This window comes from Pseudophryne corroboree, chromosome 6 (assembly GCF_028390025.1).
Source record: "Pseudophryne corroboree isolate aPseCor3 chromosome 6, aPseCor3.hap2, whole genome shotgun sequence".
Classification (NCBI taxonomy): Eukaryota; Metazoa; Chordata; class Amphibia; order Anura; family Myobatrachidae; genus Pseudophryne; species Pseudophryne corroboree.
In genome coordinates, this window is record NC_086449.1 from 286,634,432 (window position 1) to 286,778,610 (window position 144,179).

The 144,179-nt window shown below is 45.7% G+C and overlaps 1 long non-coding RNA gene and 1 pseudogene across 1 annotated transcript; both read left to right on the top strand.

Moving 5' to 3' along the window:
• The first annotated feature begins 271 nt into the window (after window positions 1-271).
• Window positions 272-60,995, top strand: LOC134935200 (uncharacterized). The gene is made up of 3 exons (XR_010179979.1): window positions 272-351; window positions 59,195-59,291; window positions 60,847-60,995. It is a non-coding gene; the product is annotated as an uncharacterized LOC134935200 (long non-coding RNA).
• A 67,892-nt stretch (window positions 60,996-128,887) lies between these two features.
• On the top strand, window positions 128,888-129,006 carry LOC134939165 (5S ribosomal RNA; annotated as a pseudogene).
• The last annotated feature ends 15,173 nt before the right edge of the window (window positions 129,007-144,179 follow it).

The following is a 144,179-nucleotide window of genomic DNA, read 5'->3' on the forward strand; positions in this document are numbered from 1 at the left end:
TTGGGTAAAAATAATTCCACACACTAGAGTTGGCTTTTTTCGTCTTATGTTTAGGCATCACAATCACTTTCTTTTTATCACGTACAAGAACTGCAAACACTGGTGGCTGACTTACACAAACAATATCATCAACATCTTCATCTTCCTTATTAGTGTCAGATAGTGGTAGTATACAAATATCCCCCTCATCCTGTTTCACTACCACACTAGCATCCTCAATTTCTATTATGTTCTTATCACCATCTTTACTTGTGTTGCTCTCCACATGTGCAGATGCTGCAGAAATGGTGAAAGGAGGCAAAAGAGGCTGCTCTATGAGGACTGTGCGAGAAATGTCAGACTCAGACATAGGTAATGTGAACACCCATAGACTCTCCTCAGGGATTTATAAAGACACAGTTTGACCTTTAGTGTTCTTTAGTGTTATGGGCACTGATTTGTTGCCTTTACCCCTTTCCTTAACATTGCAAAAGATTCTGATTTTACATGCCCTTACCTAAACTTTCTGCCCCCTGGACCACCTTTAGTAGATGTACTATCATGACTGGCAGCAGCTGCAGCGCTAGCAGTTCGTTGCTGCTCCTGCTATCCATATCAAAATCAACACACACAAGCTGTACAAAAAAGAGCAATTTTTTCCCTTTTTTTTTAACAAAAACTCAAACAGTGAGGCGTTACAAAACTGTTATGTACACCAGTGCCTGCAGGAATGTACTGGTGTCTGAACTGTTATGCACACCAGTGCCTGCAGGAATGTACTGGTGTCTGAACTGTTATGCACACCAGTGCCTGCAGGAATGTACTGGTGTCTGAACGGATAGGGATGCAAAACAAATGAACTCACAGACAGACTGGGGAATATGACTACATACACAGAAGGTGATAGGGTAACAAAATAAACACAAAGTGAACAGAGAAGCCCAGAGGCTAAGAAACTGGGTGTCTCCCTAGTATTAGGAATGCTCAGATGGAAAAAGCAAGATGTTGTGTTTTAATACGTAGAGAACCCGAAATGCTGTTGCTAAGGGCAACAGCAAAACCCTAAAGGGTTACCAACGGGTGTGGCAGTAAACTCCTTGGTCAGAGATGGAATGATAGACACAAGGAGAGTCTCCACAATCCTAATCCTCACTTGCAGTGCACAGGTTCAGCTTACTGCCACTAAACTGACACCTGAACACATTGCACAGTGAGAAAGGATTTAGGCAGGCAAGTCTGAGAATACAGCCGCAAACTTGCTAAGTTCACAGAGTAGCAAAAAAACCTCAGCAAGTTAAACGACTGACTCCAGTTTTACTGCTAGGTCTGGATTGGCAGAGTGTAGTACCAAACCCCAAGGCCTATTTGCAGTAAGCAACAACAAATACAAAGCTACACAGTACTGGCTAACTTTCAGGAACTGACTAACCAACAAAGATTCAGCAGCATCTGCTTAACCTGAGAAGAGGCCTTATATAGCAGGTGCTGTCCACGCCCCACTCAGACCTCACAGACTGTGAGCACAAAAACCAGCACCGGATCCCCTGCCGTGCACAAAGCCTGTAACCACTGCACAGCAAAAGACCCGAACCGGAGTATCAGCTGCGCTCAGGCCACTCCGCTAGCACTTGTCTCCCGGTTGCCATGACGACGTGGCAGCACAGGGCAGGAGACCCTAACAGTAACTTATATTTATGTGAACAATGTTGCAGTGGGATACAGCATCCACAGTTTTAAATGGCACCACAAATTGGCGATTATTATGTCAACAAAGGCGCTTATATTTATTATGTCAACATAGGCAATTATATATATTATGTCAACAAAGACTCATATTTATTTTATTGATCAAGGCATATATATATATGAATATATATATAAAAACAATGAACAAATGCACACTCCATAAATATAAATAAACTGTGCTCCCTTTAAGATGTTCCTTCCCAGGTCCAGAAAAAATACTATTGTAGGAAAAGGGCACTCAAATACAGTAGAAAAAAAGTTTTCATTTTATTATTTTTCCAAAAAACACTTTAAAAATCCATACTGATGGCAATGGTGGAGAAAAAAGTACTTATGTCCATAATGATTCAAGCACAATAAATGCCACTTAAAATCATAGTTTCAACATCAATGCAACACTGAAAAAGAATAAAAAAAAAGCCAAAACTTATCCGTTGTCGACCTCGGTCATCTAGTGACCGTCATAGACCTCTGGATGGCTTTGGCAGCAGTGGTGGATGGCTTTGGCAGCAGTGGTGATTTGTGCTACGATGCAGAGGTATATGATGGTCACTAGTCGTTCAAGTGCTCAGTGCCATTTCTAGCAGTGTGTGAGCCATGTGATCGCATGGGGCACCCGCCGCGGCACTTGCCAGCACCTATTCTGCTCCCATATCCCCCCTCCCACAGTACCCCACTCAGGGGGTGGAGTTTCACGGAATTATGCCATGATGCAACCACATCATTTCCCAAAACTTCACCCCCCCGAGCAAAGTACTATGGCCGGGAAGAGAGGGAGCCTGATAGTAGTGCTGGCGGACTGGTGCCATGGAATTCCTACCCCTGGGCATGAGCATTACCCCTGGAAATGTGCATTTCCCCATGACAATGAGCATTACACAATGAGCAATGACAGCAGGGCTTGAAACCCCTGGCAATGAGCATGGAACCCCTGCCAACAAACATTACACTCCCCTGGCAACTAGCATGACACCCAGAGCATGAAATCCCTGGTAATGAGCATGACATCCAGCACATGAAACCCCTGGCAAAAGCATGACACCTAGTGCATGAAACCCATGGCAACGAGCAGGTAATTTAAAAGTAATTCTAAGCTTTACTGTAGGGTATAATGTATCACAGGCATTGCGGTGTGTGCATAATATGGTACAGGGGGCATATTATGGTGCATAGGGCATTACTGTGTGGGGCTTAATATCGTGGAATGTTTTTTGTTCCCTGAGGTGGCTGAGGTCTGTTGTTGCAGGGTCAAAAACTGGGGTGTAATTGAGTCTTTTCCTGCGAGGCCACGCCCATTTTAGCAAAGCCATGCCCATTTTAATGAGGCAATGCCCCATAACCGGGAGCGCGCAAATCTTTGGCATGCGCAAAATAGTTTTGGTTTTGTCTAGGAAGGGGGGGGGGGATTTTTGAATGTCTATGTGGGGTGGGGGGGGGGGCGCATCTTTTTACTGCTCGCACTGGGAGCCAAATTGTCTGGAAACAGCACTGCAGGTGCCAACCTAATGGGAGCAGTATGATTTACTGGTGCATGGAATCCTGGAGCTCGAAATACAGAAGCTGGGACCCTGATTTTTACTAAGCCGCAGGGGTGAGTAAGGGGTGTTCTCCCCTCTCCACAACCCTATAACCCTCCCTCCCCGCAGCCTAACCTTAACCTCCTCCCGTAGGTGCCTAAACCTAACCCCCTGTCCCTGCTGCCTAAACCTAACCCACCCGCAGCCTAACCTTCCGGGGGGGTGGGGGGGATGTCTAACCCTAACCCCTCCTCCCCGCAGCCTAATCCTAGCCCCCGCCCCAGGACGCAACCTAACTCAAACCCTCCCACCCCCCACCCCCGCGGCTGTCAGTATTCTGCCACTGGGATGGTATACCCATTCTGGATGCCGGTGTCGGCATTCGGAATAGGGTCGGTATTCCGGTGTTGGTATCCTGACTGATTCCCAAACAAATACATCATTGTTTAACAAAATTAATTATTAAAATTAGTATATTCTGACTGTGAGTATTCTCAGTGATTGCCAATTTATTGTATAACAGTACTGCCCTACAGTGCAAGGCTTTTTATTACAATATGATCATCTTTAGACATTTGGATATTTTATTTGTTTATTTATTTATTTTTTAAATAAGTTCTGGCCCATGAACTATATTGAAACATATATGATGCTGTTCTCATGACCTGGACTAAATATATATATATTTTTTGTCATATAAAATTTACATTTTCCTGGGCAAAGGAACAGTAACCGACAAATAGTTTTTAATTTACATTTTACCTTCTCATTGCAACAAATGTGCAGGGTTAGAAAGACTGAAGGCTGCAGCACTTACAGTGACCATATTCATGTCACATGAAAGTCAATAAGAAACCATATGTGGATATACAGGTCATATATCAAAATATACATCAGTATTGATCTCTGCAACTAGAATCAATACAGATTTATTTTTTATGATTTATGCATGATTTCAGTCATATGTACATGCTAATTTTACACAGATTTTTTGTTATCAACATTGCTTTGCTACTAATTACATGCTAAATGTATAAGAGAAATCAAAAACACAGAGGTACTGTTTTCTGTGTCATTATAGGTGAATTATATGCCACTTTGTAATTAACCACTCCTAGGCAGCATTTTGATTTACTGGTTTTATACAGTCTACATCACAGTCAGAAAAATGACACTGCCATACACTATAGTGAAGCAGGTAACAAAGGCTTGATTTATTGGCATACCCACCATGATGGACTGCACTGCAACTAAGGCAGCCTGCTGGCTGAGCATGATGGGATATGTAATTCAAGAACAGCTGGAGTGTCCACCTTTGAATTATAAATATCTTAAAGGTACAGTTCAGCTGTGTGGAAGCATTGTAAATGTCTCTATTGTACACTTTCATGATCATTTAGGTTAGTAGAAGGATAGCAGAGAGAAAACATGTTTACATGTGCTACATTTGCACATGGGTGAAGTGTCGTTTTTTATATTGTGCCTATAAATATGGGTTCCCTCTTGTAGAATGCATCTGTGGATTAAAGTATATGCATTAAAATTAGAGATGAGCGGGTTCGGTTCTCCGAGATCCGAACACCCCCATACCCCCCCCCCCCCCCCCCCCGCCCCCCGAACTTCACCTATTTTACACGGTTCCGAGGCAGCCTCGGATCTTCCCGCCTTGCTCGGTTAACCTGAACGCGCCCGAACGTCATCATCCCGCTGACGGATTCTCGCGAGATTCGTATTCTGTATAAAGAGCCGTGCGTTGCCGCCATTTTCACTCGTGCATTGGAGATTGAACGGAGAGGACGTGGCTGCGTTCTCTCCCTGAAAAGCTCCGTAATCTGTGCTCAGTGTGCTGCAAATATCTGTGCTCAGTGTGCTACAAATATCTGTGCTCAGTGTGCTGAAAATATCTACGTTCTCTGCCTGAAAACGCTCCAAATCTGTGCTCAGTGTGCTGCAAATATCTGTGCTCAGTGTGCTGCATTGTGGGGTCTGGGGACCACCAGTATATAATTATAGTAGTACAGTACAGTAGGCCATTGCTGTATCTTGCAGCTCTGTGTTAAGTATACTATCTCTGTGCTGCATTATGGTGAGCAGTATATAGTAGGACAGTGCAGCATTTTGGTGACCAGCAGTATACATATATAGTACAGTACAGTAGGCCATTGCTGTATCTTGCAGCACTGTGTCAAGTATACTATCTCTGTGCTGCATTACTGTGAGCAGTATATAGTAGGACAGTGCAGCATTTTGGTGACCAGCAGTATCATATATAGTACAGTACAGTAGGCCATTGCTGTATCTTGCAGCTCTGTGTCAAGTATACTATCTCTGTGCTGCATTATTGTGGGCAGTATATAGTAGGACAGTGCAGCATTTTGGTGACCAGCAGTATACATATATAGTACAGTACAGTAGGCCATTGCTGTATCTTGCAGCTCTGTGTCAAGTATACTATCTCTGTGCTGCATTATTGTGAGCAGTATATAGTAGGACAGTGCAGCATTTTGGTGACCAGCAGTATACATATATAGTACAGTACAGTAGGCCATTGCTGTATCTTGCAGCACTGTGTCAGTCAAGTATACTATCTCTGTGCTGCATTATTGTGAGCAGTATATAGTAGGACAGTGCAGCATTTTGGTGACCAGCAGTATACATATATAGTACAGTACAGTAGGCCATTGCTGTATCTTGCAGCTCTGTGTCAAGTATACTTTCTCTGTGCTGCATTATTGTGAGCAGCATATAGTAGGACAGTGCAGCATTTTGGTGACCAGCAGTATACATATATAGTACAGTACAGTAGGCCATTGCTGTATCTTGCAGCTCTGTGTCAAGTATACTATCTCTGTGCTGCATTATTGTGAGCAGTATATAGTAGGACAGTGCAGCATTTTGGTGACCAGCAGTATACATATATAGTACAGTACAGTAGGCCATTGCTATTGATATATTACTGGCATATAATTCCACACATTAAAAAATGGAGAACAAAAATGTGGAGGGTAAAACAGGGAAAGATCAAGATCCACTTCCACCTCGTGCTGAAGCTGCTGCCACTAGTCATGGCCGAGACAATGAAATGCCATCAACGTTGTATGCCAAGGCCGATGCCCAATGTCATAGTAGAGAGCATGTAAAATCCAAAAAACAAAAGTTCAGTATAATAACCCAAAAATCTATATTAAAAGCGTCTGAGGAGAATCGTAAACTTGCCAATATGCCATTTACGACACGGAGCGGCAAGGAACGGCTGAGGCCCTGGCCTATGTTCATGGCTAGTGGGTCAGCTTCACATGAGGATGGAAGCACTCATCCTCTCGCTAGAAAAATGAAAAGACTTAAGCTGGCAAAAGCACAGCAAAGAACTGTGCATTCTTCAAAATGACAAATCACCAAGGAGAATCCAATTGTGTCGGTTGTGATGCCTGACCTTCCCAACACTGGACGAGAAGAGGTGGCGCCTTCCACCATTTGCACGCCCCCTGAAAGTGCTGGAAGGAGCACCCACAGTCCAGTTCCTGATAGCCAAATTGAAGATGTCACTGTTGAAGTTCACCAGGATGAGGATATGGGTGTTGCTGGTGCTGAGGAGGAAATTGACAAGGAGGATTCTGATGGTGAGGTGGTTTGTTTAAGTCAGGCACCCGGGGAGACACCTGTTGTCCTTGGGACGAATATGGCCATTGACATGCCTGGTCAAATTACAAAAAAAAAATCACCTCTTCGGTGTGGAATTATTTTAACAGAAATGCGGACAACAGGTGTCAAGCCATGTGTTACCTTTGTCAAACTGTAATAAGTAGGGGTAAGGACGTTAACCACCTAGGAACATCCTTCCTTATACGTCACCTGGAGCGCATTCATCAGAAGTCATTGACAAGTTCAAAAACTTTGAGTGACATCGGAAGCAGTCCACTGACAACTAAATCCCTTCCTCTTGTACCCAAGCTCCTGCAAACCACACCACCAACACCCTCAGTGTCAATTTCCTCCTTAGACATGAACGCCAATAGTCCTGCAGGCCATGTCACTAGCAAGTCTGATGAGTTCTCTCCTAACTGGGATTCCTCCGATGGATCCTTGAGTGTAACGCCTACTGCTGCTGACGCTGCTGTTGTTGCTGCTGGGAGTCAATTGTCATCCCAGAGGGGAAGTCGGAAGACCACTTGTACTACTTCCAGTAAGCAATTGACTGTCCAACAGTCCTTTGCGAGGAAGATGAAATATCACAGCAGTCATCCTGCTGCAAAGCGGATAACTCAGGCCTTGGCAGCTGTGTTAGTGTTGAACGAGTGTCCGGTATCCTCCGTTAATTCACAGGGAATTAGAGAATTTCTTGAGGTAGTGTGTCCCCGGTACCAAATACCATCTAGGTTCCACTTCTCTAGGCAGGCGATACTGAGAATGTACACAGACGTCAGAAAAAGAGTCACCAGTGTCCTAAAAAATGCAGTTATACCCAATGTTCACTTAACCACGGACATGTGGACAAGTGGAGTAGGGCAGACTAAGGACTATATGACTGTGACAGCCCACTGGGTAGATGTATTGCCTCCCGCAGCAAGAACAGCAGCGGCGGCACCAGTAGCAGCATCTCGCAAACGCCAACTTGTTCCTAGGCAGGCTACGCTTTGTATCACCACTTTCCATAAGAGGCACACAGCTGACAACCTCTTACGGAAACTGAGGAGTATCATCGCAGAATGGCTTACCCTAATTGGACTCTCCTGGGGATTTGTGACATCGGACAATGCCACCAATATTGTGCGTGCATTACATGTGGGCAAATTCCAGCACGTCCCATGTTTTGCACATACATTGAATTTGGTGGTGCAGAATTTTTTTTAAAACGACAGGGGCGTGCAAGAGATGCTGTCAGTGTCCCGAAGAATTGCGGGCCACTTTCGGCATTCAGCCACCGCGTGCTGAAGACTGGAGCACCAGCAAACACTCCTGAACCTGCCCCACCATCATCTGAAGCAAGAGGTGGTAACGAGGTGAAATTCAACCCTCTATATGCTTCAGAGGATGGAGGAGCAGCAAAAGGCCATTCAAGCCTATACATCTGCCTACGATATAGGCAAAGGAGGGGGAATGCACCTGACTCAAGCGCAGTGGAGGATGATTTCAACGTTGTGCAAGGTTCTGCAACCCTTTGAACTTGCCACACGTGAAGTCAGTTCAGACACTGCCAGCCTGAGTCAGGTCATTCCCCTCATCAGGCTTTTGCAGAAGCAGCTGGAGAGATTGAAGGAGGAGCTAAAACAGAGCGGTTCCGCTAGGCATATGGGACTTGTGGATGGAGCCCTTAATTCGTTTAACCAGGATTCACGGGTGGTCAATCTGTTGAAATCAGAGCACTACATTTTGGCCACCGTGCTCGATCCTAGGTTTAAAGCCTACGTTGTATCTCTCTTTCCGGCAGACACAAGTCTGCACATGTTCAAAGACCTGCTGGTGAGACACTTGTCAAGTCAAGCGGAACGTGACCCGTCAACAGCTCCTCATTCACATTCTACCGCAACTGGGGCTGCGAGGAAAAGGCTAAGAATTCTGAGCCAACCCACTGGCGGTGATGCAGGGCAGTCTGGAGCGAGTGCTGACATCTGGTCCGGACTGAAGGACCTGCCAACGATTACTAACATGTCGTCTACTGTCACTGCATAGGATTCTGTCACCATTGAAAGAATGGTGGAGGATTATATGAGTGACCGCATCCAAGTAGGCACGTCAGACAGTCCGTACGTATACTGGCAGGAAAAAAGAGGCAATTTGGAGGTCCTTGCATAAACTGGCTTTATTTTACCTAAGTTACCTAATTTTACCTCCAGTGTGCACTCCGAAAGAGTGTTTAGTGCAGCCGGTCACATTGTCAGCAATCAGCGTACGAGGTTACTTCCAGAAAATGTGGAGAAGATGATGTTCATCAAAATGAATTATAAACAATTCCTTCCTGGAGACATTCACCAGCAATTGCCTCCAGAAAGTACACATGGACCCGAGATTGTAGATTCCAGTGGGGACGAATTAATACTCTGTGAGGAGGGGGATGTACACAGTAAAAGGGGTGATGAATTGGACGATGAGGAGGCGGTGGACATCTTGCCTCTGTAGACCAGTTTGTGCAAGGAGAGATTGATTGCTTCTTTTTTGGTGGGGGCCCAAACCAACCAGTCATTTCAGCCACAGTCGTGTGGCAGACCCTGTGGCTGACATGATGGGTTTGTTAAAGTGTGCATGTCCTGTTTATACAACATAAGGGTGGGTGGGAGGGCCCAAGGACAATTCCATATTGCAACTCTTTTTTATTTTTTATTTATCTCTGCATCATGTGATGTTTGGGACTAATTTTTTTAAGTACCATCCTGTCTGACACTGCAGTGCCACTCCTAGATGGGCCTGGTGTATGTGCCGCCCACTTGGGTCGCTTAGCTTAGTCATCCAGCGACCTCGGTGCAAATTTTAGGACTAAAAATAATATTGTGAGGTGTTCAGAATAGACTGAAAATGAGTGGAAATTATGGTTATTGAGGTTAATAATACTATGGGATCAAAATTACCCCCAAATTCTATGATTTAAGCTGTTTTTGAGAGGTTTTTGAAAAAAAAACACCCGAATCCAAAACACACCCGAATCCGACAAAAAAATTTCAGTGAGGTTTTGCCAAAACACGTCCGAATCCAAAACACGGCCGCGGAACCGAATCCAAAACCAAAACACAAAACCCGAAAAATTTCCGGTGCACATCTCTAATTAAAATATGTAGCCACTGTACTGTTTGTTCATCTACAAACAACATCACCCACCCAACCTAACTCAACACAGTTAACCCTCATGAAATACACCACCTATCAAAAGAAGTACCTATTTTATCTAACAATACCATATACAGTGCATCCGGAAAATATTCACAGCGCTTCACTTTTTCCACATTTTGTTACGTTACAGCCTTATTCCAATATGATTAAATTAATTTCCCCCCCACAAAATTCTACACACAATACCCCATAATGACAACATGAAAAAAAATTTTTTTTTTAGTGATGTGCACCAGAAATTTTTCGGGTTTTGTGTTTTGGTTTTGGATTCGGTTCCTCGGCCATGTTTTGGATTCGGACGCGTTTTGGCAAAACCTCCCTGAAATGTTTTTGTCGGATTCGGGTGTGTTTTGGATTCGGGTGTTTTTTTTACAAAAAAAACTCAAAAAAAGCTTAAATCATAGAATTTGGGTGTCATTTTGATCCCATAGTATTATTAACCTCAATAACCATAATTTCCACTCATTTCCAGTCTATTCTGAACACCTCACACCTCACACTATTATTTTTAGTCCTAAAATTTGCACCGAGGTCGCTTGATGACTAAGCTAAGCGACCCAAGTGGCCGGCACAAACACATGGCCCATCTAGGAGTGGCACTGCAGGGTCAGACAGGATGGCAGATTAAAAAAATTGTCCCTAAACAGCACATGATGCAAAGACAAAAAGAGGCGCAATGAGGTAGCTGTGTGACTAAGCTAAGCGACACAAGTGGCCGACACAAACACCTGGCCCATCTAGGAGTGGCACTGCAGTGTCAGACAGGATGGCACTTCAAACAAATAGTCCCCAAACAGCACATGATGCAAAGAAAAAAAGAGGTGCACCAAGGTCGCTGTATGGCTAAGCTAAGCGACCCAAGTGGCCGACACAAACACCTGGCCCATCTAGGAGTGGCACTGCAGTGTCAGACAGGATGGCAGATTTAAAAAATTGTCCCCAAACAGCACATGATGCAAAGAAAAAAAGAGGTGCAATGAGGTAGCTGTGTGACTAAGCTAAGCGACCCAAGTGGCCGACACAAACACCTGGCCCATCTAGGAGTGGCACTGCAGTGTCAGACAGGATGGTACTTCAAAAAAATAGTCCCCAAACAGCACATGATGCAAAGAAAAAAAGAGGCGCAATGAGGTATCTGTGTGACTAAGCTAAGCGACCCAAGTGGCTGACACAAACACCTGGCCCATCTAGGAGTGGCACTGCAGTGTCAGACAGGATGGCAGATTAAAAATATAGTCCCCAAACAGCACTTGATGCAAAGAAAAAAAGAGGCGCAATGAGGTAGCTGTGTGACTAAGCTAAGCGACCCAAGTGGCCGACACAAACACCTGGCCCATCTAGGAGTGGCACTGCAGTGTCAGACAGGATGGCAGATTAAATTAATAGTCCCCAAACAGCACATGATGCAAAGAAAAAAAGAGGCGCAATGAGGTAGCTGTGTGACTAAGCTAAGCGACCCAAGTGGCCGACACAAACACCTGGCCCATCTAGGAGTGGCACTGCAGTGTCAGACAGGATGGCACTTCAAAAAATAGTCCCCAAACAGCACATGATGCAAAGAAAAATGAAAGAAAAAAGAGGTGCAAGATGGAATTGTCCTTGGGCCCTCCCACCCACCCTTATGTTGTATAAACAGGACATGCACACTTTAACAAACCCATCATTTCAGCGACAGGGTCTGCCACACAACTGTGACTGAAATGACTGGTTGGTTTGGGCCCCCACCAAAAAAGAAGCAATCAATCTCTCCTTGCACAAACTGTCTCTACAGAGGCAAGATGTCCACCTCCTCCTCATCGTCCGATTCCTCACCCCTTTCACTGTGTATATCCCCCTCCTCACAGATTATTAATTCGTCCCCACTGGAATCCACCATCTCAGGTCCCTGTGTACTTTTTGGAGGCAATTGCTGGTGAATGTCTCCACGGAGGAATTGATTATAATTCATTTTGGTGAACATCATCTTGTCCACATTTTCTGGAAGTAACCTCGTACGCCGATTGCTGACAAGGTGAGCGGATGCACTAAACACTCTTTCGGAGAACACACTGGAGGGGGGCAACTTAGGTAAAATAAAGCCAGTTTGTGCAAGGGCCTCCAAATTGCCTTTTTCCTGCCAGTATACGTACGGACTGTCTGACGTGCCTACTTGGATGCGGTCACTCATATAATCCTCCACCATTCTTTCAATGGTGACAGGATCATATGCAGTGACAATAGACGACATGTCAGTAATCGTTGGCAGGTCCTTCAGTCCGGACCAGATGTCAGCACTCGCTCCAGACTGCCCTGCATCACCGCCAGCGGGAGGGCTCGGAATTCTTAGCCTTTTCCTCGCAGCCCCAGTTGCGGGAGAATGTGAAGGAGGAGCTGTTGACGGGTCACGTTCTGCTTGACTTGACAATTTTCTCACCAGCAGGTCTTTGAACCTCTGCAGACTTGTGTCTGCCAGAAAGAGAGATACAACGTAGGTTTTAAATCTAGGATCGAGCACGGTGGCCAAAATGTAGTGCTCTGATTTCAACAGATTGACCACCCGTGAATCCTGGTTAAGCGAATTAAGGGCTCCATCCACAAGTTCCACATGCCTAGTGGATACGCTCTGTTTTAGCTCCTCCTTCAATCTCTCCAGCTTCTTCTGCAAAAGCCTGATGAGGGGAATGACCTGACTCAGGCTGGCAGTGTCTGAACTGACTTCACGTGTGGCAAGTTCAAAGGGTTGCAGAACCTTGCACAACGTTGAAATCATTCTCTACTGCGCTTGAGTCAGGTGCATTCCCCCTCCTTTGCCTATATCGTAGGTAGCTGTATAGGCTTGAATGGCCTTTTGCTGCTCCTCCATCCTCTGAAGCATATAGAGGGTTGAATTCCACCTCGTTACCACCTCTTGCTTCAGATGATGGCAGGGCAGGTTCAGGAGTGTTTGCTGGTGCTCCAGTCTTCGGTACGCGGTGGCTGAATGCTGAAAGTGTCCCGCAATTCTTCGGGCCACCGACAGCATCTCTTGCATGACCCTGTTGTTTTTTTAAATAATTCTGCACCACCAAATTCAATGTATGTGCAAAACATGGGACGTACTGGAATTTGCCCAGTTGTAATGCACGCACAATATTGGTGGTGTTGTCCGATGTCACAAATCCCCAGGAGAGTCCAATTGGGGTAAGCCATTCTGCGATGATGTTCCTCAGTTTCCGTAAGAGGTTGTCAGCTGTGTGCCTTTTATGGAAAGCGGTGAAACAAAGCGTAGCCTGCCTAGGAACGAGTTGGCGTTTGAGAGATGCTGCTACTGGTGTCGCCGCTGCTGTTCTTGCTGCGGGAGGCAATACATCTACCCAGTGGTCTGTCACAGTCATATAGTCCTGAGTATGCCCTGGTCCACTTGTCCACATGTCCGTGGTTAGGTGGACATTTGGTACAACTGCATTTATTAGGACACTGGTGACTCTTTTTCTGACGTCTGTGTACATTTTTGGTATCGCCTGCCTAGAGAAATGGAACCTAGATGGTATTCGGTACCGGGGACACAGTATCTCAATCAATTCTCTAGTTCCCTGTGAATTAACGGTGGATACCGGAAACACATTTCTCACCACCCAGGCTGCCAAGGCCTGAGTTATCCGCTTTGCAGCAGGATGACTGCTGTGATATTTCATCTTCCTCGCAAAGGACTGTTGGTGTTATGAACCACAGGTAGTGGTTCATTCCTATTTTATGTTTATAAAGTTGTCTTGCATGCCAGGATTTCCTGTTGCTCTGTTTTAGAATACTCTTGTCTGCTGCCGCTGGTGAGTCTGTGTAATTGCAGCTTGTTCCCTTGTGTTCACCCTCACCTGGCTGCTAATTGCATCTGGTCAGTTTGGAATCATGCAACAAGGCAGCTGCATGGGATTATTAATTAGGCCTCTCTGTTATATGCTGGCTGTTTGCAATTCACAGATGCTGGTGATATTCCTTGGTTTGCAGTCTGCTTGAGTTCTGAGCTTGGTTCCTGCTAGTTCCTGAGCTTCCTGTGTCGATTCCTGTGTCAGTCCCTGTGTCGATTCCTATGTCTGATCCCATGTCCTGCCGTGAGGCGTTCCTGTCCTGAGGTCCAGTACCGTTGCCTGTGCAAGTTTCTGGCTTCTTGGTGTCCACCGGTCTATCGTTTGGGATTCTGCCTGTCCTCCAGTTCTGACAGTCTGTGTCAGCAGCATTGGGAGTTCCTGTCCGTTTGCCAGTATTCGTACCGGTTCCGTGAGTAGCGGCACGGCCGCGTCCGTCGGCCTAGGCCGCTGTATTCCCTTATTATTTCTGTCACTGGTGTTTTGCAGAGGGTTCTGCTTATGCTGTCACCGCCGGTACACAAAAGTATTGTGTCGGCGTGTGGTCAGCATTTCCTTTGTTGTTCTTTTCCTTTGGCGGCAAGCCGCACATACTTTGGTTTTAGGTTTGTTAGTAGCCCCTGGCCTTGTTGTTTAGTCAGAGGGCCCCTTGTTATCACCCTGTCTCAGTTCACTCTTTGTCTCTCATTAAGACCTGAGGGGGCATCGAAGTTGGGCAGACGTAATCCGCCCTTCAAACGCGGCTGCCATGGGCTCAAGCAACCATAGTCTCGCAAGAGTGTACTGACAGCACGGGTGAGACAACGGAGATAGGGTGCCAGGGGCTATTCCCTTTCCATTCCCCTTTCCCAGCATTACGTCCTGGTGCTCTGGACTCGCTTCATAACATCTCCCTTGTTCTGAGCACCAGGAACCTAACATTATCACCAGCCATACCACAAAAAAGAAATAAAACTTTTTTTCTTTTTTGGCCCAGTCCAGTGTCTAGTCTAGAATCCAGTCCGGTGTTTAGAATCCAGTCCGGTGTTTAGAATCCAGTCCGGTGTTTAAAAAAAAAAAAAGTCTTGTTTTGTTTAGCAAAATTTAGTCTTGTCTTGCCTTGTCTTGCCTTGTCTTGTCTAGTCTTAAATCTTCCTATGTCTACTATGCAAGCCCTGCAGGCATCTCTCGCAGCCCTGAACTCTGTATTCAGTGCTTTGAGACCAGAGTGACTAGAAGTTTTGCAGCAATCCCTAAAGCAACTGCAAAACCTTCTGACTAAAATCTTGCTCATTTTGCCAGAAGTCATTGAGAGTACATCTATCTCTAAAGAGACTCTTGTTCACAGTATGGTGACAAGAGAATCCTCTGGTTTAATTGAAGAGAAAAGGTTTAAAAGTTTTCTGCGGCCTAGGCTCTCAGAAGAGGAGCGTCTGCATCGCAGAAACTTAAACTTATGCCTATATTGTAGGGGTTTAGGCCATTATCTGCAGACCTGTGAGTTGCGCAAGCCAAAGTGTGGTGACGAGTCTTGCCCTCTGGCCAAGTTGAGTCATGATACAAGACCTACTCCTGTCTCTACTGTGGCAGAGGTACTTGTCACACAACCCACACAAAAAAGCTCTCTGTCCTATAATTGGGGTCCTTGGGCAAGGGAGCCCCATTATAGATTCAGGAATCAAAAGAGAATGTTTCTCTCCTCTCTAGGGGTTCCTGTGGAAGCGGAGTTGCAAGTCCCTGGAGTGGTGCCTGATGCCCAGGTTCCTGGAGTGGTGCCTGATGCCCAGGTTCCTGGAGTGGTGCCTGATGCCCAGGTTCCTGGAGTGGTGCCTGATGCCCAGGTTCCTGGAGTGGTGCCTGATGCCCAGGTTCCTGGAGTGGTGCCCGATGCCCAGGTTCCTGGAGTGGTGCCCGATGCCCAGGTTCCTGGTGTGGTGCCCGATGCCCAGGGTCCTGGAGCGGTGCCCGATGCCCAGAGTGCTGGAGCGGTGCCCGATGCCCAGAGTGCTGGAGCGGTGCCCGATGCCCAGAGTGCTGGAGCGGTACCCGATGCCCAGAGTGCTGGAGCGGTACCCGGTGCCCAGAGTGCTGGAGCGGTACCCGGTGCCCAGAGTGCTGGAGCGGTACCCGATGCCCAGAGTGCTGGAGCGGTACCCGATGCCCAGAGTGCTGGAGCGGTACCCGATGCCCTAGCTTATAGAGGGACATCAAATATTATTGTTCAGGTGTCCATACCGGAAGGGGTCTCAGAAGCTGTTACCCCAGGTAGGGACTTGAAAAGCGCAACCCTAGAAAGGGTCTCTAAAACCATAGTTCTTGAGGGGAACTCGAGAAGCAAAACTCCAGAAGGGATCTTTGAAGTAATATCCCCAAGTGGGGTCTCGAGAGACGCAGCCCCAAAGAAGGGTCTAGAAGTCGCTTCCCCAGGAAAGAACTTAAGAAGCATAGCATTAGTGGAGGATCTGAACGTTATTGCTTCAGCAAAAGTCCCGGAAGTCATAGTCCCGGGAGAACTTTCGATAATTATTGACTCAGAGAGGGAGGCCGATGGCCCGATCCCAGTCAGGGAGGCCAACGGTCCGGTCCCAGTAAAAGAATCCGAGGTGCTGGCCCCAGCGGGGTTCTCGGAGGCCACTGCCCCAGCGGGGTTCTCGGAGGCCACTGCTCCAGCGGGGTTCTCGGAGGCCACTGCCCGAGCGGGGTTCCCGGAGGCCACTGCCCGAGCGGGGTTCCCGGAGGCCACTGCCCCAGCGGGGTTCCCGGAAGTCACTGCCCCGGGTGGGGTTCAGAAAGTCACTGCCCCGGGTGGGGTTCAGAAAGTCACTGCCCCGGGTGGGGTTCAGAAAGTCACTGCCCCGGGTGGGGTTCAGAAAGTCACTGCCCCGGGTGGGGTTCAGAAAGTCACTGCCCCGGGTGGGGTTCAGAAAGTCTCAGCCCCGGGTGGGGTTCAGAGAGTCTCAGCCTCGAGTAAGGTCAATAGTGACCAGGTCCTAGCAAAGCACTCCAGTCAGTCAGATGAGAAGGAAACAGATCCTGACTCTGATATCTCAACATCCATAATCTTTGATGGGGACTTAGCCCAATTTTTGGCACTTTACAAACACTATTACATTATTATGTTGTCTAGACCATTTCTGGGCATCACTTCAGAGAACATTGTGCTTTATCTGATTTATTCTTTTAGAGGAGAGCCTTTTGAGTGGGCGACCAGCCTAATGAAAGCTGAAGATCCCATTCTTCAGGATCCCCCAGCATTCAGTGATGCAATTATTAAAAGATATGGTTCCAAAGAAATTGGTTCAGGTTCCTCTAAGTCACCCGTCTTGTCTGCTGAGAGTCCACCAAATACTGTAAACTCGGCACAAGAGTCCCAGCCCGTTGTTTTGACTGCAGGATGTGCTTTTTTGACTTCTTCTTCTAATAATAGTACTTTACCAGAAAGTTCAGCTCCCAAGGGTAAGAGACCTGTCTCTGATTTGAACGCAGCCTTGCTGGGTGGTACCATCAGTTCAGACAATGTTTGGGGAATTACCTTGGTCAGACCTAAAGAGCTTTGTAAAAAGAAGAAGAAGAAAAAGAAATAATTTTTGACTCTTGCCTTGATAAAAAAAAAAGGATTTTTTTTCCCCTTGTCTTGTGTCCAGTGGCCACCATCAAGGGGAGGGCACTGTTACAAGTTGTTGCTACAGCTTGTTTTTTGTTTTCTTGTCTGTTAGACCAGTGTGTCAGGTTTTTTTTTTTTTTGTATCCCTTGTTCTGGATAGTCTGAATTTTGGGGTCTTTTGACCCCTCCTCAAGGGGGGGGGTAATGTTATGAGCCACGGCTGTGGCTCATTCCTGTTTTGCAGTTTTGTTCTGTATTTCATGTTATACTTCTGTTTATGTTCCCCGTGGGTGTCATGGTGTGCTCGGAGCTCACCCTTAAGGAGGGGATACTGTTATGAACCACAGGTAGTGGTTCATTCCTATTTTATGTTTATAAAGTTGTCTTGCATGCCAGGATTTCCTGTTGCTCTGTTTTAGAATACTCTTGTCTGCTGCCGCTGGTGAGTCTGTGTAATTGCAGCTTGTTCCCTTGTGTTCAGCCTCACCTGGCTGCTAATTGCATCTGGTCAGTTTGGAATCATGCAACAAGGCAGCTGCATGGGATTATTAATTAGGCCTCTCTGTTATATGCTGGCTGTTTGCAATTCACAGATGCTGGTGATATTCCTTGGTTTGCAGTCTGCTTGAGTTCTGAGCTTGGTTCCTGCTAGTTCCTGAGCTTCCTGTGTCGATTCCTGTGTCAGTCCCTGTGTCGATTCCTATGTCTGATCCCGTGTCCTGCCGTGAGGCGTTCCTGTCCTGAGGTCCAGTACCGTTGCCTGTGCAAGTTTCTGGCTTCTTGGTGTCCACCGGTCTGTCGTTTGGGATTCTGCCTGTCCTCCAGTTCTGAGAGTCTGTGTCAGCAGCATTGGGAGTTCCTGTCCGTTTGCCAGTATTCGTACCGGTTCCGTGAGTAGCGGCACGGCCGCGTCCGTCGGCCTAGGCCGCTGTATTCCCTTATTATTTCTGTCACTGGTGTTTTGCAGAGGGTTCTGCTTATGCTGTCACCGCCGGTACACAAAAGTATTGTGTCGGCGTGTGGTCAGCATTTCCTTTGTTGTTCTTTTCCTTTGGCGGCAAGCCGCACATACTTTGGTTTTAGGTTTGTTAGTAGCCCCTGGCCTTGTTGTTTAGTCAGAGGGCCCCTTGTTATCACCCTGTCTCGGTTCACTCTTTGTCTCTCATTAAGACCTGAGGGGGCATCGAAGTTGGGCAGACGTAATCCGCCCTTCAAACGCGGCTGCCATGGGCTCAAGCAACCATAGTCTCGCAAGAGTGTACTGACAGCACGGGTGAGACATCGGAGATAGGGCGCCAGAGGCTATTCCCTTTCCATTCCCCTTTCCCTGCATTACGTCCTGGTGCTCTGGACTCGCTTCATAACATCTCCCTTGTTCTGAGCACCAGGAACCTAACAGTTGGACAGTCAATTGCTTACTGGAAGTAGTACAAGTGGTCTTCCGACTTCCCCTCTTGGATGACGATCGACTCCCAGCAGCAACAACAGCAGCGCTAGCAGCAGTAGGCGTTACACCCAAGGATGCATCGGAGGAATCCCAGGCAGGAGAGGACTCGTCAGACTTGACAGTGACATGGCCTGCAGGACTATTGGCTTTCCTGTCTAAGGAGGAAATTGACACTGAGGGAGTTGGTGGTGTGGTTTGCAGGAGCTTGGTTACAAGAGGAAGGGATTTAGTTGGCAGTGGACTGTCACCCAAAGTTTTTGAACTTGTCAATGACTTCTGATGAAAGCGCTCCAGGTGACGTATAAGGGAGGATGTTCCTAGGTGGTTAACGTCCTTACCCCTACTTATTACAGCTTGACAAAGGCAACACACGGCTTGACACCAGTTGTCCGCATTTCTGTTGAAATAATTCCACACCGAATAGGTGATTTTTTTTTGCATTTTGACCAGGCATGTCAATGGCCATATTCGTCCCAAGGACAACAGGTGTCTCCCCGGGTGCCTGACTTAAACAAACCACCTCACCATCAGAATCCTCCTTGTCAATTTCCTCCCCAGCGCCAGCAACACCCATATCCTCATCCTGGTGTACTTCAACAGTGACATCTTCAATTTGACTATCAGGAACTGGACTGCAGGTGCTCCTTCCAGCACTTGCAGGGGGCGTGCAAATGGTGGAAGGCGCCACCTCTTCCTGTCTAGTGTTGGGAAGGTCAGGCATCGCAACCGACACAATTGGACTTTTCTTGGGGATTTGTGATTTAGAAGAACGCACAGTTCTTTGCTGTGCTTTTGCCATCTTAAGTCTTTTAAGTTTTCTAGCGGGAGGATGAGTGCTTCCATCCTCATGTGAAGCTGACCCACTAGTCATGAGGAACATAGGAGAGGGCCTCAGCCGTTCCTTGCCACTCCATGTCATAAATGGCATATTGGCAATTTTACGCTTCTTCTCAGACGATTTTAATTTAGATTTTTGGGTCATTTTACTGCACTTTTGTTTTTTGGATTTTACATGCTCTCTACTATGACATTGGGCATCGACCTTGGCAGACGATGTTGATGGCATTTCATCGTCTCGGCCATGACTAGTGGCAGCAGCTTCAGCATGAGGTGGAACTGGATCTTGATCTTTCCCTATTTTACCCTCCACATTTTTGTTCTCCATTTTTTAATGTGTGGAATTATATGCCAGTAATATATTTATTAATAGCAATGGCCTACTACTATATATACTGCGCACAAAAACTTAAATGCACCACAGGTATGGATGAATAGTATACTTGACGACACAGAGGTAGGTAGAGAAGTGGCCTACTGTACCGTACTGCTATATATTATATATACTGGTGGTCAGCAAACTGTGCAAAACTGAAATGCACCACAGGTATGGATGGATAGTATACTTGATGACACAGAGGTAGGTAAAGCAGTGGCCTACTGTACCGTACTGCTATATATTATATATACTGTTGGTCAGTAAACTGTGCAAAACTGAAATGCACCACAGGTATGGATGGATAGTATACTTGATGACACAGAGGTAGGTAGAGCAGTGGCCTACTGTACCGTACTGCTATATATTATATATACTGGTGGTCAGCAAACTGTGCAAAACTGAAATGCACCACAGGTATGGATGGATCGTATACTTGACGACACAGAGGTAGGTAGAGCAGTGGCCTACTGTACCGTACTGCTATATATTATATATACTGGTGGTCAGCAAACTGTGCAAAACTGAAATGCACCACTGGTATGGATGGATAGTATACTTGACGACACAGAGGTAGGTAGAGCAGTGGCCTACTGTACCGTACTGCTATATATTATATATACTGGTGGTCAGCAAACTGTGCAAAACTGAAATGCACCACAGGTATGGATGGATAGTATACTTGTCGACACAGAGGTAGGTAGAGCAGTGGTCTACTGTACCGTACTGCTCTATATTATATACTGGTGGTCAGCAAACTTTGCAAAACTGAAATGCACCACAGGTATGGATGGATAGTATACTTGACGACACAGAGGTAGGTAGAGCAGTGGCCTACTGTACCGTACTGCTATACTGTATATTATATACTGGTGGTCAGCAAACTGTGCAAAACTGAAAAGCACCACAGGTATGGATGGATAGTATACTTGTCGACACAGAGGTAGGTAGAGCAGTGGCCTACTGTACCGTACTGCTCTATATTATATACTGGTGGTCAGCAAACTTTGCAAAACTGAAATGCACCACAGGTATGGATGGATACAGTATACTTGACGACACAGAGGTAGGTAAAGCAGTGGCCTACTGTACCGTACTGCTATATATTATATACTGGTGGTCAGCAAACTGTGCAAAACTGAAATGCACCACAGGTATGGATGGATAGTTTACTTGATGACACAGAGGTAGGTAGAGCAGTGGCCTTCTGTACCGTACTGCTATATATTATATACTGGTGGTCAGCAAACTGTGCAAAACTGAAATGCACCACAGGTATGGATGGATAGTATACTTGACGACACAGAGGTAGGTAGAGCAGTGGCCTACTGTACCGTACTGCTATATATTATATACTGGTGGTCAGCAAACTGTGCAAAACTGAAATGCACCACAGGTATGGATGGAATAGTATACTTGACAACACAGAGGTAGAGCAGTGGACTACTGTACCGTACTGCTATATATATAGTTATACTGGTGGTCAGCAAAATTCTGCACTGTCCTCCTACTATATACTTCAATGCAGCACAGATATGGAGCGTTTTTCAGGCAGAGAACGTATAATACTGGTGGTCACTGGTCAGCAAAACTCTGCACTGTCCTCCTACTATATAATACTGCTGGTCCCCAGTCCCCACAATAAAGCAATTAGCACACTGAGCACAGATATTTGCAGCACACTGAGCACGGATATGGAGCGTTTTCAGGCAGAGAACGTAGATATTTGCACTTGCAGCACACTGAGCACAGATATTTGCAGCACACTGAGCACAGATATTTGCAGCACACTGAGCACAAATATTTGCAGCCCACTGAACATAGAAACTGAGAGGACGCCAGCCACGTCCCTCACTATCATCTCCAATGCACGAGTGAAAAATGGCGGCGACGCGTGGCTCCTTATATAGAATACGAATCCGACCGCGGGATGATGACGTTCGGGCGCGCTTGGGTTAACCGAGCAAGGCGGGAGGATCCGAGTTGCTCGGACCCGTGCAAAAAAAGGTGAAGTTCGGGCGGGTTCGGATCCCGAGGATCTGATCCCGCTCATCACTAATTTTTTTTTTAGATTTTTGCAAATTAATTATAAAAATAAAAAAACTAAGAAATCACATGTACATACTATAAGTATTCACAGCCTTTGCTTAATACTTTGTTGATGCACCTTTGGCAGCAATTACAGCCTCAAGTCTTTTTGAATATGATGCCACATGCTTGGCACACCTATATTTGGTCAGTTTTGCCCATTCCTCTTTGCAGCACCTCTCAAGCTCCATCAGGTTTGACGGGAAGCGTCGTTGTACAGCTATTTTCAGATCTCTCCAGAGATGTTCAATTGGATTCAAGTATGGACTCTGGCTGGGCCACTCAAGGACATTCACAGAGTTGTCCTGAAGCAACTCCTTTGATATCGTGGCTGTGTGCTTAGGGTCATTGTCCTGCTGAAAAATGAAGCGTCACCCCAGTTTGAGGTCAAGAGCACTAAGGAGCAGGTTTTCATCCAGGATGTCTCTGTACATTGCTTCATTCATCTTTCCCTCTATCCTGATTAGTCTCCTAGTTCCTGCCACTGAAAAACATCCCCACAGCATGATGCTGCCACCACCATTCTTCACTGTAGGGATGGTACTGGCCTGGTGATGAGCGGTGCCTGGTTTCCTCCAAACATGACACCTGGCATTCATGCCAAAGAGTTCAATCTTTGTCTCATCAGACGAGAGAATTTAGTTTCTCATGGTCTCAGAGTCCTTCAGGTGGATTTTGACAAATTCCAGGTGGGCTGCTATGTGCTTTTTTTTTCTAAGGAGTGGCTTCCGTCTGGCCACTCTACCATGCAGGCCTGATTGGTGGATTGCTGCAGACATGGTTGTTCATCTGGAAGGTACTTCTCTCTCCACAGAGGAATGCTGTATCTCTGACAGAGTGACCATCGGGTTCTTGGTCACCTCCCTGACTAGGGACCTTCTTCCCCGAATGCTCAGTTGAGATGGCTGGCCAGCTCTAGGAAGAGTCCTCGTGGTTCTTCTTCCATTTATGGATGATGGAGGCCACTGTGCTCATTGGGACCTTCAAAGCAGAAGATATATTTTTTCTGTACCCTTCCCCAGATTAGTGCCTCGAGACAATCCTGCCTCGGAGGTCTACAGACAATTCCTTTGACTTCATGCTTGGTTTGAGCTCAGACATACACTGTCAAGTGTGGGACCTTATATAGACAAGTGTATGCCTTTCCAAATCATGTCTAATCAACTGAGTTTGCCACAGGTGGACTCCAATTAAGCTGTAGTAACAGCTCAAGGATGATCAGTGGAAACAGGATGCACCTGAGTTCAATTTTGAACTTCATTGCAAAGGCTGTTAAAACTTATGTACATGTGATTTCTTAGTTTTTTATTTTTAATAAATTTGCAAAAATCTCAAAAAAACTTTTTTCATGTCTTTATGGGGTATTGTGTGTAGAATTTTGAGGACAAAAATTAATTTATTCCATTTTGGAATAAGACTATAACATAACAAAATGTGGAAAAAGTGAAGCGCTGTGAATACTTTCCGGATGCACTGTATAGTACCTCCTACCCACTTATACTCACAGGCACCATCTCTTACCCACTGAAATATCCCTCGCTCACAACCGTTCACTGACTCTATACCTTACACTATTTGGCTGCTATGGAGTTACAGAAATGCACATAGTACTCTATTTTATTAAATAGCAGAATCAATTGGACTAGCTAACACAACTAAGGAAAATTAAGTAAAGCATCTTAGAACTTCTGTCTGGCAGAAGCCAATTTAACAAAAATACATTAAATATTTATACCATTTATAAAATAAATAAATATAAATATATATTTTATATACTGTGTTACTACCTTTACTTTATTATTTTTTATTATTATCATCATCAGCAGCAGCAGTCGTCTTTTTTTATATGGCACCACAAGGGATCTGCAGCGCCTTACAAAGTACATAAACAGAAACAGAATTATCAAAACAAGAAAAAGTGACTTACAGTACAGAACAATGAAGGACATTGACAAGGTTTATAAACTTTGCTGCAGCAGCAGTCATAGTACTCAATAGTGATGAGCGGGTTCGGTTCCTTGGAATCCAAACCCCCCCAAACTTCAACCATTTTACACGGTTCCGAGGCGGACTCGAATCTTTCCGCCTTGCTCGGTTAACCCGAGCGCGCCCGAACATAATCATCCCGCTGTCGGATTCTCGCGAGATTCGGATTCTATATAAGGAGCCGCGCGTCGCCGCCATTTTCACTCGTGCATTGGAGATGATAGAGAGAGGACGTGTGCAGCGTTCTCTCAGTTGTGTTCAATGCGCTGCAAATATCTGTGCTCAGTGTGCTGCAAATATCTGTGCTCAGTGTGCTGAAAATATCTACGTTCTCTGCCTGAAAAACGCTCCATATCTGTGCTGCATTGTAGTATATAGTAGGAGGACAGTGCAGAATTTTGCTGACCAGTGACCACCAGTATTATATCAGTACGGTACAGTAGTCCACTGCTCTACCTACCTCTGTGTCGTCAAGTATACTATCCATCCATACCTGTGGTGCATTTTAGTTGTTGTGCACAGTATATATAGTAGGAGGACAGTGCATAATTTTGCTGACCACCAGTATATAATATATAGCAGTACGGTACAGTAGTCCACTGCTCTACCTACCTCTGTGTCGTCAAGTATACTATCCATCCATAACTGTGGTGCATTTAAGTTTTGCACAGTATATGTAGTAGGAGGACAGTGCATAATTTTGCTGACCACCAGTATATAATATATAGCAGTACGGTACAGTAGTCCACTGCTCTGCCTACCTCTGTGTCGTCAAGTATACTATCCATCCATACCTGTGGTGCATTTTAGTTATTGTGCACAGTATATATAGTAGGAGGACAGTGCATAATTTTGCTGACCACTAGTATATAATATATAGCAGTACGGTACAGTAGTCCACTGCTCTACCTACCTCTGTGTCGTCAAGTATACTATACATCCATACCTGTGGTGCATTTAAGTTTTGCGCAGTATATATAGTAGGAGGACAGTGCATAATTTTGCTGACCACCAGTATATAATATATAGCAGTACAGTACAGTAGTACACTACTCTACCTCTTTGTCGTCAAGTATACTACAAAAGTTCAGTAAAATGACCCAAAAATCAAAATTAAAAGCGTCTGAGGAGAAGCGTAAACTTGCCAATATGCCATTTACAACACGGAGTGGCAAGGAACGGCTGAGGCCCTGGCCTATGTTCATGGCTAGTGGTTCAGATTCACATGAGGATAGAAGCACTCATCCACTCGCTAGAAAACTGCAGTGCTACTCCTAGATGGGCCAGGTGTTTGTGTCAGCCACTTGGGTCGCTTAGCTTAGTCACACAGCTACCTCCTTGCACCTCTTTTTTTCTTTGCATCATGTGCTGTTTGGGGACTATTTTTTAAATCTGTCATCCTGTCTGACACTGCAGTGCCACTCCTAGATGGGCCAGGTGTTTGTGTCGGCCACTTGGGTCGCTTAGCTTAGTCACACATCGACCTTGGTGCACCTCTTTTTTTCTTTGCATCATGTGCTGTTTCTGGACTATTTTTTGAAGTGCCATCCTGTCTGACACTGCACTGCCACTACTAGATGGGCCAGTTGTTTGTATCGGCCACTTGGGTCGCTTAGCTTAGCCATCCAGCGACCTTGGTGCACCTCTTTTTTTGTTTGCATCATGTGCTGTTTGGGGACTATTTTTTTTATCTGCCATCCTGTCTGACACTGCAGTGCCACTCCTAGATGGGCCAGGTGTTTGTGTCAGCCGCTTGGGTCGCTTAGCTTAGTCACACAGCGACCTTGGTGCACCTCTTTTTTTCTTTGCATCATGTGCTGTTTGGGGACTATTTTTTGAAGTGCCATCCTGTCTGACACTGCAGTGCCACTCCTAGATGGGCCAGGTGTTTGTATCGGCCACTTAGGTCGCTTAGCTTAGCCATCCAGCGACCTTGGTGCACCTCTTTTTTTCTTTGCATCATGTGCTGTTTGGGGACTATTTTTTAAATCTGCCATCCTGTCTGACACTGCAGTGCCACTCCTAGATGGGCCAGGTGTTTGGGTCGGCCACTTGGGTCGCTTAGCTTAGCCATCCAGCGACCTTGGTGCACCTCTTTTTTTCTTTGCATCATGTGCTGTTTGGGGACAATTTTCTCTGACGTCCTAAATGGATGCTGGGACTCCGTAAGGACCATGGGGATAGCGGCTCCGCAGGAGACTGGGCACAACTAAAAGAAAGCTTTAGACTACTGGTGTGCACTGGCTCCTCCCACTATGACCCTCCTCCAGACTTCAGTTAGAATCTTGTGCCCGGCTGAGCTGGATGCACACTAGGGGCTCTCCTGAGCTCCTAGAAATAAAGTATATTTTAGGTTTTTTTATTTTACAGTGAGATCTGCTGGCAACAGACTCACTGCAACGAGGGACTAAGGGGAGAAGAAGCTAACCTACCTAACTGGTGGTAGCTTGGGCTTCTTAGGCTACTGGACACCATTAGCTCCAGAGGGATCGACCACAGGACCCGACCTCGCTGTTCGGTCCCGAAGCCGCGCCGCCGGCCCCCTTACAGAGCCAGAAGCAAGAAGTGTTCCTGATAATCGACGGCAGAAGACTTCTGTCTTCAACAAGGTAGCGCACAGCACTGCAGCTGTGCGCCATTGCTCCTCATGCACACCTCACACTCCGGTAACTGATGGGTGCAGGGCGCTGGGGGGGGGGGGGGGCGCCCTGAGGGCAATATAAGGCAGCTATAAGGGAAAACACTCATTTATAGTGGGATCCCTGTGTTATATAGTGCTCTGGTGTGTGCTGGCATACTCTCTCTCTGTCTCCCCAAAGGGCTTTGTGGGGTCCTGTCCTCTGTCAGAGCATTCCCTGTGTGTATGCGGTGTGTCGGTGCGGCTGTGTCAACATGTTTGATGAGAAGGCTTATGTGGAGGCGGAGCAGATGCCGATAAATGTGATGTCACCCCCTGCGGGGTCGACACCTGAGTGGATGGTGCTGTGGAAGGAATTACGCGACAGTGTCGACTCCTTGCATAAAAGGTTTGACGACATACCAAATGTGGGACAGCCGGCTTCTCAGCCTGTGCCTGCCCTGGCATCTCAAAAGCCATCAGGGGCTCTAAAACGCCCGCTACCTCAGATGGTAGACACAGATGTCGACACGGATACTGACTCCAGTGTCGACGACGATGAGACTAATGTAACTTCCAGTAGCGCCACACGTTACATGATTGAGGCAATGAAAAATGTGTTGCACATTTCTGATGTTACCCCCGGTACCACAAAAAAGGGTATTATGTTTGGAGAGAAAAAACTACCAGTAGCTTTTCCTCCATCTGAGGAGTTAAATGAAGTGTGTGAAGAAGCGTGGGCTTCCCCTGATAAGAAACTGGTAATTTCTAAGAGGTTACTAATGGCGTACCCTTTCCCGCCAGAGGATAGGGCACGTTGGGAAACATCCCCTAGGGTGGATAAAGCGCTCACACGCTTGTCAAAGAAGGTGGCACTACCGTCTCCGGATACGGCCGCCCTGAAGGAATCTGCTGATAGAAAGCAAGAGGCTATCCTGAAGTCTATATATACACACACAGGTGTTATACTGAGACCAGCTATTGCTTCAGCATGGATGTGCAGTGCTGCAGCTGCGTGGTCAGATTCCCTGTCGGAAAATATTGATACCCTAGACAGGGACACTATATTGCTAACCGTAGAGCATATTAAAGACGCACTTTTATACATGAGAGATGCACAGAGGGATATTTGCCGGCTGGCATCTAAAATAAGTGCAATGTCCATTTCTGCCAGGAGAGGGTTATGGACTCGGCAGTGGACAGGAGATGCAGATTCTAAAAGGCACATGGAAGTTCTGCCTTATAAGGGTGAGGAGTTGTTCGGGGATGGTCTCTCGGACCTCGTTTCCACAGCAACAGCTGGGAAGTCTACATTTTTACCCCATGTTCCCTCACAGCCAAAGAAAGCACCGTATTATCAGGTACAGTCCTTTCGGCCCAATAGGGGCAAGCGGGTTAAGGGCGCGTCCTTTCTGCCCAGAGGCAGAGGTAGAGGGAAAAAGCTGCAGCATACAGCCAGTTCCCAGGAGCAAAAGTCCTCCCCCGCTTCCTCTAAGTCCACAGCATGACGCTGGGGCTCCACAGGTGGAGCCAGGTACGGTGGGGGCCCGTCTCAAATATTTCAGCAATCAGTGGGCTCGCTCATGGGTGGATCCCTGGATCTTTCAAGTAGTATCTCAGGGGTACAAGCTGGAATTCGAGACATCTCCCCCCCGCCGTTTCCTCAAATCTGCCTTACCAACCACTCCCTCAGGCAGGGAGGCAGTGTTACAGGCAATGCACAAGTTGTATTCACAACAGGTGATAGTAAAGGTGCCCCTACTTCAACAAGGACGGGGTTACTATTCCACAATGTTTGTGGTACCGAAACCGGACAATTCGGTGAGACCCATTTTAAATTTGAAATCCTTGAACACATATATAAAAAAATTCAAGTTCAAGATGGAATCGCTCAGGGCGGTTATTGCAAGCCTGGACGAGGGGGATTACATGGTATCACTGGACATCAAGGATGCTTACCTGCATGTCCCCATTTACCATCCTCACCAGGAGTACCTCAGATTTGTGGTACAGGATTGTCATTACCAATTCCAGACGTTGCTGTTCGGTCTATCCACGGCTCCGAGGGTCTTTACCAAGGTAATGGCGGAAATGATGATACTCATTCGAAAGAAGGGAGTTTTAATTATCCTGTACTTGGACGATCTCCTGATAAAGGCGAGGTCCAGGGAGCAGTTGTTGGTCGGGGTAGCACTATCTCGGGAGGTGCTACAACAGCACAGCTGTATTCTAAATATTCCAAAGTCACAGCTGGTCCCTACGACACGTCTACTGTTCCTGGGAGTGGTTCTGGACACAGAACAGAAAAAAGTGTTTCTCCCGGAGGAGAAGGCCAAGGAGCTGTCATCTCTAGTCAGAGGCCTCCTAAAACCAAAACAGGTGTCGGTGCATCACTGCACGCGGATCCTGGGAAAGATGGTAGCTTTCTACGAAGCAATTCCATTCGGCAGGTTCCATGCAAGAACCTTTCAGTGGGACCTGTTGGACAAGTGGTCCGGATCGCATCTTCAGATGCATCGGCTGATAACCCTGTGTCCAAGGACAAGGGTGTCTCTGCTGTGGTGGCTGCAGAGTGCTCATCTTCAAGAGGGCCGCAGATTCGGCATACAGGACTGGGTCCTGGTGACCACGGATGCCAGCCTTCGAGGCTGGGGGGCAGTCACACAGGGAAGAAACTTCCAAGGACTATGGTCAAGTCAGGAGACTTCCCTGCACATAAATATTCAGGAACTAAGGGCCATTTACAATGCCCTAAGTCAGGCAAAACCCCTGCTTCAAAACCAGCCGGTACTGATCCAGTCAGACAACATCACGGCGGTCGCCCATGTAAACCGACAGGGCGGCACGAGAAGCAGGACGGCGATGGCACGACCTCCACCCGGGAGAGTGGGGACTTCATCCAGAAGTCTTCCAAACGATTGTAAACCGTTGGGAAAGGCCACAGGTGGACATGATGGCGTCCCGCCTCAACAAAAAGCTAGAAAAGTATTGCGCCAGGTCAAGAGACCCGCAGGCGATAGCTGTGGACGCTCTAGTGACACCGTGGGTGTACCGGTCGGTTTATGTGTTCCCTCCTCTTCCTCTCATACCAAAGGTACTGAGGATAATAAGAAGAAGAGGAGTAAGAACTATACTCATTGTTCCGGATTGGCCAAGAAGAGCTTGGTACCCGGAACTTCAAGAAATTATCTCAGAGGACCCATGGCCTCTGCCGCTCAGACAGGACCTGCTGCAGCAGGGGCCCTGTCTGTTCCATGCGTTTGACGGCATGGCGGTTGAACACCGGATCCTGAAGGAAAAGGGCATTCCGGAGGAAGTCATTCCTACACTGATTAAAGCTAGGAAAGAAGTAACGGCAAACCATTATCACTGCATATGGCGTAAATATGTTGCTTGGTGTGAGGCCAGGAAGGCCCCAACGGAAGAATTTCAGCTGGGCCGTTTCCTGCACTTTCTACAGTCAGGGGTGACTATGGGCTTAAAATTGGGTTCCATTAAGGTCCAGATTTCGGCTCTATCGATTTTCTTCCAGAGAGAACTGGCTTCACTACCTGAAGTTCAAACTTTCGTTAAGGGAGTGCTGCATATTCAGCCCCCTTTTGTGCCTCCAGTGGCACCTTGGGATCTCAACGTGGTGTTGGATTTCCTAAAGTCACATTGGTTTGAGCCACTTAAGACCGTGGAATTGAAGTATCTCACGTGGAAAGTGGTCATGTTGTTGGCCTTGGCTTCGGCCAGGCGTGTATCAGAATTGGCGGCGTTGTCATGTAAAAGCCCTTATCTGATTTTCCATATGGATAGGGCAGAATTGAGGACTCGTCCCCAATTTCTCCCTAAGGTGGTATCAGCCTTTCATCTGAACCAACCTATCGTGGTGCCTGCGGCTACTAAAGACTTGGAGGCTACCAAGTTGTTGGACGTAGTCAGGGCCCTGAAAATTTATGTTTCCAGGACAGCTGGAGTCAGAAAGACTGACTCGCTATTTATCCTGTATGCGCCCAACAAGTTGGGTGCACCTGCTTCAAAGCAGACTATTGCTCGCTGGATCTGTAGTACGATTCAGCTTGCACATTCTGCGGCTGGACTGCCGCATCCTAAATCAGTAAAAGCCCATTCCACGAGGAAGGTGGGCTCTTCTTGGGCGGCTGCCCGAGGGGTCTCGGCTCTACAACTTTGCCGAGCAGCTACTTGGTCAGGGTCAAACACATTTGCTAAATTCTACAAGTTTGACACCCTGGCTGAGGAGGACCTAGAGTTTGCCCATTCGGTGCTGCAGAGTCATCCGCACTCTCCCGCCCGTTTGGGAGCTTTGGTATAATCCCCATGGTCCTTACGGAGTCCCAGCATCCACTTAGGACGTCAGAGAAAATAAGAATTTACTCACCGGTAATTCTATTTCTCGTAGTCCGTAGTGGATGCTGGGCGCCCATCCCAAGTGCGGATTGTCTGCAATACTTGTATATAGTTATTGTTTAACTAAAGGGTTATTGTTGAGCCATCTGTTGAGAGGCTCAGTTGTTATCATACTGTTAACTGGGTATTGTATCACGAGTTATACGGTGTGATTGGTGTGGCTGGTATGAGTCTTACCCGGGATTCAAAATCCTTCCTTATTGTGTCAGCTCTTCCGGGCACAGTATCCTAACTGAAGTCTGGAGGAGGGTCATAGTGGGAGGAGCCAGTGCACACCAGTAGTTTAAAGCTTTCTTTTAGTTGTGCCCAGTCTCCTGCGGAGCCGCTATCCCCATGGTCCTTACGGAGTCCCAGCATCCACTACGGACTACGAGAAATAGAATTACCGGTGAGTAAATTCTTATATTTTTAAGTGCCATCCTGTCTGACACTGCAGTGCCACTCCTAGATGGGCCAGGTGTTTGTGTCGGCCACTTGGGTCGCTTAGCTTAGTCACACAGCGACCTTGGTGCACCTCTTTTTTTCTTTGCATCATGTGCTGTTTGGGGACTATTTTTTAAATCTGCCATCCTGTCTGACACTGCAGTGCCACTCCTAGATGGGCCAGGTGTTTGTGTCGGCCACTTGGGTCGCTTAGCTTAGCCATCCAGCGACCTTGGTGCACCTCTTTTTTTCTTTGCATCATGTGCTGTTTGGGGACTATTTTTTAAATCTGCCATCCTGTCTGACACTGCAGTGCCACTCCTAGATGGGCCAGGTGTTTGTGTCGGCCACTTGGGTCGCTTAGGTTAGCCATCCAGCGACCTTGGTGCACCTCTTTTTTTCTTTGCATCATGTGCTGTTTGGGGACTATTTTTTAAATCTGCCATCCTATCTGACACTGCAGTGCCACTCCTAGATGGGCCAGGTGTTTGTGTCGGCCATTTGGGTCGCTTAGCTTTGCCATCCAGCGACCTTGGTGCACCTCTTTTTTTCTTTGCATCATGTGCTGTTTGGGGACTATTTTTTAAATCTGCCATCCTGTCTGACACTGCAGTGCCACTCCTAGATGGGCCAGGTGTTTGTGTCGGCCACTTGGGTCGCTTAGGTTAGCCATCCAACCTTGGTGCACCTCTTTTTTTCTTTGCATCATGTGCTGTTTGGGGACTATTTTTTAAATCTGCCATCCTATCTGACACTGCAGTGCCACTCCTAGATGGGCCAGGTGTTTGTGTCGGCCATTTGGGTCGCTTAGCTTTGCCATCCAGCGACCTTGGTGCACCTCTTTTTTTCTTTGCATCATGTGCTGTTTGGGGACTATTTTTTAAATCTGCCATCCTGTCTGACACTGCAGTGCCACTCCTAGATGGGCCAGGTGTTTGTGTCGGCCACTTAGGTCGCTTAGCTTAGCCATCCAGCGACCTTGGTGCACCACTTTTTTTCTTTGCATCATGTGCTGTTTGGGGACTATTTTTTGAAGTGCCATCCTGTCTGACACTGCAGTGCCACTCCTAGATGGGCCAGGTGTTTGTGCCGGCCACTTGGGTCGCTTAGCTTAGCCATCCAGCGACCTTGGTGCACCTCTTTTTTTCTTTGCATCATGTGCTGTTTGGGGACTATTTTTTAAATCTGCCATCCTGTCTGACACTGCAGTGCCACTCCTAGATGGGCCAGGTGTTTGTGTCGGCCACTTGGGTCGCTTATCTTAGCCATCCAGCGACCTTGGTGCACCTCTTTTTTTCTTTGCACCATGTGCTGTGTGGGGACTATTTTTTGACGTGCCATCCTGTCTGACACTGCAGTGCCACTCCTAGATGGGCCAGGTGTTTGTGCCGGCCACTTGGGTCGCTTAGCTTAGTCATTCAGCGACCTCGGTGCAAATTTTAGGACTAAAAATAATATTGTGAGGTGTGAGGTGTTCAGAATAGACTGGAAATGAGTGGAAATTATGGTTATTGAGGTTAATAATACTATGGGATCAAAATGACCCCCAAATTCTATGATTTAAGCTGTTTTTTATGGTTTTTTTGTAAAAAAAACACCAGAATCCAAAACACACCCGAATCCGACAATAATTTTTCAGGGAGGTTTTACCAAAATGCGTCTGAATCCAAAACACGGCCGCGGAACCGAATCCAAAACCAAAACACAAAACCCGAAAAATGTCCGGTGCACATCACTAGTCAAGTATGTAGAAATATTATTCACATATTAGTTATATAATTTGTATATTCCACTCTTATATATCAAAATTATATTTTAAAATTGGAAAAGAATCTGTTCCTGTTAACCATACTTATAAGGTGTATATTAACGGGTGGTCTTCAGTATGCCGGCTGTCGGGATCCCGGCGCACAGTATACTGGTACCGGAATCCTGACAGCCGGCATACTGACACTTATTCTCCCTCGTGGGGGTCCACGACCCCCCTGGAGGGAGAATAAAATAGCTTGGAGCGTGTAGCATGGCGAGCATAGCGAGCCCCCAAGGGGCTCATTTGCGCTCGCCACACTGTCGGTAAGCCGGCGGTCGGGCTCCCGGCGCCGGTATGCTGGTCGCCGGGAGCCCGACCGCCGGCATACCATACTACACCCTATATTAACTAGAGATGTGCGGCAGACACTTTTCGGGTTTTGTATTTTGGTTTTGGATCTGGATCTCTGTTTGTGTTTTGGATCTGGATTGGTTTTGCCAAAACTACCCTTTCGAGTTTTGGATCTGGATTTATTTAAAAAAAAACAGAAAAACAGCTATAATCACAGAATTTGGGGGTATTTTTGATCCTACAGTATTATTAACCTGACTAACATTCAGTTCCACTCATTTCCAGTCTATTCTGAACACCTCACACCTCACAATATTGTTTTTAGGCCAAAAAGTTGCACCGAGGCAGCTGGATGACTAAATTAAGCGGCACAAGTGGGCGGCACAAACACCTGGACCATCTAGGAGTAGCACTGCAGTGGCAGACAGGATGGCAGTTTTAAAAACTAGGCCCCAAAGAGCACATAATGCAAAGAAAAAAAAGAGGTGCAAGATGGAATTGTCCTTGGGACCTCCCATCCACCCTTATGTTGCTTAATCAGATCATGCACAGTTTATTATATCCATCATTTCAGTGACAGGTGGTCCCCTGGAAAAAGCTTGCCAAGTTCTCTGAATCATAGCTAGCTGCAAACATACCACCTCCTTCTTTGATGACTTTTCACATAATGAGAAGAGGCAAGAGGAAGAGGACAGTGTCAAGAAGGTGATTACAAATTAGAGAGGCACACGCAATCAGGAACAACACACATGCTTTCACTTCCACTCCTATATTGGTGTGGAGAGGAAACAAAAGGACTTCAAACAAGCAAACATATAATTACTACATTACTGGACAAACTGAAAAACTAGGGACAAAGCCTCCAAATGTGTACCCCCTTCTCCATTTTCAGGGATTAAGATAATCTCGGATTTAATGCTGGGATGCAAATAAACTGGTTTATACCACAGGATCAAGACTGGGTATTTTCCCCTCCACGGAGTCTGGAGACTTATTTTGTGAAAATCTTGTGGGTTTCTTTTTTTCCATATTTTTATTGAATTTTAATTTACATGTTTTGTGGCAGATGCCTTATTTTCATTTTTCACAGCTCCCAGTTACACGCATGTGAGCATACCTGTGTGTCTTGTTTATTTTATTCATATTTTATTTTTAAACAAAGCAGCACCTTAGATGTTTTAGCAGCCCCTCCTGAGCCCCTACAGCAGCCGTGGATGGGGCAAGTCGAGTTCGGGTGGGTTCAGTACAGTACTAAGCAGGACTGTGCAGTGAATTTTTTGTTATTGAGCCCCTGCCCTAGTGGAATTTACCACTCTGCAGTCGAAACTCATTTCATACTATAAGTAGGACTGTGGGAGGAAGCAATGCTAACCTCTGTACCCACAGCATGCCTTAGCTTGGCAAGCCAGACATCTTCCTGGCTGTAAGCCACCATAAGACTCCATACTGGGCCTTATTCAGTAACTGTTTGTGCCTCACAAGAACTCCTGGCCCATCTAGTGCTGCAGTGCAATGGAAAGCTGATGAAATGCATGATCACTGAAACTCTGTTCTTCTAACACCGCAAGGTCTTGCGATAACCCTACGCAGCCCTTAGGAAAAGAACCCTGTACAAAAAATACGCATCTTGTAAATAAATAATCCCAAAATGTGGAACATTAATAGTAATAAAAATCAAAATTAAGGTTGACTAATTGAAGCCATTTATTTGAGTGAGTTCCTAACATGAAATAATTGAGAAGAACCTCTCTCTAATGCTGTATACACAGTACACACTAGAATATGTGGATGGGCGGGTTCAGACAGGACACCACTGGAACTATATGGCAGACATATAGACATAGGTTTGTTTTCTCCATCAGTTGTGCTGGATTATGATTCTGTCTCTTCTGAGTCTGACTGACTTTGGCCACAAATGTGGTCTCATTGAAAAACACTTTGTCAAAATTGCAATTTCCATGTCCACTTTTTGCGGCTGTTTGTGATGTTGAGGCTTGTTTCATATTCTGATCTAGGCTGTAATTTAAACCTAGGATCAAGTACAGCAGCACCCCTGGAATTATACGGCAGCGCCTCTGGAGAATTACACAGCATTCCTGGACTTAAACGGTAGTGGGACAGCACCCCGGGACTGATAGGTCAGAGAAGCAGCACCCCATATAGGGCAGCACCCCTGGAATAATGTGGCAGACAAAGAAAAGATGTGCAAGATGGAATTGTCCTTGGACCCTCCCACCCATCCTTATAAACAGGACATGCTCACTTTAACAAACCAATCATTTCAGCAACAGTGTCTGCCACATGACAGTGGCTGAAATTATTGGTTTGTTTGGGCCCCCACATATAAAACAATTAATCTTTCCATGCACAAACTGAAGAGGCAAGATGTCATCCTCATCCTCAGATTCCCCCTCCCCCTTCAGTGTTTACATCCTCATCCTCATCTCACAGAGAAATAATATTCAAACAAACCACATAATTTAGGTGTCAGTGAACTGCTTAAGCTATTACCCAAACTTTCTGAACTTGACAATGACTTCTGATAAATGTACTGCAGGTTACATATAGGCGGGAGGTTCCTAGGTGGTTACCGTCCTTACTCCTACTTATTATGGATTGACAAAAGCAACACATGGCTTGAAATTTGTTGTCCGAAGAGGTGGCTTTTTTGGTATTTTGCCCAGGCATGACAATGGGCTTATTCATCCCATGGCCAACAACTGTCTCCACTGGTGCCTTATTCAAACAAACCACATCACCGTCAGAATCCTCATTGTCAACTTCCTCCTCAGCGCCAGCTACACCAATATACTCCTCATCCTGATGTACTTCTACAGTGACATCTTCAATCTCAATATCAGCAACTGGACTGTCAGTGCTCCTCCCAGCACTTGCAGGGGACATGCAAATGGTGGTAGGAGCCTCCTCTTCCCATACAGTTTTGGAAAGGTCAGGCCTAGACATCGCAACCATGGACACACTTGGACTCTCCTTGGGGATTTGTGGTATCTCTGAACGAACAGTTGTTTTTTTCCTGTGCCTTAACAAGCTTTTTTTTTAAAAAAATTTTGAGAGGGAGGAGGGCTTCCATCTTCATGAGAAGCTGAACCACCAGTCATGAACATAGGCCAAGGCCTTAGCCTTTCCTTGCCACTTCATGTTGTTAATTGCATATTGTCAATTTTACGTTGCTTATCAAATAATTTCTTTTTTTGGGGGGTTCTTAATTTTTGCTTTTTGGATTTTACATGCCCTTTATGACATTGGGCATCGGCCTTAGCAGACGACGTTGATGGAATTGCATCATCAATGTCACGACTGCTGGCATCAGCAGCTTCAGCACTAGTACTAGGAACTGGAAGTGGTTCCTGATCTGTCACTATTTTTTCCTCCAAATTTTTCTCCATTTCATAGGACAGCACCCCTTTATTATTACAGCATGCAGAACAGTGCCCCTTTATTTTCACAGCACCCCTGAATTTTTACAGCATACAAGACAGGACCAGTGTACATTTATGTTCACAGCACTCCTGTGTTTTTAAAGCAAAGAGGACAGTGCCAGCACCCCTGTATTTTTAAAAACCCCTGTAATTTTACAGCACACAAGACAGGACCAGCACCCATTCATATTCACAGCATCCCTGTATTTTTACAGCATACAGGACAGTGCCAGTGTACATTTATTTTCACAGCACCCCTGTAGTTTTACAGCATACAAGACAGTGGCAGCACCCCTGTATTTTCATAAAACCCATGTATTTTTACAGCATACAGGACAGGGCCAGTGTACATTTATTTTCACAGCATCCTTGTATTTTTACAGCATACAGGACAGTGCCAGCACCCCTGTATTTTCACAACACCCCTGTTATTTTACAGAATACAAGACAGGGTCAACGCCTCTTTATATTCACAGCACCCCTGTATTTTTACAGCATACAGGACAGGGCCAGTGTACATTTATTTTCACAGCACCCCTTATTTTTACAGCATACAGGACAGGGCCAGTGTATATTTATTTTCACAACACCCTTGTATTTTTACAGCAGACAAGACAGTGCCAGCACCCCTTTTATTTTCAAAACACCCCTGTATTTTTACAGCATACAAGACAGGGCCAGTGTACATTTATTTTCACAGCACCCCTGAATTTTTACAGTATACAAGACAGGGCCAGTGTATATTTATTTCCAAGTCCAGAGTGAAAATGGTGGCGACGCACGGCTCTTTATATGGAATACTTAACTTTTATTAAGGTATTCCTAAAAAAAAGAGGAAATATGTATTACTAAACATTTGAGGAAACGGTGTTAGAAGGTAAAGTTACGGGATTCACAGAAAGTTGTTCCATGTTTTACGGAGAGGTGGCAAAATATGGACAAAAATTAACAAATAATGTAAAAACGTACAGTGCATCATTACAATACACCAGGGCCAGTATTTACTAAAAATCAGAGTTTGCCCGATTTGTGTTTTATTTTCTAAGTCCCAATCCGGGAATTCACTAAGCACCAATCTCGGCAGTGTTTGGACTATTCGTAAAGGTTTGAATGACAACGTTCACAAATACGAATGAATAGACCATCGGTCAAACGCGGCTGTTATTTCATAGAATATGGACATTCACTATTCATTCGTATTTGGGTGTTAGTTTCTGAGCGCTCAAGTGCGGGTCTGTTTTTTCCCGGTTCGTTAAAAAAAGCAGTAATAAAATAGACCTGCTTTTTCCAGTCGAGTTTGGATAACCATGCACGGATCAGTGAGATCTGTGCATGGTTATCTATGGGAAATGGTCTGTTTAGTGTAAAAACGGGAAAAAAAATTGCGTGGGGTCCCCCCTCCTAAGCACAACCAGCCTCGGGCTCTTTGAGCCGGTCCTGGTTGAAAAAATATGGGGGGGAAATGACAGGGGTCCCCCCATATTTAATCAACCAGCACCGGGCTCTGCGCCTGGTCCTGGTTCCAAAAATACGGGGGACAAAAAGCGTAGGGGTCCCCCGTATTTCTGAAACCAGCACCGGGCTCCACTTTCTGGGGAGATAATGCCACAGCCGGGGGACACTTTGATATCGGTCCCTGCGGCCGTGCCATTAAAACCCCAACTAGTCACCCCTGGCCGGGGTACCCTGGAGGAGTGGGGACCCCTTCAATCAAGGGGTTCCCCCCTCCAGCCACCCAAGGGCCAGGGGTGAAGCCCGAGGCTGTCCCCCCCATCCAAGGGTGGCGGATGGGGGGCTGATAGCCAAGTGTGAAATTGTGAATATTGTTTTTAGTAGCAGTACTACAAGTACCAGCATGCGGTAGAAAACCGGGCCCACTGGTGCCTGTAGTACTACTACTAAAAAAATACCCCAATAAAAACAGGACACACACACCGTGACAGTACAACTTTATTACATACATGCACACCAACATACACATATGGTCAGCGGTTGACAGAAAGTAACCTCACCGCTGACCGCAAAGTTCACACCATTGGCTACAATGGAGCGCATAGGCGCTACATTGTATCACTGCCGTGTGCTGCCTGACAGACCTTACAGGAGCACACAGCCAATCAGGAGGGTGCCACGACATGGCGCTCCCTTATTGGCTGAAGGGACCCTCTTTGACAGGAGTCAGGGGGGGGTCCTGGCAGTCGGGGAAAGGGGTCCCATGTGTAAACATGGGACCCCTTTCAGTGCGTGGTCGGGTTTGCATTTTTTTTTTTTTTTGCCAAGTACGTGGATTATTCAAAGGCCGGATTCTTCACTGGATTATGTGAGTATAATTTTTGACACAGGTACCCCTAGGATTCTACATGGAGAAGAGGACCGAGCCTCGTGGGAACATAGGTAAGTATGTGTGTATGTTGGTGTGCATGTATGTAATAAAGTTGTACTGTCACGGTGTGTGTGTCCTGTTTTTATTGGGGTATTTTTTTAGTAGTAGTACTACAGGTACCAGCGGGCCCGGTTTTCCACCGCATGCTGGTACTTGTGGTTCTCCAAGTACCAGCTTGCGGGGGAGGCTTGCTGGGACTTGTAGTACTGCTACTAAAAACAATATTCACAATTTCACACTTGGCTATCAGCCCCCCATCCGCCGCCCTTGGATGGGGGGGACAGCCTCGGGCTTCACCCCTGGCCCTTGGGTGGCTGGAGGGGGGGAACCCCTTGATTGAAGGGGTCCCCACTCCTCCAGGGTACCCCGGCCAGGGGTGACTAGTTGGGGTTTTAATGGCATGGCCGCAGGGACCGATATCAAAGTGTCCCCCGGCTGTGGCATTATCTCCCCAGAAAGTGGAGCCCGGTGCTGGTTTCAGAAATACGGGGGACCCCTACGCTTTTTGTCCCCCGGATTTTTGGAACCAGGACCAGGCGCAGAGCCCGGTGCTGGTTGATTAAATATGGGGGGACCCCTGTCATTTCCCCCCCCCCATATTTCTCTGACGTCCTAGTGGATGCTGGGAACTCCGAAAGGACCATGGGGAATAGCGGCTCCGCAGGAGACTGGGCACAACTAAAGAAAGCTTTTAGGTCACCTGGTGTGCACTGGCTCCTCCCACTATGACCCTCCTCCAAGCCTCAGTTAGATTTTGTGCCCGGCCGAGGTTGGATGCACACTAGGGGCTCTACTGAGCTTCTAAAAAGAAAGTATATAATTAGGTTTTTTATTTTACAGTGAGACCTGCTGGCAACAGGCTCACTGCAGCGAGGGACTAAGGGGAGAAGAAGCGAACCTACCTGCTTGCAGCTAGCTTGGGCTTCTTAGGCTACTGGACACCATTAGCTCCAGAGGGATCGACCGCATGGAACTGGCCTTGGTGTTCGGTCCCGGAGCCGCGCCGCCGTCCCCCTTACAGAGCCAGAAGCAAGAAGAGGTCCGGAAAATCGGCGGCAGAAGACATCAGTCTTCACCAAGGTAGCGCACAGCACTGCAGCTGTGCGCCATTGCTCCTCATACACACTTCACACTCCGGTCACTGAGGGTGCAGGGCGCTAGGGGGGGGCGCCCTGAGCAGCAATAAAAACACCTTGGCTGGCAAAAATACCACAATATATAGCCCCAGAGGCTATATATGTGATAATTACCCCTGCCAGAATCCATAAAAAAGCGGGAGAATAGTCCGCGAAAAAGGGGCGGAGCTATCTCCTTCAGCACACTGGCGCCATTTCTCCCTCACAGCTCCGCTGGAAGGAAGCTCCCTGGCTCTCCCCTGCAGTCTACACTACAGAAAAGGGTAAAAAAGAGAGGGGGGGGCACTAAATTTAGGCGCAGTATACATAACAGCAGCTATAGGGGACATAATTCAGTTAGTCCCTGCATTATATAGCGCTCTGGTGTGTGCTGGCATACTCTCACTCTGTCTCCCCAAAGGGCTTTTGTGGGTCCTGTCCTCTGTTAGAGCATTCCCTGTGTGTGTGCGGTGTGTCGGTACGGCTGTGTCGACATGTTTGATGAGGATAATGATGTGGAGGCGGAGCAGATGCCTATAGAAGGGATGTCACCCCCTGCGGGGCAGATACCTGAGTGGATGGACTTATGGAAGGAATTGCGTGCACGTGTCGACTCCTTACACAAAAAATTTGACGACATGCCAAATGCGGGACAGCCGGCTTCTCAGCTCGTGCCTGTCCAGGCGTCTCAAAGGCCATCGGGGGCTCTAAAACGCCCGCTACCTCAGATGGCAGACGCAGATGTCGACACGGATACTGACACCAGTGTCGACGACGACGAGTGTAGTCTAATGTCCACTAAGGCCATTCGTTGCATGATTGAAGCAATGAAAGAGGTGTTACAAATTTCTGATATAAACCCAGGTACCACTAAAAAGGGTATTATGTTTGGGGAGAAAAAACTACCCGTAGTTTTTCCCCCATCAGAAGAATTAAATGAAGTGTGTGAAGAAGCGTGGGCTTTCCCTGATAAAAGATTGGTAATCTCTGAGAAGTTACTAATGGCGTTCCCTTTCCCGCCAGAGGATAGGTCACGTTGGGAGACACCCCCTAGGGTGGATAAAGCGCTCACACGTTTGTCTAAAAAGGTGGCACTACCGTCTCCGGATACGGCCGCCCTCAAGGAACCTGCTGATAGAAAGCAGGAGGCGATCCTGAAGTCTGTATATACACACTCAGGCATTATACTTAGACCAGCTATTGCGTCAGCATGGATGTGCAGTGCTGCCGCTGCGTGGTCAGATTCCCTGTCAGAAAATATTGACACCCTAGACAGGGACACTATTCTGCTAACTATAGAGCATATAAAAGACTCAGTCTTATACATGAGAGATGCACAGAGGGAGATCTGCCGGCTGGCATCTAAAATAAGTGCATTGTCCATTTCTGCTAGGAGAGGCTTATGGACTCGCCAGTGGACAGGGGATGCAGATTCAAAAAGGCACATGGAAGTTTTGCCTTATAAGGGTGAGGAGTTATTTGGGGATGGTCTCTCGGACCTAGTTTCCACAGCAACTGCTGGGAAGTCAGCATTTTTACCCCATGTTCCTTCACAGCCTAAAAAGGCGCCGTTTTATCAGGTACAGTCCTTTCGGACTCAGAAAAACAGGCGTGGAAAAGGCGGGTCCTTTCTGTCCAGAGGCAGAGGTAGGGGAAAAAGGCTGCAACAAACAGCAGGTTCCCAGGAGCAAAAGTCCTCCCCCGCTTCTTCCAAGTCCGCCGCATGACGGTGGGGCTCCACAGGCGGAACCAGGTACGGTGGGGGGCCGCCTCAAAAATTTCAGCGATCAGTGGATCCCTGGATCCTGCAAATAGTATCTCAAGGGTACAAACTGGAATTCGAGGCGTCTCCACCCCACCGGTTCCTAAAACCTGCCTTGCCGATTACTCCTTCAGACAGGGAGGCTGTGCTAGCGGCAATTCACAAGCTGTATTCCCAGCAGGTGATAATCAAGGTGCCCCTACTTCAACAAGGACGGGGTTACTATTCCACACTGTTTGTGGTACCGAAACCGGACGGTTCGGTGAGACCCATTTTAAATTTGAAATCCTTGAACACATACATAAAAAAATTCAAGTTCAAGATGGAATCGCTCAGGGCGGTTATTGCAAGCCTGGACGAGGGGGATTACATGGTATCCCTGGACATCAAGGATGCTTACCTGCATGTCTCCATTTACTATCCTCACCAGGAGTACCTCAGATTTGTGGTACAGGATTGCCATTACCAATTCCAGACGCTGCCGTTTGGACTCTCCACGGCACCGAGGGTGTTTACCAAGGTAATGGCGGAAATGATGATACTCCTTCGAAGAAAGGAAGTTTTAATTATCCCGTACTTGGACGATCTCCTAATAAAGGCGAGGTCCAAGGAGCAGTTATTGGTGGGAGTAGCACTATCTCAGGAGGTGCTACACCAGCACGGTTGGATTCTGAATATTCCAAAATCACAGCTGGTTCGGACGACACGTCTACTGTTCCTGGGTATGATTCTGGATACAGTCCAGAAAAAAGTGTTTCTCCCGGAGGAGAAAGCCAAGGAGCTGTCATCTCTAGTCAGAGACCTCCTGAAACAAAAACAGGTATCGGTGCATCACTGCACGCGGGTCCTGGGAAAGATGGTGGCTTCTTACGAAGCAATTCCTTTCGGCAGGTTCCATGCCAGAATCTTTCAGTGGGACCTGTTGGACCAATGGTCCGGATCGCATCTTCAGATGTATCGCCTAATAACCCTGTCTCCAAGAACCAGGGTGTCTCTGCTGTGGTGGCTGCAGAGTGCTCATCTTCTAGAGGGCCGCAGATTCGGCATACAGGACTGGGTCCTGGTGACCACGGATGCCAGCCTTCGAGGCTGGGGGGCAGTCACACAGGGAAGAAACTTCCAAGGACTATGGTCGAGTCAGGAGACTTCCCTACACATAAATATTCTGGAACTAAGGGCCATTTACAATGCCCTAAGTCAGGCAAAATCCCTGCTTCTACACCAGCCGGTACTGATCCAGTCAGACAACATCACGGCAGTCGCCCATGTAAATCGACAGGGCGGCACAAGAAGCAGGATGGCAATGGCAGAAGCCACAAGGATTCTCCGATGGGTGGAAAATCACGTACTAGCACTGTCAGCAGTGTTCATTCCAGGAGTGGACAACTGGGAAGCAGACTTTCTCAGCAGGCACGACCTCCACCCGGGAGAGTGGGGACTTCATCCAGAAGTCTTCCAAATGATTGTAAATCGATGGGAACGGCCACAGGTGGACATGATGGCGTCCCGCCTAAACAAAAAACTAGAGAGATATTGCGCCAGGTCAAGGGACCCTCAGGCGATAGCTGTGGACGCTCTAGTGACACCGTGGGTGTACCAGTCAGTTTATGTGTTCCCTCCTCTGCCTCTCATACCAAGGGTACTGAGAATAATAAGAAAACGAGGAGTAAGAACAATACTCGTGGTTCCGGATTGGCCAAGACGAGCGTGGTACCCGGATCTTCAAGAGATGATCTCAGAGGACCCATGGCCTCTGCCGCTCAGACAGGACCTGCTGCAGCAGGGGCCCTGTCTGTTCCAAGACTTACCGCGGCTGCGTTTGACGGCATGGCGGTTGAACGCCGGATCCTGAAGGAAAAGGGCATTCCGGAGGAAGTCATTCCTACGCTGATTAAAGCAAGAAAGATGTAACTGCAAAGCATTATCACCGCATATGGCGGAAATATGTGGCTTGGTGTGAGGCCAAAAAGGCCCCAACAGAGGAATTTCAACTAGGTCGATTTCTGCATTTCCTACAAGCAGGAGTGACTATGGGCCTGAAAGTAGGCTCCATTAAGGTACAGATCTCGGCTCTGTCGATTTTCTTCCAGAAAGAACTAGCTTCACTACCTGAAGTTCAGACGTTTGTGAAAGGAGTGCTGCATATTCAGCCCCCGTTTGTGCCTCCAGTGGCACCTTGGGATCTCAACGTGGTGTTGAGTTTCTTAAAATCACATTGGTTTGAGCCACTTAAAACCGTGGATCTAAAATATCTCACGTGGAAAGTGGTCATGTTATTGGCCTTGGCTTCAGCCAGGCGTGTGTCAGAATTGGCAGCTTTGTCATGTAAAAGCCCTTATCTGATTTTCCATATGGATAGGGCGGAATTGAGGACTCGTCCTCAGTTTTCTCCCTAAGGTGGTATCAGCTTTTCACTTGAACCAACCTATTGTGGTGCCTGCGGCTACTAGGGACTTGGAGGATTCCAAGTTACTGGACGTAGTCAGGGCCTTGAAAATTTATGTTTCCAGGACGGCTAGAGTCAGGAAAACTGACTCGCTATTTATCCTGTATGCACCCAACAAACTGGGTGCTCCTGCTTCTAAGCAGACTATTGCTCGCTGGATTTGTAGCACAATTCAGCTGGCGCATTCTGCGGCTGGACTGCCGCATCCTAAATCAGTAAAAGCCCATTCCACAAGGAGGGTGGGCTCATCTTGGGCGGCTGCCCGAGGGGTCTCGGCTTTACAACTTTGCCGAGCTGCTACTTGGTCAGGGGCAAACACGTTTGCAAAATTCTACAAATTTGATACCCTGGCTGAGGAGGACCTTGAGTTCTCTCATTCGGTGCTGCAGAGTCATCCGCACTCTCCCGCCCGTTTGGGAGCTTTGGTATAATCCCCATGGTCCTTTCGGAGTTCCCAGCATCCACTAGGACGTCAGAGAAAATAAGATTTTACTCACCGGTAAATCTATTTCCTCGTAGTCCGTAGTGGATGCTGGGCGCCCATCCCAAGTGCGGATTGTCTGCAATACTTGTACATAGTTATTGTTAACTAAAGGGTTATTGTTGAGCCATCTGTTGAGAGGCTCAGTTGTTTTCATACTGTTAAACTGGGTATAGTATCACGAGTTATACGGTGTGATTGGTGTGGCTGGTAGGAGTCTTACCCAGGATTCAAAATCCTTCCTTATTATGTCAGCTCGTCCGGGCACAGTGTCCTAACTGAGGCTTGGAGGAGGGTCATAGTGGGAGGAGCCAGTGCACACCAGGTGACCTAAAAGCTTTCTTTAGTTGTGCCCAGTCTCCTGCGGAGCCGCTATTCCCCATGGTCCTTTCGGAGTTCCCAGCATCCACTACGGACTACGAGAAATAGATTTACCGGTGAGTAAAATCTTATTTTTTTCAACCAGGACCAGCTCAAAGAGCCCAAGGCTGGTTGTGCTTAGGAGGGGGGACCCCACACAATTTTTTTCAGAATTTTAAAGACTGTAATCAACTTTTTAAGGTACACAATGAAGACTTGCACGGATCTCACAGATCCGGCCGGGATTCCTTGTGTTTTTTCAGGCAGTGTTTTACTCATCACTCCCGTAAAACACTGCCTGATATTACGAATCACATCGACATTGGAAAAAACGATTGTGCAAAACTCGGCAGCTTAGTGAATGATCGTATCAGGATTTAAAAAGTTGCAATAAAATGCACCCGATACCATTCGAGTTCAAACACCCTTCAAAACGGCCAAAACACGAATATTTGTAAATATTGCCCCAGGTCTCATTCTATGTCTTGATACCTATACAATATGTGGGCTAATTCCTGACAACAATTTGAGTTAGTAAACAATATTCAAGTAATATTCAAGTAAACCAACAACAAACCATAATTATTGCATTAAATAAAGAGGGGATAGTTTAGGATAATCGTATCTGTCTACCAGATTCTGCTGTTCATCGTGTCATTGTGTGTAGTGAACGGCAAATGAGAGATCCTTATTGGCAGTGATCCTTATAGAAACAAACAACACTAGCAAACTTGAAAACTATTCACTTCTGTTTTTGGGCTGGTTGCCATCAGCAGAGCTGGCCCTAACCAATATGATGCCCTAGGCAAGATTTTGGCTGGTGCCCCCTAGCACCACCGCTAGGTATGCCTCTGACCCTGCACCCCTTTCTCAGCACCATCACCCTTCTCCCATAGTAGTCCTAATTTTGGTGCTCCTACCCCCTATATTTTAAATAGGAACAGTGTGCACATTCGGTGCACAGCCCAAAAAGGGGTGTGTTTTTGCTGACCATGGGCATGGCAATACAATAGTACCCACAATTCAAATTACGCCACACAATACTGCAACTTTATTCACAATTTATCATGTGATAGTGTCCCTAATTCATGTTACATCACACAGTAGTACCACTTTACCTTATATACGTTACTCCTCACAGTAGTGCCCCTTATTCACATTACATCACACCACACTGAGTTGCTCCTTATTCCCATTACACCACACCATATTGCTCTTTATTCACATTAGACCACACCGTATTGCCCTTTCTATATGGTACACCACACAGTAGAGCACCTTATACACATAATGAAAAACATTAGTAATGCATTTATTCACATAACACCAAACAGTAATGCCCCTTACACATGTGACACACATTATTAACGTCCTTATAAACATAATGCACCTTACACATAAGGCCAATCTTTATTAATGCCCTTATACACATAATGTCCCTTATATCACTGACCTGGTTTGGGAGTGTTGTGGACTCGGGGCTTCTTCCGATGACCGGGAAGAGGAACCGCCACTGGGTCGTAGTAGAGATGGCCGGATGTAGGTCTTCCTCATGCAGAACTAAGACGGCAGGCGGGAGGCCCAGAGGAATTCTTGTAGGTCTCCTGTAAGACAAGACTTGTAGAAATAATGAAGGCTGGGGTACTGAGATATTGGAGACACTGTGGTATTGGAGGCACTGAGGTACTGGGAGTACAGGGAGTGCTAATGAAGGCTGGGGTACTGAGATATTGGAGACACTGTGGTATTGGAGGCACTGAGGTACTGGGAGTACAGGGAGTGCTGGGAGACCCTTGGAGGCACGGAGGTGTTTGGAGGCACGGAGGTGCTTGGAGGCACGGAGGTGTTTGGAGACACCGAGGTGTTTGGAGGGACGAGGTGCTTGGAGGCACGAGGTGCTTGGAGACACGGAGGTGCTTGGAGGCACGGAGGTGCTTGGAGGCACGAGGTGCTTGGAGACACGGAGGTAACTGGAGGCACGGAGGTGCTTTGAGGCGCGGAGGTGCTTGGAGGCACGAGGTGCTTGGAGGCACGAGGTGCTTGGAGGCACGGAGGTGCTTGGAGGCACGGAGGTGCTTGGAGGCACGAGGTGCTTGGAGACACGGAGGTAACTGGAGGCACGGAGGTGCTTGGAGGCACGAGGTGCTTGGAGGCACGAGGTGCTTGGCGGCACGGAGGTGCTTGGAGGCACGGAGGTGCTTGGAGGCACGGAGGTGCTTGGAGGCACGGAGGCTTGCAGGGGCAGGATGCTTGGAAGCACAGGATGCTTGCAGGGACAGGATGCTTGGAAGCACAGGATGCTTGCAGGGGCAGGATGCTTGGAAGCACAGGATGCTTGCAGGGACAGGATGCTTGGAAGCACAGGATGCTTGCAGGGACAGGATGCTTGGAAGCACAGGATGCTTGCAGGGACGAGGGAGCTCTGGATCATAGCTTCCACAGGAGAAACGAAGATACTCAGGCATCGGATCTCTGCCTGGTATCTGATTTTAAATTCCCCGCCCTAGCCTGATTGGCGGAGCAGGCAGGTGACGTCAGACCTGCTCCGCCTCCTTGCCCTCGCTTGTGATGGCGGCGCCCTTGCTTCCGGGAAGCCGCCGGAGAGCAGCGCCGACCCGCCGCTGAAGCCGAAGACTGACAGGGGAAGAGAGGCGCCGGGCAGACCAGGCCACCCGCAGGGACAAGCGCGGTCGCCGCTGCCCGAGGTTCGTGACAGTACCCCCTCCTCCAGGAGTGGCCCCTGGACACTTCCCGGGCTTAGTCGGATGTCTGGAGTGGAAGATCCGAATCAGACGAGGAGCCGTTACTTCAGTAGCCCCAATCCAACTTCTCTCCTCAGGTCCGTAACCCTTCCAGTCCACCAAGTACTGTAATTTTTTATGAAGATAACGAGAGTCCAGAATAGCTTTGATTTCAAACTCCGCTCCAGCTTCTGCCACTACGGACGTTGGCCTTGGGAGTGCTGAGTGGAATCGATTCAGTATGAGGGGACGGAGTAGAGAAACATGGAAGGCGTTAGGTATGCGAAGATGGGCAGGCAAACCCAGTTTACAGACCACAGGATTTAAGACTTGTAGCACAGGGTAAGGACCGATGAACCTTGGAGCGAATTTCATGGTGGGCACCTTCAACCGGAGATTCCGTGTGGACAGCCATACCCTGTCCCCAACTTTATATTGAGGTGCGGCTTGCCGTTTCTTATCTGCAAAGAACTTGTACCGAACAGAAACCTGCTTAAGATTAGCATGAACCTTTCTCCAAATTTGTCCAAAGTGTCGTAGAGTGGACGCTACAGCAGGAACCTCTATTATCGGAAGGCTTGGAAATTCCGGAACACGGGGATGGAACCCGTAGTTGACGAAAAATGGTGATTCCCCAGTGGAAGAATGAAACAAATGGTTATGGGCAAACTCCGCCCAAGGCAACAACTCCACCCAGTTGTCCTGTGAAGGAGAGAGATACAACCGAAGAAAAGTCTCTAGATCTTGATTGACTCGTTCCGTTTGTCCATTTGTTTGGGGATGATAAGCCGACGAAAACTTAAGTTTAATGTGTAGAGTTGAACAAAGGGCTTTCCAAAACCTGGCGGTGAACTGTACTCCACGGTCAGAAACAATCTCTTGTGGCAACCCATGCAAACGAAAATGTTCTCGGATAAACAATAGAGCCAGTTTCGGTGCTGTCGGAAGACCAGTCAAGGGCACAAAGTGTGCCATCTTCGAAAAACGGTCAACGATAACCCAAACGGTGTTGCAACCCTTGGAACAGGGCAAGTCAGTGATGAAGTCCATGGAAATGTGAGTCCAGGGTCTCACAGGGATAGGCAGAGGACGAAGTAACCCTGCAGGAGGCAGACGAGGAGATTTATGTTGTGTACATTGGGGACACGAATTAACGCAATCTTGTACATCCTTCCTCATGGTGTTCCACCAGTAAGACCTTTGCAGAAACTTGTACATCTTCTGAGCGCCGGGATGACCGGAAAACTTGGAGTTATGGACCCACAGTAGTATTCCTGGGCGGAATCTAGCTGGTACGGACATTCTTCCAGGAGGAGGAGCTGGAGTAGTTAAAGCAGCAGAGACAGAAACTGGATTCAGAATTAAACCCTGCTCCGGAGGTTCATCCTCGTCTGTGGGAACCTGTGAACGGGAAAGCGCATCTGCTTTAATATTGAGAGTCCCGGCACGGTACTTGATAATGAACGAGAATCGGGAAAAGAAAAGTGCCCATCTCGCCTGGCGAGGATTCAAACATTGTGCGGATTTGATGTACAGTAAATTCTTGTGATCCGTGTAGATGGTAAACACATGTTTAGCCCCTTCTAGAAGATATCTCCATTCTTCCAAGGCAGATTTGATTGCCAAGAGTTCCTGGTCTCCAATAGAGTAATTTCGTTCGGCTGGAGAGAATTTACGAGAGTGGAAGCCACACGGATGTAATTTCTTATCAGAGGAATGCTGGGAGAGGACAGCCCCCACCCCGACTGAAGATGCATCAACTTCTAAGAAGAAGGGTTCCTCGAAATTTGGTTGTTGGAGAACTGGAGCCGTCGTGAAAGCTAACTTTAAGCGAGAAAAAGCTACAATGGCTTCCGGAGGCCACAAACTAGGATTAGAACCCTTTCTCGTCAGGGCAGTAATGGGTGCAACAATGGTGGAGAAACCTTTAATGAATTTCCTGTAGTAGTTCGCAAAGCCCAGGAACCTTTGTATTGCTTTCAGGGAAAGAGGCTGAGTCCAATCACGAATGGCCGACAACTTTTCCGGATCCATGCGAAGCTCCGTCCCCGAGATGACATAACCGAGGAACGGAATAGATGTTACTTCAAAGGTACATTTGGAAAGCTTGGCGTAGAGATGATTCTCTTGTAAACGGTGTAGCACCTCTTTGACTTGAGTCCTGTGTTCGACAAGATTCTTGGAAAAAATCAGTATGTCGTCCAGATATACCACAACGCTCTGATACAGCATATCACGAAAGATTTCGTTGACGAATCCCTGGAAAACCGCGGGAGCATTACTAAGACCAAACGGCATCACCAAGTATTCGTAATGCCCATCTCGGGTATTAAAGGCAGTCTTCCATTCATCCCCCTCTCGGATGCGTATAAGATTATAAGCTCCTCTCAAGTCGAGTTTTGAAAAAATGCGGGCACCACGAACCCTATCAAATAACTCTGTGATTAGTGGCAAGGGGTATTTATTCTTAATAGTAATGTCGTTTAGGCCGCGGTAGTCGATGCATGGTCTCAACCCCCCGTCCTTTTTCTTCACGAAAAAGAAGCCTGCACCAGCAGGGGAGGAAGAGGGGCGAATGAATCCCTTGAGCATATTGGACTTAATATACTCCGACATGGCTTGAGTCTCGGGAAGAGACAGAGGATATGTGCGACCACGAGGTGGCGTCTTCCCTGGGACAAGGTCAATAGGGCAGTCCCAAGGCCTGTGAGGTGGTAACAGGTCAGCAGCTTGTTCCGAAAATACGTCCTTGTACCCTTGATATGCCTCCGGAATGTGCTCTTCATCCGTTTTGGAGGTAACACGGAGCGGACAAACAGGAGTAAGACAATTAGTGTGACAAAAGGAACTCCAGGACAGAATTTGTGACGACTTCCAGTCGATGTGGGGGTTATGACTTTTCAGCCAAGGCATTCCAAGAACCAGATCATGGGGCATTTCTGGGATTACCAAGAGTTCCAAATCTTCCTGATGTAGAGCCCCGACCCGCAGCTTAACTGGCCCCGTGCGCCACATTATGAGACCTTTGGAAATTCTAGTCCCGTTGATAGCCGTCAGTGAAATTGGCCGCTCGATAGGCCGTAACTTTAAACCCAAACTTTGGGCACAGAAGGAAGAGACGAAGTTCCCTGCAGCTCCGGAATCCAATAGGGCTTCACAAGACCTGGAGACTGAATTGGAGACTAGAGTTACTGGAAGCAAGCAGTCCGAAGTTGGAGAAGCTTTTGTCGTAACTCCCAGCTTGACTCCTCCGGAACAAGCTAGGTCTGCCCGTTTCCCGGACGGACTTTACAAGATTTAAGAAAATGATCTGCGGCTCCACAGTAAAGGCAGAGTTTACCCTCACGACGACGCTGTCGTTCTTCCGGAGACAGTCGGGAGCGGTTAATTTGCATGGGCTCATCTGAGCTAGGTGAGGCCACCGGCCTAGGAGTAGGATTCCGGAACCTGGAACGATCCGAACGGTTACGTTCTCTTCCACGCTCCTGCATCCGAAGATCCACCTTGACGCAAAGGGAAATCAAATCTTCTAATGGATCCGGCAGATCTCTAGTAACCAGCTCATCTTTCAGCCGGTCGGAAAGACCGTTCCAGAAGGCAGCTCTCAGGGCATCATTATTCCAGCGTAGTTCGGAAGCAATGGTCTGGAAATGAACCACGTACTGGCCCACGGAACGGGCGCCCTGCCGAACACGGAGCAAATCGGAAGAAGCAGTGGTCATTCTGCCGGGCTCGTCGAAAATCCTTCGAAAGGACGAGATGAAGTTGGTGTAGTTGGAAACCATGGGATCAGATCGTTCCCATAATGGAGACACCCAATCCAAAGCAGAACCTTCCAACAGAGAAATAATATATGCTACCTTGGACCGGTCTGTAGGAAAGTTGTGTGCAAGTAGCTCGAAATGTACCTCGCACTGGTTCAAGAAACCACGACAATTTTTGGGATTCCCATTATAGCGGGACGGAGTAGGCAACTGAAGGCGTGGAGTGACACCGGCCGATGGTTGAACATTGCTGGCAACGGCAACTGGTGCGACTGCTGGAACAGGAGCCGGAATTACTGAGGCCAGAGACGCCTGAATCTGATCCAGACGCCCGGACAACTGCTGGAGGTACTGCATCACCTGACCTTGTGCTGCTTCCTGACTTTGCACTCGAGAAGCCAGGTTCTGGATGGCACTAGAGTCCGTGTTCCGATCCCCCGAGTCCATGAGGCCTGAGTATACTATCACTGACCTGGTTTGGGAGTGTTGTGGACTCGGGGCTTCTTCCGATGACCGGGAAGAGGAACCGCCACTGGGTCGTAGTAGAGATGGCCGGATGTAGGTCTTCCTCATGCAGAACTAAGACGGCAGGCGGGAGGCCCAGAGGAATTCTTGTAGGTCTCCTGTAAGACAAGACTTGTAGAAATAATGAAGGCTGGGGTACTGAGATATTGGAGACACTGTGGTATTGGAGGCACTGAGGTACTGGGAGTACAGGGAGTGCTAATGAAGGCTGGGGTACTGAGATATTGGAGACACTGTGGTATTGGAGGCACTGAGGTACTGGGAGTACAGGGAGTGCTGGGAGACCCTTGGAGGCACGGAGGTGTTTGGAGGCACGGAGGTGCTTGGAGGCACGGAGGTGTTTGGAGACACCGAGGTGTTTGGAGGGACGAGGTGCTTGGAGGCACGAGGTGCTTGGAGACACGGAGGTGCTTGGAGGCACGGAGGTGCTTGGAGGCACGAGGTGCTTGGAGACACGGAGGTAACTGGAGGCACGGAGGTGCTTTGAGGCGCGGAGGTGCTTGGAGGCACGAGGTGCTTGGAGGCACGAGGTGCTTGGAGGCACGGAGGTGCTTGGAGGCACGGAGGTGCTTGGAGGCACGGAGGTGCTTGGAGGCACGAGGTGCTTGGAGACACGGAGGTAACTGGAGGCACGGAGGTGCTTGGAGGCACGAGGTGCTTGGAGGCACGAGGTGCTTGGCGGCACGGAGGTGCTTGGAGGCACGGAGGTGCTTGGAGGCACGGAGGTGCTTGGAGGCACGGAGGCTTGCAGGGGCAGGATGCTTGGAAGCACAGGATGCTTGCAGGGACAGGATGCTTGGAAGCACAGGATGCTTGCAGGGGCAGGATGCTTGGAAGCACAGGATGCTTGCAGGGACAGGATGCTTGGAAGCACAGGATGCTTGCAGGGACGAGGGAGCTCTGGATCATAGCTTCCACAGGAGAAACGAAGATACTCAGGCATCGGATCTCTGCCTGGTATCTGATTTTAAATTCCCCGCCCTAGCCTGATTGGCGGAGCAGGCAGGTGACGTCAGACCTGCTCCGCCTCCTTGCCCTCGCTTGTGATGGCGGCGCCCTTGCTTCCGGGAAGCCGCCGGAGAGCAGCGCCGACCCGCCGCTGAAGCCGAAGACTGACAGGGGAAGAGAGGCGCCGGGCAGACCAGGCCACCCGCAGGGACAAGCGCGGTCGCCGCTGCCCGAGGTTCGTGACACCTTACACACATATGCCGCAAATTATTAATGACCTCATACACATAATGACACACATAATGTCCCTTACACATATGCCGCACATTATTAGTGCCCTCATACACATAATGACACACAAAGTGCCCCTTACACATATGTTACATATTATTAATGCTCTTAAACACATAATAACACACATAATGCCCCTTACACATTTGCTGCTCATTATTAATGCATTTATACACATGACATGCATAATGAACCTAACACATATGCTGAACACTATTGCACAACCAACCCACTCACACACAGTACTCACACGGCTGCTAACACTGTGATCTCTGCCTATGCTTGGATACAGATGTGTCCTCATAAGTCTTGCCGCAATACACCATGCAGCAGGAGATGTCTGGTGTGAGTCAGCTGGCAGCTCTGCTAACATCATGACTAGGATGAACAAGCAGCTTCTGCTGATTAAAATGATATGCAGCAAGCCTATATACTGTGTGTGACTGTGGCTGTATCTGCATATGAAATGCTACACACAGAATATAGGCATGCCGCATATCATTTTAATCAGCAGAAGTTGTATGTGCCCCTAGGCCTACCAAATGCCCTAGGCAATTGCCTAGTTTGCCTATGCCCAGGGCTGGCATCCCTTCAGATACACTGGACAATTTAACGTTCACACAGCAATCAAATGATATTTCATCCAGGCCGTCGGCTGATGCATACACAAGATATATCTGTGAACCATGTCTTTCACAGATAAATTGTGTCAGCTGTGCAACATGGCCATATATCTGAAAGACACATGTGCACTTTTGCCTGTGTGTACAACAGACTGACACATATGCTGGTCGCAGGAACCAGTGGCAATGACATGTGAACAGACATATTGGGGGTCATTCTGACCCGTTCACATGCAGCGGTTTGTCGCTGCTGTGCGAACGGGTCTGGAATGCGCATGCGCGGCGGCCGCACTGCTCACGCGCGTCATTGCCCGGCGATAGGGGTCGCCGGGTTACGTCGCGGACAACGAAGAAAGCAGTCGCAGAGGCGACCGCAAGAAGATTGACAGAAAGAAGGCGTTCCTGGGCGTCAATAGACCGTTGCCTGCTGTTTTCGGGGAGTGGTGAAGAAAACGCAGGTGTGTCCAGGAGAACGGAGGGCGAATGTCTGACGTCAAAGCTGGCCCCAGCATCGCTGAGATCGTCTTACAGGGTAAGTATGTCCAGAGCTAGTCTTGTTCTGCATGAAGTTTTTTTAGCTTAGCAGGGCTGCACAAGCGATCGCAGCCCTGCAAAGCTAAAATACACTCCCCTATAGGCGTGGACTAGTTGATCGCAGCAGCAGCAAAAAGTTGCTGGCTGTGATCAACTTGGAATGACCACCACTGTTCGGCCAAACACAAAGCTGCTAACATACCAAACTGGTCAGTTGGTCAGAAGCCAGCCGGCCGATCCATTGGCCAAGTGTGTAACCTACATTTTCTCTGTAATTGTTGATAATAGGAAAAGGAATACAGAATATGAATCCTTTGAAAACAATAACCTGAGGAATGACCATAGGGAATTTATCAGGTTTGTTAGCAAACTAATAAAGCACACTAATGGGCAAAACCATGTTGCACTGCAGGGGTGGGGGGGGGGGGGGGTGGAGGGGGCAGATGTAACATGTGCAGAGAGATTTTGATTTGGGTGGTTATATTGTTTCTGTGCAGGGTAAATACTGACAGTTTTATTTGTACACTGCAACATAAATTTCAGTTTCAACACTCCCCACCCAAATCTAAATATCTCTGCACATGTTACATCTGCCCCACCTGCACTGCAACATGAGTTTAGTCATTAGTGTGATTTTCTGGTGTGCTAACAACCCTTTTGGGATGCAATCGCCTTGTGAATGTCCGTGCACAAGTGCTGCAGATTTTGCTCACGCTCAGATGGCCAAAAAGCAGCTGTTGACGATTTTAGCAAAAGACCGACTGAAGCTGAATGACGGCCTTAGTCCCCTGGTCTTTGGTGTGGTGTCGGAAATTACCTTACACATCATTCATGCTTGAAGTGTGCAGCCTGTATATTTCCTAGTGCAGGGATATTCTGTTCTGCACAGAAAATGGGCATCTGTAGGGCTCCTGACACATTTATAATAAAGCAGGCCAGCTTCTCTTCTTTGCTGAGCCCTGCATGTGATGCCTCAGTGCGGGTGGCAAAGCAAGGAAGAAGAGATCCGGGCATAGCAGGTTCTGGGCAGTTCTAGCGTATCATACAATGCAGGTTCACAGTTGAACTTGTGGCGGCAGCTAGCAGGGAATTTTATGTCATTCATTGCAGTGGCCACCCACCATTCTAGAGCATCTGCCGCAAGAAATCATACATACGGGGTGCAGCATGGACATACAGAAGCTGCTTTAGAGCAGAGGAGAGAAAAGGCTGGGACACCACTGAGCCGGCCCCAGACACGGCTGATCGAGAATTGTCCCGGGTTTCCGGTGGCCCAATCCATCCTCTGCTGCACTGCAGTGTGATTCCTTCCCAATCACAGTGTACAGGGCTGCCATCAGAAATTGTGGGGCCCGGGACTGGAAAATTAGGTAGGACCCCCCCAGGATGACAGGGGAGAGGGTGACGCGGACTATATTGTCACATAGGGCGACAGGGGAGAGGTGTCAGATACTATATGGGTGTACATGGTGACAGGGATGAGGGTGTCAGTTACTATAGGGGAACAGAGAGTGACAGAAGAGAGGGTGTCAGGTACTATGTAGTTGGGCACACATGGTGATGGGATAGAGTAACAGGCACTATATAGGCACAGAGGGTGATATGTACTATATGGGCACAAAAGGTGACAGGGGAGAGGGTAACAGGTACTATATGGATGCACATGGTGACAGTAGAGGGTGTCAGGTACTATATTGGTGCAGAAGGTGACAGGGCAGCAGGGCCAGGTACTATATGGACACAATGTGTCAGGGAGAGGGTGTCAGGCATTACACAGGGGCATGGGGTGACAGGCAGTACAGTGAGGACACATGGGGTAATGAATTCACTCCCCACTGCTGAGCCCTGCCAAAATTATTATAAGATCTATAATGATTTACAAACATGATTTGTTTTTTCTTTTACTGTACTTTAAGCCAGTTACCCACTGGTGTTGCAAGAAGCATCCAAAAACACTATGGGGCATATGCAACTGGCTGCAAGAATTTTGCTGCAAAAATTACAGTGAACTGCACAACTGATTTTCCATTACCACAGGAATTCACACTCGTGATATCCACAGTATTAATTAAAACAAATTGATGTGAACTTTTTTTCAGATGAGACCCACTGGAAAATGTTGGGGGAACAGCCTGTACCCTAAACAATGTTAAAAAAAAAAAAAAAAGATATTGGGTAACAGTAATAATATTGTCCTAAAGAAAAAAAAAAAATTCTTTAAAATTGCATTAATGGGAAGCGGTTAAGATACCGCCACATGGGATCCCGGCGATCACAATGCCGATGCCAGAATCCCACACAGCGTACAATGCCAGTGCCGGAATACTGGCGAGGTAGGTGATTCTCCCTCTATGGATGTCCACGACACCCACAGAGGGAAAATATAACCTGCGGCGAGCGCGACGACTTACTAGCGCTCGCCCCACTGCTGGCATGTATGTAGCTGGGATGCCACTGTTGATATATTGAAGGCAGGCCCCCCAGGCCATTGGTGATTCAAACCGAACCCACATTAAATGGCTGAGTAGTAAAAACTTTTACAGTAAAAGCTTACAAATTTTGTTTAATTACAAACTAATTAAACGAAAAATGCAAAATAAAAAAAATTGAAAAAAAGATGACAGTAGAGTAATTTGAGGCCAATTGTTTTAAAAAGTGTAAAAAAAATGATAAAAAGCAATCATTTTAATTTAAATAAATAGTACTGAAAATAAATATTATTTTAATTATTTTTTTAACAAGCTATAATGACATGTAATTATTGGACTAATTAAACTAACTGGAAACTTTCAATTACCTACTTAGTCATTAGGAGAAGGGGCGTGTCCAATAGGTTCTAAATAGGTCCCTGAAATTTCCAACTTAAAATAGGGATTTTTTTATTGATTTAATTAATCGTGTTGTGAGGCTGCTTGAAAATCGCTCCTGAAATTCCTAAAGAAATTACCGCAAATGATTTTCTGCCCGGTACACAGGTTTTTTTTTAAATTGCACTATCAATTGGATATACTCCTAAATTTTGGGGGACAATGTGCAATCCAATGGCAGATACTCCATATATATTGACTGCGGTATGCAAGGCGTCCTGGCATGATCCCGGGACCGTATTCCCGGGTAAGACCATGCATTTTTGGTGTGAAAGGGGTATAAGAGACTGGATGTCCAGCTTGACAGCTTTTAACATACAGACACAAGTGCAAGCACTTAGGCTAGAGGCCCTAAAGACCCAAAATGGCCTAATAGAAGGAGTCCACCCTCACTCTCTATTCATAAACATTAACAAAGCCCAAGATCTCTTAGTTAGCCGTCTAAAAATCTGCAAACATTTTCCTGGGGTTTTAAAACATGTAGGTCAAACACCCGGGACAAATATACATGCCCTCAAACACTATTCCAGTGTTCTTGTCACATGTATATGCTTTAACCATTTTTTATTATTTGTGATCAGGGCCGGCAACAGGGGGGTCAAAGGGGACACCTGTTCTGGGCCCCAAGGATCAGAGGGCCCCCAAGTATATGCCACTTAGTGTCCAGCAGGGATGTGAGCAGGGAATCATCATGGAGTTATTGGGGAGAGACAGATCGTGGTGTGTGGGGGAGGAAGGAGAGATATACATATTTATATATCTGTATACTGTAGATAAATAAAAATATATATATTTATTTAATAACAGTTTATTATATAGCGCAGCAAATTCCATTGCTCTGACGGGGCCCCAGAGATAGCACTGTACTGGGCCCCAAGATGTCTGTTGCTGGCCCTGTTTGTGTTATGAGTAAAATAATTGTGATTATCTATGAAAAATTGGGCTGTGGGTTATACACATGAAAGAGATCTGATGGAGATATAAAAAACAGTTAAGAGTCTAAATAAATGAGTATTCAGATGAGAATATTTCAGAGGAGGATATGCTAAGCCTAGTCCTACTGCCTGAAATGATAGTAGATGGTTGGATAAAGCTTGTACCATAAATAAATCTAGTCACACATGGTGTAATATAGTATTATCTAATCTTGTACTGCAGAAAATCTCATTGCCACAATGTGGTGTCATCGTCCTGCTAGGAATATTGGCTGAAAGTATTGTATTTTGGATGTCCAGTTTGTTGTCTAAACAACCAGGTCAGTGCAACTTGGTCATTCACATGCATGGTGTTACTGCTCTTGGACCTGATTTATTCAGTTATTATGCATTATGAGATTGTAAGATGTTGGTGAGTGAGGGGGATTGACAAAAAAACTATAAATGAGAGATGAGATTCTTGAGAATCATGAATCTAAACCAAACAGAAGCATAAAGCAACTGAACTCAGAAATAGAAACAATGTACTAGCCAATTTGATAGACTAGGAGCTGACCTAAAGTGATAGACAGCTATTCTCAAAGGCAACATATAATTTTTTATACATACAGGATCTGACACAGAGTTAGATGGAAACTGGGCATATATGCTCTTGCACATTGTGTATACAGTAATAATTCATATAGTTGCCTGCATTATAATATATCTGCTTGGTTTCCTACCAGTCATCATCATCATCATCATCATCATCATCGCACACTTTCACCAATCCTGTAATGGGTGTAAAATGTATTTTTATAAATAGAGAGAACATACCAACAGGTTCTAGAATTAGCTTAAGTCCAACTCTACGTAACTTGCAGCTGCATCTATATGCCTTCACTGAATTTGCATGAAAAAGACCCATTGCAGTTGGGGTGTGGTATACAAGAGCTACAGTTATTAGGTCTGCAGACATATGGTCGAGCCCATATGGTTGACATACAAAAAAGGTGGACATTGACAAAAGGTTGATGTGAATAAAAGGTCGACATTTGAAAGGTCGACAGGTACAAAAGGTCAACTTAGAAATGGTCACCCTAAAAAGTATCAACACAGGTTTTTTGGGGGCATTTTTGGGGTTAGTGTTGATAGTTTTTTCATCTGGTACTACCACTTGTAGAAACGCATCCCTTCGCTCCTCTCCTCTTCATTCAACACAAGGTTACTAAAAGTCATGATTTGTGACATGAATAATCAAAGATGGAAAAGGTAAAAAAAATTAAAACCCCAAAAACATGTGTCTACAATATGTGATGACCATTTCCATGTCCTCCATGTGAACCTGTCAACCTTTGTACTTGTCGACCTTTTCCAGTGTTGACCTTTCATATGTTGACCTTTTGTCCATGTAGACCTAATGGATGTCAACCATATTGTGTCGATCTATTGACTGTCAACTTATACATTGTAGATCTATAGTTCGGATCCTTTGTAGTTTAGTTATGCCTCTTCAGTAGTATGTACATATGTGATGGAAGTATGACTTCTTATTGTCCATACTTGCATGTATAGCTCAAAAATGTGCAAAATATGGACATACATTCAAATGAGCATCAGGCTCATGGGGGGGGGGGGGGTATTCAATTGTTTTGAAAAGTCAATTGGGTGTCTGTTTTTTCCTATCTAACAGACAGGAAAAAAACAGAAACCCAACCGACTTTTTAAACAATTGAATTCCCTCCCATAGAGTGCACTAGGCACTATGTAATTTATATCTATATTTATATCGATCTATCTATCTATCTATCTATCTATCGATATCTATACTATATATATACATGGCATTTATAACATCAACTTAAGAAAGGCACTTTCTTGTCTCCTTGTCTACAGGCTAACTTTAAGCTCAATAAAATGACAACACAGGAACTATGAACTTACATTAGTGTTATGAGCTTGTTAACATAAAACCCAATTCATTTTGATTAATTCATATTACTTTAATAAAAAGTAATGTTTAATAAACTAATGGAAAAGTATAAACATGATTTGAAGCATTTTTCCTAAAAACAAACTGTTCAAATAAAAAAGGACAAATAGCAATATGTAGTAAACTAAGTGAATAACAAAATTAGGTTTTTCTAGCCCAAAACATGAAATATGCTCATTATTTAAAGGAAATATAAACTGACACATTAACTATGGTAACATCATAAAGCATTTGTTATTGGTTGCATTTTATATTCCTTTATAAATCAGTTATCCTTAAAACAAGAAACAATATGCATAATGTAATGAGCTTCTTTGTATCGTGTCCACTTACATCTTTCATGTAGGGTGCTCAAGAAAAAATATTTATAATGGAGCTATTCTCACTGATGTACAATATATGCATTTTTTATTGTATAGAACATTGTTCAGAATAACCTGTAACAAATCTCTGTTCATATATCTAGGTAGTTCAGAGAACAGCAGATGTATAAAAATAATTAAGAAACCTCGGTAGAAAATTAAAAGAAAAACCTATATCATGTAATTCTATAAACACACTCACATTTTATTTCCTACACTAATAGAATATCCTCCAAACATGATTTGCGATCTAATAAAGCAAAATCCTAATTTTCTGTCTTTTATCTTTTTACCCTTCTTTCATACACCTCTTTGGCCTTGTCAAAACATATCGTTTAGTTAGAGACTAAAAATATTTTTCTATCGATTGAGGCTATTGATTTTTTTTAATCTGTACTTTGGCTTAGAGAGTTTGGGTGAAAGGTGAAAGTTCACCAGCTTAGTCCAACGTTTTATCTGGACAGCCACAGAATGTATTGGCAGAAGATTTGATTTACCTTCTCAGTCAGAGCAGCATAGCTCCTTCCAGCCTCAGCAGGCTATGTACAAGTTAATTCCAATCATGGTTCTTGTTGACAACATCTAGATTGGTGTGTTGTCTCAATTTCCTCAATGTTTGTCCTAGGACTGCATACATTTAGAGCCTCTCCCATAAGCATGTGTGGAAACATATTCACTAAATGAACCATGTCATGAAATGATATTCCTACAGGGCTTTCACACTGCAAAAGCACTCTCTTTTTCAACGCTCTTTTTCTTGATCTTACATAAATTAATGACTCATCACTTAGTTTGCACATCTTATGCAGAAAAGCTGAGAGGGACAGAATATTGAGCACAATGTGCAATATGTGTGCGGGAACTTTTAGTGTATTTAAAGGCTGTTTTTTAAGAAAACCAAAAGGTTTTTTATGTGTATTATAAAATATATGAGATTAGTTTGAATACATATTAATGCATGAATCTATTAGAAATGAAAAAATACATTCAGTGAAATCTTATATTCAGAAGTTCTCCAAATTTTGCTCAACCAATTAAATTCCCAAATGGACCCTGATTGTGAGAAATAAGATGCTTTCTTTTGGTACCGTTGATGAGCAAACTATTTTGAATTTGTAAACAATCAAAGGGAATTTACATTAAATTAAAATAATAATTTTTCATCCATCATGAGATTCAAGCCATGAAATAGTTTGCTTATTTAAAAAAAAATTTTTTTTAACCTTTTTAACACTTGCATTTTTTTTTATTCTTGTCTAGCAGTCATTTTTTTTTCTGTGTAGGATTCTCTGCCACCGGTAGCAGTATGTCATGGATGACCTGGGTATTTATTAGAACCATATCATCTCTAGTCATAAGGGAGCAATTATGATGATGATGATTACATACACATCATCATCATCATCATTGTTTATTTGAGGAGTGCCATAAAACTATATCGCTGGATATCATAATTATATTTTACACACAAAATATGCTTTTGCTGTAGGAGATGCAAGCATGAGACATAGGGTAAAAACACTTTTGATAGCTTACAATTGAGTGAGAGGATAATGCTGAAACAAAATGTGGAATTCAGAGTATACTGTAGCAAGAAGAACATGCAGAGGGAGTTGTATCAGGTGAAGGTTGGATAGACTATAGTGATTAGGGTGAGTTTTGAGAGGGCATTTGAAAGAATGAAGGCTGTGGGTGAGTCTTATCAGGCGTTTTAATGAATTCCGTAAGTGAAAAGCCGCAAAGGAGAATTTTTTTGAAGAGGGAATGAGAGGTGGTTATCAGATGACTAGAAATTGATTTCAGAGGCAGATCAAAGAGAATGAGTCAGTGGGTATCTTGTGATGATGTCAGAGAATATTAAGGAAAAAAGTTGGTGAGGGCTTTTCTGTGTGAGATTGCGTAGCTTGAATTGAATTCTGGAGGCAATAAGGAGCCAATTAATGGATTTAGAGTGGTGCTGCTGATGTGGATAGGAAAGAAAGGAACATCAATCTTGCTATAGCATTTAAGACAGATTATTGAGGGGAAAGATGGGCAAGGGGTAGACCATATAGCAAAATGTTTCAGTAGCCAGGATTAATGAGAACATGGGTAAGGGTTTTGGTTATGTCATACATGAGAAAGCAGTGCATTCTGGTAATGTTTTTTTAAGAGGGAATCAAAACGACAGGGCAAGGACTATATGTGAGGAAGACCAAAGGGGTGTAGTGACAGTTACACTTACGACCGGAGGAACCCGATGCACACACCTCTATTTAATAAATAGAAAACACAAATGTTTATTGGTTAATTTCAAATTGGGGGAATAAAAACCACATGCTCAAAGATTTTCAGTACATGATCCAAAAATTATATATATTACACTATTATTTATGAATAAATACACATAAAAATGAATACCCTAATGATACAAATGTTATATTAGAAAAATAGTATAGACATTTTTATTCTTTTAAGATGCAGCTTTGGATCACTGGTGACACAATTTGCCGGCTGCTGTAGATCCAACAAAGAGGCCAGGAAATCTCCATCTTCCGACAGAGATTCTGGCCTCTTCACGCCCTCAAAACAGCTGTGACCCACCCCTGTTTTGGGAAATGGAGGCCGTTGCTGCCTCCAAGTGGCAGCAGACTGTCAATAACTGACAGTCTGCAGCCGAGTTGTGTCCAAAGTCGCAGACCAGTACTGCACATGCATAGTACAGGTCCGGTGCACGCGCAAAGTACCAAACATCAGTACTTTGCTGCATGATCCGCAGCTATGCCAGGCCCAGTGTCTCCTGATAGAGTGTTTGCAAATCAGTCCATGTCTATCTCATGTGAAACGACACCATATAAATTTTCACAACTTCTAGTTTAAGTCCTGTAGGTAACCAAGTACCTGGGAGACATTGCATTCCATTGTAACATTAATTGCTATGGGTGAAACCCCTCAGCATTCCCAGCCCTTACATTTATCATGTGCATGAGTGTCATAACCGGTAGTCTATAATTTGATCACGGCTAAATCTACAGGACACTCTTTGCTTCTAATGCCTATGGGGGCTGCTTCCTTGTCAAGTTTGGCCCTGTTAGCTAATGCCATCTGAAGATAGGATCCCTCTTTGGCAGGCACCACTTGCACATGGGCAGTGAGCAATTCACACATGTGCAGTAGTGGCCCCCTGGAAGGGAAAGGAAAATGATCACTAATGCAATCACTTTATAGCATTTTTATACAACACAGGGACGGGCTTCTATCAAAGTCCCTGTCCCTTCATATGTGCAATAGTACAGCCTGACGGTACTTAATTTCTTATTGCGGTGTTAAAAAATTACAACTGTCAAGTAAAAAAAAAAATGTTAATAAATAACATGGCCCCAAAAAGTCTTTACTCTCCACATCTTCAAGACAAGTCCCTATTGTAATTCTAATCCTACTTATCACTCTTTCACAAACATTTTGTCATCCTTTGCGAACACAGCCATTTCTCAGAAATGTCTACATTTACCTCCCTATGTCAATGATTTTGTACATGTTCTCCATCCCTTTCTTTTTAACTTGGCAGTTGACATCATATTTAAAATAAGATGTTACTAACATTAGCAGTGATTGCTATGAGGATACCAGTGAAATCACGTCAATGTGCAGGTTATAAATCAGAGAAAATCGAAGCCAAAAATTGCTTGCTTTTTTGTTCTTTTTTAAAATGGTTGAACATAACGCAAAATTAATTATAAACACTATGGCTAACATTGCGACGCTGCACGCTAGAGGCGCCCATGTGGACAGGTCACTCAAGTAGGAGCAGACAGTGAGCCAGGGACGTGGCGGACGCGGTTCTGCTACAGGAGAGATCTCTGGAGGCTGGTGCACACAGCTGGGAGACGCGTCCATCCCACCAATGGCAGTACAGCACCATTTCACGAGCACTCACCTGGTTACACCATCTCCTGCTGGAAGGTAACCAATCCCTGCAAGGGAACATGACTGAACAAACTGTTCACCTCCAGCCGTAATCAGCTGAGAACGGTGAGCTCAGTGAGTCAGTGAGCAAAGCAGGTGATCTTGTAACGAGCTGAGGCACCGCTACTCTGACATTCAAAACTGTATTCATGTTGGAATTCAGTAAAGACACTATGTTGCTTTTTTAGAAGTGCCACAGTGATACAATTAAGGACATTCAGTTTTTTGTTTCATGTCAATCTTCCTGCATTTGGTCGTACGACTGGAATGTTCATTACACTCTGTGCAAACCCGCAATGTTCATTGTACCTGAACGACACGCCTGCGCATTGCGGTGCATACGCATGCGCAGAAATGCCGATTTTTAGCCTGATCGCTGCGCTGCGAACAACGGCAGCTAGCAATCAACTCGGAATGAACCCCAAAGTCATTAGTAAAACTGCAAAATGAACTGTGTTGATATTTCTACCTGCTAAAAAGCTTTTCTAATTTTCCTCAGCGGTGGTAAAAGCAAATACTTGGGGGTTTATTTACTAATATTCGTGTTTGAGTCGGTTTGTGTAGTGTTTAAACTCTTTTGTTATTGGGTGCATTTTCATGCAACTTTTTGAAACTATATACGCCAAGTTACGAAGCAGTCGAGTTTATGGTTTTCGTGTTTTCCGATGTCGATGCCAGTCGTTTTTTTTTGTCACATTCACGGCCGTCATTGTCGTTTGCTTACGTGTTTTTGTTGTTTTTACTGGTTTCTTTTCTATGTTAAACGCGGCAGGGTTATTTATCAACCACGGCCGCATTTTCACTTTTAGTTTCGATTTTCATCCCCGTTCGTGATTGGTTGTGTTTCAGATGTAGGAGTGTCTGTGCGCAACCATATAAATACAACCCAAACCGTCCACACCTCGTGGGTTTAGTTAGTGGTGAGGAGGGAGGTTGTGCTGTGGAGGTTGGTGAGTAGTTGGTTTGGTGAGGAGTTTTTTGGGCGATTTCTGAGCGTAGTATTGTGTTTGAAAGTAGTCTTGTCATTCTTGTAGTCTTGATTTTTTTGGTTTTGTCTCATTTTTTGTCCAAGTTTTTTTGATTTATATTCCCATGTCAGTGTTTGTGTGTGTGTGTGTGTGTGTGTGTGTGTGTGTGTGTGTGTGTGTGTGTGTGTGTGTGTGTGTGTGTGTGAGTTGAGCTGTGGTAGTGGAGGAGTGTGTTGTTTGTATTTTTTTTTCTGTGATAATTGTTGAACCACACAAATATGTCTGACTCAGAGGTGGGTGAGGTGGCTGAGGTGAGTGAGGTTGAGGGTGTGAGTGAGGGGGAGGAGGTTGGTCAGGTGGAGGAGGTGAGTGAGAGTGAGGTTAGTGAGGTGGAGGAGGTGGGTGAGGTTGCTGCAGCAGCCTCAAGTGACAGTGATAGTGACAGTCAGACAGCTCCGCAGCCACGCACCACTACTAAGACTGGGCGGAATGTAAAGTTTACTTATGCTGAAAATGTGGCATTGGTGCGGGAGCTGATGAAGTATCAGCGGCAGCTATTTGGGCCTGAGTCCGCCAAGGTGCCAACACGGAAGAAGACGTGTTGTGGGCAAAAGTTGTTGCTGCTGTAAATAGTGAGGGGGTGGTCAAGCGGACGGAGGACACGTGCCGCAAACGGTACTATGACATAAAGCGACGTGTCAAGTCCAAAATGGCCAAGGAGGCGAAATCGGCTCGCAAAACCGGTGGTGGACAGCCCTATATTGCCAGATATCTGGACTATGAGGAGCCCATGCGGAGTTTAATACCTCCTGAAGTAGTGTCTGCAACCCATGTCCGTGATTCCGATCGGCCCAGGAAGGATGGTGAGCAAGTTTATTTGTCTTATCATTCCATTACATTACTTCTGTCTTAATGTTTTTTGTAAATGTGTGTCATGTGACGTTGCATATTACTCCCATCTTCATGTGTGCATCAGCAAATACATTGTTTTGTGTAATTTTTTCTACAAAAGCCAATGTAACATAGTACTTTATTGTATGTCATGTGGTGTTTTAACAGTACATTTTCCATGTGTAGTTTGGACTTGGTGTGTCATTGAATTGTCCAGCAATAATGTTTTCCTTTTGCACATTTGACAGTTTGCAAGTTGGCCTATGTTTTGGTTTTCAGTTATCCATGTGCAATGTTTGAAAATCAGTGGTTGACCTGTTAGAGGCTGGAGTAGTGTAAAGTGGCTTTGAAGCCACTTACATGTGTCATTTCATTAGTACTGTATGTAATCTTGTTTAAGACAAACCCACTATTTTTTGGTTCATTAAGAGTCTGTATTTGTACCCTGGCACAACACTGCAGACTTAGTTACCGTACTATTATGATGGTTTTTTTTAAATTTGGTTTGGTTTTTGGCTCATATTATGTTAATGTGTGTTTGGAGTGCCACATCACAGAGCATTTTCTATATTGCATCTTTCATTAATTACATAACATTTTTAAATGAAGATGTCTGTGTTTTGGCTTGTTAGTTTATGTATTAGTAATTGTGGGGCAGATTTATTAAGCCTGGTGAAGTGATAAAGTGGAAGTTGATAAATTAACAACCAATCAGCTCATAACTTCCATGTTACAGGCTGGGTTTGCAAAATGACACTTAGGAGCTGATTGGCTGGTGCTTTATCACCTTCCACTTTATCACTTCACCAGGCTTAATAAATCTGCCCCTGTGTCCTATGTCTGTGTCCTGTACATTATTTCCTGTGTTGCACTTTGCATAGTGCATATGGCTATTAGCCAATGTGTGTGTTTTTTAAAATATTTTATGGTTTTGTTCAGAAATTATTCCCACATAAATAAGCATCTATTTTTGAAAGATTTAATGTTTATAAACATAATGGGTGGATGTATCAACAATAGCATGAATAAATGAGTTCTTTTATTTGTTTCATTATTTACAGTGTTGAAAAAAAGCAGTACTGGTCAGCCTACAGTCACTCCCATGACATCTGATGATGATGACGCTGCGGAAGCAGGTAAAGTGTCCACTGTAGTATAGGTTATGTTTGTAAAGGAATGGCCATAACAAAAGTATACTTTAAATCCTAGGTCCATCAAAAGAAGTCTTGAGCAGCAGAAGGAGGACTCCTGTAGCACAGCAAACAAAAATACATGTGCCAACAAAGAAAGCAAGGTCTGATGTCCAATCACAACCACAGCAGTGTACCCCGCCACGAAGATTGTTGACAGTTTCTTCGGTCCCACCACTCCAAATTTTGGTCACACTTTCAAGACGCCAACCACACTCCCCTCATCTTGATTGTGAGTAAGAAACTGTAATGATTAAAAAAATTAATCATCTCATAATAATCCATTTAATTAGACTAATTAACTCTAAATTCCACAAAATCTGCTATACTTACCGAAAACAAAAAAACATCAAATGGATTCTGAGCAAAATGGTCTTGTCCACATCCAGTAAAGATATGTATGTCCACTTCAGCCATACAGCAGCAGATTGTGTGGAAGATGCTGCAACATAAACACATGTGTAAGCTTGGCAAATAGTATGGTTTTTTCCCTCAATTTAACTTATGTGTTTTTCGTAACATTGGCACCAACATGACAAAACATTACTAAGTTTCTGTTTTAAACACTATAAGGCAACACATTATGATTTAAAGTGTGTTTTTATGGTGGAGTATGTCTGATCTACCATACAACTTATGTGTGTCAGGTCTCTGGTTTTGCTAGTGGGTCAGTGTTGGTGCGATGTATAAAGCGGGGAGGCAATATAAAAGTCCTGCGCATAAGCGCTGATATTTATTAATGCAAAGCAGATGGTATAGTACTGAATACAATGGAAACCGGTAATGTAGAAGACTATGACAGGTAACTGAATCCAAATAACATAAATGTCTCTTGCAGCAGAACGTAAATAACTTGATAATGAATGCAGGTGAAATAACAGAACTCCAGTAGTATTTGGAAATACACAGTCTCTGAGTAACACAGGGTAAACTGATAATGATTAGGAAAGCAGAACTCCGGAATATATGAATAACTCACAGTCTCTGTAAAACACAAGTCCATATAGCCACACTAAGGCTAAAGCAGGAGACCGTCTCTAAGCCAGTAGATGTTATGCGGCTGAGTTGCACAGATGGTATGCTGACAATTAGTGCACAGGTAAGTAATGAGAAAGAACACCTGAGGAGAGTCTCTTACTGCTGATGGGTTTGAAGCTGGATGTAGCTGAAGTCCGGAGTAACAGGAGAACTGTAGAGATGGAAGCTGGAACAAATGAGGTATCCACAGGGGATCGCTGGAAACAGGAACACAGGAACTGGGAGAACTAGACACAGGGTATGTGACTCGTTGTCCGAGGCGATGAGAGTGAGCCCCGGACAGGAACTTATACCCCTTGCTCTGCAGTGATTGGTCGCAGTGTTCTGGCTGGAAACTCAGGGCTGGATTAGAAGCAGGAATCGTAGCAGCATCCACACGGACCGGATGCCGGCACACAGAGGAACACAAATGCAAGACCAGACTCAGGGGCACTCAGCGACACGGGAGATGACGCTCGCGGTCAGCGCATCCATACAGCCGTGACTGGGGCCATGACCTCCGGAGGCCCGCACACCAGTGCGCTGGTAGGTGAGACGCAGCTGACCGCTGATTCCTGACAGTACCCCCTCCTTTATGGGTGGACTCCGAACACCCATGAGGCTTGGCAGGGAAGAGTCTGTGGAAGGCTTGTACCAACCGTGGAGCGTGCACATCTGTAGCATTGACCCAACTCCTCTCTTCAGGACCATATCCAGACCAGTCAATTAGGTATTGCAAATGACCGTAGCGATGACGAGAGTCCAAGATCTTTTCCACCTCGTATTCCACGCTCCGATGAGTTTGTACCTTTGGGCCTACTGGAAGCGCTCTCTGTAAACGATTGAGAATTAGTGGTCTGAGGAGAGAAATATGGAATGAGTTGAAAATTTTCAAATAGGAAGGCAGTTTTAATTTATAAGTCACCGGATTAATAACACTTTCTACTGGAAATGGTCCAATAAACCGTGGGGCAAATTTCATCGAAGGAACTCTGAGATGGAGATTCCGAGTAGATAACCAGACTTTGTCGCCTGGCTTTACACTGGGAACTGCTCATCTCTTTTGATCAGCAAACATTTTATACCGCTGAGAAACCTTTTTAAGAGATAGATGAATCTTCTTCCAAATTTGAGAGAACCGCTGAAGAGCAGGAGCAGCTGCAGGCACGTCTATGACGGGTAAATCTTGGAAATCCGGTACTCTAGGATGTTGACCATAAACTGAGAAAAAAGGAGTTGTATCTGTAGAAGTATGATAACGCAAATTATGGGCAAATTCCGCCCAAGGCAATAAATCTACCCAGTTATCCTGTGAAGAGGAAATATACAGTCTTAGATAGGTCTCAAGCTCTTGATTTACCCTCTTAGTCTGCCCATTTGTTTGAGGGTGATAGGCCGTAGAGAACTTAAGTTTGACCTGTAGCGCAGAACACAGAGCCCTCCAAAACTTTGCCACAAACTGTACACCACGGTCAGATATTATTTCTGTTGGAAGTCCATGTAACCTAAAGATTTCACGAAGAAATAACTGTGCCAGCTTTGGAGCAGAGGGTAATCCCATGAGTGGGATGAAATGTGCCATTTTTGAAAACCTATCAACCACTACCCAGATGGTATCATATCCATTAGAGGGAGGAAGATCTGAAATAAAGTCCATTGATAAATGAGACCAGGGGCGCTTGGGAATGGAATTTGGTAACAATTGGCCTGCAGGAGCCTGACGAGGAACTTTGTGCTGAGCACATTTGGGACATGAAGCTATGAATTCTTGAACATCTACTTTCGTATGAGGCCACCAATATGTTTGGGACAGGAACTTGAAGGTTTTTAGGACTCCAGATTGACCAGTAAATTTAGACGTATGAGCCCAGGACAGGAGATTTGGACGAAGCTCAGGAGAGACAAACATCTTGCCTGGAGGTGGAACTTGGGATACCCCTGTAGCTGCGAACACCACAGGATTTAATATGGGTCGAGCAGCCTGTTCTGATGATTCCTCAGTTGAACTCATAGAGCGAGATAATGCACCTGCCTTAACATTTTGTGAGCCAGGTCTAAACATCAACTTAAAATCAAAACGAGAAAAGAATAGGGCCCACCTTGCTTGTCGGGGATTCAGACACTGCACTGCCTTCAAATAAAGAAGGTTCTTGCGATCCGTGTAGATGGCAATAGGGAATCTCGCACCCTCCAGCAGATATCTCCATTCTTCAAGGGCCAATTTGATTGCCAACAGCTCCTGGTCACCGATGGTATAGTTAATTTCTGCGGGCAAGAATCTACGAGAGAAAAACCCGCAAGGGTGAGTCTTACCATCAATGGCCACCTGGGACAGGACTGCGCCCACGCCAACCGTTGAGGCATCTACTTCCAAGATGAAGGCCTTGTTGACATCTGGCTGTTGTAACACGGGAGCTGAAATAAAAGCTTGTTTTATTTTATGAAAAGCAGACAGAGCTTCATAAGACCATTGAGAAGGATTTCCCCCTTTTCGGGTTAGGCAGGTAATAGGGGCTATTAATGTGGAAAAGCCCTTAATAAACTTCTTGTAGTAGTTAGCGAAGCCAATAAAACGTTGAACTGACTTGAGTGTTGTTGGAAGAGACCAGTTCTCTATGGCTTCTAGTTTAGCTGGGTCCATTTGGAGGTCTGTTCCGGAAATAATGTATCCCAGGAAAGATATTGAAGAAGCTTCAAACGTGCATTTAGATAGTTTGCCATACAGATGATTCTGTCGAAGACGTCGAAGAAACTCTTTTACCTGTTGGCGATGAGTAGCTAGATCACGGGAAAATATCAGGATGTCATCGAGGTAAACTACCACACACTTATACAGGAGATCTCTAAATACTTCGTTGACAAAGTTTTGAAACACAGCCGGGGCATTACTCAAGCCGAAGGGCATCACTAGATATTCGTAGTGGCCATCACGAGTATTGAAGGCGGTTTTCCACTCATCACCACTTCGAATCCTGATTAAATTGTAAGCCCAACGAAGATCCAGTTTCGTAAAGATGGAAGCACCTCTGACTCTGTCAAACAGCTCTGTGATGAGAGGTAACGGGTAGCTGTTTTTAATCGTGATGTCATTTAAATCCCGATAATCAATACAGGGGCGTAGTCCTCCATCCTTCTTCTTAACAAAGAAGAATCCTGCACCGGCCGGGGAAAGAAGATGGACGGATAAACCCTTTTTGTAAATTCTCCTTTATGTATTCGCTCATTGCTTGAGTCTCTGGAACTGAAAGAGGGTATGTTCGCCCTCTAGGTGGCTTGCTCCCTGGGACCAAATCAATGGGACAGTCCCATTCTCGATGAGGCGGTAAGACATCAGCAGCTTTCTCACTGAAGACGTCAGTGAATTCCTGATAGGCCTCTGGAAGACCAGACTGAGGTTTTACACTTGTGGATTTTATTGGACACACTTGAGCTAAGCATGAATGGAGACAGGAGGAACTCCACGCCGTCAACTGTAAGGTAGACCAGTCAAATTGTGGATTGTGCAATTGAAGCCAAGGCATACCCAGTACAATCTCATAGGTAGCTTTTGGTATGACCAGGAATTTGATGAGCTCAGAATGCAGGAAGCCCACTCCCAGAACTACCGACTTGGTCTGCTGAGTGATGGATCCTTCAGCAATACGGCTTCCGTCTACGGCAGTAAGATAAACCGGATGAGACAGCTTTGACACTGGGAGAGAAAGTCTATCCACTGCAGCTTGTGTGATAAAATTCCCAGCAGCACCACAATCCACTAAAGCGGACAGAGACTGGAGTCCATCTGGCATTTCCAAAGTGACAGGCAATATTAAGTCTTGAGATGAAGGAGCTTTATTCAAGGTCCCTAACTTGACTCCTCCTTTGCAAGTTAGGACCAGGCGTTTCCCGACCGAGCAGGGCAGGAACCAATCAGATGACCATCAGCAGCACAATAGAGACACAGTCTTCCCTTTAATCTTCTGGACCGCTCCTCAGGTGCTAAACGAAATTTGTTTACCTGCATAGGTTCGTCAGCAGTAATAGGTGGAGACTGTACAGAAGGCATAACTCGGTGCTTGCGAAGATCACCTCAAGAGCGTTCACAGGCTCGCTCGCGTAAACGTAGATCCAACTTGACACATAGAGAGATTAAGGCCTCCAGTTGCTCTGGTAGATCTCGGGTAGTCAGTTCATCCTTTATGCGGTCAGACAGACCATGCCAGAAGGCGGCAACCAATGCCTGGTTGTTCCACTTCACCTCTGATGCCAATGTCTGGAACTGAATGACGTACTGACCCACAGAACGTGTTCCCTGGCGGATCTGAAGGAGGTCTGAAGAAGCAGAAGTCGTACGCCCAGGCTCGTCAAAGATGCGTCGGAATGCGGCAACAAACTCTGTATAATTATTCAGTAGTGCATCTGCTCGCTCCCACAGCGGAGAGACCCAATTCAGAGCAGAACCAGCTAACAGAGAGACAATATATGCAACCTTTGCTCTAGGTGTTGGAAAGTTCTGTGGTTGCAATACAAAGTGGACTTCGCATTGATTCAAAAATCCACGACACATTTTAGGATTACCATCAAGTTTACTTGGTGTAGGAAGATGGATGCGAGACATTGGAATAGAAGCAACTGGAGAGCTAGAAACTATGGAACAAGGAACAGGAGCAGAAACTGATGAGGACACTGGAGGAGCTGAAGTTGGTAATGACTGTTGCAGAGTATCTAAACGAGAAGACATTTCCTGCAGGTATTGTATAATTTGCTGCTGCGCAGCCTCTTGACCATCTAGTCGTGACACTAAGCCTTGGAGTATCCCTGACCCCACACTCTGATCACCGTCTGGGTCCATGGACCTCGGACAAACTGTCAGGTCTCTGGTTTTGTCTGTCCCCGGCGGGGGCGCTAGTGGGTCAGTGTTGGTGCAATGTATAAAGCTGGGAGGCAATATAAAAGTCCTGCGCATAAGCGCTGATATTTATTAATGCAAAGCAGATGGTATAGTACTGAATACAATGGAAACCGGTAATGTAGAAGACTATGACAGGTAACTGAATCCAAATAACATAAAAGTCTCTTGCAGCAGAACGTAAATAACTTGATAATGAATGCAGGTGAAATAACAGAACTCCAGTAGTATTTGGAAATATACAGTCTCTGAGTAACACAGGGTAAACTGATAATGATTAGGAAAGCAGAACTCCGGAATATATGAATAACTCAGTCTCTGTAAAACACAAGTCCATAAAGCCACACTAAGGCTAAAGCAGTAGACAGTCTCTAAGCCAGTAGATGTTATGCGGCTGAGTTGCACAGATGGTATGCTGACAATTAGTGCACAGGTAAGTAATGAGAAAGTACACCTGAGGAGAGTCTCTTACTTCTGATGGGTTTGAAGCTGGATGTAGCTGAAGTCCGGAGTAACAGGAGAACTGTAGAGATGGAAGCTGGAACAAATGAGGTATCCACAGGGGATCGCTGGAAACAGGAACGCAGGAACTGGGAGAACTAGACACAGGGTATGTGACTCGTTGTCCGAGGCGATGAGAGTGAGCCCCGGACAGGAACTTATACCCCTTGCTCTGCAGTGATTGGTCGCAGTGTTCTGGCTGGAAACTCAGGGCTGGATTAGAAGCAGGGAGCGTAGCAGCATCCACACGGACCGGATGCCGGCACACAGCGGAACACAAATGCAGGACCAGACTCAGGGGCACTCAGCGACGCGGGAGATGACGCTCGCGGTCAGCGCATCCATACAGCCGCGACTGGGGCCATGACCTCCGGAGGCCCGCACACCAGCGCGCTGGTAGGTGAGACGCAGCTAACCGCCGATTCCTGACAATGTGCTTGCTTTAAGAATGAAGTAACCAGACACATTTGCCACAAACAGGAATATGTCTGTATTTAAGTTCTGAGTGATGATGTTGCTATGCTGGATATCTGAAAGCACCATTTAAATACATGTTTTCCATGTTTATTGCTTTGCTTTAATTTCTCAAACATATGACTAACTAACGCCAAAATGGTTCTAATTCCAGATTCTAGTACTGGTACCAGCATCCAGACGCAACAGCAGCAACACAGTGACATGGATGAGACAATCATGTTATAAATGCAGCCATTAATAGAAGGAATCAGCCACCCAGCACCTGTGAGTACACCACCACAGCAAAGCACTCCACCACCACAACACAGCCCAACAACACCAGTAGCACAAGGCCCTGATCAAGTGTTTTGTGATAGTTGGGCTACACAGCAGGCCACTAATCAAGATTGCCTGCGTAGGCAGACCCAAATTTTTGCAAACCTACCATCTCACCTCAGAAGAATCAGCAGAAATATCAGTCGCCAATGAACCAACCACCAGAATTGCCAATACCATGGAAATCATGCGTGCAGACATTACACATGTCATGGGCAACTTACAACGCATAATGGAAGAATAGCACAGACAACAGCAAAGCTACATCAACATCTTATAAAACAATCAAATGATCAATGAATCTATCACCAGAATTTTAGAGAATCAAAATGCTGCAACACGTGAACTTAATGCCACCCTCACTAACCTCAATGAAACACTCAGATCCCAGCACCAACAGCAACCAAGCAGCAGTTCTAGTACGACTACTCCTATTCTATCGCCAGTGTCCTCACCACCAAGGTGCTCCACCAGAGCATGCCAACACGACAGTGGTAAAGGCAAAGGCCAGTCCAAGCAGCCAACCCCCCAAAAATAAAAAAATAGAGACACCGATTTCTGTATAGAGAAGAAAATAAACACCGTTAGTAAGTGTAGGTTTGTCACAATATATATAACACTTAGCACCTTGTCAATTTGTTGAACAACCATAATTATAAGTGTTACAAACAACAACAGGATTTTTGGCAACACATTTATTCTTTAACATCTTTGTATTTTTTTGGAGGAGGAAAAAGTTATTTGATCTGCACATTGATGTCTTTAGCATGCAGTAACAAGACCACTTGATTTTTTTCTAATCATTACTCTTTCTAGATTCCAATCATTCTCATATCCTGCAGGCAGACTAATTGGCAGCCATGCAGATTCATCCATGACCAATACAGCTTACAATGTGATTTTTAACTCTTTTACATTTCTTCTCTAGACGACATTACAAGAATAACACAATTGAGTTGCCTAAAAAGGTCCTAATATGTTGTGAATCAATTTAGATAATTCAGTCCCAAAATGAATGACATTATTGTTGTGCCATATTTGTGTGTGTTAAAAATGAGTAATCAGTTTCTTACACATGATGCAGAAACAAAGAAATTGTAAATATTTTAATGAACACAAATTATGTGTATAATAATGGATATATGTGGAAAACTGTGTATTGACTTATAAATCAGAAAGTTTACTGCAGCAAACAACGAAATAAATTATTTTTGATGATACTAAGTTTGTGCCCCTTAAATACGATAGAGCATCACACATAGGGACACATGTATTCCTCAAGGCTAACATATTATATGTGGAGGAGTGTTACATTACGACACAGGTTCTCAAACTCGGTCCTCAGGACCCCACACAGTGCATGTTTTGCAGGTCTCCTCACAGAATCACAAGTGACATAATTAGCTCCATCTGTGAACCTTTTAAAATGTGTCTGTGAGTAATTAATACACCTGTGCTCCTACTGGGTTACCTGCAAAACATGCACTGTGTGGGGTCCTGAGGACCGAGTTTGAGAACTTGTGCATTAGGACGTTACACACATTCATAAAGTTAAATACTAAATAAATTACTATGTGGATTAAGTGTGCTTGTAATAAATTATCAGTACAAGTTTAATAACACTTATCCAGACTTCAAGCATGCCACTAATAATCTGTTGTTTAGAGATTTAAAATAAACACAATACACGTGCTACATTTGTTTTGCATAAAGCGAGGGTATGTTTGTATGTCTCAAGGAGACAGACACATTCTGAGTAGTTTTTAAAAGAAAAATGGGGCAACATATATTTATGCTTACACAACAAATGAAAGAAGCAAACAAAACTTACCTTAAAAATAACGATTTATGAGGTCTTGCCTAACCTATAAAATACTTTTACTTATATACAAGGCTTTTAACCAAACTGCACCATCATACATCTCCTCACTCATCTCAAAATATCTCCCTACCAGACCTCTCCGCTCTGCACAAGATCTGCGTCTCTCATCCACATGTATTACCTGTTCCCACTCAAAATTACAGGACTTTACCCGGGCTTCACCCACTCTGTGGAATGCACTCCCACGCACAATAAGACTCTCCTCTAGTCTCCAAACCTTTAAACGTTCTCTGAAAACTCATCTCTTCAGACAAGCCTACCAAATTTCAGACCCACACACATAACCTTCACAGCTTCCCTATCAAGTTACATCCCCTCTGTACAGTCCACATAAACTCACATTTTGTCTTCCAACATTGCTGGGTGATCATATCATATACAACCCATTCTGAACCTAGCAACCTGGGGAACCATTATGTGACAGGTAGCATCTATCCTTGTGTATCAATGCCTATTTCCCTATAGATTGTAAGCTTGCGAGCAGGGCCTTCCTACCTCTGTTTGTCTGTCTGTCTTTGCCCAGTTTTGTTCTATAATTGTTGTTCTAATTGTAAAGCGCAACGGAATATGCTGCGCTATATAAGAAACTGCTAATAAATAAATAAACCTCTCTAATTCCTCTGCTTGCTGGCTGCTTTCTTCATCCTCCTCCTCCTCAACATGTGGCAGATGTTGTTGCAAACACATGTTATGAAGAAAACAGCAGCAGAACACAATTTGAGTCACCTTCAAGGGACTATACAACAAAAGGCCACCAGACTTATCCAGACACCGAAACCTAGATTTCAGCACACCAAAACATATTTCTATCACATTCCGCGTGGACGTATGTGCACGATTGTAATTGTGTTCAGCAGGGGTATCAGGTCAGGACCATGGAGTTAGAAGCCAAGAGAAACAGCCATATCCTCCATCACCTGAAAGACAGATATAGTAACGTGATTCATGTTAAGATACAGAAACACATAAGTAACACACTGTATTTGGACAAAGTATACACAGGCCTACACATATCAAATTACATACCCAGCAGCCATCCATCTGGCATTTGTCCATCCTCAAACTTATCAAAGAGGGATGAAGGAGTCATGGCAGCCCCCAGGGTAACCAGCAACAACACTCATTATTTTGAGTTTTGCATCACAAACCACCTGCACATTTGTGGAGTGCTCTAGATGACGATTAGTATAGATGTGCTGCCTGCCCCTAGGTGGTCTCATCTGAATGTGTGTGCAATCTATGGCTCCCAGCACATTGTGCATGCCAGCAAGCTCATAGAAATCTACCCTGATGGCATGCCACTGAGACTCCTGTGTAGGGAAGCAGATTGAGGCATCGATGTGGGGCTGCAAAACAGCCAACACCTGTGTGTATATTTGACAGAAATAAAACATGAGATTTTAGGACAGAACTGGCCACCAAGAGTAATTAAAAACAACCAAAAACAGAGGAGGTAGTTAGGTATACATCACCTGTGTTAATATTCTTGAAAATGAGGGCTGTGAGATTCTTATGACATCCCCAGACAGAGCCTGAAAGCTCCCAGTAGCCATACAGTGCAACACAGCCAGGAGGTTGTGCAGGCCTGAGACAGAGCGAGAGCATGCTGTCTCAGGGTCTGGGCCCAGTTTGACAAGGTCATACAGACGGAAAATGTTGGTACGATTTAGACGGAACATGTGTATGACCCTATCATCAGACATTGCATTCAAGTTTAAACGCCCCCTAAAAAACCGAGGCCTGCGCAGCCTCCACGGAACCTGTACAACCTGCTGACCATGTTCAGTTTCTTGACCCTGGTTACTTACAGGCTAATGTCTGAGTCTGAGGAATCCCACATCACACAAAAGATCACTGGCCCACAGTCCTGCTGCCATTTCTGAGTGTAGGTTGATTGAAATGGGCCTAAGATCCTTTTATAGGCATCCTAACTCAGCAGTGAATGATTTGCAAGTGGCAACACATGTAAACACGCCTTGAAAAAAGCAGGTCTATTTTTTTGCCAGTTTTTTTTAACGAATCACAAAAAAATACGACCGCAATTGAGCACTCAGAGACTAACACCCAAATACGAATGAATAGTGAATAGCCGTGTTGTATGAAATAACAGCCACTATGGGGAGGGTTAGACTGCGGGATGGGATGTTTAGTGTTAGGCACTAGGGGGTTAGGCTATGGGATGGGATGGTTAAGCATTAGGGGGAGGATTAGGCTGTGGGAGGAGAGGGTTAGGCACTAGGGGGAGGGTTAAGCTGTGGGACGGGAGGGTTAGGCACTAGAGGGAGGGTTAGGGTTAGGCACTAGGCGGTTCGGCTGTGGGACCGGATGGTTAGGCACAAGGGGAGGGTAAGGGTTAGGCTGTGAGATGGGAGGGTTAGGCACTAGGGGGACAGTTTGACTGTGGAACCCTATGGTTAGATGTCTATATATTACTATGAGGGATAGGACTTTTATCACTCTATAAATATGGATATGTTCTGTAGATATATGTAAGAGAAATGGCAAGAATCAACATACCTGTCTGCAGTCTTCAAGTCCAGCTCTGCAGGCTCTAATCTATTTCAGACATGACAGGTGGTGGGCTCCCTTCTCTGCCTCTTGCTGACTACCTTTGAGCTGGGTTCTCCTTGGGGCTGGGCACCACCTGCTAGGAAGGATTACTAGCCAGTCCGCCCTCTAATCTGCACCCCGGCACCTGATCAAAGTGTGACTTTCAGTGCTTCTTTCATTTTTCAGTACAGGTACAAAGCGCTGCCCATTCGACACCCTTCATCAGCACCCTCCCACTCCACTGTGCTCCGTCAGACTCCGCCTCAGAAACCGGCACAAGTGCTGTCACTGCCTTAGACAGCTCAACTCCCTCTCCTCACTCTGGCCACCTCACCATCCAATAACGTTGCATGGCCAGTTCTATTTAACTCCCCTGTCTGGAAGCCCCCTTTCTGCCACCGAGGTCGCCACTCAGCAGCAGCCAGCATGTGAGTGAAAGTCCTATCTCACCACATGATGGCTCTGTAATGCTGCTGCCCACTGTCACCAATGCAGTTTTGTTTTTATTAATGCAAACGTCTGCACCAACAAGCCACACTAAGAGTCCCCTTCAAACACAGCACGAGGTCCATGTGGACATTTAATGGGGTGTAATTGCAGGAGTGGGGTGCCACATGCCTACTGCCTCCTCTATTACAGCAGGAATTAAGTCACAGAAGGGGGACAACAGAGGAGGTACCCCCTTCAGGGCTTATAGCCCGGTGGCAACTGACTCCGTTGTCTCCAGCAGTTCCGCCCCTGACTGTCGACGATATGGTGTTGACCTAATGACTGGCTATCTTTTAACTGTCTATCTATTAACCGCCTCCCTATATAGAGTGGTACATTGTAGGAAAGACAGGCCAGCATATCTGGATCTCCATCATCTTGCAAAAAGGGCAGAAAATACACAAATCACAAAGCTTTCATAGTTCACATAGTATCCTCAAAAGACTGACACTGCTAAAGTGAGTATGCCAAGTTTAGACTTATTTACTCGACTGCTTCACTGTATCCGAATATTAGGAGTCATATATAGAGACTACCCCTTGACTGCTTAATGGCGCAGTAGTGGAGAGACAGGCCAATGTATTTGGGTTCCCTACACCTGCTACCATATATTTCAACTAGAGATGTGCACAGGAAATTTTTCGGGTTTTGTGTTTTTGTTTTGGATTCGGTTCCGCGACCGTGTTTTGGATTCGGACGCGTTTTGGCAAAACCTCCCTGAAATTTTTTTGTCAGATTCGGGTGTGTTTTGGATTTGGGTGTTTTTTTCAAAAACCCCTCAAAAACAGCTTAAATCATAGCATTTGGGGGTAATTTTGATCCTATAGTATTATTAACCTCAATAACCATAATTTCCACTCATTTCCGGTAGAGATGAGCGCCTGAAATTTTTCGGGTTTTGTGTTTTGGTTTTGGGTTCGGTTCCGCGGCCGTGTTTTGGGTTCGAACGCGTTTTGGCAAAACCTCACCGAATTATTTTTGTCGGATTCGGGTGTGTTTTGGATTCGGGTGTTTTTTTCCAAAAACACTAAAAAACAGCTTAAATCATAGAATTTGGGGGTCATTTTGATCCCAAAGTATTATTAACCTCAAAAACCATAATTTACACTCATTTTCAGTCTATTCTGAATACCTCACACCTCACAATATTATTTTTAGTCCTAAAATTTGCACCGAGGTCGCTGTGTGAGTAAGATAAGCGACCCTAGTGGCCGACACAAACACCGGGCCCATCTAGGAGTGGCACTGCAGTGTCACGCAGGATGTCCCTTCCAAAAAACCCTCCCCAAACAGCACATGACGCAAAGAAAAAAAGAGGCACAATGAGGTAGCTGTGTGAGTAAGATTAGCGACCCTAGTGGCCGACACAAACACCGGGCCCATCTAGGAGTGGCACTGCAGTGTCACGCAGGATGGCCCTTCCAAAAAACCCTCCCCAAACAGCACATGACGCAAAGAAAAAAAGAGGCGCAATGAGGTAGCTGACTGTGTGAGTAAGATTAGCGACCCTAGTGGCCGACACAAACACCGGGCCCATCTAGGAGTGGCACTGCAGTGTCACGCAGGATGGCCCTTCCAAAAAACCCTCCCCAAACAGCACATGACGCAAAGAAAAAAAGAGGCGCAATGAGGTAGCTGACTGTGTGAGTAAGATTAGCGACCCTAGTGGCCGACACAAACACCGGGCCCATCTAGGAGTGGCACTGCAGTGTCACGCAGGATGTCCCTTCCAAAAAACCCTCCCCAAACAGCCCATGACGCAAAGAAAAAAAGAGGCGCAATGAGGTAGCTGTGTGAGTAAGATTAGCGACCCTAGTGGCCGACACAAACACCGGGCCCATCTAGGAGTGGCACTGCAGTGTCACGCAGGATGTCCCTTCCAAAAAACCCTCCCCAATCAGCACATGATGCAAAGAAAAAGAAAAGAAAAAAGAGGTGCAAGATGGAATTATCCTTGGGCCCTCCCACCCACCCTTATGTTGTATAAACAAAACAGGACATGCACACTTTAACCAACCCATCATTTCAGTGACAGGGTCTGCCACACGACTGTGACTGATATGACGGGTTGGTTTGGACCCCCCCCAAAAAAGAAGCAATTAATCTCTCCTTGCACAAACTGGCTCTACAGAGGCAAGATGTCCACCTCATCTTCACCCTCCGATATATCACCGTGTACATCCCCCTCCTCACAGATTATCAATTCGTCCCCACTGGAATCCACCATCTCAGCTCCCTGTGTACTTTGTGGAGGCAATTGCTGCTGGTCAATGTCTCCGCGGAGGAATTGATTATAATTCATTTTAATGAACATCATCTTCTCCACATTTTCTGGATGTAACCTCGTACGCCGATTGCTGACAAGGTGAGCGGCGGCACTAAACACTCTTTCGGAGTACACACTTGTGGGAGGGCAACTTAGGTAGAATAAAGCCAGTTTGTGCAAGGGCCTCCAAATTGCCTCTTTTTCCTGCCAGTATAAGTACGGACTGTGTGACGTGCCTACTTGGATGCGGTCACTCATATAATCCTCCACCATTCTATCAATGTTGAGAGAATCATATGCAGTGACAGTAGACGACATGTCCGTAATCGTTGTCAGGTCCTTCAGTCCGGACCAGATGTCAGCATCAGCAGTCGCTCCAGACTGCCCTGCATCACCGCCAGCGGGTGGGTTCGGAATTCTGAGCCTTTTCCTCGCACCCCCAGTTGCGGGAGAATGTGAAGGAGGAGATGTTGACAGGTCGCGTTCCGCTTGACTTGACAATTTTGTCACCAGCAGGTCTTTCAACCCCAGCAGACCTGTGTCTGCCGGAAAGAGAGATCCAAGGTAGGCTTTAAATCTAGGATCGAGCACGGTGGCCAAAATGTAGTGCTCTGATTTCAACAGATTGACCACCCGTGAATCCTTGTTAAGCGAATTAAGGGCTGCATCCACAAGTCCCACATGCCTAGCGGAATCGCTCCCTTTTAGCTCCTTCTTCAATGCCTCCAGCTTCTTCTGCAAAAGCCTGATGAGGGGAATGACCTGACTCAGGCTGGCAGTGTCTGAACTGACTTCACGTGTGGCAAGTTCAAAGGGCATCAGAACCTTGCACAACGTTGAAATCATTCTCCACTGCACTTGAGACAGGTGCATTCCATCTCCTATATCGTGCTCAATTGTATAGGCTTGAATGGCCTTTTGCTGCTCCTCCAACCTCTGAAGCATATAGAGGGTTGAATTCCACCTCGTTACCACTTCTTGCTTCAGATGATGGCAGGGCAGGTTCAGTAGTTTTTGGTGGTGCTCCAGTCTTCTGTACGTGGTGCCTGTACGCCGAAAGTGTCCCGCAATTTTTCTGGCCACCGACAGCATCTCTTGCACGCCCCTGTCGTTTTTTAAAAAATTCTGCACCACCAAATTCAAGGTATGTGCAAAACATGGGACGTGCTGGAATTTGCCCATATTTAATGCACACACAATATTGCTGGCGTTGTCCGATGCCACAAATCCACAGGAGAGTCCAATTGGGGTAAGCCATTCCGCGATGATCTTCCTCAGTTGCCGTAAGAGGTTTTCAGCTGTGTGCGTATTCTGGAAAGCGGTGATACAAAGCGTAGCCTGCCTAGGAAAGAGTTGGCGTTTGCGAGATGCTGCTACTGGTGCCGCCGCTGCTGTTCTTGCGGCGGGAGTCCATACATCTACCCAGTGGGCTGTCACAGTCATATAGTCCTGACCCTGCCCTGCTCCACTTGTCCACATGTCCGTGGTTAAGTGGACATTGGGTACAACTGCATTTTTTAGGAGACTGGTGAGTCTTTTTCTGACGTCCGTGTACATTCTCGGTATCGCCTGCCTAGAGAAGTGGAACCTAGATGGTATTTGGTAACGGGGGCACACTGCCTCAATAAATTGTCTAGTTCCCTGTGAACTAACGGCGGATACCGGACGCACGTCTAACACCAACATAGTTGTCAAGGACTCAGTTATCCGCTTTGCAGTAGGATGACTGCTGTGATATTTCATCTTCCTCGCAAAGGACTGTTGAACAGTCAATTGCTTACTGGAAGTAGTACAAGTGGGCTTACGACTTCCCCTCTGGGATGACCATCGACTCCCAGCGGCAACAACAGCAGCGCCAGCAGCAGTAGGCGTTACACGCAAGGATGCATCGGAGGAATCCCAGGCAGGAGAGGACTCGTCAGACTTGCCAGTGACATGGCCTGCAGGACTATTGGCATTCCTGGGGAAGGAGGAAATTGACACTGAGGGAGTTGGTGGGGTGGTTTGCGTGAGCTTGGTTACAAGAGGAAGGGATTTACTGGTCAGTGGACTGCTTCCGCTGTCACCCAAAGTTTTTGAACTTGTCACTGACTTATTATGAATGCGCTGCAGGTGACGTATAAGGGAGGATGTTCCGAGGTGGTTAACGTCCTTACCCCTACTTATTACAGCTTGACAAAGGGAACACACGGCTTGACACCTGTTGTCCGCATTTCTGGTGAAATACCTCCACACCGAAGAGCTGATTTTTTTGGTATTTTCACCTGGCATGTCAACGGCCATATTCCTCCCACGGACAACAGGTGTCTCCCCGGGTGCCTGACTTAAACAAACCACCTCACCATCAGAATCCTCCTGGTCAATTTCCTCCCCAGCGCCAGCAACACCCATATCCTCCTCATCCTGGTGTACTTCAACACTGACATCTTCAATCTGACTATCAGGAACTGGACTGCGGGTGCTCCTTCCAGCACTTGCAGGGGGCGTGCAAATGGTGGAAGGCGCATGCTCTTCACGTCCAGTGTTGGGAAGGTCAGGCATCGCAACCGACACAATTGGACTCTCCTTGTGGATTTGGGATTTCAAAGAACGCACAGTTCTTTGCGGTGCTTTTGCCAGCTTGAGTCTTTTCAGTTTTCTAGCGAGAGGCTGAGTGCTTCCATCCTCATGTGAAGCTGAACCACTAGCCATGAACATAGGCCAGGGCCTCAGCCGTTCCTTGCCACTCCGTGTGGTAAATGGCATATTGGCAAGTTTACGCTTCTCCTCCGACAATTTTATTTTAGGTTTTGGAGTCCTTTTTTTACTGATATTTGGTGTTTTGGTTTTGACATGCTCTGTACTATGCCATTGGGCATCGGCCTTGGCAGACGACGTTGCTGGCATTTCATCGTCTCGGCCATGACTAGTGGCAGCAGCTTCAGCACGAGGTGGAAGTGGATCTTGATCTTTCCCTAATTTTGGAACCTCAACATTTTTGTTCTCCATATTTTAATAGGCACAACTAAAAGGCACCTCAGGTAAACAATGCAGATGGATGGATTGGATACTAGTATACAATTATGGACGGGCTGCCGAGTGCCGACACAGAGGTAGCCACAGCCGTGAACTACCGCACTGTACTGTGTCTGCTGCTAATATATAGACTGGTTGATAAAGAGATAGTATACTCGTAACTAGTATGTATGTATAAAGAAAGAAAAAAAAACCACGGTTAGGTCACTGGTATATACAATTATGGACGGGCTGCCGAGTGCCGACACAGAGGTAGCCACAGCCGTGAACTACCGCACTGTACTGTGTCTGCTGCTAATATATAGACTGGTTGATAAAGAGATAGTATACTCGTAACTAGTATGTATGTATAAAGAAAGAAAAAAAAACCACGGTTAGGTCACTGGTATATACAATTATGGACGGGCTGCCGAGTGCCGACACAGAGGTAGCCACAGCCATGAACTACCGCACTGTACTGTGTCTGCTGCTAATATATAGACTGGTTGATAAAGAGATAGTATACTCGTAACTAGTATGTATGTATAAAGAAAGAAAAAAAAAACCACGGTTAGGTCACTGGTATATACAATTATGGACGGGCTGCGGAGTGCCGACACAGAGGTAGCCACAGCCGTGAACTACCGCACTGTACTGTGTCTGCTGCTAATATATAGACTGGTTGATAAAGAGATAGTATACTCGTAACTAGTATGTATGTATAAAGAAAGAAAAAAAAACCACGGTTAGGTGGTATATACAATTATGGACGGGCTGCCGAGTGCCGACACAGAGGTAGCCACAGCCGTGAACTACCGCACTGTACTGTGTCTGCTGCTAATATATAGACTGGTTGATAAAGAGATAGTATACTCGTAACTAGTATGTATGTATAAAGAAAGAAAAAAAAACCACGGTTAGGTCACTGGTATATACAATTATGGACGGGCTGCCGAGTGCCGACACAGAGGTAGCCACAGCCGTGAACTACCGCACTGTACACTGGTTGATAAAGAGATAGTAGTATACTCGTAACAACTAGTATGACGACGGTATAAAGAATGAAAAAAAAACCACGGTTAGGTGGTATATAATACAATTATGGTTGGACGGACTGCCTGCCGAGTGCCGACACAGAGGTAGCCACAGCCGTGAACTACCGCACTGTACACTGGTTGATAAAGAGATAGTAGTATACTCGTAACAACTAGTATGACGACGGTATAAAGAATGAAAAAAAAACCACGGTTAGGTGGTATATAATACAATTATGGTTGGACGGACTGCCTGCCGAGTGCCGACACAGAGGTAGCCACAGCCGTGAACTACCGCACTGTACACTGGTTGATAAAGAGATAGTAGTATACTCGTAACAACTAGTATGACGACGGTATAAAGAACGAAAAAAAAACCACGGTTAGGTGGTATATATTATAATACAATTATGGATGGACGGACTGCCTGCCGAGTTCCGACACAGAGGTAGCCACAGCCGTGAACTACCGCACTGTACACTGGTTGATAAAGAGATAGTAGTATACTCGTAACAACTAGTATGACGACGGTATAAAGAACGAAAAAAAACCCACGGTTAGGTGGTATATATTATAATACAATTATGGATGGACGGACTGCCTGCCGAGTTCCGACACAGAGGTAGCCACAGCCGTGAACTACCGCACTGTACACTGGTTGATAAAGAGATAGTAGTATACTCGTAACAACTAGTATGACTATGACGACGGTATAAAGAAAGAAAAAAAAAACCACGGTTAGGTGGTATATAATACAATTATGGATGGACGGACTGCCTGCCGAGTGCCGACACAGAGGTAGCCACAGCCGTGAACTACCGCACTGTACTGTGTCTGCTGCTAATATAGACTGGTTGATAAAGAGATAGTATACAATACTACTAATATACTGGTGGTCAGGCACTGGTCACCACTAGTCACACTGGCAGTGGCACTCCTGCAGCAAAAGTGTGCACTGTTTAATTTTAATATAATATTATTTATCATGTACTCCTGGCTCCTGCTATAACAACCTGCAGTGCTCCCCAGTCTCCCCCACAATTATAAGCTTTATATACAATACATTGATGTGCAGCACACTGGGCTGAGCAGTGCACACAGACTGAGTCACTGTGTGACTGTGTATTGTTTTTTTCAGGCAGAGAACGGATATATTAAATAAAACAAACAACTGCACTGTCTCTGGTGGTCACTGGTCACTGTGGTCGTCAGTCACTAAACTCTGTCTGCACTCTGCACTCTCTTCTAATCTACAGTATCACAGCAATCTCTCTCTCTCTCTCTCTTCTAAATCTAATCTAAATGGAGAGGACGCCAGCCACGTCCTCTCCCTATGAATCTCAATGCACGTGTGAAAATGGCGGCGACGCGCGGCTCCTTATATAGAATCCGAGTCTCGCGATAGAATCCGAGCCTCGCGAGAATCCGACAGCGTCATGATGACGTTCGGGCGCGCTCGGGTTAACCGAGCAAGGCGGGAAGATCCGAGTCGCTCGGACCCGTGAAAAAAAAAGTGAAGTTCGTGCGGGTTCGGATTCAAAGAAACCGAACCCGCTCATCTCTAATTTCCGGTCTATTCTGAACACCTCACACCTCACAATAATATTTTTAGTCCTAAAATTTGCACCGAGGTCGCTGGATGACTAAGCTAAGCGATTTAAGAGGGCGGCACAAACACCTGGGCCACCTAGGAGTGGCACTGCAGTGTCAGACAGGATGGCAGATTTAAAAAATTGGCCCCAAACAGCACATGATGCAAAGAAAAGAGAAAAAGAGGTGCACTGTGGTCGCTGGATGGCTAAGCTAAGCGACACAAACACCTCAATATCACAGGAATTATTCGTTCTAATCAATGGAATTATTGGTCCAAATCACTGGAAGAAAATGACAAAATCACAGGAATTATTTGTTCTAATCAATGGTATTATTGGTCCAAATCACTGGAAGAAAATGACAAAATCACTGGAATCATTTGGCAAGATCACTGTAATTAATAATTAATTATAAATCACTGATATTAATTGGTAAAATCTCGCTATCGCTTGCCTAGTGAAGTAGAATCTAGATGGGATTTTGTACCGGGGACACAATAACTTCATCAATTGTCTAAATCCCAATGCACTAATTGCGGAAAACGGGTGCACGTCTAACAGCGCACTGATTATACTGAGAACTGATTATACTGATCAATCACTGATTATACTGAGCACTGATGATACCACAGAGAACTGACACTGAGCAGCGAGAACAGCACTGGACTATTGTACTGTAGTATACTGGTCACCACAATGCTGCACTGTACTACTATATACTGCTCACAAAAATGCAGCACAGATATGGATACTTGAAGTGACACAAAGAGCTGCAAGATACAGCAATGGCCTACTGTACTGTACAGCTATATACTGGTGGTCACGAAAATGCTGCACTGTACTACTATATATATATATATATACTGCTCATAACAATGCAGCATAGATATGGATCCTTGAAGTGACAAGGAGCTGCAAGATACAGCAATGGCCTACTGTACTATACAATTATTTACTGCTTGTCACCAAAATGCTGCACTATACTAGTATATATATATATATATATATATATACTGCTCACAACAATGCAGCACAGATATAGATACTTGAAGTAACACCACGGAGCTGCAAGATACAGCAATGGCCTACTGTACTGTACAACTATACACTGTTGGTCACCAAAATGCTGCACTGTACTACTATATATATATATATATATATATAGTATGTAGCAAAAAGCAGCGGCACTCAGCAGACAGGCGTAAATGCAGAGAATAACGTTTATTCACATCCTACGGCGTTTCGGGGAACAAGCCCCGTCTTCAGGGACAGACGATATAAGCATACAAACATACACATAACATATATATACCTATGAGAACAATTAATCATAAGCCGGGATTCAACTCACCTGTCGAGCGCCTTCACCGCTGGCGCATGCTGCCGGGAGCCAGCGTGTCACGAGTCCCCGGGCATTGACGTCAGAGTGCAGCGCCGGACAGGGAGCCAATCATATCAGCTTACATGCGGTTACTAAGCAACTGCAAAAAACACGGACAGAAACAAAAACAAAAAAACGTATAATAAAAATGCATGACATATTGACATAACATGATCAATTACTATAAACTAAAACATAAATGAACCTAACTAAATCAGTGAGACAACAAGACAACAAGAGATTAAAAAGAGGGAAACATTTGTACCCTCCGATCCTAGAATTAACCATCCAATAAAAGACCGTATGGTTGATACACATTATGTAGCAGACTGCGAATATGAATACATGCAAGCATATTACTTTATTCTTTTATTTAAAGGCCATAACTGTATTAGAAAAAGAATATGAAATCTAAGTGAAATAAGTAGTACATAATAAGGCAACTAATCTAAGGGTGCTAGTTTAAATGAAAATAATCATAAGAAACTTTGGAGACCCAAAGTCTCATTAAGGCCCCGTGGTGCCAGGGTATTAAGGACAAAGATCCACCTACTTTCTCTTTGCAGGAGGATCTTGTTCCTATCCCCACCCCGATGCGACAGAGGTACTTGATCTATTATCATAGCACGCATGCTGGCCACTGTATGTCTGGCTTGTATACAGTGACGAGCAACTGGCTGGTCGCTGTGTCCCTTTTCCAGGGCCAATTTGATGGCACTGCGATGCAGTGCCATACGTTCCCTAAATTGTCGCTGTGTTTTGCCTATATAGGCTAATCCACAGGGACACTTTAACATGTAAATTACATGTGTAGACGTGCAAGTCACTCTGTGTCTGATGGAAAATTTTTTACCCTTGATGGGATGACAGAAAAAAGAACCCGTGTTCAGAGTATTGCAGGTGGAGCAACCCAAACAACGGTAACACCCAAGCTTAGGACGCAAAAAGTGTGATTGTTCCATTTTACTTAAAGGGAAAATGTCCAATTTAACAACTGTATCTGCAATACTTTTGCCCCTAGTGTAACTGGGAAGTAATTTAGAATCCATCAAAGCTGGCAGGGATTTGTCAGTATTGATCATGGGCCACAGTTGTTTGGCCTTCTTTACTAAAGGGGTAGTAGCTGTCGTGTATTTATTTACCCATGGAATTCTAATAATATCCGTATTGTGACTACGTGCTGGAGCGGTATGATGCAGTAGAGATTCCCGCGTCTGTTTAAGTGCTTTGGACTTATTAGAAAGAAGCTCTGCCTGTGGATAACCACGCTCCTCAAATTTGGTTATCATGTGGTCCATAGTTATTTCTGTCTGAGTGGGATCTGAAATAATGCGTCTGGCCCGTAACAATTGTGAATATGGTAAACCCCTACGTGTGGTCAGGGGGTGAAAACTGGCATGATGAAGTACTGAGTTTCTATCTGTGGGTTTAACATAAAGATTAGTTTGTAAAATACCATCAGTCAGAGAAATGGCCACATCCAAAAAGTGTACAGTGTGAGATGAAATTTGATAAGTAAATTTAACAACATTATTGGAAGCATTATGGTCATCCAAAAGCTTGGAAAGTGACTCTACTGACCCATTCCAAAAAATCAAAAGATCATCTATGTACCTCTTGTAGAAGTACATAGATGATCCAAAGAAATTGTCAAACAACAAGGTCTCCACCTTGTACATATAGGCATTTGCGTACGATGGGGCCACTGGGGACCCCATCGCACAGCCAGTCAACTGTAAAAAATTTTTGCCATTAAATGTAAAATAATTCCGTGTCAAAACCAATTTTAACAACTGCAAGAATACCTCAATTGGTGGACCTAAATACAGGGGATTGTTAGTAATTAACATCCGTACTGCCTCCACACCCGCATCATGTGGGATGCAAGTGTAGAGGCTAGTAACATCCGCACTGCACAACTGTAGTTGAACAGAACGGGTGTCCAGCCCCTGTAAGTGTTTCAATAAGGCTGTAGTGTCCCTTAAGTAGGAAGGGACTGCCTGGACGCATGGGTTGAGAAAGGCATCCAAAAAGATGGAAATGGGATGATACAAGGATTTTCGAGCCGACACAATCGGTCGGCCCGGAGGGTTAGATAAGGATTTATGTACTTTTGGTACTGTATAGAATAAAGGCACAGTCGGGTACTGTACTGTCATAGCATTTACCTGTTCAGTAGACAGTGCTCCCGTACTGACTCCTTGTGCCAAAACCTTATCTAATTCTATTTTGTATTGCGTGGTGGGGTCAAATGTTAGACATTTATATGTGGCAGAATCCGACAGTAATCGATTGCTCTCTGCCACATATACTGGTAAATCCTGTATGACCACGGATCCCCCTTTATCCGCTTCCCTGATAACTAGGTCAGACCTGGTGGATAAGTCTTTCAAGGCCCCTCTTTCCTCTATTGAGAGGTTAGGGTGATAGGTAGTATCAGAAGTCTGTTGATATGTTTGTTCCAACATCCTTGAGAATGTTCTAATCGATGGATTGTTCGTATTGGGGTCAAATCTGGATCTTGGTGCTACCTTTCTCAATTTTATTGGAATATTGGACTCCTGCTTAGGCCCCTCAGTTGTTCCAAAATGTTCCTTGAGGCGTAAAGTCCTGTTGAACTTGTAGTTTTCCACCAATGAGGTAAAGTCATCTGGTCTGGTGGTTGGCACAAATGATAATCCACGTGATAGAACTTTATGTTCAATTGGAGTAAGAGGAGTGGAGGATAAATTAATTACTAAGTCCGTCAGTGACGCGGTGGTCGACGTGCGTTTGAGCCTTTGGTTCTGCCCCGACCGCCTCGTCCTCGTCCGGGCGCAGGGCGATGTCCTGACCGTGTAGCCACCCCTAAAGGGTATGTTGCAGTATTAGATGTAGAAGGCGTGCCTGGTTGTTCGGCTTCACTTAATGATGTGCTGGAATCAGTTTGCTCAAACGGATGATTCCTCTGTCGATACCTTCTAAAGTGTGTCGGCCGCTGCTGGGTAGAGCTGGTATTACTAAGCCAAGAGTAAACTCTTCTCTGTTGATAATCAGCTTGGACTTTTTGCAATTTTTCTTTCTTATATTTGATCAGATTGCTCCTGTAATGTTCCATGTGCACCTGTAGTTTGTCTAGCCAATTGGTAGTGGAATCAGCTGACAAAGTTGACTTGTGGGCACTCTCAAATGTAATAAGTTGCTCTTTAATCTGTGTCAATTCTCGTGTCGACTCTTCTATGACGAGCAACATCAGATCCATAGAACATTTATTTAAAATTGCTACCCATCTTCTACAGAAAGGTATACTGTACCGTCCTATCGTAGGGGTATTTTTTATCCTAAAACCCCTCGGTATTTGATTGGTGCGGTAATAGTCCGATAATGTAATACCGTGATAAGTGAAATCACACTCACGTTGTTTCATCTTAAGCCATTGGCGGTATAGTTCTTCTGTGGTGGAGGTTGGGGGGTCATCTTCCAATTTTTGCTTGATGAGGATTGCCTGTGCCTCTGCATCAGAATAGCTGTATCTTTCCTTGGCGTCAAGCAGTGCCAATTCCCAGGCTGCTTCAATGTCTGAATCTGGTGCAGACATGTTAGCCAACTAAATGCTGGATATATTGGATAGTCAAATGTCTCTGATCAGAGGGACAAAACACCTCACCCGTGCAGTGCAATACACTGAAGTCACTAAGGACAACTGTGGTGACAAATCAAGGTTCCCTGGATATATATATGAAGGAAAATAAAGTCAAGTATATCCCATTGGTGCCTTATCCAGGATATTTAGCATAGCTATTTTGCCTGCATGGCAGCGTACTATTAATCCTATATGGATAGCGGTGTGGGGATCGGCACTCACAGATTAGGGTATTGGAAATACTTGCTGCGGTGCCCTCTGTAATCCTCTGTGGGATCCAATATGGTATGTAGCAAAAAGCAGCGGCACTCAGCAGACAGGCGTAAATGCAGAGAATAACGTTTATTCACATCCTACGGCGTTTCGGGGAACAAGCCCCGTCTTCAGGGACAGACGATATAAGCATACAAACATACACATAACATATATATACCTATGAGAACAATTAATCATAAGCCGGGATTCAACTCACCTGTCGAGCGCCTTCACCGCTGGCGCATGCTGCCGGGAGCCAGCGTGTCACAAGTCCCCGGGCATTGACGTCAGAGTGCAGCGCCGGACAGGGAGCCAATCATATCAGCTTACATGCGGTTACTAAGCAACTGCAAAAAACACGGACAGAAACAAAAACAAAAAAACGTATAATAAAAATGCATGACATATTGACATAACATGATCAATTACTATAAACTAAAACATAAATGAACCTAACTAAATCAGTGAGACAACAAGACAACAAGAGATTAAAAAGAGGGAAACATTTGTATTTTGTACCCTCCGATCCTAGAATTAACCATCCAATAAAAGACCGTATGGTTGATACACATTATGTAGCAGACTGCGAATATGAATACATGCAAGCATATTACTTTATTCTTTTATTTAAAGGCCATAACTGTATTAGAAAAAGAATATGAAATCTAAGTGAAATAAGTAGTACATAATAAGGCAACTAATCTAAGGGTGCTAGTTTAAATGAAAATAATCATAAGAAACTTTGGAGACCCAAAGTCTCATTAAGGCCCCGTGGTGCCAGGGTATTAAGGACAAAGATCCACCTACTTTCTCTTTGCAGGAGGATCTTGTTCCTATCCCCACCCCGATGCGACAGAGGTACTTGATCTATTATCATAGCACGCATGCTGGCCACTGTATGTCTGGCTTGTATACAGTGACGAGCAACTGGCTGGTCGCTGTGTCCCTTTTCCAGGGCCAATTTGATGGCACTGCGATGCAGTGCCATACGTTCCCTAAATTGTCGCTGTGTTTTGCCTATATAGGCTAATCCACAGGGACACTTTAACATGTAAATTACATGTGTAGACGTGCAAGTCACTCTGTGTCTGATGGAATTTTTTTTTTTTTTTTTGTTATGTTATGTGTATGTTTGTATGCTTATATCGTCTGTCCCTGAAGACGGGGCTTGTTCCCCGAAACGCCGTACGATGTGAATAAACGTTATTCTCTGCATTTACGCCTGTCTGCTGAGTGCCGCTGCTTTTTGCTACATACCATATTGGATCCCACAGAGGATTACAGAGGGCACCGCAGCAAGTATTTCCAATACCCTAATCTGTGAGTGCCGATCCCCACACCGCTATCTATATATATATATATATATATATATATATATACTGCTCACAACAATGCAGCACAGATATGGATACTTGAAGTGACACCGCGGAGCTGCAAGATACAACAATGGCCTACTGCACTGTACAACTATATACTGTTGGTCACCAAAATTCTGCACTGTACTACTATATATATATATATATATATATATACTGCTCACAACAATGCAGCACAGATATGGATACTTGAAGTGACACAGAGCTGCAAGATACAGCAATGGCCTGCTGTACTGTACAGCTATATACTGGTGGTCACCAAAATGCTGCACTGTACTACTATATATATATATATATATATATATATATATACTGCTCACAACAATGCAGCACAGATATGGATACTTGAAGTAACATCGCGGAGCTGCAAGATACAACAATGGCCTACTGCACTGTACAACTATATACTGTTGGTCACCAAAATTCTGCACTGTACTACTATATATATATATATATATATATATATATATACTGCTCACAACAATGCAGCACAGATATGGATACTTGAAGTGACACAGTGCTGCAAGATACAGCAATGGCCTGCTGTACTGTACAGCTATATACTGGTGGTCACCAAAATGCTGCACTGTACTACAGGTTGAGTATCCCATATCCAAATATTCCGAAATACGGAATATTCCGAAATACGGACTTTTTTGAGTGAGAGTGAGATACTGAAACCTTTGTTTTTGATGGCTCAATGTACACAAACTTTGTTTAATACACAAAGTTATTAAAAATATTGTATTAGGGGGGCGTGGTCTGGATGGTGAGGAGTGCAGACGTGCTTCTGCCTGGCTCCTCTACCCATCGCTATTAAAGCTTTCTTTTCAGGGTCAACACCCTCAGTGGACACCCTCCGGGGGCTCCCCTTCCCCCCCTGTAACATACCTGTGCCCAGCAGAGTTAGCCGTGGAGCCGGGGAGCAGTTTGCTCTGTTCCTGCAGGTTGCGGCCTACGCACCTCCGGAAGCCGGGGCCTCGAGTACATTCTGCACCCGAGTTTGGAGCTCCATAGCGGGATCGCGGCGCCGGGAAGCGGCGCGGACCCCCCCGGGGGGCGCAGACACCAACGGCAGGCTTCCCCAGTCCCCCAGAGAGGTCACCCACCGTATACAGCAAGCAGAGGAGGCATCTGGCAGTGGGGGACAGCAGGGAGACAGGTGCCCAGGATACGCAGTGGCCATCTTGGATTCTCTTGAGGAACAGGATCATCAGAGGTAGTGTGCCTGTGTGCTGTGGGGGACTCTGACCTGGGGCTGCATTGAGTCTGGTGGCCCTCTGGTACAATCTTGACTGTGTTCCCACTCTGGGGCCTCTGTGGAGAGATCTGGGCAATACCCTTTCCTGTGGTGCTTTAAAATTTCTCTCAGCAGTGTCTTCTTCTACTACAGCTGCCCCATCTTGTGGCCACTGGGTGTAAATACATGCACTTCTCCCACAGTGTACTCGATACATAATACATATTATTCCTCAGTCTTCATAGGAACGCAGCTATCCCAGCACCGGCCGTGACTATCGGATGCGATGTCCCCTTGGTGGATTGACCACGCTATTATGATGTGACTGCTCTGAGACAATTCTGCCTCCACCCGACTACTTCTTTGACATGACATGACAACTCAACCTTCATGTGGATCCTTCTCTGATTGATATTACTAAGGTCTCCCCTAATTTCAGTCCCGTTATTTGTGTCGGTCAGCTTTATGATGCCTCCCAAGAAATATAAGGCCGCTAAATCTGTTTCCCAAGTGGCGTTCTTTAAACCTTCTCCTCAAACCACTAAATCAAAAGATGTACGGAGTGGTTCCTCTAAGTCTGTTGTACCTGTGTCCTTGCCGCTTCGAGATGCGTCTGCCCCTACCACTGTTACCACACACACCAGCTCTATCGAGGATAGTGACTCACTTACGGTGGGCGCTATGAAGCGTCTACTAACGCAATTTAAGGATGAAGTTGCGGCTGAATTCAGAGCGACTATGAAGGAATGCCAGAGATCTATTGATGAGATTGGTGGCCGCACCGATCACCTAGAAACAAAAATGGGTGAAATAGTGTCGTCGCATAATGACCTAATCTCCTCCCATGAACTGCTTCAAACCTGTCACGATCCGGGTATCTGGACGCCATTTCTTACCCATCAGATGCCTCCTAAGGCTGGCTCAGCGCTCCAGGACCGGATCCCATCTGTTATCCTGATGTTTACATTCCTGTATCCTCTCCTGTCACTCTGAGACGCTGTCACAGTAAACGCCATATTACACCTGGCATGGCGTCTCCCGCGGCCTCCGCCGCCGTCCCTGAGCTTCTGCATGCAGAGTGTCTGAGTGGCGATTACGTCAGCCGCGGCCTCCGCTGTGTCCGCGTGGTTGGATGTGCACCTGTCAGCTTGGCGCCTCCTGTCTCCGGTGGCCGGCGCCGCCATTACTGTTTTCATTACCACATGGATTACAAACCAAACTTCCCTCCAAGTGTCTGCATGGGCGCAGCCATCTTGGATTCTGTCAGCTGATCATTTCCACCAATCTGTTCTCAGTATTGATAATCTGCATAATTGCCTAGCCAATCCCTTCCTTGCTGCAGGTATAAATACACTGTGCCTGAGCAAGGAAGGCGTCAGTGCTTTGGTTGTCAAACCTAGTTCCTGTTTGTCTCTCTCCTGTGATTGTCTTCCAGGTTCCAGCTCCTGTCTCAAGACTTCCACCATAGAGACCCGCACCAGCATTCCACCTGCGGTGTAGCCTGACTCTCCGATCCATTGTGGATTCATCTGTTTCCAGCTACAACATTACCTGCTTCCAGCCCAGCTTCCAGCAGAGTACAGCTTCTCTTAAAGGGCCGGTGTCCTTTCTACAGTTTACCACTCTCCACCGGTATTATTATTTCTCCGCTCTCAAACTCTACATTTCATTCATATTGCATCGCTCTCAAGCTTTATTTATTATTTAACTGGTTACAGCCAGTATCCACTCCGTGCCAACATCTGTCTGGTTCCAACCAGAACCTACAGCAGCTATTTTATTTACAGCAGTCCAGCTTTCCCTGGAACACCAGCTGGTACGATCCTGGGCTTTCTTCATTGCTACAGTCAGGCCTGGTAAGGACTTTCCAACTCGCAGATAATAAGAACTGTCTCATACTACCAGAGCTCTGTGGCCCCTGCCACCCTGTAGTACCCAGGAACTGTATTATTTCTCTGCTGATTTTATGTTTCTTTTACTGCTACTGTGATGCATGGAGTTTGTCATAAATAAACATCATTGACTTTTATTCAAGTTGTCGTGGTCACGCCTTCGGGCGGTTCTTCTTCATGTTACTTACATGTCCAGGGGTCTGATACAACCTCCCAGGTTCCGGTACATCTCAGCCCCTACAACTGAGGCTGCCTCCCGTCAGCTCAGGCCCTCAGTTGTGACAGTAAGCACTGACCAGATGAATCCAGCCGGAGACCAGGATCAAGCGGCCAGGCCGATGCAAGAACTGGCAGCCCGACTAGAACATCAGGAGGCTGCACAGGGCCACATCATCCGCTGTCTCCAGGATCTCTCTACTCGGCTGGATGGGATTCAGACAACTCTCAGTGGATCAGGCGCGTCTGGTGCGTCAACCACAGTGACTCCAGCTATAACCCCACCCACCTTACCCATTTCTGCTCCACGTCTTCATCTTCCAACGCCAGCAAAATTTGACGGATCTCCAAGATTCTGCAGGGGATTTCTCAACCAGTGTGAGATTCAGTTTGAGCTACAACCTGGCAATTTTCCCAGTGACCGTACAAAAATTGCCTACATTATTTCTCTTCTCAGTGGCTCAGCCCTTGATTGGGCATCACCGTTATGGGAGAGGTCCGACACCCTGCTATCTTCTTACGCTGCATTCGTGTCAACATTCAGGCGCATCTTCGACGAGCCAGGCCGGGTAACCTCAGCTTCATCCGAGATTCTCCGTTTACGCCAGGGGTCACGTACTGTAGGACAATATCTGATACAGTTCCAGATCCTGGCATCCGAACTGGCATGGAACGACGAGGCCCTGTATGCTGCATTCTGGCATGGCTTATCTGAGCGTATTAAAGATGAGTTAGCTACCAGAGACTTACCCTCTAAGTTAGATGAGCTAATCTCACTCTGCACGAAAGTTGATTTACGTTTCAGAGAGAGAGCAACTGAGCATGGAAGATCATCTGCTCCAAAATCCTCTGCTCCTCCTCCTCGCCAACTGTCACCAACTAAAGATGAGCCCATGCAAATTGGCCGTTCCCGTTTAACTCCTGCTGAGCGCCGAAGACGTCTCTCCGAGTCTCTCTGTCTTTATTGTGCAGCTCCGTCTCACACCATTAATGCCTGTCCCAAACGTCCGGGAAACTCCAAATCCTAGCTCGCCAAGGAGAGGGCCGGCTAGGAGTAATGATCTCCTCTCCATCTCCTCAAGATTGTAATCTCCCAGTCTCGCTTCAAGTTGCTCAACGTTATCGGAACGTCATTGCCCTCCTTGATTCCGGAGCAGCTGGGAACTTTATTACCGAAGCCTATGTTAAACGGTGGTCCCTACCCACCGAGAGACTTCCTTCGTCCATTTCTTTAACTGCCGTGGATGGCAGCAAAATTTTTGATGCAGTTATTTCTTTCTCTGACGTCCTAGTGGATGCTGGGGACTCCGTCAGGACCATGGGGATTAGCGGCTCCGCAGGAGACAGGGCACAAAAATAAAGCTTTAGGATCAGGTGGTGTGCACTGGCTCCTCCCCCTATGACCCTCCTCCAAGCCTCAGTTAGGTTTTTGTGCCCGTCCGAGCAGGGTGCAATCTAGGTGGCTCTCCTAAAGAGCTGCTTGGAAAAAGTTTTTAGGTTTTTTATTTTACAGTGAGTCCTGCTGGCAACAGGCTCACTGCAACGAGGGACTTAGAGGAGAAGAAGTGAACTCACCTGCGTGCAGGATGGATTGGCTTCTTAGGCTACTGGACACCATTAGCTCCAGAGGGATCGAACACAGGCCCAGCCATGGAGTCCGGTCCCGGAGCCGCGCCGCCGACCCCCTTGCAGATGCCGAAAAGTGAAGAGGTCCAGAAACCGGCGGCAGAAGACTTTTCAGTCTTCATGAGGTAGCGCACAGCACTGCAGCTGTGCGCCATTGTTGTCACACACTTCACACCAGCGGTCACTGAGGGTGCAGGGCGCTGTGGGGGGCGCCCTGGGCAGCAATGAAATACCTATACTGGCTAAAAGATACATCACATATAGCCCCTGGGGCTATATGGATGTATTTAACCCCTGCCAGGTCTCAGAAAAACGGGAGAAGAAGCCCGCCGAAAAGGGGGCGGGGCCTATTCTCCTCAGCACACAGCGCCATTTTCCCTCACAGAAATGCTGGTGGGAAGGCTCCCAGGCTCTCCCCTGCACTGCACTACAGAAACAGGGTTAAAACAGAGAGGGGGGGCACTTATTTGGCGATATGATTATATATATTAAGATGCTATAAGGGAAAAACACTTATATAAAGGTTGTCCCTGTATAATTATAGCGTTTTGGTGTGTGCTGGCAAACTCTCCCTCTGTCTCTCCAAAGGGCTAGTGGGGTCCTGTCCTCTATCAGAGCATTCTTGTGTGTGTGCTGTGTGTCGGTACGTGTATGTGTCGACATGTATGAGGACGATGTTGGTGAGGAGGCGGAGCAATTGCCTGTAATGGTGATGTCACTCTCTAGGGAGTCGACACCGGAATGGATGGCTTATTTAAGGAATTACGTGATAATGTCAACACGCTGCAAGGTCGGTTGACGACATGAGACGGCCGGCAAACCAATTAGTACCTGTCCAGGCGTCTCAAACACCGTCAGGGGCGTTAAAACGTCTTTTTACCTCAGTCGGTCAACACAGACACAGACACGGACACTGACTCCAGTGTCGACGGTGAAGAAACAAACGTAATTTTCTTTTAGGGCCACACGTTACATGTTAAGGGCAATGAAGGAGGTGTTACATATTTCTGATACTACAAGTACCACAAAAGAGGGTATTATGTGGGGTGTGAAAAAACTACCTGTAGTTTTTCCTGAATCAGATAAATTAAATGAAGTGTGTGATGATGCGTGGGTTTTCCCCGATAGAAATTTATTGGCGTTATACCCTTTCCCGCCAGAAGTTAGGGCGCGTTGGGAAACACCCCTTAGGGTGGATAAGGCGCTCACACGCTTATCAAAACAAGTGGCGTTACCGTCTCCAGATACAGCCGCCCTCAAGGAGCCAGCTGATAGGAGGCTGGAAAATATCCTAAAAAGTATATACACACATACTGGTGTTATACTGCGACCAGCGATCGCCTCAGCCTGGATGTGCAGCGCTGGGGTGGCTTGGTCGGATTCCCTGACTGAAAATATTGATACCCTTGACAGGGACAGTATTTTATTGACTATAGAGCATTTAAAGGATGCATTTCTATATATGCGAGATGCACAGAGGGATATTTGCACTCTTGCATCAAGAGTAAGTGCGATGTCCATATCTGCCAGAAGATGTTTATGGACACGACAGTGGTCAGGTGATGCAGATTCCAAACGGCACATGGAAGTATTGCCGTATAAAGGGGAGGAGTTATTTGGGGTCGGTCCATCGGACCTGGTGGCCACGGCAACAGCTGGAAAATCCACCTTTTTTACCCCAAGTCACATCTCAGCAGAAAAAGACACCGTCTTTTCAGCCTCAGTCCTTTCGTCCCCATAAGGGCAAGCAGGCAAAAGGCCAGTCATATCTGCCAAGGGATAGAGGAAAGGGAAGAAGACTGCAGCAGGCAGCCCATTCCCAGGAACAGAAGCCCTCCACCGCTTTTGCCAAGTCCTCAGCATGACGCTGGGGCCGTACAAGCGGACTCAGCTGCGGTGGGGGGTCGTCTCAAGAGTTTCAGCGCGCAGTGTGCTCACTCGCAAGTGGACCCCTGGATCCTACAAGTAGTATCCCGGGGGTACAGATTGGAAGTTTGAGACGTCTCCCCCTCGCAGGTTCCTGAAGTCTGCTTTACCAACGTCTCCCTCCGACAGGGAGGCAGTATTGGAAACAATTCACAAGCTGTATTCCCAGCAGGTGATAATCAAAGTACCCCTCCTACAACAAGGAAAGGGGTATTATTCCACACTATATTGTGGTACTGAAGCCAGACGGCTCAGTGAGACCTATTCTAAATCTGAAATATTTGAAAACTTACATACAAAGGTTCAAATCAAGATGGAGTCACTCAGAGCAGTGATAGCGAACCAGGAAAAAGGGGACTATATGGTGTCCCGGGACAGATGCTTACCTCCATGTCCCAATTTGCCCTTCTCACCAAGGGTACCTCAGGTTCGTGGTACAGAACTGTCACTATCAGTTTCAGACACTGCCGGTTGGATTGTCCACGGCACCCCGGGTCCTTACCAAGGTAATGGCCGAAATGATGATTCTTCTTCAAAGAAAATGGACGATCTCCTGATAAGGGCAAGGTCCAGAGAACAGTTGGAGGTCGGAGTAGCACTATCTCAATTAGTTCTACGACAGCACGGGTGGATTCTAAATATTCCAAAACCGCAGCTGTTTCCGACGACACGTCTGCTGTTCCTAGGGATGATTCTGGACACAGTCCAGAAAAAGGTGTTTCTCCCGGAGAAGAAAGCCAGGGAGTTATCCGAGCTAGTCAGGAACCTCCTAAAACCAGGATAAGTGTCAGTGCATCATTGCACAAGGGTCCTGGGAAAAATGGTGGCTTCTTACGAAGCGATTCCATTCGGCAGATTTCACGCAAGAACTTTTCAGTGGGATCTGCTGGACAAATGGTCCGGATCGCATCTGCAGATGCATCAGCGGATAACCTTATCGCCACGGACAAGGGTGTCTCTTCTGTGGTGGTTGCAGAGTGCTCATCTGTTAGAGGGCCGCAGATTCGGCATACAGGACTGGGTCCTGGTGACCACGGATGCCAGTCTGAGAGGCTGGGGAGCGGTCACACAGGGAAGAAACTTCCAGGGAGTATGGTCAAGCCTGGAGATGTCTCTTCACATAAATATACTGGAGCTAAGAGCGATTTACAATGCTCTAAGCCTGGCAAAACCCCTGCTTCAGGGTCAGCCGGTGTTGATCCAGTCGGACAACATCACGGCAGTCGCCCACGTAAACAGACAGGGCGGCACAAGAAGCAGGAGAGCAATGGCAGAAGCTGCAAGGATTCTTCGCTGGGCGGAAGATCATGTGATAGCACTGTCAGCAGTGTTCATTCCGGGAGTGGACAACTGGGAAGCAGACTTCCTCAGCAGACACGATCTACACCCGGGAGAGTGGGGACTTCATCCAGAAGTCTTCCACATGATTGTGAACCGTTGGGAAAAACCAAAGGTGGATATGATGGCGTCTCGCCTCAACAAAAAACTGGACAGGTATTGCGCCAGGTCAAGAGACCCTCAGGCAATAGCTGTGGACGCTCTGGTAACACCGTGGGTGTTCCAGTCAGTGTATGTGTTTCCTCCTCTGCCTCTCATACCAAAAGTACTGAGAATTATACGGCAAAGGGGAGTAAGAACGATACTCGTGGCTCCGGATTGGCCAAGAAGAACTTGGTACCCGGAACTTCAGGAGATGATCACGGAAGATCCGTGTCCTCTACCTCTAAGACGGGACCTGCTTCAGCAGGGACCGTGTCTATTCCAAGACTTACCGCGGCTGCGTTTGACGGCATGGCGGTTGAACGCCGAATTCTAAGGGAAAAAGGCATTCCGGAAGAGGTCATTCCTACACTGGTAAAAGCCAGGAAGGAGGTGACTGCACAACATTATCACCGCATTTGGAGAAAATATGTTGCGTGGTGTGAGGCCAGGAAGGCCCCCACGGAGAAATTTCAATTGGGTCGATTCCTACATTCCTGCAAACAGGATTGTCTATGGGCCTCAAATTGGGGTCCATTAAGGTTCAAATTTCGGCCCTGTCGATTTTCTTCCAGAAAGAATTGGCTTCAGTTCCTGAAGTCCAGACTTTTGTAAAAGGAGTACTACATATACAGCCCCGGTTGTGCCCCCAGTGGCTCCGTGGGACCTTAATGTAGTTTTGGATTTTCTCAAATCCCATTGGTTTGAGCCACTCAAATCGGTGGATTTGAAATATCTTACATGGAAAGTAACCATGCTACTGGCCCTGGCTTCAGCCAGGAGAGTGTCAGAATTGGCGGCTTTATCGTATAAAAGCCCATATCTGATTTTCCATTCGGACAGGGCAGAACTGCGGAAGCGTCCTCAGTTTCTGCCTAAGGTGGTGTCAGCGTTTCACCTGAACCAGCATATTGTGGTGCCTGCGGCTACTAGCGATTTGGAGGATTCCAAGTTGCTGGACGTTGTCAGGGCATTGAAAATATATATTTCAAGGACGGCTGGAGTCAGAAAATCTGACTCGCTGTTTATACTGTATGCACCCAACAAGCTGGGTGCTCCTGCTTCTAAGCAGACGATTGCTCGTTGGATTTGTAGCACAATTCAACTTGCACATTCTGTGGCAGGCCTGCCACAGCCTAAATCTGTCAAGGCCCATTCCACAAGGAAGGTGGGCTCATCCTGGGCGGCTGCCCAAGGGGTCTCGGCATTACAACTCTGCCGAGCAGCTACGTGGTCGGGGGAGAACACGTTTGTAAAATTCTGCAAATTTGATACCCTGGCTAAAGAGGACCTGGAGTTCTCTCATTCGGTGCTGCAGAGTCATCCGCACTCTCCCGCCCGTTTGGGAGCTTTGGTATAATCCCCATGGTCCTGACGGAGTCCCCAGCATCCACTAGGACGTCAGAGAAAATAAGATTTTACTTACCGATAAATCTATTTCTCGTAGTCCGTAGTGGATGCTGGGCGCCCATCCCAAGTGCGGATTGTCTGCAATACTTGTACATAGTTATTGTTACAAAAAAATCGGGTTGTTATTGTTGTGAGCCGTCTGTTCAGAGGCTCCTACGTTTGTCATACTGTTAACTGGGTTCAGATCACAAGTTGTACGGTGTGATTGGTGTGGCTGGTATGAGTCTTACCCGGGATTCAAAATCCTTCCTTATTGTGTACGCTCGTCCGGGCACAGTATCCTAACTGAGGCTTGGAGGAGGGTCATAGGGGGAGGAGCCAGTGCACACCACCTGATCCTAAAGCTTTATTTTTGTGCCCTGTCTCCTGCGGAGCCGCTAATCCCCATGGTCCTGACGGAGTCCCCAGCATCCACTACGGACTACGAGAAATAGATTTATCGGTAAGTAAAATCTTATTTTAAGGACTCTACCAGTTCGTCTGAGAGTGGGAGTTCTTCATTCCGAACTTATTTCTTTTTTAGTGATTCCAAGAGCCACACATCCTGTGGTCCTGGGCCTTCCATGGCTCCGTCTTCACAATCCTACAATTGATTGGACGACTACGCAAATCCTGGCATGGGGTTCCTCCTGTGCTGAGACATGTTTGTTTAAAGTATTGCCTGTCTGTTCTTCCTCCCCCAGGTCGTCTGATGTTCCACCTCCTCCATATCAAGATTTCACGGATGTGTTCAGTAAAGCTTCTGCTGATATCCTTCCTCCTCATAGAGAATGGGACTGCCCGATTGATCTCGTTCCAGGGAAGGTTCCACCTCGAGGCCGAACTTATCCGTTGTCTCTGCCTGAGACGCATTCTATGGAGGAATACATTAAAGAGAACCTAGCAAAGGGGTTCATTCGACCTTCTTCTTCCCCAGCCGGCGCAGGCTTCTTTTTTGTAAAAAAGAAAGATGGTGGTCTGCGGCCGTGCATCGACTACAGAGGTTTGAACGACATTACCATCAAGAACCGTTATCCTTTACCCCTGATTACTGAGCTCTTTGACAGAGTTAGCGGAGCTACCATCTTTACAAAGCTGGACTTGAGAGGTGCATACAATCTCATCCGGATCCGTGAGGGTGACGAGTGGAAGACCGCCTTTAACACCCGTGACGGACATTATGAGTACCTCGTCATGCCCTTCGGATTGAGCAATGCTCCAGCTGTCTTCCAGCATTTTGTCAATGAGATCTTCAGAGACATTCTATACCGTCATGTCGTGGTCTATCTAGAGGATATCCTCATTTTTGCCAACGATTTAGAGGAACATCGTTTTTGGGTTAAAGAGGTTCTGTCCCGTCTCCGTGTCAATCATCTCTATTGCAAATTAGAGAAATGCATCTTTGAAGTCAAGTCCATTCCGTTTCTAGGGTACATTGTGTCCGGTTCCGGACTAGAGATGGATCCTGAGAAACTACAAGCAATCCAAAATTGGCCGGTACCCTTAACCCTCAAAGGGGTCCAGAGGTTCTTAGGATTCGCCAACTATTACCGAAAGTTTATACGAGACTTTTCCACCATTGTGGCGCCTATTACTGCTTTCACTAAGAAGGGTGCTAACCCGTCCAAGTGGTCTGAAGAAGCCATGCAAGCATTTCATCTTTTAAAACAAAGGTTCATCTCTGCGCCTGTTCTGAAACAGCCTGACATCGACTCTCCTTTCATCTTAGAGGTGGATGCCTCCTCCGTTGGAGTAGGAGCGGTGTTATCTCAGAGGGCTAAAGATGGCCATTTACACCCTTGCAGTTTCTTCTCCCGGAAGTTCTCCCCAGCTGAGCGCAACTATGCCATTGGCGACCAGGAGTTGCAAGCCATCAAGCTCGCTCTAGAAGAGTGGAGGTATCTGTTGGAGGGAGCTTCTCATTCAATCACCATACTTACAGACCACAAGAACCTTTTATATCTGAAAGGCGCACAATGTCTCAACCCTCGTCAGGCCAGATGGGCACTTTTCTTTTCCAGGTTCGACTTTAAACTCCAGTTCTGTCCAGGCTCTCAGAATCGCAAGGCCGATGCCCTTTCCCGCTCATGGGAGCAAGAAAATAAGTCAGAGTCTTCAGACAAGCATCCTATTATAAATCCGTTGGCATTCTCCACGGTAGGGATGGACTCTACGCCCCCATCAGGGAAAAGTTTTGTGAAACCGATGCTAAGGAAGAAGCTCATGCATTGGGCCCATGCTTCCCGTTTTGCCGGACATACAGGTATCCAAAAAACCCTGGAGTTTATCTCTAGGTCCTATTGGTGGCCAACTCTGAAAAAGGACGTCTTGGAGTTTATTGCATCTTGCCCAAAGTGTGCTCAACATAAGGTATCCCGCCAGTCGCCTGCGGGGCAACTGGTTCCACTATCTGTTCCCCGTCGACCTTGGACCCATTTGTCGATGGATTTTATTACAGATTTACCCATGTGCAACAAGTTCAATACCATCTGGGTGGTAGTTGACCGGTTCACCAAGATGGCACACTTCATTCCTCTCACCGGTCTTCCGTCAGCTTCCAAGTTGGCTCAAGTATTCATACAAGAGATCTTCCGACTCCACGGTCTTCCTGAAGAAATTATCTCAGATCGAGGAGTTCAATTCACAGCCAAATTCTGGCGAAGTTTATGTCAAGTCCTCCAAGTCAAGCTAAAGTTTTCCACGGCTTACCATCCTCAGACCAATGGTCAAACCGAGAGGGTGAATCAGGACTTGGAGGCCTTCCTCCGCATCTATGTGTCCTCCTCTCAAGATGACTGGGTTCAATTACTTCCCTGGGCCGAGTTCTGTCATAACAACCGGTATCATTCTTCATCTGCTTCAACACCATTCTTCACTAACTTTGGATTCCACCCTAAAGTCCCTGAGTTCCAACCGCTTCCAGCAACTTCTGTTCCCGCAGTGGATATCACCTTGCATCAGTTTGCCAATATCTGGAAGAGCGTACGATCAGCTCTGCTCAAGGCATCGTTCAGGTACAAGAAGTTTGCGGATAAGAAGCGTAGAGCAGTTCCTGCTCTCAAGGTGGGTGATCGGGTATGGTTATCCACGAAGAATTTGAGGTTAAGAGTTCCCAGTATGAAGTTTGCACCTCGCTATATCGGTCCTTTCAAGATTGAACAAGTCATCAATCCTGTTGCTTACAGACTTCAGTTGCCTCCCTTCTTAAAAATACCCAGGACATTCCATGTTTCCCTGTTGAAACCGCTGATCTTGAATCGGTTTCATTCCTCACTTCCTCCAACTCCGAAAGTCCAAACTCAATGAGGCGTTGAGTATGAAGTAGCCAAGATCCTGGACTCACGTCACCGTTACGGTCAACTACAATATCTTATTGACTGGAAGGGTTATGGCCCTGAGGAACGTTCATGGACCAATGCTTCTGATGTCCATGCTCCTGCCTTGGTCCGGAGATTCCATTCCAAGTTTCCTCAAAAGCCAAAGAAGTGTCCTGGGGCCACTCCTAAAGGGGGGGGTGCTGTCACGATCCGGGTATCTGGACGCCATTTCTTACCCATCAGATGCCTCCTAAGGCTGGCTCAGCGCTCCAGGACCGGATCCCATCTGTTATCCTGATGTTTACATTCCTGTATCCTCTCCTGTCACTCTGAGACGCTGTCACAGTAAACGCCATATTACACCTGGCATGGCGTCTCCCGCGGCCTCCGCCGCCGTCCCTGAGCTTCTGCATGCAGAGTGTCTGAGTGGCGATTACGTCAGCCGCGGCCTCCGCTGTGTCCGCGTGGTTGGATGTGCACCTGTCAGCTTGGCGCCTCCTGTCTCCGGTGGCCGGCGCCGCCATTACTGTTTTCATTACCACATGGATTACAAACCAAACTTCCCTCCAAGTGTCTGCATGGGCGCAGCCATCTTGGATTCTGTCAGCTGATCATTTCCACCAATCTGTTCTCAGTATTGATAATCTGCATAATTGCCTAGCCAATCCCTTCCTTGCTGCAGGTATAAATACACTGTGCCTGAGCAAGGAAGGCGTCAGTGCTTTGGTTGTCAAACCTAGTTCCTGTTTGTCTCTCTCCTGTGATTGTCTTCCAGGTTCCAGCTCCTGTCTCAAGACTTCCACCATAGAGACCCGCACCAGCATTCCACCTGCGGTGTAGCCTGACTCTCCGATCCATTGTGGATTCATCTGTTTCCAGCTACAACATTATCTGCTTCCAGCCCAGCTTCCAGCAGAGTACAGCTTCTCTTAAAGGGCCGGTGTCCTTTCTACAGTTTACCACTCTCCACCGGTATTATTATTTCTCCGCTCTCAAACTCTACATTTCATTCATATTGCATCGCTCTCAAGCTTTATTTATTATTTAACTGGTTCCAGCCAGTATCCACTCCGTGCCAACATCTGTCTGGTTCCAACCAGAACCTACAGCAGCTATTTTATTTACAGCAGTCCAGCTTTCCCTGGAACACCAGCTGGTACGATCCTGGGCTTTCTTCATTGCTACAGTCAGGCCTGGTAAGGACTTTCCAACTCGCAGATAATAAGAACTGTCTCATACTACCAGAGCTCTGTGGCCCCTGCCACCCTGTAGTACCCAGGAACTGTATTATTTCTCTGCTGATTTTATGTTTCTTTTACTGCTACTGTGATGCATGGAGTTTGTCATAAATAAACATCATTGACTTTTATTCAAGTTGTCGTGGTCACGCCTTCGGGCGGTTCTTCTTCATGTTACTTACATGTCCAGGGGTCTGATACAACCTCCCAGGTTCCGGTACATCTCAGCCCCTACAACTGAAGCTGCCTCCCGTCAGCTCAGGCCCTCAGTTGTGACAAAACCGAGGTAACGGCACTCAAGGACAAGCTCTCTGAACTAGAGGACAGATCGAGACGAAACAATATAAAGCTGCGAGGTGTTCCGGAGGCTGTCGCCAATAGCGCTTTAAACGATTTTGCAGTTGACCTCTTCAGCAAACTCCTTCCCTCATACCGCTCGGCGGACTTTCTGATTGATCGCATCCATAGGCTCCCCAAAGCCAGGAACGCCCCTGATGGGGTCCCCCCAAGACGTTCTTATGAAGGTACATTATTTCCACGTGAAGGAGGCAATTTTGAAGCTGCTAGACCCTCGGATACTGCTTCTGAGGCTTTGGGCTCACTTCAGATATTCGGAGACCTGTCCCCTGCTACTCTAGCGAAAAGGCGCTCTCTTTACCCCATCACGTCAGTGCTACGCAGAGAGAACATTCTATACAGATGGGGATTTCCTACAAAGTTGCTTATTTCTCGAGAAGGTTCTACTGTCGTTATAACAAATGTCGAGGAGGGGAAAAAGATCCTCGCGTCATGGAACTCTGCAAGCTCATCTTCACACACTTATCCCGAACGGGGCCTTCAGTGGGACTGGGCCTCGTAGGCTGCTGAGCTCTGAGTATTATTTGTTCCACTACACTTGCATTGTTTTTGTATCTTTCTAATCATTTTGTTATGTCATGTTTCATATTTTACACCAGTTCCTTGGCAGTTGCTTATTACGGGTGTCTATGTAAGGCCGATTTGAATGCTATTAGACTGTTCTTCAGGTGATGCCTCGACACCGTTGGTTTACTGTTTGTTTTCTGCCTCTGTTGCTCCATCTACCGCCCACGTCTCTTTGGTAGCTGGGTATTTTACCCTAGAAAACTTATTTTCTTTTTTTTTAGTCCCAGAGGCTGGCGGTGCGGGGGACCAGAGATAGAGGTCCGAGGAACTGCATCTTGTTGAATTTTAGTTCGGGTGTGGGCAGATTAACCACTACCCCCCACAGACTAATTCTGAGTCTCCATGGTTAGGCGTCCAACCATGCCCCCAAGAGGGGTTAATGTTATGTTTCCTTTAACTGTTATTCTCCTTTTTCTTATCCTTTCTTTCCCTTTTCCTCTCCTTCTGTCCGGAAATTGTTGCTCATACTTTCTACATGCCAGCTGGTTGATGGTAACTATGCAATCTTCATTTCATGTGCAGTATGGTTAACATTGTTTCTATAAATGCAAAGGGTCTTAACTCCCCACATAAGAGGAAGTTAGCATTAAATTATTTTCATAAAATTAAAGCTCAAATCATAGCCGTCCAAGAGACACATTTTATTAAATCAGCCCCTCCACGGTTTACTAATGTGAGATTTCCCCATTGCTATTTGGCGAATGGACCAGCGAAGAAAGCGGGGGTGGCAATCTTAATGTCTCAACATTGCGCTTTTTCCCTCACGTCACAATACTGCGACCCGGAGGGGAGAATTCTGATTTTAGTGGGTACTCTTGAAAATAAAGAGGTGACGATAGTTTCCTGCTATGCCCCGAACACCAAGCAACTAGCATTTTGTAGGAAACTCTGTGCTAAGGTACAACAACTGGCCAAGGGCGCTTTACTTCTCATGGGGGACTTTAATTTAACCCTTGACCCTTTGGTTGATAACTCTGGCAAGCGGACCTCACTCTCCAGTCAGCTCCATAGGAATGCGAAGGGCTTCCTCCAGTTAATGGCGGAAAATGATCTTTTAGACCTATGGCGCGTTAAACACCCAATGGACAGGGACTACACATTTTATTCTCCAGTACATGCCTCTTATTCCAGAATAGACCTTGCTTTAGCGGATAAATGGACTCTACAGTCCATCCGTAAAATTTCCATTCTCCCCATGTCCTGGTCGGATCACTCCCCACTATTCATCGAATGGGATATTGGTAATAGAAAGACTACCCCGGCCCCCTGGCGCTTAGGTAAACAAAGTCTCCTTCAGCTGGAGACTAAGCAGGCTATCCAAACCACTATGGATTATTACCTCTCTGAGAACTCTCCTCGGGAGACATCCATCTTTACATTCTGGTGTGCCCTCAAAGCAGTAACACGAGGGACAGCGAACAGCGGCTAAACTTAAAAGGGAATATCGTAAAAAATGTGAACAAGCTGAGCTTGCAGTCGCTTCCCTGGAGAGTGCTCACAAGACACACCCACATGATAAAACCCTCCTTAGATCATTGCAGGAAGCCAGAGAGGCAGTAAACGTTTTCTATTTAGCGGAAGTCCAACGCAACCTACATAGACTGAATCAAAAATTCTATGTTTATGGTAACCGGGCTGGTAGACTGCTGGCAAGGAAGCTGAGAGGCAGGACAGCTAAAGAAAAAATTCACATTATCCACTCGGATAGGGGTAAAAGAGTCTATGATCCTGACGAAATTGCAAAAGTTTTTGCATATTACTACGCCAAACTATATAACTTGAAGGAGGATTCCTCCACTTTTCAACCTACAGGCACGGATGTTCAGAATTTTCTGGACAAATTTCCTCTCCCTTCGCTGTCACCGGAGTCTTGTAGCTCTCTTAGTGTGCCTTGGACTCTAGCAGAAGTCGAAAAAGCTATTGACTCCCTCCAAGCAGAAAAGGCCCCGGGACCCGATGGTTATCCTTTTGGTTTCTATAAATCCTTTAAGGAGAGTTTGGCTCCGGTGCTCCTATCAGTGTTTAATGAAGCCACAGAAGTTGGGCGCTTCCCCAAAGAAATGCTGGAAGCTCAGATCATCACCATCCCCAAACCGGGGAAAACTCCCACCTCAGTCCAAAATTTTAGACCAATTGCTCTATTAAATACGGATTTAAAACTCTATGCCAAATTAATTGCCAACCGTATCAGTCCCCTCCTCCCCTCTCTGATCAACCCTGATCAAGTGGGCTTCGTCTTAAACAGACAGGCCCCAGATAATACGCGAAGGGTGATTAATGTCATTGAACATTCTGCCTGTAGAAAAGAACCCCTCCTAGTTTTGTCTCTAGATGCCGAAAAGGCGTTCGATAGGTTAAACTGGGACTTTATGAGATTGACTCTGGCCAAATTTGGATTCTCTGGTAGGATCTTAGACTCTATCCTGGCTCTCTATTCCACGCCCTGTGCGAGGGTCTTTGTTAATGGATACCTCTCTTCATCCTTTAATATCTCTAATGGCACTCGTCAGGGCTGCCCGTTATCTCCTATTGTTTTTGCGTTGGCGATAGAACCCCTGGCTGCTTGCATTAGATCCTGGGACTGTCACAATCCTGACTGTAGGTTTATATTTGGTGACTTACCCCTGCCATCTGTCCTGGATCCTGTGTCTTTTCACTCACGGAGTTAAACAGCTTGTCAGCACTATGAGTTTTCCTGAGTTCTCTGCCTGAGAGGTAATCAGCTCCACCTGTGGTGATCTCCTGTGTGAGGCTGAATTCAGTAATCTAAAAGCAAGCATCCTGTGTTTTGCAGAAGTCCAGGCTTCAGTGTTCTCTTGGCCTGCTAGGCCTCATTCTACATCACAGCCTTGGCTAGAGTAGTCACATGACAGTGACATCACCTAATCCTGCCCACCAATCATCAAGGACCAGGAAGTATAAATCAGGAGGCTGAGTTGGAATCTGGGCCAGTTCCTTGTGTCACATACAGCCTTGTGTGGGTCTTAAGCTGAGCTCCCTAAAGGTAACCTTTGTACCTAAGTTCCTGTGGAAACTACCGTTTGGTTTATTTGTGTGTTGCCATTTGATTTCACCATTTCCCTGAGTCTCAATGTAAAGGTACAGCTGCAATGTTTCGTCTTAAAGGCACAGTACTGAATTCCGTGTTCTCCACTGAAAACCACAGCTGTCGTGTTTCAGTTTTACTACTGTTGTAGTTGGGATCTCCAGGGCTCAGTACCTCGTGCCTCAGCATCTCCGTGCTTCCAGCATCTCCGTGCCTCAGTACCTCCGTGCCTCAGCACCTCCGTGCTTCCAGCACCTCAGTATCTCCGTGACTCAGCATCTCCGTGCCTCAGCACCTCAGTGCCTCAGCATCTCCGTGCCTCAGTGCCTCAGCACCTCCGTGCTTCCAGCACCTCCGTGCATCAGTACCTCCGTGCCTCCGTACCTCCGTGCCTCAGTACCTCCGTGCCTCAGTACCTCCGTGCTTCCAGCACCTCCGTGCCACAGCACCTCCGTGCCACAGCACCTCCGTGCCTCAGTACCTCCGTGCCTCAGCATCTCCGTGCTTCCAGCACCTCCGTGCCTCAGCACCCCTACGCACCCCAGTGTCTCTACGCACCCCAGTGCCTCCACGCACCTCAGTGCCTCCACGTACCTCAGTGTCTCCAAGCACCTCAGTGCCTCCACGCACCTCAGTGCCTCCACGTACCTCAGTGTCTCCAAGCACCTCAGTGTCTCCAAGCACCTCAGTGTCTCCAAGCACCTCAGTGTCTCCAAGCACCTCAGTGTCCGCAAGCACCTCAGTGTCCGCAAGCACCTCAGTGTCCGCAAGCACCCCGTGCCCTTTAGCACAATTATACCTGGTATTCTTCACTGATTCATCAGTGCCTTTCCAGTTCTGTCTTTCAGGAGACCTTCAGCATGCCTCCTGTCTGCCGACCTAATCCTGCATGAGGAGAACCTAGATTCGGCCATCTCTGCTGCGGTTCCTCTTCCCAGTCACCGGGAGAAACCCAGAGTCCACAACAGTCCCAAACCAGGTCAGTGGTAGTATTCATATAATCCTCCAGTCGCCCGCACAGACTTCACTAACACCGGGTTCACAAAACCTTAGTCATGACAGTAGGAACTGGCCACATGGACCCGGCCGAAAGTGTTTGTCTGACGCATGACCTCCTAAGCAATATTGCAGGACGCTTGGAAGGTCTGGAGTCGACTCAGCATCGATTGGCACAGTGTCTGCAGCGGAATTCGTCCTCCAGAGATTCTATGACCTTCTGCTCTAAGACTCCTGACCAACTGCAGATTTTCTACCAGATGTTACTACAGTTACAAGAACTTTTGCCTAGTATTCTCTCTGTGATGCCTGATCTCCTCAGGAATACTACCAACGTTGTTGATCCTGTTTTGTCCCATCCAGTTAATAGAGTCTCTTCCTCTGCGCAAGGGAAAGTTTTTCATCAGAGCTATCCACGGCCCAAGCTCTCTGAAGCTGAACGTCAGCGGCGTAAGGGGCTACATCTCTGTCTTTACTGTGGAAATTCTGGTCATTTTGTTAAAGACTGCATTCTTCGCAAGCCAGGTAATAGTGACAAATCTCAGTATCATAGTGCTCATGTCTACAAGTCATCCACAGTATCCGATCCTTCTGCTGCTGACGGGGGTATCAAGAAGGCTACTCTTCTGAGAGAGACTCAAATTTATGACTGGGGTCCGGTGGTTAAAAGACCTTATCCCAAGTTGGGTGTCCAGAGAAGAATGTTCAAGCCATTTACAGTCACAGAGGAGTCCGTGTCCACAGCCCCAGGAGGGGCGTCTTCAGAGCGTCCAGCCCCAGGAGGGGCGTCTTCAGAGCGTCCAGCCCCAGGAGGGGCGTCTTCAGAGCGTCCAGCCCCAGGAGGGGCGTCTTCAGAGCGTCCAGCCCCAGGAGGGGCATCTTCAGAGCGTCCAGCCCCAGAGAGTCTTCAGAGTGCTGCCCAGCCAGTGAGTCTTCAGAGTGCTGCCCAGCCAGTGAGTCTTCAGAGTGCTGCCCAGCCAGTGAGTCTTCAGAGTGCTGCCCAGCCAGAGATTCTACAGAGTGCTGCCCAGCCAGAGATTCTACAGAGTGCTGCCCAGCCAGAGATTCTACAGAGTGCTGCCCAGCCAGAGATTCTACAGAGTGCTGCCCAGCCAGAGATTCTACAGAGTGCTGCCCAGCCCCGTGAAGAGGGGGCTCTTGCCTCAGCCCAGCCCCGTGAAGAGGGGGCTCTTGCCTCAGCCCAGCCCCGTGAAGTGGGGGCTCTTGCCTCAGCCCAGCCCTGTGAAGAAAGGGCTCAGCCCGTCCCGGTTCCAGACGGTCCAGCAATACTCCAGGCCCTGCCTGGTCAGTCCGTCCCGGTTCCAGACGGTTCAGCAATATTCCAGGCCCTGCCTGGTCAGTCCGTCCCGGTTCCAGCCGGTCCAGCAATACTCCAGGCCCAGCCTGGTCAGTCCGTCCCGGTTCCAGCCGGTCCAGCAATACTCCAGGCTCCGCCTGGTCAGTCCGTCCCGGTTCCAGCCGGTCCAGCAATACTCCAGGCTCCGCCTGGTCAGTCCGTCCCGGTTACAGCCGGTCCAGCAATACTCCAGGACCAGCCTGGTCCGTCTCCTTTGGCTCCAGCCAATTCAAGTATCCTCGGATCCAATCCAGTCCTACTCGTCCAGCCAAAGCTTTCTTCAGTTTCATCCTCTAAGCCTGCCAAAGATAGTCCAAGTATCTCCTTCCGTAGGAATCCGACCATTCAGGTTGGTCATGTAGGAGTCTCTCCTAGCTCAATACTAAGTTCTCCGCCAAAGAATTTAAAGTTACAGTGCACTTCTAGGTCATTTTCAAACTGTGTATCTAAAGGAGATTCGAATTTTCCGTTAGACTTGGACTCAGACTCTGAATTTGATCCAGTTTATGATGCTACTCCTTTCCTGGGAGGTGCTGTTCCTTCCTGTTATGCTTCCATGCATGAAGAGGTTCCAGAATCACCCAAAGGCTCTACAGGTCTCTGTATGAAGGGTCCTCGTTATGGAACAAGATTTGGTTTGAGCCTCGGTGGAGTGCTAGCTTCGAAAGCACAATCTTCTCGCACTACAAAACGAGGAGAGGAACCTTCTACAGTTTATTCCTCAGTCCTTTCGGATGGAGGAAATTCCAGTCTTGTCTATGATGGATGGTCTACCTGTTCTGAAGATGAAGATCAGGAAGACTTCTAAAGAATCCAGCTTAAGTTTTGTTCTGGACCCTCTGGTTTCCACTTTTTAGAAGCTTTGTGTACAAGTTATTCATCAAGTTCCTCTAAGATTCAAGATGGGTGTCCGGAGTCCACCCTTGAAGAGGGGGATACTGTCACAATCCTGACTGTAGGTTTATATTTGGTGACTTACCCCTGCCATCTGTCCTGGATCCTGTGTCTTTTCACTCACGGAGTTAAACAGCTTGTCAGCACTATGAGTTTTCCTGAGTTCTCTGCCTGAGAGGTAATCAGCTCCACCTGTAGTGATCTCCTGTGTGAGGCTGAATTCAGTAATCTAAAAGCAAGCATCCTGTGTTTTGCAGAAGTCCAGGCTTCAGTGTTCTCTTGGCCTGCTAGGCCTCATTCTACATCACAGCCTTGGCTAGAGTAGTCACATGACAGTGACATCACCTAATCCTGCCCACCAATCATCAAGGACCAGGAAGTATAAATCAGGAGGCTGAGTTGGAATCTGGGCCAGTTCCTTGTGTCACATACAGCCTTGTGTGGGTCTTAAGCTGAGCTCCCTAAAGGTAACCTTTGTACCTAAGTTCCTGTGGAAACTACCGTTTGGTTTATATGTGTGTTGCCATTTGATTTCACCATTTCCCTGAGTCTCAATGTAAAGGTACAGCTGCAATGTTTCGTCTTAAAGGCACAGTACTGAATTCCGTGTTCTCCACTGAAAACCACAGCTGTCGTGTTTCAGTTTTACTACTGTTGTAGTTGGGATCTCCAGGGCTCAGTACCTCGTGCCTCAGCATCTCTGTGCTTCCAGCATCTCCGTGCCTCAGTACCTCCGTGCCTCAGCACCTCCGTGCTTCCAGCACCTCAGTATCTCCGTGACTCAGCATCTCCGTGCCTCAGCACCTCAGTGCCTCAGCATCTCCGTGCCTCAGTGCCTCAGCACCTCCGTGCTTCCAGCACCTCCGTGCATCAGTACCTCCGTGCCTCCGTACCTCCGTGCCTCCGTACCTCCGTGCCTCAGTACCTCCGTGCCTCAGTACCTCCGTGCTTCCAGCACCTCCGTGCCACAGCACCTCCGTGCCTCAGTACCTCCGTGCCTCAGCATCTCCGTGCTTCCAGCACCTCCGTGCCTCAGCACCCCTACGCACCTCAGTGTCTCCAAGCACCTCAGTGTCTCCAAGCACCTCAGTGTCTCCAAGAACCTCAGTGTCTCCAAGCACCTCAGTGTCTCCAAGCACCTCAGTGTCCGCAAGCACCTCAGTGTCCGCAAGCACCTCAGTGTCCACAAGCACCTCAGTGTCCGCAAGCACCCCGTGCCCTTTAGCACAATTATACCTGGTATTCTTCACTGATTCATCAGTGCCTTTCCAGTTCTGTCTTTCAGGAGACCTTCAGCATGCCTCCTGTCTGCCGACCTAATCCTGCATGAGGAGAACCTAGATTCGGCCATCTCTGCTGCGGTTCCTCTTCCCAGTCACCGGGAGAAACCCAGAGTCCACAACAGTCCCAAACCAGGTCAGTGGTAGTATTCATATAATCCTCCAGTCGCCCGCACAGACTTCACTAACACCGGGTTCACAAAACCTTAGTCATGACAGGGACTCGATTAGTGGCCCTGTTATAGGGGGTATTTCCTACAAAATCAGCTTATTTGCGGACGATATTTTGTTATGTCTTTCTGATCCTGAGACTTCCTTGCCAGTTCTACATGCCGTTCTTCAAGACTATTCGGATGTTTCCTATTACAAATTAAATACTAATAAAACTGAGGCCCTCCCACTCAATATATCTCCGACTGTGGTCTCTCGGTTGAAGGAATCGTACAAATATGCCTGGAAATCCTGCTCCTTGAGATATCTGGGGATTAATTTGTCCAGTGAAGATAATTTAATTGAATGTAATTATGCCCCGTTATTAAAAGCCTTTACGGAGCTGACTGGGGAGTGGATGCTGCAGGAGGTGTCTTGGCTGGGTAGGATTGCTGCTGCCAAAATGGTCTTATTGCCGAAATTAATGTATCTGTTTCGCGCCATACCAAGACCCCTTCCCAGACTCTTCTATAATAAATTTAACCAGGTCCTGATTAGATACGTGTGGGGAGGCTCTAGGCCAAAAATTTCTAAAAAGATTCTTATTCTGCCCAAACAATCCGGTGGGGTAGCTTTCCCGGACATAGAAAAGTACCATGCTGCTTGTCTGTTAAGTCAGTCCAGGGACTGGTTTGACACCTCGAGCATGAAACCGTGGGTCACTCTGGAAGCTTCTTATTTGAATACTGCTACTCTTTCTGATTTGTTTTGGTTGCCACCCTCTGCTGCCCAAAGTAGGTCCGGATCTTGCAAGTCTATTAAAACAACCCTAGATTCATGGCATAAACTAGTGTCCTCTTCGGAAGAGATAAATTGCCGTCTCCCTGTCTGTCGATATCTGCTCTTATGTCCTTGATTCCTAATATTACCCTGGAAGAATGGATTCGGAGGGGCCTCTCCACGGTAGGCAATTTTTTTATAGGTGACGTCTTGATGTCCTTTTCTCAAATACAAGAGAGATTTGGAATTCGGACTCAAGACTTTTTCAAATATTTGCAGGTGAGAAGCTGGTTACACTCACAGGCTTTACATCTTCACAAACCTTCTTTTCCGGCTTACATTAAAAGCCGTCTGGAGACATCCTCACATAAAGGTGGGATTACGTGGTGGTATCATTTTCAATTGACTAACAGCACACAATCTAAATTCAAAGCTCAGATTTTATGGGAAAGAGATTTGAATAGATCCTTTACTGATGCAGACTGGGACAGTATATTCAGGTCTTGTTTTAAAGTTTCCAAATGTATTAACCACTCTGAAATGTTCTTCAAGCTTATACAGAGGGCCTACTTCACCCCTGAAAGACAAAATAGGATCTGGCCTTCCCAATCTAAATTATGCTGGCGGAAATGTGGCTCAACGGGGGATATCTTTCATATTTTCTGGGCGTGCCCACTTATACAACCACTCTGGAGAGAAGTTTTCAATATGATTAGCATGATTTTAGGATTCACTATCCCCCTGGACCCAGCTTTAGCATTAATGCATTTGTTCGTAGACCACCTTTCTACAGGCGATCGCTACGTCTTGGGGCATATTTTGATAGCCACTAAAGCTGCTATAGCCCAACTGTGGAAATCTGAGAATCTTCCCTCTTTAGCGTTTATTCAAAATAAGATTCACAAACATTTTATTTTTGAAACAGCGGAAGCTAAATACTCTTCCTCAGCTAATTCTATTCACCTGAAATGGTTAGGTTGGTCCGACTATAGGGGGAGAGAAGGCAGGCTAACCGTCTATAGCTCTCCAATTGCTTTATCTGTGCTTCACCCCACCTAGATTGACCTCTATAAGAATGTTGTGATATCAGACGTTTCTTAGTTATTTATTTTTTCTTGGTGTTTGTTTGTGCTAAGCCTCTTTTTTGTGTTTCTTCTTTTTGATTCTGAAAGCCTAATGTAACCAACTGTATATCCATTCAACTGTGCGTTACAAGTGCTTTGATTATGGTAACCATTCCGGACTTCCCCTATGTTACCCTTTTCTCTTTTTTCTGTTCCCCATTTCTGTGTGAAAAATCTTCAATAAAAATTCTAATGTTTAAAAAAAATAAAAAAATATTGTATTAAATGACCTTCAGGCTGTGTGTATAAGGTGTATATGAAACATAAATGAATTGTGTGAATGTAGACACACTTTGTTTAATGCACAAAGTTATAAAAAATATTGGCTAAAATTACCTTCAGGCTGTGTGTATAAGGTGTATATGTAACATAAATGCATTCTGTGCTTAGATTTAGGTCCCATCACCATGATATCTCATTATGGTATGCAATTATTCCAAAATACGGAAAAATCCCATATCCAAAATACCTCTGGTCCCAAGCATTTTGGATAAGGGATACTCAACCTGTACTATATATATATATATATATATATATATATATATACTGCTCTCACAACAATGCAGCACAGATATGGATACTTGAAGTGACACAGAGCTGCAAGATACAGCAATGGCCTACTGTACTGTACAGCTATATACTGGTGGTCACCAAAATGCTGCACTGTAATACTATATATATATACTGCTCACAACAATGCAGCACAGATATGGATACTTGAAGTGACACCGCGGAGCTGCATGATACAGCAATGGCCTACTTTACTGTACAACTATATACTGTTGGTCACCAAAATGCTGCACTGTACTACTATATATATATATATATATATATATATATATATATAGTATATACTGGTCACACAGCAATGCAGCAGATATTGAGCACTGATCAGGATACGGTCTAGAACTGAGTCTGATACGGAGCTGCAAGATACAGCAATGGCCTACTGTACTGTACTAATATAATATACTGGTGGTCCCCACAATGCAGCACACTGAGCACAGATATTTGCAGCACACTGAGCACAGATATGGAGCTTTTCAGGGAGAGAACGTAGCCACGTCCTCTCTGTTCAATCTCCAATGCACAAGTGAAAATGGCGGCGACGCGCAGCTCTTTATATGGAATAAGAATCTCGCGAGAATCTGACAGCGGGATGATGACATTCGGCCTCGTTCGGGTTAACCGAGCAAGGAGGGAAGATCCGAGGCTGCCTCGGACCCGAGTAAAATACGTGAAGTTCGGGGGGGTTCGGATCTCGACAAACCGTACCCGCTCATCTCTAATTTCAATGTGGTAAGTGTGAGATAGTGCAGTGTTGAATAAAAACCCCTCATCCATGCGGCAGGAGATAAAATCAAAACCCACCTCAGTTCACCTTTATATCAACAACAGTGTTTGCAGCTAAATGAAAATGCAGATATCGGGTATCTCTGAAATTCAATTGCACAATACCGGCTAATGCGGGCGATGGTGCCTGAGTAGATGTTTTAGGCACATGTTTTAGGCACAATGTGCAACATTGAAGCATGTCCCTGTAGTTTATTATCCAGTGCTGTGCATGGGGAGAGGGATTTATTTTTAAATATAAGCACAACATCAGGAAGCTGATGGTGGATCAGAGGACAGTGAGAATGACTAGTAGTAAAGAAACAAAAGGGTCCTCTATCTTCGGTGTTACAGTGACTTGTGCACCCTCATATCATGAGAATTTGCATGGCGTCATGTCACAATCAGTGGTGAATTTCCCATTAGGCACGTGCCTAGGGACGGCACTTATTTGGGGGCGGCACTTGGATGCTTTTGTTGGTACTGTCAGCCCAAAATGTACCAGCGTTTAAATGTGTAGGACATGCATATACTGCCTCTGTAAGCAATTAAAACAATAAAATCTTATTTAGTTACTTTTTTTTTAATTATTCTATTAAATTGACTATCATCAAATGAGGGCTTATAACCAATCAATGAAAATAATAAAAGTAGTGAAGGGAGGAAGCCATTACTGTTGTGCCTAGGGGCACACTAATCCCTAAATCTGCCCCAGGTCACAATAGTCTTTCAGAGAGGGTTAGAAAGTGCTATTCCTATACATTTTGAAGATACCAGGGTGTGAAGGCACTGGGAACATGGGTCTGGGAGTGCCGTGTGCTTTGTTATACAAATAACTTAATGTGCAACCCCTGTCGGTCTGCCCCTCCCCTTTAGAATGTAAGCTCTCATGAGCAGGGCCCTCAACCTTCAAGTGCTTATCCTTCTCTTACTTAAACATCCTCCATGGCACCTAATCCCACGGTATCTGCCACTGTCATACTTAAATCAGTGTCATCTGCTGATGCAGCTATGTTTATTTACCCTGTGCTTGTCCTATATTGTCTTAAACTGTAAGTCATTATCGTCCTATCTTGATTTTTTATTTATGTACTCGGTGCTGCGGATCCCTTGTGGCGCAATATAAATAAAGGATAATAATAATAATAATAATAATAATAATAATAATAATAATAAAAAAATTACCTCTGCTAGCTCTGAGCTAGCACAAATATAATTTTGCCTAGTGGAAATGGTTATGCATATCTCTCCACAGCAAGGAGCACCCCAAAATATGCCAGCCAGGCATACTGTGCACCTTTGTATATTAACAACAAGAACCTAAAGCTTATTAGCTACTTTATCTGACACATAGCTGATATCAAGTAAGTGTCAGCTCTGCAATTGACAGTTTTCTGTGGTTAATTCCGCAATAACACAAACCAACCATATAACATTAACCCTTGTATTGAAAACTAGCAGGACTGACGTGACCTAATTCAAACAATCTTTTTGGAAGTATAATCTACTAGTTAACCATTTTGAGGAAGGGATTTAAAATATTCTTGCAGATATGAAATGTAAGCTCCTCACAAATGTTTCTAGCAGTACATAGTAAAATATCTCGCTGTAAAAAAATTGCATCTTAAACACAATGACAATGCCCCTCCTTTTATTTTATTTTTGCAATATGGGTTTCCATATTTTGTATGAATTGTAGCACGTAAAAGCAAAATCGATGTTCTATTGACTACCGTGGATGATCACAATCATTTTGCCCTTTGTGGTTGGTGAAATCCATGCAGCAATTACAGAGACAGGCTGGTAGGAAAATAGTCTCAATTGGGCTTTCAGCTCCACATTAATCCAAAACTCACCATTTTAATGCAGATATAGATTGCCACAAGTCAATAACTGACTACTTGAATTGTGAAGTAGCCGTACTATGGAATATTGGCAGAACTGGCTGTTACTATAACAAGTATTTTGATATTATAAAGAGCTTCTACTTGTTGAGTGTCATTGATAGCAGAGAGTGGCTGTGATTTGCATTCTGAACATTTTCTGTTTCCTGCACCACGTGAGTTTAGGTTGTTTGATAAATGATGATGCTCCCATTGTGTTTGCAAGTCATCACTCAGAAGCATGTACTCCAGCGAGGCTATTACAATATGAAATGCTACAGGGTCATAAACAACTTGCAGGATTTGGAATGCATAAAATGAGTTCCTGGCCTTTTCAAAGTGCTTGTTAAGTGTGCAGAATAGTCCCAGGTAGTCTATTTGTATAACTATGGGGTTAATTCCGACCTGTTTGCACGCTGCCGTTTTTTGCAGTGCAGCGATCAGGTCACTACTGCGCATGTGAATGCACCGCAATGCGCAGGTGCGTCGTACGGGTACAAAGCGGATCGTTGATGAGCAATGGATTTAAAAGAATTCATTCGTACAGCCGATCACAAGGAGATTGACAGAAAGAAGGCGTTTATGGGTGTCAACTGACCGTTTTCTGGGAGTGTTTGGAAAAACGCAGGCGTGTCCAAGCGTTTGCAGGGCGGGTGTCTGACGTCAATTCCGGGACCAGACAGGCTGAAGTGATCGCAAGGGCTGAGTACGTTCAAACCTACTCAGAAACTGCACAAAGTATTTGTTAGATACACACAGAAGTAGACTGTCCATGGCCATCTCCCACAAATGCATCACAGATCACACCATTCAACCCAAATCACATCAAAATTCTTATGTCAGCTAAGGACAAGCCATAGAAATAAGTCTACAGGTACTCCATCTATGAATGCAGAGACACTGCAGTAAGTGTATCTAACAAACAATTGTACAAAAAAGTCTGGTTGCATTTACAAATGCAGTCATCCATCTTTAGCAAAATAATTTGTAGAAAGGCAGCACAGTTTGCAGTTCAGTAATGGAAAAGGGGTAACATCCTGCTGTATATATTTAGTATCAATTTATTTCTTACATACTATAAATATTTAATCATAAGCTCAACACACAGATATACATGTTTAAATAATTGAACATATTTTACATACAATAATCATTACCATGAATGGAGTCTATTTATTGGGATGCAGTGCAGGATCATACAGTACAGGAGTGGTGATAGCAGAGTATCCTATGGGAGCAGACATACATAATGGAAAATGTGTACCCAGTATACTCATACCAAGCTAGCACCCTGCACTATGTGCTCTTGCCTAGGCACACACCAGCTAGCTGAGATTTTTAAGAGACTCCAAGTTCCCTTTATTAAATATATTTGTTTTGTAATGTATAGAAGAGCACTGTACCATTCAACATATACTGTATGTCAAGATTTGTACTTTATTTATTAGCAGTTACTCATATAGCGCACACATATTCTACATCGAGTTACAGAAAATATTGAACCATTCACACTAGTTAGGATCTAATATTGTTTTCTCCTTTACAATAGTTAATATATATTGTTCTTAAACCCTTATCCACAGTAAGATTATTCATTTTGTGCATATAGGCCCTCATTCCGAGTTGTTCGCTCGCTAGCCGCTTTTCGCAGCAGTGCACACGCTAAGCCGCCGCCCTCTGGGAGTGAATCTTAGCTTAGCAGAATTGCGAACGAAGTATTCGCAATATTGCGAAAAGATTTTTCTTTGCAGTTTCTGAGTAGCTCCAGACTTACTCTTCCATTGCGATCAGTTCAGTGCTTGTCGTTCCTGGTTTGACGTCACAAACACACCCAGCGTTCGCCCAGACACTCCCCCGTTTCTCCAGCCACTCCCGCGTTTTTCCCAGAAACGGCAGCGTTTTTTCACACACTCCCATAAAACGGCCAGTTTCCGCCCAGACCTACCCACTTCCTGTCAATCACACTACGATCACCAGAACGAAGAAAAAACCTCGTAATGCCGTGAGCAAAATAGCAAACTTCTTAGCAAATTTACTTGGCGCAGCCACAGTGCGAACATTGCGCATGCGCAGTTAGCGGAAAATCGCACCGATGCGAAGGAAAAGAACGAGCGAACAACTCGGAATGAGGGCCATATTTCTATTCCTCTAGTCTGCGAGACTTCCTTCTTTTACTGTAAGATGTGATATCAAATAGACAGTAAATCATGTACAAAGGAAAATGTACTGTAATGCTTTAACTCAACTTAATTCCCCAGTCATTATCTAGTTATTGTGCCTATCAGTCGTTAATTGGCTGATTGGCCCGATAATTGGATAGTGTGTTTGAAGGAATTGTATAATGTGTATGAAGGAGTGTTGGCCGATAGTGGTCAGATCGAGAGGTCAGAATCTGATCTGCTGTACACACTATCTCGTTCCCGACCACCTGATCCTGTTGAAGAGACTAGAAGTAAGTACACAATGAGTTAGAAATTGCTCAGTGTGTATGAATGCACACTATTCTCACAATCGCTCTGTGGAATGAGCTTTATTGGATTGGTATACGTTTAATTTACCGGCTGTCAGCATCCCGGCGGTCAGGATACAAACGACGGAATCCCGACTACTGGCAATGCCGGCAGCTGGATTACCAGCGCTGCAGCACTATTTGCACTCGTGGGTGTTCATGACACCCATAGAGTAGTAATAGAACCTGTGGCGAGCACAGCCAGCCACTGAGCCCACAGTGTGGCGAGCGCAGAGAGCCCGCAAGGGGACTCTTTGCGATTGCCCCCTTACTGGCATACTGGAGGCCGGGATGCGCTGTTGGTATATTGATGGCCGGCATCTGGTAAATCCTACTGAACCCACTGTATCAGCAGAATTTATCTGCTAGTATGTACCCATCATTAGTTGAAGAGCTAAACGTTTTAGTTCTAATACAGCTCCTTCAAAAACTGTCTCAGAGCATAATTAGAAACAGTGGAAAAATAAAGATGATGTTATTATTTGTCTTGATACAGTCCCCTTCTGGGAAACAACTGCTCTATGTGTTTTCAAAGGACTGTCAAGCATACAAATAGGCTCCACCACCATAACCTTCTTAACGTCCCAATCCAATTACATCCCTACTGTAGAGGCCACACATGTCCTCACATATTTTCTCTCTCTTCACCTTCCAATCCTCCTGACACCAGGCCAACATCACTGTGTGACCATATCATACAGCCCACCAAGAACCTTTCCAATCTGGTGGACCATTATGCAATAGATAACACCTATTTTTATGTATCAATGTGTATTTCCCTATAAGCTTGCGAGCAGGGCATTCCTACCTCTACTATATGTCTGTCTGTTATTACTCAGTTTTGTTATATCACTGTTGTTTCCAATTGATTTTTTGGAAAGCATACAAAAAGTATTAAGCAGCAGTTTCCCAAACAAAGACATGGACCAACAAATGAACTCAAAAGGCATGTTAGTAAGCTATCTTAATAAAACTAGTAAACCCAAATAAATGGGGTGGGGGAACCAATTTTCACTAGGTTCAAAGTCACTTAGCATTAGGCTGTTTTTTTTACTTTAGGAGAGGACATGAACAGATGATTGATTGATCCAGTACAGTAACAGTGGGCACTTCCTGGTGACCCTACCCATTGGGTACCAGCAGAGCCGGCCATAGGCATAGGCAAACTAGGCAAATGCCTAGGGAATTTGGAATGCCTAGGGGCATCAGCAGCTTCTGCTGATTAAAATGATATGCGGCATGCCTATATTCTGTGTGTGACTGTGGCTGTATCTGCATACAAAATACTACGTTACAGTGTATTCCTGGAAATCACTGTACCGTAGCACTTCATATGCAGATACAGCCACAGTTGCACACAGAATATATGCATGTTGCATATCATTTTAATTATCAGAAGTTGCTTGTGCATCCCAGCTATGTAGCAATGCAAATAAGATGCATTTTCATAAAAAAGGCACCCGACTTTTTGGCAAAAAAAAGCATCTCCTGCTGCATGGCATATTGAGGCAAGATGTATGAGGACACATCTGTATCCAAGCACAAGCAGAGGTCACAGTAATGAGAACTGCTACGGGTGAGGGGTGATGGTGCTGGGAAAGGGGTGCAGGGTCAGTGGTGGAACTAGCGGTGGTGCTAGGGGGCACCAGCCAAAAACTTGCCTAGGGCACCATATTGGTTAGGGACGGCTCTGGGTACCAGGTAAAAACAATGTTAGAAACTATTTCAATAAGTTGTGGCAGTACAAGTGCCAGCATGCACATGGGCAGAAGTCATACTTGCACTTTTTACTGCCACATGTGTGTAGCAACATTGTACTAATATCGAAAACTCTAAAGGAAACCAGAACTGAAATGTTCCTGTATGCAGTTGCACATTTGTTCTTAGGTCTCCAGTATGTTTTACTGGCAGACGGGATGCCGCCTGTCAGTATACCGACAGCGGCATCCTGTCTGCTGGAATCCTGGCAGCGAGTCCCCTCGTGGGATAGCTGTGCACACCACACTTCGGGACCAGTGGTTTGTTTCGCTCACCACAGGTTATATACCCCACCTGAGTGGGAATAACCTGCAGAGGTCGGATTTCCAGGCGTCGGTATTTCGCCGGCTGACGGGATTCCGGAGTCAGTCTCCTAAACAAAGGGTTCCCAACAGCCAGTATTTTAACTGCATTCCGTTCTTAGGGGCAAGTGTACTAAGCCATAGAGAGAGATAAAGTACCAACCAATCAGCTCCTGTCAGTTTTCAAACACAGCCTGTAACATCACAGAAGCTGATTGGCTGGCACTTTATCTGTTTCCACTTTATCAATCTCCAAGGTGGGGTACACATGAGGAGATGTGTGCTGAGCTCAGCACACATCTCTCCCCCCACTCAGCACTCAGCGAAATAGCCATTGATATGGTGCTGATAAGTAGCATGCACAAATTACAAATAAATAGGCTTAGAAACAAATGGTCCAAAATACTGCTATGCACGTAAAAATGCTAAGAGACATATGCATTTTATATGGAAAAGAAAAAGTGGTCTATGGCAATCTAAGAAAAATGTAAAATTTATAAAGTGATCTGAACTATAAAAGGTTCAGCATCACTGAGCACAGACGGCCGTTTCACAAGCCACCCTGGTGAAACGGCCGTCTGTGCTCAGTGATGCTGAACCTTTTATAGTTCAGATCACTCTCTGGTATCCCCTGGTATTGTATGTGTCCACTGGGACTCTCTGCATTACTACAAATTATTTAATTAATATTTTTTTTTCTTTGTTTGCTAAAGTGATCCTTAAATTTTTCTTAGATTGCCATAGACCACTTTTTTTTTCCATATAAAATGCATATGTCTCTTAGCATTTTTACGTGCATAGCATTATTTTGGACCATTTGTTTCTAAGCCTATTTATTTGTAATTTGTGCATGCTACTTATCAGCACCATATCAATGGCTATTTCGCTATCTAGTTATTTTATAACTATCATTATGTAACCTAATTCAGGCTCTTTTTTTCTCTCATAATTTTCTGTACACTGGTCCTTTGGCCTAGCAAAGTAGCCTGTTATAAGTCGACTTTTTTGAGTACATCATACTGTCTTCAAATCTTTATTTTCAATAGGTGAGCCTAACCTACCTCTCTCATCCACTGTCCGCTATAACATATAAGACAGTGGACAGCAGAAGGTGGGGTCCCCTCCCTATCCTCTACTTATCTCACCTATAATTCTGTACCCTCTCATCCAGATGCGAGACCACTCTCTGCAATGCCCACAGTAACAGAGAATCTGCGCTATTGACTGGACAGCAGAAGTACTCTTGTTGCTCATCCTCTATTACACTCTCTCATTTGTGTCATAGTGTTTCAAATACTGCCATATTTCAGCGGAAACGCCCAATCTCATCCGATCTTGGAAGCTAAGCGTTGATAAGCCTGATTAGTACCCAGCTGGGTGACCACTTGGGAATATCAGGTGCAGTAAAGATTTAACCTCTGATCACAAACAGCAGAAGTGTTAGAGCAACTTCTGAATCTTCAAAGTCTGTACCTATTTCTTGGCTACTCCCTTAATAACCCTAGATCATCACTACTTTTTATGGCAATCTTGCTTTTGTTTTCTTATGAATGTCGTTTAGAATCAAATTCATACAAACGTCTTTTTACCTTAGGATCCTCTCTGTAGCAAACATAGCTTCTACCAGGGGATAACCATTAGTTAATTGTCATTTCAATTGTGAATTATATTATAATTATGCCCCTTTTTTTGTGCCCTCTATCTTGATCAAATAGGCTAATAGATTTCTAATAACCTACTATCACTACATTTGTGATTACATTTCAATTTCATTTATTTGTGCCCTTTATCTTGATCAACCAGGCATATATTTGTTTTCCATATATTTTTCACCATAGGTGCTCCTAATTTGTTATCAGGCTCATCCTGATTTTTGTCAATTAATTTTGAATCAGATTCTTCTTTCCCTGTGTGGAATTTATCAACTACTTTATTTATTTATATACTTTATACATTTGAACACATCTTTCTGTGGAGATTGTTACCAATATATGTATATTTTGTGTATTTGAACATTTTTCTGTATCAAACCTCCTTTTTTATGCGGAACTAAATTAAAAGTTACGTTTTAATAAATTTACAAATTTCAAAATGTGCCCCAACACAGAGTCTTTCTTTTTTCTCTTTTCTATCTGATGATGAAGGGTCAGACATGGAGGAGGGAGAGGTGGACTCAGAGGTGGGGGAGGCTACTCTGTCACAGGGAATAGAGGCTCTCATAGAGGCTATCAGAGAAGTTCTGCATATCCCTGATAAGGTGACAGAGGAGACTGAGGAATCTTATTTTAATATAAAAAAGAAATCCTCAGCCACTTTTTCTGTGTCAAAGGAACTAAATACCCTGTTTGAAGATCCGTAGGTTAATCCTGATAGAAAATTTAAAATCCCTAAAAGGTTGCTACAGTATCATCTTTTTTCCCCTCATGAGGATAGGGAAAAATGGGAAAATCCACCGATCATGGATGCATCAGTATCCAGGCTGTCATGAAAAATTGTATTGCCTGTCCTGGATGCAGCCTCCCTAAAAGACATGGCTGATCGTAGAATTGAGACTACACTAAAATCCTTGTATACAGCTGCTGGGGTGGCCCAGAGACCCACTACAGCATGTGAGTGGATTACTAAGGCCATCGCCAAATGGTCAGGTAACCTACTTGAGGGCTTAGATACCTTGCCTCAGTGGGAGATTATTTTATTCCTGCAACATATACAGGACTCTGCGAACTTTATGGTGGAAGCCATAAAAGAAATAGGCTTGCTTAATGCACACACCACTGCTATGGCAGTGTAAGCACGCAGAGGCGTATGGCTACGCCAGTGGACTTCTGACACGGACTCCAGGAAAGGCGTGGAAGGCCTACCCTTCACAGGAGAGGCCTTATTTGGAGATGAACTAGACAAATGGTTCTCCAAAGCTACTGCTGGTAAGTCCACATATCTTCATTCTGCCGCTCCCCCAGCAAGGAGGGCCTACTCAAGACCTAATCTACTGTCTTTTTGGGCTGCCAAGTTTAAGGGCAAAACCAGAGGTTCTTCTACAGCCACCAGAGGCACTAGAGGTAAACCACGCAAACCAGCAACTGCCGGTTCTCAGGAACAGAGCTCAAGCTCTGCTTCCTCAAAGCCTTCAGCATGACGTTCACTGTCGGACTGGGGCATGAAGGGTCCACTGGGCGAATGCTGCTGTAGGGGCCCATGCTTAAAGGTGTAGCCAGGTTCCAGTGGGGGCATGGCCAGCCATCACAGAGGTTTGGCTAACCATTACATGTTCTGTGCCCCTTGGTAAATATATAATAAACCAAATTATTGTGAAGCATAATGTAACATATGTATTAATGCATAAATCCAGTGCACTGGGATAGTCTGGAACTTGATCCCTAGAGGAGGAGGAGGCCCCACAGGAAGTAGGGCCCACCAGTGGTTTCCCCTGTTCCCCTGTGGGCCAGTCCGACCCTGATGATGGTGGACCGCGATGCCTGGAAGACTGGTGGGTGGGAGCCCGACTAAAGATTTTCAGTCACGTCTGGACAGGTTCGTGCCAGGATCCCTGTGTCATAGATCTTATTTCCCAGGGCTACAGACTGGAGTTTCAGGAGCTCCCACCTCACAGATTCTTCAAATCAGGCTTACCAGTTTCGCAAGAGGCAAGTATAACCTTACAGGACGCCATTCAAAAATGGTACAGACTCAGGGCATTGTTCCAGTTCCACCTCATCTACAAAACAAGGGGTATTATTCCAACTTGTTTGTAGTACCGAAACCAGATGGTCCGGTAAGACCGATTTTGAACCTCAAGTTGTTGAACTGGTACTTACGAGTGTTCAAATTCAAGATGGAGTCAATGAGAGCGGTGATCTCAGGTCTGGAGGAGGGGGAATTCCTAGTGTCTCTGGATATCAGGGATGCATACCTTCACATTCCGATCTGGCCGCCTCATCAGGCTTATATACAGTTTGCACTGCAGGACTGTCACTACCAGTTCCAGGCTCTGCCATTTGGTCTCTCCACGGCACCAAGGGTGTTCACCAAAGTGATGGCAGAGATGATGTTTCTGCTCCGCAAACAGGTAGTGAACATAATTCCGTACCTGGACGATCTTCTGATAAAGGCACCGTCCAGGGAGAGGTTGTTGGACAGCATTGGCATCTCAACCAGACAACTTCTGGATCACGAGTGGATTCCAAACTTACCAAAATCTCTCCTGAAACCGACGCAGAGGCTTCCTTTCCTGGGAATGATACTGGACACAAAGTCTCAGAGAGTGTTCCTTCACTTGGAGAAGGCTATGGTAATCCAGTCGATGGTTCGGGCTGTCCTGAAGCCAACCTGGATCTCGGTGCATCTGTGCCTTTGCCTTCTAGGGAAAACGGTGGCCTCTTATGAGGTGCTTTAGTACAGAAGGTTTCATGCAAGGCCCTTCCAGTTAGATCTGTTGGACAAATGGTCCGGATCGCATCTTCACATGCACCAGAGGATCTGTCTGTCACCAACAGCCAAAATCTCCCATCTGTGGTGGCTACAGACTTCTCACCTCGTCGAGGGTCGGAGGTTCGGGATTCAGAATTGAATTCTGCTAACAACAGACCAAAGCCTCAGAGGTTGGGGAGCAGTCACCCAGGGGGTGCATTTTTAAGGAAGATGGTCAAGTCGGGAAGTCGTCCTTCCAATAAACATTTTGGAACTCAGGGCAATCTACAACGCCCTTCTGCAGGCCTCATCTCCACTTCAGAATAAGGCCATTTAGGTCCAGTCGGACAATGTAGCGGCGGTAACGTACATAAACTGACAGGGCGGAACGAAAAGCAGAGCAGCAATGTCAGAGGTGTCAAGAATTCTCTGGGTGGAAAAACATGCCGTGGCGTTGATGGCAGTCTTCATTCTGGGAGTAGACAACTGAGAAGCAGACTTCCTCAGCAGACACGATCTGCACCCGGGAAAGTGGGGCCTCCACCCGGAAGTGTTCCAGTGGTTCACACGTCGGTGGGGATATCCACAGATCGACATGATGGTCTCTCGACTCAACAAGAAGCTCAAGCGGTATTGTTCCAGGTCGAGAGACCCACAAGCAGTGGCAGTAGACGCTCTGACAACTCCGTGGGTCTACCAGCTGGTGTACGTGTTTCCTACTCTTCCTCTGATCTCAAAAATTCTAAAGAGAATAAAAAGGGAAAAGGTTCAAGCAATCTTCATTGCTCTGGACTGGCCTCGAAGGGCCTGGTATGCGGATCTTCTCAAGATGCTGATCGAAGATCCGTGGCCTCTACCTCTTCGCGAGGATCTTCTGCAACAGGGCCCGTTCGTCTATCAAGACTTATTGCGGCTACGTTTAACGGCATGGAAGTTGAATGGCTGATTCTAGCCAGGAGAGGGATTCCTGACAAAGTCATCCCCACCATGATCCAAGCCAGGAAAGGGGTAACGTCTAAGCATTACCACCGTATATGGAAGAAGTATGTCTCTTGGTGTGAGAACAGACAATATTCTGCAGTGGAATTTCATCTGGGGTGTCTCCTGCTTTTTCTGCAGTCGGAAGTGGATGTGGGCCTATGCCTAGGCTCCATTAAAGTCCAGATTTTGGCCATGTCTATTTACTTTCAGAAAGAATTGGCTTCTCTCCCTGAGGTCCAGATGTTCTTGAAAGGTGAAACGTAAAGTACCATTACGTGGAAGACCGTTACACCGTTGGCCTTGGCTTCAGCAAGACGTGTGTCGGAGCTAGGGGCATTGTCTCACAAGAGTCCCTACTTAATTTTCCATGAGGACAGAGCTGAACTCAGAACTCGTCAGCAATTTCTTCCTAAGGTGGTGTCCGTGTTTCACATCATCCAACCTATTGTGGTTCCGGCTGTTATGGACACCTCTGATACTTCAAAGTCTTTGAATGTTGTGAGGGCTTTGAATGTGTATGTAAAGAGAACAGCTCATCACAGGAAATCCGACTTGCTGTTCGTTCTCTATGATACCAACAAAAAATGGGTGTCCTGCTTCAAAGCAGTCTATTGCAAGCTGGATCAGGCTCACTATCCAGCATGCTTATTCCATGGCAGGATTGCTGGTTCCAAAATCTGTACAAGCCCACTCTACTAGGTCGGTGGGTTCTGCTTGGACTGCTGCCCAGGGTGTCTCAGCTTTACAGCTCTGCCGAGCAGCTACTTGGTCAGGTTCAAACACTTTTGCAAAGTTTTACAAGTTTGATACTTTGGCCTCTGAGGACCTTCAGTTTGGTCAGTCAGTTCTATAGGAACCTCAGCACTCTCCCACCCGGATTGGGAGCTTTGGTACTTCCCCATGGTACTAAATGGAATCCCAGTATCCGCAAGGACGTAAGAGAAAATATGATTTTAATTACCAAACAGTAAATCCTTTTCTCGTAGTCCATAGTGGATACTGGGCGCACTCCCGGTGCTTCGTTCTTTCTGACTGTTACTTAGTTAAGTATTCTGGTTGGTTCAGCCATTGCTGTTCCTGTTTTCAAGTTTGGTTAGCATGGCTTTCCTATTGCTCTGTGTGTGCTGGTTCATAATCTCACCACTTTCCTTATCTATCCTTCTCTCAAAGTATGTCCGTCTCCCCGGGTACAGTTTCCTAGGCTGAGTCTGGTAGGAGGGGCATAGAGGGAGGAGCCAGCACACACTATCAAATTTTTAAAGTACCCAAGGCTCCTAGTGGACCCGTCTATACCCCATGGTACTAAATGGATTCCCAGTATCCTCTATGGACTACGAGAAAAGGATTTACCGATAGGTAATTAAAATCCTATTTTCTAAGCTATCTAGTCAGATTGCTTAGAAATTACGCAAATATCGCTCCGTGTGTACCCCCCTTAAGTGCATCTGCCTCTAAGTCTATTACCTGTGTATGTTAGTAACTTGCTGTTCTATAATTATTTCTTTTGTAGCATATTACTATTCAGTTTGGAATGTTTCATAATTGACTTAGTGGGCACTGGCACCCTGGCAATACAAGCTGCAATGTTGTTCCTTTAAGAGGAGCAGAAAGCAGATGATACAGCTGTCAATGCTTATTTACCATGCAGATATATTTAGATGGAGAGCAAGTTTGTAAATATTACAAGCGGCCAGCAAATGCACTAGATCAAACTGCTGGCATGTAACACTGTTAAAGATGTTTAAGTAAGTAGCAATTGAGTGTTTTATGCTCCAGTTGGTAATAGATGAGGCAACACTATTTTAAACAAACATTAACCAATGTTAAATACAATAAAACAGCTGAGGAAACATATCTATAAATATAACTTGTTGGTAAATACCTGAATATGAATTTACCATGCTGTTGATGAAGTATTGGGATTGTTAGATTAGGTTTTTCAACATGTTTAATTTCACAGATCAATTAGGGCTGTACTGTAGATTACTAGTGTATGGGCAACAATCAGTAGATCTGCAGACCATTTCTAGTAAAATTATGAGTCTTTAAAGTTTGGCAGATCTGTTTAACTGAAAATTACTGAAAAATATCTGGAATGTATGTAGAGGTCAGGCTTGGACTGGCCAACAAGGGTACAGGGGAAACCACCGGTGGGCCCTACTGCCTGGGGGCCCACCTCCTGTTTTAAGGATCAGGTTCCAGACTGTGCACTTGAATTATACATTATACACGTTACCTTATACTGGACTATGGTGTATTTTCTACAGTACATTGCTGTTATTAATCTGGAACATTATCATGCATGCAGCAGCTGAATTTACTGTATATATTTATGAAGGGGCCCAGACGTTGCACTCTAATGGTTAGTCAAACCAATGAGGTGGTAGGCCACATCCCCTCTGCAGACTGGCCACACCCCTAACCTAGGCCCCTACCACTGCATCCCCCCGGTGTGCCCTACATGCTCCAGTCCGACACTGGCAGAGGTGTCACCAGGTGTGGTGACAGCCAGTGCGCACTCTGCACTATGTCCCCAGCATTGGATGTGTGGCCACCTGAAAAGGGGGCATTGCCTAACAAAAGGGGGCTTGGCCTTGTGGGGATCTCCGTTTCTTCACTACAGGGACGTGTCAAGCATCCACCTAGATGCTGGCTGCCCCCGGCGACTGGACTGAGTGCAGTGACAGCTCTTCATTTGTGACAGGAGCAGAGTGCTGCAGGTGAATAGCACCTGTCACTGCAGAAGAGCCGTCACTTTGGTGTCACTCCTTCCGAGGGTGCGATCCAGGTGTGGGCCGCATCCCCCACACCCGTCTTATGAAGCCATTGAATGAAAAGGCAAAGTTAGATGGATTGGGAAAACAATATGTCTGGGGGAAAAAAGTCACAGGATCTGTGAAACAAGAAATTGTGATTGCTGATGTACGGGCCCCTTAAGGTCCAAAAAGGGTCAAGCTTGGTGACTGCTGTGAGAGGAAATGCTGCTGTAGCCTAATCCCTGGAGGAGAAGAATGAGCCCGGGCCTCTGAATCCTCATCCATATTTCATCTTGCGGGGGGCAACGCTGGCTGCTGAGCTCTTTTCAACCCCTATCCACATTTGTGGTTATATGCTATTTTAAAGATTTAGGGGTACAATTACTAAGCATTGATAATGCCAGTGGAGAAGTTGCCCATGGCAACCGATCAGCACTGAAGTAACAGCTATAATTTGCATACTATAAAATGATACAGAGCTGCTGATTGGTTGATGGGGAATTTCTCCACTGGCTCCCTTCTCCGTTCTTATCCCTGCTTAGTAAATGTACCCCTTAATATTGTGAGTGTGATGTTATAGTAATTTTTTGTGGCAATATTGCACTATGGAGCATATTCAATACTAAAAAGCAGAATCTGCAACTGCTTCTATAGCATGCTGCACAGGGCATGGGCAAGGCCACACAGCATGCTAGCTAGGCTGCATATGCAGGTGGTCCATCGCCATTTTCTTCATCGCAGCTGCTGTGTGTGACATTATGCAGCCGTTCCAAATACGGTACGGCAACGCCTGGGTTGGCTGGCCCACTCTCCCGTAACGCCGCATTGCTGCCTCCCCAACGGCCGATGTTGTGAATCATAGTGTGATTGCATCCTTCAGAGATGTGATTGCACTGTGAATGCTAATGTATAAGCTGTGTGGCCGCAGCGCATGTGCAGTTTGCAGACAATCGCTTGTTTGCGATTTTCTGCAAACTGTTACCTTAATCAGGGACTACGGGCCTAATTCAAGGTTGAACGCAAGTGCATTTGCAGTTGCCGATAAGCGATACACTGCGCATACGCAAAATTTGCATAGCGCATGTCCGCCACTATATTTGCGTTCGGAATAGAGGAAAAATCGCCTCCGCTAAATTACTCTGCAAACCTGCACAGAAAAACAACACATCTACTAAACAATGTTAAAAAGGCGTGGTGGAGGAGTGTCTGTGGGCAGTCTCCGCAAGTTTACAATCTGGGCGTGTAACAGGGGCGTGTAATGGGAGTATGTACATGGGTTCACGGCGGTGCATACGCATATCTGCAGATAGACAAGCAAAAAGTACAGAAAAAGTCAATGCAGATTCTGTGCTGGTATAGTGCTATGCACACTGTGCAAGTCACTATAATGGCAGCAGTAACATCGATGGTTGGTGCGGTTGCTGCACAATTAGTGAATAGTGAATATGCACAATTAGTGAATATTCGCACACAGCTGACATTGTGCTGCCTCACCATTTTAGCTGCAGGTTTTTGACCCTTATGCATTTTACATTTTATGTTTATTCCTTTGTTTAGCTTTTGTTGGTAAGTGCATCATTCAAACTGTTCATGCATTACAATTTAGGACATTAGTCAAATATGCACATTACCCTGTGTTTGTGGTTTAATTTACTGGAAATGCTAATAGGCCCTACACACTGATGGATCCGCCGCCGAGCTGCCCGACAGCAGATACGGTCAACGGGCGGCCCGGCAGCGGGGGGGGGGGGGGGGGGGGGGTCAGTGATGGGGGGAGTGAAGTTTTTTCACTCCCCCCGTCGCCCGGCTCCATAGAAGTGCATGCAAATATGGACGAGATCGTCCATATTGGCCTGCATGCACAAGCGACGGGGCACCAGTGATGAACGAGTGCGGGGCCGTGCATCGTTCATCACTGGTGCCCCCACACTCAAAAATATGAATGGGATCTCATTCATTAATGAACAAGATCATTCATATCTTTGAGTATTATCGCCCAGTGTGTAGGGCCTATAAGGCAGATGATCTCTTAGTACAAATGAACGCTAATCTGCAAAGAAACTGCAATCAGTGTTGGACTGGGGCATGGAGGACCCACTGGGTGATTGCAGTTGTAGGGGCCCATTCTTAAGGGTGTGGTTAGGCTCCAGTGGGGGCATGGCCAGCCATCACAGAGGTTTAGCTAACCATTAGTAAGTACATGGTAAATATATAATAAACCATAGTCCTGTGAAGTATAATATTATATATGTATAATGCATAATTCAAGTGCAGTAGGATAGAGTCTGGAACCTGATCTCTAGATGAGAAGGAGGGCTCCATAGGCACTGGGGCCCACCGGGGGTTTTACCTAATCCCCTGTAGGTCAGTACGACCCTAACTGCAGTATAATTGCTTCTAACACTAGTTTGCTTAGCTTTCAGGGTGACTCCTCTTTTCTTTATTTGGATTTTTGTTTTGTTAATTTGCACTGTGGGCATGTACAAAAAAGAAACCCACTAAGTGGAGAAAAGCGCTGGTATTTAAAAAATGTAATAATGTGTCAAAGTTGGAAAATATTACAGTACACACATCACGGACAAACTCCACACAGAGGGCCTCCGTGCGCGTACTTGTTCTGCCGTGCGTGCGCATATTCGCAAGTTGCATATGTCCGCTCACGCGGTCCTGCATATTAGCGCGTGGTATGAGTAATTACGGTAGCATTTGTATTTGCATGGAAAAGCCTCAAAGACATATCTCATATTTAATCTACATAGTGCACAATGTACACATAGCCCACACGCACCACACCAGCAAGTTATACTTGTTTAAAAGGTACAACAACAAAGGGATTCATCTTTACAGGTTATGAGGGGACAGCATTAGGTTATGAGGTGGTGTTTGGTATCCAACTGTAGGGTATTTTAAGGGCAACATTCCGGTAGCAGTTTGCAGAAGATAGCATGCTTCTGCGCATAATTATGCGCAGGAACAGGATATTAATATTATACTGTGTTTACTGTACTCTGATATTCGCGGGAACCCAGTGGAGACCAACTGCAAGCACACCTGGACCAGACATCGCCCACCTATTTAAACCAACCTATGACCCCTATTGTACTGTAAATGAACAGCCCTTTGTCCTATAGATGAAGAGGTACAGTTTCTATTGTATTGTGTTTTGACCAACTGTATAAAAGCCAAGCTGCCTAGCCGGTCATTCATCTCTCTCTGAAGGTCATCTTGCTAGATTGACTGAGCACCGGACCGTGTGGCGCTGGCGAAACCAAACGTATGTACCATTGTATTGTAGCCTCTTTTCTGTTATTGTGATTGTATATCAGTTGTAACCCCCTTTCAGCAATTATATGTTGGTGGGTCGGATCCCAATATCTTAAATACAATTGGTGTCGTGTCTCTTTTCCTGCTAAGGTATTAAGTGTAATTCAGCCACACGTGAAGCTGCATTGTGCTCTCAGCGTGTTGGTGTGTGTGTATGCACTGCTTGTACTTTGTACGTCCATTGCGGCATGTGTACGCAAAGTGCGAACACGGTACGGGTCTTTGTACGCTAACTAAGTAAAAAGTACGTAGGTTAAGGATTGAATACAGCGGCCGCAGCGGCTTGAATTTAATGTGTATTAAGTTATTGCTTTTAGTCCTGTAAGTAAATCATCATTTACAATTGGGGGCTCGATCCGGTTTTTCACACGCTCGTAGGCTAGCAGGTCATAACAGACTTTAATCTATCAGCAAAGGGTGGAGATACATCTTTAAGTTAAACCTTTTCCTGGTTGCTTGGATGTTTTAAAACTCTATTTTGTGCTGTTAGATTGTGTCTGCTCTGTCTGGTCTGCAGAGGTGCTGATAGGACCCGGAGGTAAACAGGAAAAAAGCTATTTAAAAATCTGTGTAATTTTTTTTGGCGCCAAAAGCGTACACAAAGGGTACCGATATTTTGCATACTCTCCCACATATTGTTGCCATAGGTTATTAGTCATTGTAGATCTGTGCGAAATCGGATACATTTGTTTGCTATATAGATAAATTTGGAATAAATGTATTTAAGGGTATAATTATAAAACACAAAACGCAGTTCTGGCCTAGTCATTTTAGGTTTATACAGAGCAAGTGTGGGTTGTGTTTGTGAACGATAGTAGCTTTTATCGATCATATTTATAGAGATTGTGTGATTTGTTTTATTGTGGACGAACGTTTGTACACGTGGTCCGGACAAAGTACAGGAGCGGGCACGCGGCGTAAAAGGCACGCACGGTCGTGTGTTTATGCAAGGTTGCGTAAGAGTACGGATGCTAAGTACAAATCACACGATAGTTTGTTCAATTAAAGATGGGATAGTATACATTTAATACAATAGCACATAACTATTCGATTTCAAAAACAGGTTACCTTAAATATTTTGTTTAAAACTGTAAGTACCTCTGGGGTAAAGTAACCAACCTAAGGGAGTTTTCTGTACAGAAAAAAAAAACAAGGTGTATGTGAGTGAGCGAAAGCGGAGGGAGTGGATTGAACCCAGGAAATCGGGTCCCGTGGTACACCAAGTGGTACACCAAGTAAGTGGAGGCTTGGTGGCGTGAGGCGGCTGACTTACGTTAAATACAGATAGAAATAATACGCAAATCATGAGGATATTTGCAGAGGAGCGTGATATAGAATTGTGCACTGTGAAGTTTAGAAATTGTGAAATTGAAGTTTAAAGGTTTTGTAATACGCTTGGGCTGAGGAGCGCAGCTTGTATATTCGACTCCAGTGGTCGTAGGGCGGATAGGTAACAAGTATCTATACGCTGTGCAATTGGGCCGCATGTTTGTGGGTGCGATATGTTGCGCAACTTGATACCCCTTTACGAGCTTTGCGTAAAGTCGCAGTATCATTAGCGCTGTGTAGAGCATATGCAAGCGTGATTTGTGTACGTCAAAAAGGGAAGTTTTCGCTGGTCTCTCTCAGGAAAATCTTCAACGGTAGATATTCACTGGAAAAGGTAAGTCACTCCTAAAACTTCCAGTGAATAGAAGCCAGTTAGGGCCTCACTGGGTACGCGATGGTCACTATTGGAGTGAGTCGTGGTACGTCAGCGGAGAAGGAGTGGGTGAAAGCGCTCTGAGAACTTTCACCGTCTATTTGTGTTGTGCATTTGGGGATTGCGTTTACAGGCAAAAGGTCCGCGATGGTATCCAATTGCACAAGCAGTGGGTATTTGGTAGCTAGGGTTCAGGCAGAAGAATTGGGACCGAGAGGGTCAGAATTGTGGCCGAGAGGGTCAGCAAGGTTTATTATGTGTGAGAAATATGGTTCACACACGGAGGCTTTTTGCAATGAGGTGGTACGTATGACTGCTGAAGATAGGGCCTCATTCCCCAGGGTGGGCAGCTTTGAATCAGAGGTACTGCAGAATGTAAAGATTAGAATATGTCTTATCCAATCTAGAAAACAAATGATCAGACATAACGATTGTTTAAATCTGTGGCAACAAGAGGGGGAGATGCAAAGGGAACTAACTCGCATAGCAAGTTCCAAACCTGGCAGGAATTCGAGTATGAGCACACCATTACCGACACACGTCAAAGGGGAAGAAATGGCTACAATCAATGGTACATCTGTAAATGATAGTAGAATGCAGAAGCAATGGGGGTAATTCCAAGCTGATCACAGCAGGATTTTTTTTAGCAGTTGGACAAATCCATGTGCACTGTAGGGGAGGCAGATATAACATGTGCAGAGAGAGTTAGATTTGGGTGTGGTGTGTTCAATCTGCAATCTAATTTGCAGTGTAAAAATAAAGCAGCCAGTATTTACCCTGCACAGAAATAAAATAACCCACCCAAATCTATCTCTCTCTGCACATGTTATATCTGCCTCCCATGCAGTGCACATGGTTTTGCCCAACTGCTAAAAAAAATCCTGCTGCGATCAACTTGGAATTACCCCCAATGTGTTAACCCTAACCCTTGCAAGTTGTATCCTGTTTTGAAATCTCTCCAAGGTTATAGGTCACAGGAAGATGAAGTATCCAGCCTAATCTCAGCCCTTATTCAGGCAGTCACCTTACAGGAAACTCAGGTGTGCCCGGCCCAACCAGTAAGAGCAGTAACAGCATCCCCCACTGAAAGGACTGGTGAGATGACAGCTACCGGTAAGTGTGAGACTGTTCATTACACAGAGACATTAATACCTCACAGTGAGCAAATTAGGAATGGAATGGTAGGATTACATCCTGTCTTGGAAATAGTAACTCCCAATAGGAGGACCGATAGTCAGGGAATAATCCTCACCAGGAATAATGCGATGTATTGCCCGTGGTCCAGATCAGAGCTGTGGTCAATCATTTCAGAATTCCCAGATCCCCAGAAGCATTTAGCCAGATGTCCGAAGTTTATCAGGGATCTGGGTAATACCCATGAACCGGCAAACAAAGATTGGCGGACATTCTTGAAAGCGTGCCTACCCCCTAATATTGACACCTAAAAATGTATTACGGATTGTAAATTAGAGTCGGATGGTCCTATGACTGACGAACACAATCAGGAGAACGTGGAACGAATTAACATGCAACTAGGATTGTATTTCCCCACTACTGTTAAGTGGAGCAAAATTTTCTCCATAAAGCAGAGAGAAAATGAAATGACATCTGAATATTTCCATAGGGTTTTGCAAATAATGGCTAGATACACTGGGGTATCGGATATTGGGAACGATGAGAATTACAGGGAGGTGGCTGTCTCTGTGCTAATGGACAGGCTCAATAAGGCATTGAGGGCCAGGGTGCAAACCTCTTTGCCAAATTGGAGAGGGGTCACAGTAGATAATCTCATAGAGTGCGTTATGGAACATCACAGGAATATCGCTATATGCAGAGAACAACAGGAGGAGAGGCTGAGGACTGAAAATATACAGGCTCTTACAGCAAAGTCCCATCTACCTAAAATCCAGACCCTTGATGTTTGGAAAAGATCAAGAATATGTTACATTTGTAGGAAGAAAGGACATTTTGCCAGACATTGTAGGAGTAGTAGGACACATAGTCAATATAGACCCCCTAGACAACACAAGCCACATTATTAAACACATAGACGGGACCAAGGGACATATAGTAAAGATTCAAAAGACATATAGAAAACACGGATTCGGCTAATGGGAAGAACAAAATAAACGCAACATTACCCTTTGACAAAACTTGCTGGGGTTAAGATGGGGCCTCTAAACTTTTGCTTCTTTTTCCTAGCAGAAATGGCCCCCGATTAACTTAACCGGAGCTTTGTTAAATATGATCGAAGACTAATGTTGCATTTCACTGTTCTAGATTGATTCATGTCCATCACAGGTAGAGGAAAATGTCTCGCTAAAATACCAGGTTCCCTATGAACTTAGGATGGACAGGACACTGGATTGATGGCTGGGATAGTCCCAGTAGAGATACAACACACATAGAATTTTTTTTAAGGGGAGTAGACCAAGTAGAAAGTCATTCCCCATAGTGCCCAATCTAGTTGTCAAATTTTATAAAATCCTCTTTGCCTCTACAAACGTATCTGTTACTAACCTCTATGTGATTTTTTCCTTCACAGTTTCCTCTTCATCTCTTACGTTCACCTACAGGAGGGTGCAATACAGTTCAAACGCCACATGCCTAATTGGTCCTTCAGAGTTCTGCCCAAACCCAGTATATCTCACCAGCACAATGACACCAGTATTACTACAATGTGCCTGGTCATGCACAAAGGGTGGAGAATGAGAATACTGGTGAAAGGGAAACTGTGTACAGACATTGATATGCATGATGGTGTGATGACCTGATGGTGAACGCAAACTTGACATTTTCTTCTTATTCCCCTCTTTTCTCTTTTCCACAGATGGTTTTACTCCACACAACAAATACACAACATTTAAAACATACAAAAAAAATTGTGTTCCCTACAGGAAAAGGCAGTCTGGAAGGCGAAGGGATATGGTCAGGAGTTCTCAGGACTTTGGACAGATGGACACGGTAAGCCAGTGGCCACAAGAGCATGTCTTCCAAGTTTAGCTGAGGCGGCACACTGTCTGACTCATCAGGGTAAGGAGGGTATGTGCAAGCTGGTAAGAGCCTACTGGAGTGCGCCAGGATTCTCTTCTCATGCAGGTAAGAATGCAATGACATGTCTTACTTGCTTGAGGAAGAATATTTGTAAGGCAATACCAATGGAGCCATCCCATATCCCTCCTACAGACGGACCTTTTCAGGTAATACAAATCGACTTCATACAGTTACCACCCTGTAGGAATTTAAAATATGTATTAGTATGTACTGATGTGTTTTCCAACTGGGTAGAAGCATTCCCTGCTGCCACAAATACTGCTGTGTTCACTGCAAAGAAAATTGTGCAGGAATTTGTGTGCAGATATGGTATCCCGAGAATGATTGAAAGTGATAGGGGTACCCATTTTACAGGTGAA